This window comes from Aethalodelphis obliquidens, unplaced genomic scaffold, assembly GCF_003676395.1.
Source record: "Aethalodelphis obliquidens isolate GAN/ISIS:26980383/991018 unplaced genomic scaffold, ASM367639v1 scaffold9, whole genome shotgun sequence".
Lineage (NCBI taxonomy): Eukaryota > Metazoa > Chordata > Mammalia > Artiodactyla > Delphinidae > Aethalodelphis > Aethalodelphis obliquidens.
The window spans coordinates 50,459,472-50,597,922 of record NW_020837953.1 but is presented as its reverse complement, the minus strand read 5'-3'; the positions used below and the strand labels follow the sequence as shown (position 1 = coordinate 50,597,922).

Genomic DNA, 138,451 nt, shown 5'->3' with positions numbered 1-138,451 from the left:
GATGCTTTGATGCCGCTCATTTCCTTGAGGAAGCACTTTCTCCTTTAAGGTTTTGAAAAGCAGTATTCAGACCAAGCTCAGCTAGTCCTTCCCACACTGTATCCAATGAACCATCTCTGCCTGGGTCCCCCACAGCCCTGTGAGCTTGGGAGGGCGGGTTGGGTGCTTGGGTCCTATTCATGGCCTAGTGCAGTGTTTGCTTGGTGATCACCTGATAGGCAGTAATGTTGAATGGATGGACAAAGTTCCTTCCTACACACTTGAGTCTCCACCACCATCTATGTTGTGTTAAACATTTACCTGCATTTTGCTTGGGTTCAAATGGAGGTACCCCCCTATCACACCCACAGGCTCTCCCTCCTGCCAGGAGCCCTTGCTTCTCCCATCTCAGCAGCTCTGGCCATTCTGGTTTCTTTCCCAGGATCCCTCTTGTCTTAGTCTGCTCGGGCTGATACAACAAAATACCACTGGCTGGGCGGCTTCATCAGTAGACATGTATTCCTCACAGTTCTGGAGGCTGGAAGGCTGAGATGAGGGTGCCAGCTTGGTTGGGTTCTGGCTCAAAGACGCCACCTTCTCGCTGTGTCCTCACATGGCCTTTCCTCAGCATGCATGCCGGAAGGAGATCTCTCATCCTTTCCTTCTGAGGGCGCTAATCCCATCATGGGCCCCACACTTCACGATCTCATCTAACCCTGATCACCTCCCAAAGGCCCTTCCCCCCAATACCACCATATTGGGGGTTAGGACCTTGGCATATGAATTTTAGGGGGACACAGACACTCAGTTCATAGCACCTGCTCGTGCTGGCCCATAGGCGGGCACACCAGGTGAGGGCCTTTCCACAAGGTCCTCCCTGCTGTTGGGCACCATGACTTATTCTTCAGCAGGTTTGCTGGAGATCCATGTATGAGACCCTGGAGAGATGTCCCAAATGGACCCAGGGGGCTCTGTTTCAGAATGGGGGAAGGAGCTCCTGTAAGAGGGACCCTCCTATGCCTCCCACAGAAAACAGCTACAAACTAGAGTAAAAAATGCAAAATATAACTACTGAGCATGCCTGAGGATAAAAACAGAAATATTTTGGAGGGGGGTAAAAATGTGGAGGAAGCGACTGGCATGGGTGAGTTCACCTTTTGGTTGCTTTTCTCTGAGGAGAAGCACAGCTGCAGTGTAGGGTGGGGTGATGAAACGTCTGACAGGAAGGTCCCCCTCTGTGGTCCCTCTGGCTGAAGTAACCAGGGGAAGGAGCCAGGGAAAGCACGGCCATTGGACAGCAAAGGAGGAATGCCGGGAAGGAGAGCCAGATGAGGGCACCCTCAAACCCTGTGTATAAACACTGCCCAAGCCTCTAGCTGCCCTTCAAACTACACCTGCCTGGGACAGACAGAACAATCTCCACTGAGGTTGGAGCTGCTGTCCACTGCAGGTAAGACAGACTTGCAGTCTTAGTTTAGCCATGTGAGTCACCGCTAAAATGAAACCATCAACACTCTTCAGAGGAATATAACAGAACTCAGAGTCTCCGCAGCATAACATTCACAACGTCTGGGATACAATCTAAAATTACTCTACCAGGAAAATGCGACCCACTCTGAAGGGAAGAAATTAACAGAGGGCAACTTCAAGATGACGCTGACATTGGAATTGTCAGACAAAGACTTAAAGCAGCTGTTATAATTATGCTTGGTTAGGCAAGTACTCTCCTAATGAATGAGGCAATAGGAGACCTCAGTTTATAAATAGAAAATATTGAAAAAAACAAATGGAAACTTTAGAACTGAAAAATATATATTTGAAAATCACTGGGATTTAAAAATCCTGGAGTTTAATAGCAGGCTCAAGATGAGAGAGGTAAGAGGAAGTGAAGTTGAAGACAGGTCGTTAGAAATTACCTAGTCTGAAGAAGAAGAAAAAAGATTTTAAAAAGTGAGAACCTCAGGAACTTGTGGGGCAATGTTAAAAGAGCTAAGATATGGGTAATTGGAGTCTCCAAAGAAGAAGAGAGAAAGGGACTGAAAAAACTATTTAAAGAAATAATGACTGAAAACTTTTCAGTTTGGTAGAAAACATATATTTGTAGATTTAAGAGGTTAACAAAATCCAAAACAGTGAACACGCACACACAAAATCGTGCCTAGACACACCAGAGTCAAATTGAAGCCAAAGATAAAAATAAAAATCTTGAAATCCACCTAGAGAAAAATTAAACATTACTTACAAGGGAACGACAATTTGCATAACCACAGGACCCTCATAGGAATTATAGGGACCAGAATCCAGACCACCTTTACGTGCTGAAAGAAAAGCCACTTGTCAACCAGGAGTTCTATGTTCACAAAGATACCCTTCAAGGACCAAGGACCAAGGCAAAATAAATATCTACCGAGAAGAAGGAAAGCTGAGAGGACTTGTGTCCACCTGACCTGCACTGCAAGAGGTGGTCAATGAAGTCTTTCAGGCTGAAGGGAGATACATGTGTAAAGACAAAAGACTATTTCTCCTCTTAATTTCTTTGAAACACTGTTAGAAGGAAAATTTATAACATTGCCTTATGAGACATACAGTATAAGTAGATGTAAAACTTATGACAACTATAGCTTAAGATATGGCGGGAGAGGGGTAAGGATCCAATTGGGTGCAAGATTTCTATCTTTTTACATAAAGTGGTACAATATTAACTTTACTAAACTGTGAAAAGTAAGGATGTGTATTGTGAAACCTAGAGCAACTTCTAAAATATAATGCAAAGAGGTGTATCTGAATGTTCAGCAGGTAAATTAAAATGGAATTCTATAAAATATTCAACAAATACAAAAAATAAAGAAAGAGGGATAGAGAACAAGAAACATGTGGGCAAAGAGAAAACAAATAATAAAATGGTAGGCCTGATCTAACCACATCAATAATTACGTTAAATATTAATGGGCTGAACACTGCAATTAAAGGAGATTATCAGAGTGAATAATAAGACAAGACCCAACCATATGTTATTTATAAAAGATATAGTTTAAATATGACACAAGTAGATTGAAAATGAATGGATGAAAAAAAATACCATACAATGGGAGCATAATAAGGTAAGAGTGACTATGTTAATATATCAGTAAAATAGACTTTAAGGCCAAAAATATAAAAGAGAGAGACCTTTCATAAAGATAAAAGAATTGACTCATGAGGACGACATGACAGTCTTAAATGTGTATGTGCCCAATAATAGGTCCCTTAAAACACATAAAGCAAAATTGACAGAACTGAAGGGGGAAATAGTTCCACACCATAGTTGGAATATTTCAATACCCCTTTCTCAGCAGATGATGGGGGAAAAGTCAGTAAGACAAAGAGGACCTTGGGAATTCCCTGGCAGTCCAGTGGTTAGGACTGGCCACTTTCACAGCAGGGGCCACAGGTTCGATCCTTGGTCTGGGAACTAAAATCCCGCTAGCTGCTAGCTGCAAGGTGCGGCCAAAAAAAAAAAAAAAAAAAAAAAGGAAAAGACAAAGAGGATCTGACCAAGACGCTCGATCACCTTTACCAAATTGCTGTATGTAAAACACTACATCCAACAAATGAAGCAGGGTGGGATCGGAGGCTGCCTCTGACCCAGGGCTGAACCACTCAACAGACAAACTTGAGACCCTAGTACTGCAGAGGTATCAAAACATATGAAGAAGAAATTAGGAAAGTATTTAATAGATCCCAAAGAAAGCATTAATATAACATCTGGGAATGGTCAGTGTTTGATCTTCTTACATTTATTTTGTGATGCAGGATCACCCTTGTACTGTCTTTATCTCTAGTGACACGGGATACGAGGCACCAAAATCTTTGCAGTGTTGCCCCTCTCTCGCTCTCATTCACCCGTTTGTTCATATAGGTCCCCCCAGGATGGCACGCGGTCCCCTGCCGGCCCCCATAGCCTCTGATTGTAAGAGGGACCCTCTCCTCTCCTTTTAGACTCAAGATCACAGACAGGAGTGGAAACCCAGACGGCATTTTCATCCTTCTGTGTTGCAGAACTGAGAACTTCACGCCTGGAGGCATCCCTCGAGTGGACTGGAGAAAAAGCAGCACAGGTGACACTGAAATAGGCGGGAGACCTCAACTCAAAACAATCCTCCACTTTCCCTTGAAACTCTGAGCTGGGCCAGACCAGCGAATGGTTATGGGAGAGGAGGCCATGCAGAGCTGTAGAGGGCCCACAGGGTGACCCAGAGGGGACTGGACTCTGGGAAGGCACCTTGGTTCCCTTGAAAGAAAGGGAGGCTGCTTCAGAACACAGCTCTACATGCTGCCTGCAGGGGCTGGCATTTTCTATTCCCCCTGAAGGATGGGCTGAAAGAATATGAGCTCGAAGTACAGTTATTATTTTAAATTGAGATAAAAATCACCGTTTTAAAATGTACAATTCAATGGCATTTAGTCCATCTGCAGCGATGTGCTACCATCACCCCTATCCAGTTTCAGAACATTTTCATCCCCCCACAGAGGAGCCCCGGGAGCCATGTGTAGTCACTCTCCGTTCCTCCCTCCCTCCTGCCCTAGGAAATCAATGTGTTCTGTCTTGGTAGATTTGTGCATTCTGGACACTTCAAATAAATGGAATCACACACCATGTGGCCTTCTGTGTCTGGCTGCTTTCACTGAAGAGAATGTTTTCGACATCAAACTGCAGTTTGAGAAACATGAAGTGGCCAAAAAGAAAATTTTTCAAGTAGCAGCCTGGATGCAGAGAAACATCGACACCATTTCTTTGTGACCTTTGCAAGCCTGAGGCCTGTGTGTCCAAGAATCGGATGGTGGGAATTTAGCAAAATCACAGTGAGTCTCTCTCCTCTATCCCAATTCCATTTTTAAAAAAGAAGTACATACAGTATTCAGGTGTTAAGAAATATGTCTAAAGTGTGGACTTTAATTGAAAAGGTTAAATTTTCACATCAGAGCCACTGACACAGTGTCAGATTGTTAAATAAGGTGAAATACTAATGATGGGGAAAAAAGAAAACAGAAGAATGGGCTGCTAATGCCTCGGGGCACTTCTCCTGCGCTTGTAACATTCTGTGTGTACAGCGAAGCCGCTTCTGGTTCCCCTTCCCAGCCGAAAATTAAGACAGATGACAGGCGCTGTTTCTAGGTTTCTATGGGGACATCTGTGATGTCATAGACTGCTCCCAGGACCCCTTAGGATGTGGAGCTTGGGAAGCTGGTCTTCTCCCGGCCTGTGCTTGGACCTGCACATCCATAACTGAGGCTGTGTTCCCCTTGACACCCTGCTCCAGACCCGGAGGATAGGTCCAAGTCATCATTCAGGTGGCCAACCTTGGCCCTCTGCTCCACGTTCCCGATGTTACCCATCAGAGCCAGCACGCCCAAGAAGAAAAGTCTGGTGCCCAACTGGATAGAGAAGGGCCTGATCGTCCTACGGCAAGTGTCCAGCCGGAACGAACAGACCCCAGAATGGAAACTTCGCCAAAAAGAGCGCTCCCTCAGCAAGTCAGCTCAGGCCATCAACCGCTACTACAGGAAGATGGTACGGAGTCTCGGGAGAAAGGATGGCCCGACCACACGCAGGTCATCAGGAGATGACCTGCTTCTCCCACTGGATGAAAGGCCTTGAGGGTGGGGGGCTAATAAGAGCATCCCAGATCAGCTTGGCTGATGGATTACAGTGGGTGGATTCTGGGAGTGGATGGAGACTGGGAGAGAAGATGCAGTGTCTGCTCTGAGCCTTCCTTAGGGAAGTCTTGAGAAGGAGGGAATGGGGAGGAGAGAAAATAAGGAAGAGAAAGCGCGGGCGGGAAGGTTCAGGCAGGTACCACGCGCTGGGGGAGACTGGAGAGCCACCACACTCCCCAGGGCCCTCCTGAGTGGACTTGACTCTGGGCTCAGCCGACTGCAACTTCCAAAGCAAGGTCCCCACGGCCCTCATCAAGCAGCCAGTCTTCCGGGTGGGGACAGCCCACTGGGGTCGGCACACACGGCAGGCCCTGGCGCTCCGCCAGAAGATGGGAGAGGGGCTTCCCGGGTCCCTCTTCTCCTGCTGGTCTCATTTTCCTGCTCCTCAGAGCGATTTCAACAAGGACACCAGCCCCCAGGACAGCGGCTTCCTGTCTGAAATGGAGGAGCTCTGGCACAAGTTTCTCACACGTCCGGGCTGTCCCCAGTTCAGCACCAGGTCCACGTCCATGACCCACTATGGTGAGCGTGCCCAGCGGGGCCCCACGTGGGCACACCCCCTCCACCCAACCACCCAACCCACCCCTCAGAGTCCGGGACCCGCACGGGGTCCTGGCACACAGCAGCCTGCGGGGGTGGCCAGAGGGGACGTGTGCAGTGGCCACAGCTGCTGCTTCTGAAATTGGCTCTCAGCTGAGGCCAGAGTGGGAGGGGGAGGGAGGGAAGGAAAGGCCTGTATTTCTGGTCTCCCAGCCCTCTTGCTTTTCCTATGGTTTCACTCACCAAGATTCAATAGAGTTGGGACAGGGGAGGAGAAGGTTGAAGGTTCTGGAAGCTTCAGGAAAGAGGTCCATAGGGCCAAAGGCAGCTCATTAGGGACCAAGCCCTGAAAGGGGCCTTAGCAAGACTGTCGTCTAAGCCTACGTTGCTCTGATATGGATGAGAGGCTCCGAGAGGGCAGCTAAGGGCCCAGCCGCCACCCGAGTGGCATCGGTCAGGCCAGGTGTCATCCCACACCTCCAGCTCCGGGACCTCGGCTACTCCCATTTCCCCACACACGGCATTTTCCTTAGTGGTGTTGACATGGAGGCCGAGTGCCTGCAGCCAGCAACTGGGGTCCTGTGTGTGGATCTCAGGCGGCAGTCAGGCAAAAGTAGGGCCCCGCCCACCCGTCCAGGCTCTAAGCTTCCCGTTCTCAGTGCCAGGGCCTCAGAGAGCAGCCGGCACTGCAGGACTTAGAGGGGGAGCCACTTTTACAGGAGGGAACAGGACTGCCCTCCAGGGAAGGGGAGGCACCAGACTGCAGAGCTTAAGGTGCACCGGATCGGTTTCAGGTGGACACACCCGTGGTGGGTAGGGGGACAGAGCTACGCTTCGATTCAGTCGCGTAGTCCAATCCTATGCAATCGCTGAGAAAACCACCTTGAACCCTACCCAGCACTTAAAAGGAAAGGAAATACTAGTCTCTGTCCTGGAGGTCTTGGGAAGACTCGGCCTTAGCCGTCATCTGTTGGCACGTTTACCGTCCTGCAGGTTCAGCCACGACTCTCGATCTCCCCGAGGACAGGTGCATCAGCTCTGAGACCTGGAAGGTGACTGAGGACCTGCTCTCTGGTCAGGAGGGCTTGGACATGAAGGTGGACGGTGAGGACGGCCCTGCTGGGCACGTGTGACCCATGGGGTTCTCTCCTCGGACCCCAGCCCTGAGGTCCTCTGCCTTCATCTGCAGGGACCCCTGCTCCCCGCAAAGCCACCCGATCATGTCCCATGGAATTCCCTTCCTAGGACCGCCTTCCTGGCCCTATGTACCTTCCACAGGCTCCTGGGATGCATCCCTCCTTGATTAGAGGGACCCACATGCACTGTTCCTACAGACAAACACTTTTGTTTATCCAGAGGTGAAATCCACCCCCCCTTGAATTTGCCTGAATTCAAGGAAACTCCTCAAAAGTGTCCCCTGTGCACAGGGCAGCGTCAGGATGTCCCCTCTTGTCCTGACCCCCAGGCTCTGGGAATCTTGAAGCGTGCTTTGATGCTCTCATACACACTGGGCTGGGTGTAGGGGACGGACAAGGGTGTAGAGGAGCCCAGCTGGGCAGGGAAAGGTTTCAGGGGGAATCTTGAAAGGGGGATGTTATGGAAGATCCGGGGCAACTCAGCTGGGGGAGAGTCTGACCGACCCCCCCCGCCACCCCGCCTCTTGACAGGCTGCCAACTTCCCTTTAGTAAGAGTGCCTGCGAGTTCAACTACCTTCGGAAGACGAGTGAAGCCCAGGTGTTGAGCCCGGCCCCCAGCAACCCGGTCCTAGGGCAGAGCTACCCAAGGAAGTGGGTACCTTGGTACATCTCCGTCATCCACGAGAAGGTATGGCCGAGCGCGGAGCCTGGGCACGGATCCTGGTCCTGGCGCCCCGGCTCCACCTCCTGCCCGAGAGGATGCCCGACCCTGGGGGCTCTTGTTCTAGTATCTGTTTGGCTGTGTAAGCAGGTCCCAGACATGGCCTGAACTGACATCCAGACCCCCTTCCACGGCTTCTACGAATCAGATGTTTGACAAGCCTAGGTCCTGCCCATCTTCATCCCTGTGGGGGACAGTTCAGGCTGGCCTGGACATCACCCACTCTTACACAGCTCCCCCCGTGAGTCAAGACCTTCAACATCCATATATTCTTTAAAATAGTAATAACCAGCTTGATGGGCAATGATCTCCCTACGGGTTGACTCGTCGTGGTATCATTTTTTCCTACATGTTTATGAGAGGGACTGGCCCATAATTTACCCGCCCTGTCATTCCCTGTTTGCTTTTGGTGTCAGAGTTTTCTGGCCTCATAACAACAACAAAAGTTGGAAAGTTTTCGCTCTTTTTCTATTTTCTGGAAGAGTTGGCATAAGGTTGGTGTTATTGCTTTGTTAAATTCTGAAGAATTCATCATTGAAGCCATCTGTACCTGGCAATTTCTTACAGGGTTGGTTTTTAAAATAACAAATTCAATTCCTTTTAAGATATTCCAACTTCCTTTTCTCTCGTTTCAGTTTTGGTAAGCTATGTTTTTCTAGGAATGTGCCCATTTCATGTAAATTTTCAAATCTGTGAGCCTAACTCTGTGCACAAGAGTCTCTTAGTATTATTCTTCCAGAGTCTGGAGAAGATTCTGCCGAAGATCGCCTGTTTTTTTGTTCCTGACGTCGTTAACTTGTGCCTTCTCTCTTTTTCTCTTCACCAGTCTTATCAATGTTAAAAGTCTTCTCTTAGGTGATTCCCTGGTGGCGCAGTGGTTGGGAGTCCGCCTGCCGATGCAGGGGACACGGGTTCGTGCCCCGGTCCGGGAGGATCCCACATGCCGCGGAGCAGCTGGGCCCGTGAGCCATGGCCACTGAGCCTGCGCGTCCGGAGCCTGTGCTCCGCAACGGGAGAGGCCACAACAGTGAGAGACCCGTGTACCGCAAAAAAAAGAAAAAAAAAAATCTTCTCTTAGAATTAGCTTCATGGGTTTTTTTTTAACGTTTTTGTTTTTGTTTTAAGCTCGTGAAACTCTAGTGACAATTATGGAAATGTCACACAAAATGCTGTGTAGTTGGTGGGCACACAATGGGGACTCACGAGCCCTGATAGGGTGGGTTCATGAGTATTCATTTTAGCTTTATTCCCGAAACTGTACCTCTAATTTTATGGTAGATTTCATAATTCGTTTTCTTCAGAGTTCACAATTTAAAAAGCATCCCAACCATTGGAACAAGCAATTCCACTTTGGAAAATAGCCTGAGGATATAATCAGATAGTCTCACAGGTATACGTAAAAGGATGCTTTTGCAGTGCCGCTAGGAGAAGGAATTCCAGTGGAAGGGCTGCAGGCTGGGCTGCCACTAGGGGCTCACAACATGTCCTCAGGGTCCTCGTTCCCTCACCTCTGTGTTCGTCTGCCCTGTGGTAGGTAGCACCACCTGCAGAAGCAAGGTTGTGCTGTTGCAAAGTCAGCAGCCCCAGAGGAAAGGAGCGTCCCCTTCCCGGGAACCATGTCTGGTTTGGACACATCGTGTTTAAATCACCATGGCCTGGGTGAAGAAATGGGATTTCTCCATGACTATTTTAACATAATACTATAAATAATTCCCATATACCCTCCAGATTCCCCGAATGTTAAAATGTTGCTGATTTGCCCTGTCCTCCTCTCCCCGCCGTACCCCATCTCCCTATATCATCCATTCTTGTCCTGAGTTTTAAAAATTCTCTTCCTGGGCTTCCCTGGTGGCGCAGTGGTTGAGAGTCCGCCTGCCGATGCAGGGGACACGTGCCCCGGTCCGGGAGGATCCCACATGCCGCGGAGCGGCTGGGCCCGTGAGCCCTGGCCGCTGAGCCTGCACGTCCGGAGCCTGTGCTCCACAGCGGGAGAGGCCGCATCAAAGAGAGGCCCGCGTACAGGAAAAAAAAAAAAAATTCTCTTCCTGCTATGTTCTTTAGGCTAAATTTCCAGTTCTTTTTCTGAATTCTTGAGCTGGATACTTAGATCTTTGATTTTCCGTTGTTTCCCCTGATCCATGCATTCGAAGGCTATAAATCTGTCCTTAATCACAGCTTTCTAGTCGCCGGTCTTGACGTGTCCAGATGTTTGTTATCATTCAGTTTAAAATATTTTCCAACTTCCTTTGTGACTTCTTCTTGGACTCGTGGACTCCGTGGAAGCCTGTCACTGAACTCTAGTTATCTTTTCCTTCTAGAATTCTGTCTCTGGCCCCTTCCCTCTTGCCTGGAGAATTCCCTTTAGTATTTCTCTCAGTTGTTCAGCTCTGCTGGCGACGAATTCTTCCAGTTACTGTTTGTCCAAAAACACCTTTATTTTGTCTTCAGTTTTGAGTAATTAAGGGCATGGAGGTTTTGAGAGTGGATGGTGGAGGGGCAGTGGGCCCAGCCCTGACAAGCCCCTTGGAGGTGGCCCTTGGAGGGGGTGCTGGTTAGGTGTCCTCGGTCACACCTGGGGGCTGACCGGGAGCCAGGCCTGGAGATCCCCGGGCAAGGGTGGCCCTTAAGCAGGAGGTGGTTGGGGATGATGGGGGTGGGGTGGGGGGGGGGGGGGGGGGGGGGGGGGGGGGGGGGGGGGGGGGGGGGGGTCTAGGGCAGCAGGCCTGCTCTTCCTGGGCCCAGAGCTGCTGCTCTGCTGGGGGCTGGCGGTGCTGGAGGCGCGTCTGAGTGGCTTGACCGTGCCCGGGTCTGCCCTGTTTCTGCCCAGGACCGGTGCCTGTTTGCACTGGGGAAGGAAGTCCAGCGCCTCTCCGAGCTGGAGGTGCAGGTTCAGACGAAAGACGAGGAGATCCTGGCTCTCCAGGAGGAGAGGGAGGCCTTGAGAAAGCAGCTGAAATGCCTCCTGAAGAGCAAAAGCCAGGAGGCCTCGCTGAGCGAGGTCGTGACGGTGAGCAGAGGCAGGCGCTCCGCGGGCGGCACTGGCTTGGAGTAGCCTGACCTGTTCTAGCTGTGGGGGTTCCGTGTCCTTGCCTGTAACGTCGGGGTGGGCCCCCACCCCTCCCCAGCTCTGGGGGGCGCCCTGGAGGAGGCGGGTCGGGGTAGGGCTCTGTGTGGCCCAGGGGAGCCGTCGCTGGGTCTGAGAGCTGACTTCTTTCACGTCTGGGGATACAGCCAGTGTTTATGCCGGGTCCTCGCGTGAACTGGGGACTGGAGGCTTCCGACCACCACCGGACCCTCTGGCCGCCGCCAGAAAAGCTACCCAGGCACCGATGGTGGGGGACTGGTGGGCGGGGACAGCAGGAGTCTGGAGAGGCCTGGAAGCATCGTCCTGTGACCCCCGTTCCCCGGCCTCCTGGGGGCTGTCAGGCGTGAGCGGGCAGTGCAGGGCGGTGACCTGCGGGCACGTCTGAGGTCGGGCCCCTGCCAAACTCCTCCAGACTAGCGTGCTCGTTACTTCCAGGCCACTTGCCAGGGTTGCTCCTGGGGTGGGGGGGAGCGGAGCCAGAAACAATACAGCCCCCCAGGGCTGCCATCTGCACACTGTGGCCCCCTGCCCACCGACAGGGCACCCCTGGCAGGAGGACGGTGGGTCCCCCTTCCAGGAAGACAGGTCTCGGCAGCACGGCCCCTGGGGGAGCTGAAGGTGCAGATTGAAACCCTGAGGCTCCCACGGGCCTCTTGCAGGAGTGGCCGGCGGAGTCGGCGCCGAAGCTGCAGGGGAGACTGAACACCCTTAGGACCTTCCTCGGAGGCAAGGAGGAGCCGGAGCACAGGCAGCAGGTGCGGGCTGGCTGGGGCCTCCTCTCCCAGGCTGCCCACGCGATGCCCAGGCCACAGGCTCCCACCTGCTGTCCGCACCCGGTGGTCCCCGCCCAGGCGAAACCCTCGGCCACACTGGAGGGGAGCAGGGGAGGGGTGATGGGGCAGCTCCTGGAGATGCAGCCCCGGCCCCGCCCCCTGGGGGCCCCCTTCGCAGTGCACCCTCTGCCCCCGTGAATGGCCGAGCCCCTTTCCACAGGGGTCGGGCAGTCCTGCCCAGCATGCCCGTCCCTCCCCCAGATGCAGGGAGAGCACGCCATGACCGACAGAGGCAAGGACCTGGAAGGAGGCAGCTACGAGGAGGAAGAAGGCCTGGAATGGGAGGCCGAGCTGGCGGCGGACGAGGGGGCGAGGGCCAGTACCAGCAGGAAGGGGATTCTGCAGGAGAAGGCGGCGACGGTGGTGGCCGCAGAGGGCGCCGCGGAGGGGGAGGCCGCGGGCGGGAAGAGGGCTGCCTCCATGGCCCACACCTTCACGGGGGAGCTGAGAGCCCAGCTGGAGAAGCATGAACAGCTGGTCCGGGAGTTCCAGTTCCAGCTCGAGATCACGAGGACCAGACACTCCCTGGCAACAGGTGGGAAGTTGGAGGATGGTGAGGCGGGGCCAGCAGCGAGCATGCCCAGCTCTGCTGGCTTTGCCCCGTGTCCCTCTCAGCCGGGACCATGTGGCGGCGGCGCTGGAGCCCCGGGGTGGGAGCCAGCAGCCCTCAGCCTGGAGTCTCAGCCTGGAGCCCCCGGGATGATGCGGTGACCAGCACCCTCTCCTCCCCTCTCACTGTCGCCTCACCCAGGAGCCATCATGTCTTTACAACGACAAATGGAAATCCAAGAGTCCCAGCTGCAGAGCTTCAAAATGGAGAACGAGGCCTTGCAGAAGGAGCTGCGAGAGCGGAAGCAGCAGCTGCAAGCCATGTCCGACAAGGTGGCGGTGTCCTCCGTCACGTCACAGGCGTCCTCCCTCTGGGGCTCTGGGACCGGTGCCGTCTGTCCCATCCCCCTGATGGAGACACTTGACTAGGGAGCTGATAGTGGCGGAGCTGGGGTTCACACCCTGCCCCGCCGTGCTCTGCGCTGCCCTCTGTTCCCAGCAGTCATCTCTGTCTCCTGGGCCACTGGGCTCCTGGCCATTTCTCAAGCATCTCCTGGCCCCTGGGTCCCAGGGCTGAGACCCCCATGGACCTTAGGGAGATCGCCACTGCAATGAGCCCAGTGCATTGGTGACCTTAGGGATATCGCCAATGCACTGAAGCATTTGTATTTTTTAATTGAATTTTATTTTTTGGCCACGCTGAATGGCTTGCAGGATCTTAGTTCCCCGACAGGGATTGAACCCGGGCCCTCGGCAATGAAAGCACGCATGGAGTCCTAGCCACTGGACCGCCAGGGAATTCCCTGAAGCATTTTTAGCTTTTATTTTTATCCAAGTTTTTTGTGCACAAAGCTACACAGCTTAAGGAACCAAACAGTTCCACGGGCTTATTATGCGAAACAGGAGTCTGACCCTTCTCTTTCTCATTTGCCCATCCCCCAAGACAACCGCTTTCAACTCTTCTAGCTGATTCTTGAAGGCTGGCTCTTCGTATCTCGAGATTGCCTGCTTACAATGCCCATTCTAGACGTTCCTCCATCTTGGCATCATCTAACGCCTCCCTCTTTCCTCGCTTGCCTCCCCAGCCCGGGAACCCCTCCCCCTCCCCGTACTATTCCATCACGGCGTCAGTGAGTGGACACTGCATTTACACCATTGAGACGGTTATCAGGGGCACACGCACGTGACCGGAACACACGTTTTGTGAAACAGTATTAAGATCCATAAACCACATTTTAAAGCCACTGCCATCCACATCTTCTCTCTTTCTTGACCTACTCCCACAGTTTCACTGGAGCACATCCTTCAGTAGTTTTTTTGAGAAAGGTGAGTGAAGGTAAAATTTGGGGGACATCGTAAGGACATTCTGCAAATGTCCTTCTTCTACACATTAATAGAATCTGGTTGGAATAGAATTCCGGTATGGCTAGCACTTTCCCTCAGCAGTGTGAAGGCATTGCTCCACGTGTCCGAGCTTCTAGGGTTCCTGGTGGGAAGCCCAAACTCATCCTGACTCTTGCACTTTCTTACAGCATAGTTTTTGGTGGTGCTTCATTTCTCTCTGGAAAGTTGCAAGATGCTGCCTTTGTCCCTTGTGTGCAGAAGCTTCCATAGTTGGGACTTACTAAGGGTCTGTTTTCATTTGTCCTGGGCGCTCAATGGGCAACTGGAAACTTGTGTCCTTCAGTTCTAGAATTTTTCTTTGTTTATATAGTTTTTATTTCGTTCTCTCTGTTTCCTCTGAACCCTCCTTCTGGCATCTCCATCAATTGGCCAGTGGACCTCCCCTTCTGGTCTCTTTTTTCCTTCCTGTCTCTTCCCTCCTACCTTTCATCGCTTTGTCTTTCTGTTCCTTTTATGAGATTTCCTTAACCTTGGCAACAGCCCTCCTCCTGAGCTTTAATTTTGCTCATTTATGGTTCCCAAGGTCTTGCCTTTGCTCTCTGAGTGTTCCTCTCCCGCTTTTTTGGAAGCACACTCTCGTTTTGTTTCTCAATTGCAGTATGTCTCTGACCTCGCTGAGAGCGTAAGTGATCATTATGCGTTTTGGCTTCTTGTGCCATTTCTATCTCCTATAAGCTCCTTTTGTAAGTCTGGTTTTGGTTTCTGTTATTCCTGCAAGAATCTTGCTCCAAGGTCAGAGCTGCCTGGAATCTCTGAGCCCCTGAGTGATAATTTTGTGCTTTATGGCAGAGAGCTGGTCTTGGGCATTTCAGTGGAGAGTTAGTTCAGTGGTCATGTTGTTGGGTCTCTCCTCTTGGTTTGCCCAGATTCTCCTGGAATCTGGGAAACTGGGAAAATTCCTTTCCCGGAAAGTAAAGGCCCAGCTGCCGGTGTTTTAGGACCAAGTTGGGCAGAGGCTGCAGTCTCCACATTCAGCCCCCACAACCTGTGCCTGGAGCTGGGGGTCTCCACCAAGTGAGCTTGGCATCTCCCGGGCCAGAGACCCCCTGCGGCCCCCCGGCATCAAGTCTCCTGCCAGGTGGAAAAGGGGCAGGCGCTCGGCAGCTCCTGGTCAGGGACAAGTCTGCGGCTCCTGGTTTCTGAAATGATGTTCCTCGTCGTGTTGGTTTCCACGTCCAGAACAGCCCAGCACCACCAATTTCTGAGATGTCCAGGGCCTCTGACGGCTCTCCCCACTGCTGGCTCTGGAGCCAGCTTCCCAAGTGGGTTTGGTGCCGCCCCTCCTCCCCTCCCTGTCCAGCAGAAACCAACCGCGGAGCTTTCGTCTTACTGAGGTTCAGGGAGGGGGCTGTCTGGTGTCTCACCCCCAGCCCCTGAGCGAAGCCCCCTCTGCCTTGCAGTTCTCCAACCTCCGGGAAGACAAGAAACACATGGAGATGATGGGACTGATCGAGAAGGACAACCTTCTCCTCCGACAGGTGTCCGTGGGGTGGTCAGGGGGCAGCCGCAGGCCCGGATGGTGACGGTGGGGGGAGAGGAAGCTGGCAGATCCCTCACCGCTGGGCAACACCCCATTCAGCAAATCCAGAAGCACAGACACCCACAGGGGTCCCTGCCACGGCCAGGGCCGGGCTGACTTGAAGAGCTCCGGGAGAGGTGGCCGTCTTCAGGGGAAGGAGGGGGGGCAGGTGGGCCTACTGCGCCATCTCTCTGCCCCCCAGCAAGTGTCAGAGCTGGAGAAGGAACTGGTCAAGCGGGAATGGACCATCTCGGAGTTGGAGGCCAAGGTCAGCCAGCTGCAGGCCCAGGTGAACCAGAGCCAGGACCATCTGCAGAGGCGGAAGCAGCTGCAGGAGGAGATGCAGAACAAGAATGAGATGATCCAGCGGGCGGAACAGCAGGCCCACGTGGCCCTGGAGAGCGCCCAGTCCAGGGTACGCCCGGCTCCCCCCTCCTGAGGGCCTGCTCCGGGGCCCTCGCCCAGCGCTGCCCAGCGCCGACCCTGGGGACTGTGCATGGGTCCTCTGGCTCACCCCCCAGCCCTTGTGTCCAGGAATGCTGGTGGAGGAGGGGGCAAGGGTGCAATGGGCGTGGCAGCCTTAGACGTAGGAGCTGGAGGGTGCCACGTGTCGGGGCTTTGTCTATGGAGGAGCCCCTTGGGTTGTGCTGTGAAAGGGACCCAGGGGTGTGGGTGGCCAGCCAGGAAGGAGAAGGGCTCTGAGGTGGGAGAGAAGCAGTAATAATAATGCCATCCATGTATAACTTAGAGAGCACTTGCTGTGGGTCAGGAGCTGTTCGGAGCATTTATTAAGGCATTCAACCCTGTTAACAAAGCTGGGATGTGGCTTTCATGAGTGTCCTCACCTGATAGATAGGAACCTGCAGCAGAGAAGGCAAATGGTCCGTCTGAGGTCCCAGAGCTGCGTGGACGTGGTGCTAGGGTGTGAAGTGCAGGGTCTCCATTCTGAGCTCCCCATTAGATGTGAGCAAAGGCATGGGGCGGGGGATTTGGAGGGACCCGTCAGAGATCTGACTTGATTGAGTCCAAAACCAGCAAAGGTAAAGGCCCCAAGCTTGCAGGCTTTTGAAATATCATTTTCCCCACTCACCCACCGGGAATGCCACCTGTAACCAGCCGTGTTCTCCATCCTGTTGGGGCCGGCCTCCTGCTGGCCAGCTGACAGCATCACTGAGCCCCTCTCCCTTGCCTGTTATCTTTTATAAAACTGTGTTTCCCATCCAGCAGCATTCCCAGCTAAATCACTAGATGGGTGATGGTGTATAGATGGTTCCATTTCTAGTGGGTTTGGTGGAGCCCAGAATGCTGTGTTGAGAAAGATTCTGAGGCTCAGTCTGGGGTCGGCAGGAAGTAGTGCCATGACCAGTGAGTGATGCCTGAGACAGGCCCGGCTGTGGGGCACCGTGGATGGTTGTCCCGGGTGACTACCACCCCTTACCCAGCAGGAGGCACCTCTGGTACAGAGGGCGAGCCCCCGTTTCCCTCATGACCCCTGTACCTAGCATGGTGCCTGGCACAGAGCTGGCATTAATCCATGTTGGAAAGAAGGAAAGGAAGCCCTCTGCCCCCTCCAAGTCCAGGGGCTTGTGGCATCCCTGTCCCAGAGGCAAAGTGGACCGACTTGCGTGGCGTTAGGCAATGCCACATCTCTCCAGCGAGGCTCTCCCTCAGCATTTCTACATTGGCAGGGCCCCCGGACACTGAGGGTGAGAAGCTGGAGCTGAGCTTGTCACCGTGACTTGGGGGACACTGTCTGGGGGCTTCTGGGGTGCAGATCGGAGGAGTTTATTCTGAAATTACTGGGAGGCATGATTCACTCTCCTCTGCGGAGGTGGGCTGGGGCCCTGAGCACCCACAAGGATGCTGATGGCAGAAAAAGACTAGACAGCCTCAGGGGTCCATTCTGCTTAACGCCTGGTTAACGCCTGGTTAACGCCTGGTTAACCGTTTAATGCAGATGCCCACAGCATGGTGGAAGGGAGGGAGTACAATGACCAAAGGGGGGCTAACAGAGTCTGCAGGACGTTTTCTGCGCCACTGACAGTCTCCTGGGGGTCAGCAGGAGACTGTGGCTGAAGCTCCTTCAGGGAAGCGGGGGAAGGTCTGGGGCTCATTTAGAGATTTTTTTTGTTTTGTTTTGTTTTCTTGTGGTACGCGGGCCTCTCGCTGTTGTGGCCTCTCCCGTTGCGGAGCACAGGCTCCGGACGCACAGGCCCAGCGGCCATGGCTCACAGGCGCAGCCGCTCCGCGGCATGTGGGATCTTCCCGGACCGGGGCACGAACCCGCGTCCCCTGCATCGGCAGGCGGACTCTCAACCACTGCGCCACCAGGGAAGCCCCGGAGCTTTTGTTTTGTTTTGACCACATGCAGGTTTTGCTTTTTCAATTAAAAACAAACAACAAAAGCTTGGTGTGGCAGAAAGTCTTTGCACTTTGGTGTTAAGCTTCCTGGGTCCAGGTGGTGATCTGGCACCTTCTAGCTCTAAGGCGACCACGCTGACCTCTCCCACCCTGACTCCAATTCCTAAAGCCAGGAAACATGAGGCCAGGCCTACCTTCCCTAGACCCTCAGCGAGGTGGCAGGCGCGGAGGTTGCTGCCTCCTCCGCTAAAGGCGAGCTCGGTTATTTCCCCTGCGCTCACAGCTCGAAAGACTAAGAAACAAGATCATCCAGGCCACCTTCAACACCATAGGATTCAAGTCCTTGGCCACCGAGATCTCTGACAATGACATCCTGGAAGCCTTGCAGGTATATCCAGCCTCCTTGTCCCCGGGGCCACGTCTCCACACCAGCGCTCCAGGGTCTGCAGCTGGTGGCAGAGGGGAGAGGCCTGGATGGGAGGCTAGGGACCCCCATTCTTGTCCTGGTGGTGTCACCCTTTTACCGTGACCCCAGAACTGTCCTTTCTCTCTGCTTAGGCAGAGGGGACTAGGTCTCCCTAATGGGTGGCAATGTCCCCGAGCTGCTCTCAGCATTCAGCGCCCAGCAGCAGCTGCTGCAAACCCACCCAGTGCAGTAGGGAGGGGCCCAAACTGCTGGGTCCTGGGCATTTTCCTGCAGCAGGAGCCCATCCCCAGGCTCCGCCCAGCTCAGCCTCCTCCAAGGATGCTACTTTGCAGCTCAGCCTGGCCTCCGCTGGAATCCCTGCTGAGCCAGGAGTCTGGCACGGACCCTCTCCCCGGCCTTGGTCCATGCCAGCTCCTCACTGACAGGCAGAGGACTCAGAGGGGCAGGGCGGTGAAGGGGAAATAGTGCAGCTTTGGGGTGGCAGGAGTGAGTCACCACCTCCTGGACCTTAGCTTCAAAGCTGTGGGCCGGTCACTTGACTTCGCTGAGCCGTAGAGCTTCCCTCTGTACCCGGGACAGCGTGCCTGCCTTCCAGGCACCACGGGGCCCACAGCTCTGGGAGGAAAGCACCTGAAAGACAGGTGCTCCGTGCGGGGCCCCAAGCCTCCTTCGACAGCACAGCCCTAGACCCCAGCAGCTACCCATGACCTGCCACTGGTCCACACTTCCCTGGGGCTGGGTTCCTTTCCTCTGTGAGGGGGGGCGGGGAGTTAATGGTGCTCTTGCAGGGTGGCCACAGCCCTCAGGGCAGAGGGGACCTCTGCATGGGGACCTGGGGAGAGGTCTCTGTTGTTTGGGGCCTGGGGCCTGGTTACTGTTGTTTGTAGGAGGGGAAGAGGGAGGAAGGAGAGAGAAGGTGGGAGGGATGGGGGATGGGGGGGAGGGAGGGAGCGGGGAGGGGGATAGGAGGAGTCGTCACCATCACCCAGTAGCCAGGGAAAACCCCCTTCCTTTGCCAATGCCCCACACAAACCAGCAATGGGCCAGAGAGAAGGAGGCTGAGGAGGGGCGGGACAGCCTTCCCTGCGCCCAGGACAGAAGGGACTTGAGGTTAAGACTTGACGGCCTCTGAGGTCTCTGGGAGTCTGGGCTCCCAGCAATTCCCAGAGGACTAAGAAGTGCATTTGGGGCAGACTCCAGGGGTGAGATGACCTGGAGCCGATGGTGGGCATCTCTCCCCAGCTCCGAGTTCTGTGGCTTCACCCCTGTGCCTGGATCAGCCGTGGTGGGAGGGCTTTCAGAACAGAAATTGGCAAATGCTACAAACCAGAGCTTTTTATTTTCTCCTGGAGAACAGGTTGCAAATATTCACCAGCACAGCACTGAGGCAGCGGGCTCTTCTCGGGGAGGGAAGGGTGGTGTCCCAGGAGCCTGCAAGGACTGGGCACACGCTGCTGCATGTCTTTTCTAGGGGATCATCTCAGAGAGAACTGACTACTACAACCAGTTGAAACAGAAGGGGATTAAAGTTCCCCCCCTGCAGCAGTCGGAGATCTTATCCTCACCCAGCAAGTCCAAGAAGATAAGCTCCAAGTAGGCCCAGCTAGGACCCCAGGCGCAGCCAGTCCAGTGGAGGCCAGGACCCAACCTGGGTGTGCCCTGTGTGCCCCCCCTTCTCCTCCGTCAGGCCCCATGGCCTCACCCTTGCGCCCAGATTCAGAATTACACCTGCTGTTGGCCACCGTCTCACCTTCTCCTTCACTAGCACACACAGGGGAGCTTGGGCTACATGGACACCCCCCATTCCAAAACTCACTCGTTGGGGGTCAGCACAGCAGCCTGCACCCCTGGCTCCTTCCTGGGAAGACCCTACGCTGAGCAGGGTGCCCTCTGGTGGTGCCAGGTGTAGGAGGCCTGAGACTGGGCTCCTGTCCACCGCATTCGGTTCAGATCCCAGAGCGGTCCTTCTCTGCCGCACACACCTGCGGCGGTTCCCCTGACAGGGGCTCCCCAGCTGGGGCACTGTTTTGCTGGTGCGACCCCGTGGAAGAAGATGGGTCGGGCTGCGGCACTTCTGTTCACATCCATCGCTCCTGAGATGAAAGATCTGCGAGGACAGGCACGCTTGTCAGTGTCGTTCACAGAGACCTGTGCCCGGCACACAAACACGTGCTGAACCTAGTCAGTCCTCGGCCTCTTCTCTTTGCTCTCTACGCTCACCTGTCCACGCATTCTTTCATCCTTTCCTTCGAGCAGCGCCCGCTCGCGCATGGCCGCCCCACCCAGGCCTCTGGCCGCTCAGAGCGAGCGGAAGGCCGGCTGGCGGCTGGGGAACCTGATGACTGGGCGCCCCCGAGAACAATCCGGTGTTTCGGTTCTAACCAGGCGCGCTTGCCATCCCTCCTCCCCCCACTGAGCCCGCTTCTGCGCTCGAGCCCGGTTCCCGGCGGGGAAACTGCAACAGTTGAGAGGGGTCTAGGCCCTGGAGAGAGGTGCGCTCTGCGGCCCTTGCGGCTCCTGCGGCCCCGGCGGCCCTTGCTGCTCCTCGCCCCTGCAGCACGCACCTCCTGGAAGGCCTTGGGACCTCCCTCTTGCTCCGCCCCTGCCACGCCCCCGGTAACGGCCCCGCCCCTCCACCCCTCCACCAGGCCCCACCCCCGTTCCCGGAGTCCGGCGGCCTCCCACCCACGGCCTCAGATGCCGCCCCATTTATGCCCCGCCCCGACCTACCTGCCCGGCCCCTTCCCCGTGCCCCACCACCCACCGCCTCGCCCCGCCCACCCCAGCCCTGCTCCGCCCCCGCTCAGGCCCCACCACCCACTAGGCCCCACCCCCTCCAAGGCCCCGCCCCCCTCAGGCCAGGGACACGTCCGCGGCGCGCGGAGCGGCCGGGGGCTGTCGAGCCAGGTGAGACACGGGGTCGTGGTGCGGTTTCCTCGAGTAGAAGGAGGTGGTGGGCTTGGTTTCAAGTGGGCAGTGGGCAGAGACCCCACTGGCGAGGCCCAGTGCAGCCCCCCGCCCCGCTAGGCCGCGGCCTCTGTGAGCGGCCGGCCCGGGAGAGAGGAGTTGCTGGGGTGCGGGCGGGGTTGAGGCTGTCCCGGGCCCACAGACCCCGAGGCTAACTGCCTTCGCCGCTCCTGCTGGCCGCCCGGGACGCCCCAGGGCCCCTTTCCCTTCCCTGCCCCTGGCAGCGCCGCTCGCTCCTCTTCACCTTTTCTTTATTTTCTGTCTTTCTTTAAGGTTGGAGGCATCTGAGGCTCCTCAGGTCCTGAACTGCGGGCTGGGAGGAGGTGAGATCACTGGCCGGGCTCTGACCATCTTCCTGGACCGCAGAGGCTTCGACCCCCAACGCCGGGACTCTCCCCTTGTAAGCTGTGGGCTCCTTGGAGGTGCCTTGGGGGTGAAGGGGTCTAATGTATATGCAGCCCGTGTGTGCCAAGGACTCTGTCCCCACACACTCCCAGGAGGCGGTGGTACCCCTGAGGGTCCCAGGGCTTAGCAGGTGTCCCTGCCAGGCAGCACAGCCCCAGGGTCCTGTGACACTGTGTGGCCGTCGCGTGTGGGTTGGACAGACCATTACAAGCAGGTGAATGAAGCCCTCAGAAGCTCAGCTCCAGCACCTCACCGCTTCTGGTGGCGTTCTCCGGCCAGGACTACTTGACGGCCACCATCCGCGTCAGTCAGGAGCTTGTTCTGCTGCAAATAACAGGAACCCACTGTCCCAGGCTTGCACAAAGTGAGCTTGACCCTCCTCAGATCAAGAAGCTCATGGGTGGGCAGCTGGTGTGGATTTGGAGACCCAGCACCACTGGGCTGGTGTGGCAGGATATCCAGATTGCAAAGTGGCTGCTCAGCTCCAGCCATCACTTCAAGGCAGGAAGAAGGAAGTGGCTGTTCTTTTGTTCATGAAAGCAAAAGCCTCCTACCCCCTGCTGCACCCCAGCACCTTGCTCATATCTGGGTGACATGGGAAAGCAGGGGTCAGAGTATTAAGCTTGTCTTAGCCCGTGACTGTCACTTTGGGCTGGCACACTGCTGCCTGAAACAAGATGGGGACTCTGGCCACAGGAGGGAGGGTGGACATTAGGTAGGTAGCTAACAGAGCTGGCCCTTAGCCCCTTTCCTGGACACATCCTGGGAAAGCAGAACCCACGCTCAACAAATGCTTGGCCTTCCCCAGGCCTGAGACCCGGCCTGCATGGCTACCCCAGAGCACAGGATCCCACAGGAAGGACAGGCTTTGTGGCTTTGAGACAAGCTCCCTTCCTTTGTCCCATGGGCCTGGGATTTGGGAAAGGGCAAACGTGGAAGCATTTCGGGGGTTTAAGAACTGCCGGATTTCCTGAGTTTCTGGGTTCGCTTCTTGCTAAGTGGCTCACTGTGCTTTTAAGCCTCTGTGTCCCAGATTACCTGGACAAAAGGTCAGGTTTTCCCAGGCTGGCGGGAGCTGAGCAAAGTCTCAGCCCCTGGACTCCCAGCAGGGCACAGCGGTGGGTGAGGGAGGGGCTGCAACTCGGACAGGCCAGAGGACACAGCTGCTGCTGCTGCGCAGGCCAGGCGGGCCTCCTCCCCCTACTGGACAGGCTGTACCCGCTGCCCCCAGTCCGGCTGCCCGGCTTGCCCCGTCCCCTTCCTTTCCAGCCTCCAGGGATGGCTCTGGGGCCTTATCTGGCAGGAATGGGAGGAGGGAAAGCCGTTAGTTATCAGGCTTGGTGACCTGGCCCCAGCCAGGGGCCCTCCAGGGTGGCAGCAGCTCTGCCTGGAGGCCCCCCCCTGCCCTGGGGGAGCAGGCTGGGTGGAAAAGCAGCCTCTCGCATTCCTGAGGGCAGGGTTTGGCAGACTTTCAGACTCCCTGTTGGAATTCCCTCTTGCCTCCTCCCACGTGACCCTGGACAAGTGGCCTAACCCCTCTGCATCCTGGTCACCTCCCAAGCTGGATGAGAGGATGCAGGCAAAGAGCCAGCCCACCTGGCCCGTCACGGCCCCCAGGCAGACCCTCACCCCAAGAGCAGGGCCACACGAACCCTGCCCCTGGCCTCACCGGGTCTGGAACAGTGTGTCTTGGGAGGCTCAGCCCACCTTCTGCCCCTCCCGCCAGAGCCCCGTGGCCCCCAGGATGCAGCCCCAGGAGAGTAGCATCCAGTACAGTAGGTGGGAGGACAGCAGCCGGGATGAAGTCAGCGTGGCCAGCGGGCCCGGCGCACAGGAGGCCTCGGGCTGTAAGAGGTGAGGGGCTGGGAGGAGGGCCCCCCTGGCCCTGCGCAGGCCCCTCCCATCCTTCCTGCCAGCCTCTGCTCTGCGCCCACTGGGCGCCCACCCCAGGCGGTCTCGGCAGACCCGGGCCCCACACCTTCCCCGGTGTCTCCACCACTCCCCTCCCTCCTGTCTTCCAGTCCAGAGCGCCTGGGCTGCCCTCCTCCACAGTCCACCTGCCCAGGGCCCCCTCCTTCTCCTCCCCCCGCCCCCCCACCCCCGCACTGGGGGCCGCCTGGGGGCTCACGTGCCTGCGGTTCTCACTCTAGGGTCTCCCGGAAGCTGTGCTCGGGCAAGCTGGGCATCTCCTTGAAGGTGCTGGGTGGAGTGGCCCTCTTCTGGGTCGTGTTCACCCTGGGCTACATCACCGGCTACTTCGTGCACAAGTGCAAATGAACGCTGCCCAGAGCATGCGCCCAGGGGCATGGGCTCGGAGGGACACCCCGTGTGCGAGAACCCCTCCGTGTACACAGACCCACCAGTCTACACGGACCTTAGTGTATACAGCCTCCCATATACACAGACCCTCCTCTCTCTACACAGGCTCCCCTCTGTGTTCACAGCCCCTCACCATGCACACAGACACTCGCCCCCAGACCAGTGCACAGACTCCAGGGGCACAGGGGGCACACATATTGGCCTCAAGCTCACAGGGACACCACTGTGCACAGCTGTCACGGGCATCCACAGGCGTACAGCCAAACAGGGACACGGGTACACAAGGACACACACCTGCACGCCTGGCGCACACAGCCACCCAGGGGCCCACGAGGCTGGGAGACCGGGCCCAGCCTGAGCTGGGGCTCAGGATACACCCAGGCTAGGCCCTCAGTCCAGGGCCCCAAGAGCTCCCTTTCTCCCCGCAGCCGAGGGCACAGGCCTGGCAGCCCCAGGGTGGGGTCGTCCCTGGGTGGGCATTGTGCGGAGCTGTGTGGCCCTGACCAGGCCCCTGCCCTCTCTGGCCCTTCTGACTCCCGTTGTGAAAGGATGGCTCTGAGGGGGTGTATGTGTGTCCCTCTGTACATCCACCCTCCCCGGGGGCTGAGTCATTTCCTGGGTAGAGGGGCCTTAGCCCTTGTCCCAGACCCACCTCTGCATCTTCCCTCCAGGGAGGTGGACACGTTCCCCAGGGCTGTCCACCCCACAGAGTGGTCCCTGCAGGAGCCCGGCCCCTCCACCGGCACCCTGTAGGAGGCCCAGACCCTGCACACGGAGGTCGTCATTAAATGTCTGTTGAATGAAAACACGATGACAGTGTCTCCCGTGGGTCTCCCCGGCGAGGCGTGACTCACGGCCCCCGATGTGAGGGCAGCTGGAGGGCATCTGGACAGCGGCCGGGAGGCCTGGGAAAGGGCCTGTGAGCCTCCCGCTGGCTCTGGGCCTTGGGATGCGCCCCGTCCTGGCCAGGCCCTCTGCCGGGAGGTGGGAGCACAGGGGCAGGCCTGCGGGCGCGCATGTGGCTGGACCTGCTCCTGCCTCTCCTGACCATGGACAGCGCCTTGCCGGCTCTGCTCCAGCTCGCTTGGCCCTCGCCTGCTGTGAACTCACGCCCCAGACCCCGCAGACCCCTTGCCAGAAACACCTTCTTAGGGAATTGGTCCTCACCCCAGAACTGAGGGCAGGAGACGAGGGACAGTCAGGATCCCTATGGCTCATAGCAAACCTGGGTGTCAGAGGCCGAGCTGGCAGGGAGGGCAGAGACCCCACGGGACTGGCCTAGGGCACAGCGGGCCCACTGCAAGTCTGCCCGGGCCGGGTGGGCGTGAGGTGGGGCTGCACCACCCAGGTGATCCCTGGCTCTGAGCCTGCTGCTGGGCTGGGGTCTCCCAGCAGCGGTGCTTCATCAGGGCCTGCTGTGGGGCAGGGGGCAGGGCAAGCAGGTTAAGGGCAGTGGTGGAGGGTCTGTCCCAGCCGCCCTGGTCTCTGCGCCTCAACATCTGTCTCCGGAGAGACTCTGCCCCCACCTGCTTGGCCACAGCCAGGGAGGGGGCCCCAGCTGGCCTGCACCTGTCTGGCCTCAGCCTAGCACCCCAGTTGGAGTCCCCTCTGGCCATCTCAGGACGGGCACTGGGGTGGAGGGTGTGGGAAGGTGGGCAGGGGCCACTGGCCTGGCTGCGTGGCCTCCGGGGGCTCTCAGCGGTCGGCGGTCGTCGCTGGAGGTGCAAGGGCTGACCCTCCCCGAGGCCCAGTGCAGCCTCACCCAGGAGTGGGGCGAGGGCGCGGGACAGAGGGAGGAGGGAGGGGTCCCCGCTGCCCCTGCCCCCCACTCCCTCTGAGGCCTCTTCGGCTCCAGGGCCGCATTCCCCGAGTAGCCCCTGGTGAGGGGCAGGTCTGCGGATGCACAGGTCACATGTGACTGGCCTGGGGCAAGGCAGGGAGGCGGGACGGGGCAAGGAGGGGCAGCCAGCAGCGGGAGCGGGTGGAGAGGAAGTGACCTCGGAGCCTGTCCGGCTCGGTCCGGCACCGCTGGGTGACGCCCAGGGTCCTTACGAGGCCTGCTCCCCAGGACCGGGGGGAACCTTACGGGCGGCCGTGGACCATGGACGGTGCTGGGGTCTGGCCTGGGTCTGGCTGGCCACGCCCTGTGTGCCCCACGGCCAAGCAGGCCTCAGCATGGAGAGCTGGGTGCACCAGCCCAGAGCCTGGGGGATGCGCGGCACCCCTTGCCCCAGGCCCTACTGGCACCGGATGCCTGGCCCATGCAGGTGGGGGGCTACAGGCAGGGGCACGCGGGGCATCTCAGAGAGACGTGCCCCGGGGCGCCAGCTGGACCTGAGTGGCCGGAGTGGAGGTGGCGTCCCGACAGCCCTGGGAGGGTTGGGAGAGGACGGGACAGGACCCTTGGCCTCCGCTCCCACAGGAGGTTCAGGATTGGGGTGGTCTGCTGGAGGCGGGTCCCAGGAACTTGACCCCTTTGGGAAAGCCCCGGGGTGGGGTCCACCTGGTGATGCTACAGGAGCAGGTTCCCAGGACCCAGGGATCAAGGGCAGCCGCTTCTCTGGGCCAGGCCCGAGTGACAGGAGATAACTGCCTCTCACTCTTTGCTGGCAAGAGGGTCCCAGGTCCCCAGCTTCCCCACAGACACTTCCAACACGCACCTCCAGAAACCCCAGGAAGGACTCACGGGGAAGGAGCCGCGATGTTCCTTCTAAATGTTTTTATTAGAGGGTCGGGCGACAAAGAAAAAGAAACGTCAGAGCGGTTTTCTGCTGTAAGTTGAATACGTTTCGAAACCTCACACGGAATCAAACTGCACCAGAGAAGAGCAGCAGGGCCGGCTGCTCCCCAACATCAAGGCGCCCCAGACGTGGTGCCACGCGGCCGCCGAAGCCACAGCCTGGTGCCAAGAGGGCAGCTCAGCTGCGGCCCCAACCCGGAGCTCCCAGCAGGGCTTCGCCGTGACGCCCATGCCCACGTCAGCCGCAGCATCTGCGGCCTTGATGGCCCGAGGGTCGTGAAGTGACAGCCCTGAGCCGCCGATGCGCACAGATGTCAGGTAGGTCTGGGGAACACTGTCACCCGGTGTCCACTTCAGCCCAGTTAAGCACGGCTGCTCCAGGGCCGACGAAGGGCAGTCCTGGCAGTGACCAGAGAGCTGGGTCAGGGGTCAAGGCAGCCCCGCCATGTCCTTTGAGGAGGGCTGGCCGGGCCCTGGGGAACCCACGTGGTTGTACAGCAGGCCCGGCGTGTGGGGTGTGGGCCTCACGCGGGTCTGGCTCTGACCGCTACGCGGCTGGGTCCGGGGGGGGCTCTCGCATATGCCTGCCAGCCGCCTGTCATTTTGACAAAACACATAAACTGTCCTTTGCAGGTCAAAGACCATGGAACACGCGTTCACTCAACAAGAAAAAGGTGGCGGGTCAGTTTTTCCTGTGCCGGCTGCTCCTGGAGCAGTGAGGTCAGTGAACTGCCGACTCAGAGCTGGAAATACCTAGAATGCCAGACGCTGAGACCCCCTTGTCCGGCACATGCTCCACGATTCCTGGCATCAAACTCCCCATGCCTCCTCCAGTCACCGCCACCCCCGTCCTGGAGCAAGCTGACGACGGCTGACCGCCCTGTCTGAGCATGGAAGCCTGTTTTGCAGTGGGAAACCTGCACACTGACCTCCAGACGCAGGTGTGACACCTCACGGCCCTGGTGCTGGTTTACAGTCGACTGACGCCCCCGCCCTCCCCAAGTCCGGCCAGTGCAGCAGGCGGGTTGGGCCGTCGCTCCCGGATGCCCTGCCTCCCACCCCCAAAGCATCCTACAGCAGCAGTAAGAAAAATGATTTTGCCAATTCTAAGGTCACGTTAAAAAATGTTTTTATAAAAAGATTACGGTTTACAATAACTGGAAACCATGACATCCCACATTTCTAAGCTGCACTGCTGGAACCGTAGGACTTTAAAAGATATTGTATTGTAGAAAAATAACTGTGCAGCTCAGCAAAATGCATGTTGTTCAGCTTCTCAACTTAGAACTAAATATTCACACCAATTATAGTGTCCTTTCCCCCTGTGAATACAGTGATTTGCTGTGTGGCTAAATGATTTCAGAACCCTTTGAGCAGTTAGTTCCAATATTCAAGTGATTTCATTAAAAGCACTGGCAGAGTCAATTCGGTGCTGTAAAGGTGAAATGACTTCAGCGCATGTCAACGTGGCACCCCCTACGACAGAATCGACTGGAAAACTGAACAGAGAATGCATATATCTTAAAAGCTACCGAGGTGAAGGAATAATTTAATATCACCACACGAAAGCCCTGCAGAGCCAGTGCAGCTGACAGTGCCTCCCTGGGAGCCTGAGGCAGTGGCCCGGCCATCAGCGGAGCACAGTCACGTGGGCGGCGGCGAGGTCCAGGTCCGTCTTGGACGGATACACCACCTTCAGGTGGCCCTCCTCATCCACCACCCGGACCTGCTCCACCACCAGCGGGGCGCTCCCAGCCTGCTCAGCACCGGGAGTCGCCCTGGGGCCCGGGACTTGTCCAGGAATGGCATCGGCTTCGTGGTCGGAGAGGGAACCTTCGTCTTTGTTTTCCAAAGTGTACTTGTTGATTTCTGCCATTTTCTGCAAATGAAAAATATCTTTTCAACCGAGAGATTAGAGGCAACCCAGGGAAGACAGGCTGCCGTCACCCAGATGGCAAAGGGCAGCGGACGCGCCGTCTGTCCCGCGGGGCCAGAGCCTCGGTGGGCAGGATGGGCGGGGCCGGACGCTCACCAGGATGAGGGCGTCCATGATGTCCTTGCAAATCTGCAGGCTGGCGGCGCTCGTCACTTCCAGAAACAGGTCACAAGTGGTTTTCTTAATCTTCAACAGAAATTAGAAAGATTTCAGGAAAGAATCAAGTTATCACAAGCAGACCCCAGCAACTGCAAGGTCTAATCTGCAGAAAACCCTGTAAGACGGTGTCACACAAATCTGGACTGTCGCCCGCCTGAGGGGAGACAGACACCGGGGTGCGGCACACGTGGCGAGTCATGGGCAGCAGCGAGCACACACCGCCACACGCGTGAACGCGACACGTGATGCGGTCTCAAAGGTGCCAGACGCTGGCACCGCCCACCTTCGTCTTCTCGCTGTTTGTTATGGGCGGGAAAGAAATCACGTCGCCGTTTGCATCCACGAGGCACGGGTAATGCTCCTTCCCATCCAGCAGGTGAAGGTACCTGGGTGAGAAGAAATACCGATAACAGGCACAGCTGTGGAAACACACCTAAAGGCGAGTGGACGAATCGCAGTTCTCTGGACACAGTAGGTGTCAGGTCAAGGGCACGTGACACAAGCAAATTCAGAGGAGATGTTCGCAGGGCCTCCTCGGCGCCCGAGCCAGCCGAGCCTGACCTGGATCAAGCGCAGCAGGCCTGGCTGCCCCTCATCCGTGGCGCGCTCTCCCTGCGCACCTGGTGGGCATGCCGAGGGCCCCCCTCTGAGACAACACAAGGCCTGCACTCCTGGCACCTGCTTCTCTGAAGCCACGCGACATGGGGCTACGATGGATCCTTCCCCCCCCCCCGCCAAGAACCCGAGAGGAGAGTGAACGAACGCTGGGGAGGTCTCCTGAGTTTGGGCAGCTGCGGGAGCGCCCGCAACGGCACAGGCTGATGAAAGGGGCCCCACCTGTGCAGGCCCGACACATTCTGCCTCTTCTTCTGCTTCCTGTGCTCCTCCGCCTCCAGCTGCAGCTGCCGCACCAGGTCCTTGGCCTTGACTTCCCGGCGCCCCAAGGGGACGATCTACGGGGTGGATACCGCACGTTGGCCCGTCGCTGGGGGTCCCAGCGGGAGGCTTCTGAGAGCTGACAGTCCTCCAGGCGGACGTCCAGCGGGCTGAGGATAGAGGCTGTCCCCATGTCACGTGCAGATATACTGTGCCTTCAGAGGTCACCCCGGGGGCTGAATCTGAAACCCGCCTAATGCACAGCCGGGGCTCCACGCCTGTGGCTCTGAGGAGGCTGAGGGAAGAGATGGGGCCAGCAGCCGGAGCCAGCCCCCTGGGAACACTCCTCCGCCGGGGGCCCGAGGTGCCTCATGCGGAACCCGACAGACCAGGAGCGGGGCCTTGGCAGAACTCACACTGTGGTCAACCCCAGATCAGGGGGTTTGCAACTGGGATATAAACCACAATTTCTGGTTAAAAGTTAGCGAGCAGGTGAAGGAAACCACTTTCAAATCACCACCTCCTTTGATGAGTTTACTTTTGAAAGTAACTGTCAGCACAACCTGTTTTATTTTATGTTCCTGCTGGGAGCAGAAAAGGGTCAGATTCTATCCAAAATGCTCTGACTCAACCACCTGCACGTGTATTTTTTGAAAAACACACAAGGAACACTCAAACTGCAAACACCGGGATGCGTGGCCTCACCCTGAGGTCTTCTGGGGGGCGGGCGGCATACAGCAGGGGCCCCCGGATGGCGCTGAGGTCGTGGGTTGCGATGGTGGCCACCGTCCTCTTCTCACAAAGGTCCTCGTGCAGCTTTGTCTGCAATACAAGTTCAAGGGCAGGCAGAGCTCAGTATGCCAAGGCCGGAGGGCAAGCCCCGCCACCCCAAACCCCCCCGGAGCAGCCTCCCCAGCCAAGTATTTATTTCGTGGAACCTCCGCTGGAAAGCTGGTATCTGCTTATCAGCAGAATTTCTTCTCGCCCTAACTCTACTGTGCAATGCTTGAGACTTCAAAGAACCCATCTCGAGCTAAAATTGATGACTGAATAAACAGAAGTGTGACTTCAAAAGAAACACAACCCCAGCAAGCGTTTCCTCCAAAGCACTGATCTTCCAGTTCCGAGCTCCTGGCTTGGCTTCCTCCCCGTAGGCGAGTACAGCCTCAGCCCCGCAGGCCACGCTCGGGGCTGCCCACGTGCAAGGATGTGCTTTTTGCTTTAAAAGCTGGGCAGACTTCACAGAAGAACAAACTCTAAGTTTGTCTAGCTGAAACTTCACAAAAACTAAACAAGTCACCCAAGAACACGTTGGCAAGAGCTGACGATTTTAACTGCGCCGGGTCCCCTCCCCGCCCCACCCCACCGGGGCCGGCCGAGGAGCTCGGCAGGAGCGGTGGTCGCCCCGCCCACGGCCCGTCCTCCCCGCCCCCATCGCGGCCGCGGGCACCCACCTGGGAAGAGAGGAAGCGCTTGAGTGCGTTCCCGGGCTGCAGGTCCATGCCCCGCACCACGGCGCCCACGATGAAAGGCCGCACGTCTCCGACCCCGGGGCTCACCCTGACCGTCAGTGGGGCCGGGTTCTCGGCCACGTGCAGGACCCGCAGCAGCAGCCGGCTGGCCTCGTCCACCCAGGCCTCCTCACCCTCGCCGCACTCCCTCTTCCTCCGCTCCCGCCGCTTCCTCCGCGCCTCCTCCCTGTCGGGGCCCTCGGCCTTGCCCCGGCTCCGGCAGCCCCCGCGGCCCCCGGCGCGCAGGTACTCCAAGATGGACCTGGTCTGGCAGCCGCTGACCATCTTCTCCAGGCGCTTGTCCCGCAGCCTGTTCCCCCGGAAGTTGATGTCCTTGAGCCTGGGGCAGTCGGCCAGCTCTGCTGGGATCTCACTCAGCTGGTTGTTGGACAGGTCCAGCGTCTGCGAGGGAGACCGGGACGCATCAGACCCCCGGGACCCGCCCTCCTGCCGCCTGCCCCGCCTCAGCCCCACGCCTCTCCCCCAGCCCAGCGCCCAGCACGGATGCAGTGACCCGGGCTCCTCGGAGGAGAGGCGCGAGTGGACTGCCAGTCACCTCTATGAAGTGCTGGTCTTGCTTGTGCTGCTTGACCACCGTGTCCCTGTAGTAACAACCACGGCAGAATTTCCCATCGACGGTTAGGTTAGAGGGAAAAAAGACAACAAGGAACGCGGGGAATGTCTGGTTATAAACAAATAAGGACTTTACATGAGAAACAGGTTCCCCACAAAGTAGCGCTGAGATGTCTTTAATTAAATGAGCAAAAAAGCAAGAACAGAGCAAGAGTAACCAGCACGATGCTCTCACGCTCTCGTATCCTGCGTGCGTGACAGACAGCGAATCAGCGTCAATGCTGGGACAGTCCTGGGCCCTTGGCGGTGACGCGGGAGGAGGGAGCGGGGGCTACTGCTCCTGCGCCGTAAGGAGGTTGGTGAAACCCTGTGGCCCGTGAAAAGGAACCTTCTGTGACTACTACTGAGGCTGCCATCAGTGTCGCTGACGCGGTGGAAACGGGCCAAGTGGCCACCTCACGTGGTGGGCAGAAGGTAGGGTCCTGTGCCGTGGGAGGGACTCGGCTGGTGGTAAGGAGGACAGGGCCCCTCCCAGGAGGCCCAGGCGGCACGCAGCCCTGCAAGTAAACGGCTTCTTCCTCGTTCTCCTCCAGGGCCCGTGGCAAGCTCTGGATGGGCCCCGCTCGGCTTCGCTTGGACCTGACATGGAGCCTGGGGAGAAACCCTATAATCTGGCTTGGTGGGAGTAAGCACAGGGGACTGGCATTTGGACAGCGAGGCAGTGACGGGCGGCAGGGGCCTCCCCAGGGGCTGCAGACCTGGGAGCGCTCGGGCAGGCCCCTCCTCACACTCAGGGAGCAGCACCCACAGCAGCGTGGCCAGCGAGGAGTCCTGGTCCTGATGGGGACACCTCAGCCCCGAATGACCACAGCTGGGCCGCAGCGGGTGGCAGATTTGTCATCAGCTGGGAGGGGGGCAGGGGCCCTGACTATCCACGAGATGCTGTCTGCTGTGGCTGGCACAAAGGGTGGTTTTAAGGGAGCTTCACAAACCCCGGTTATGAAGGAAACTCTGGCTCAGCAGTCAGGCTGCTGCGAGGCCGGAAGAACCAGGGTGGAGGAGGGGTGTGGCAGGTGGGTGCCCGACAGAGGGTGACAGAGGAACCTCCACGCGGCAGGACCGGAGGCTCAGGAGGGAGGGAGCAACTGCAGAGCAGACTTTGATCCTGCAGTCGACCCAGAAATGGAGAAAGAGAAGGTGAGCCTGACACGGTCTCCAGTCACCACTGGGGACCAAGCACTCAGTGGTCATGCGGGCTGTGGGTTAACCGGACGTCACACACCTGTCACCGTTTGGTGCCTCTCCAGGCCTCTCCCTGCTCTCAGGCGAGACTGGACAGGCGGGTAGATGGGCTGAAACGTGGCCCTTCCAGGCTTCTCTGTGTCCTGCCCCCCCCATGCTCACGCACACACACACCCACCCGTGCACAGGACTTGGTGGTGCCCCCTGCACCCCAGCCTGGGGTCTGCTGGCCTCCTCACTCACTGCTGACTGGCAACATCAGCAGTGCTGAGCCCAGGGCTGCGGAGCTGCTCCCCCAGAACACGCCCAGGTGTCAGAACGCACCTGGACAGGAGGACGGGCAGGGGCCGCCTAGACCAGGTAACCCTGTGTGCACACTCAGCCTGGCCTGGGCCAGAAGAACCAGGCCCCCGCCCACTGGCAGGCTGTGAACAGCAGACCAGGGCTGGCATTTCAAGGTTGGGTTGGGACCTGCACGCCCAGCTTGGAGTCTCAAGAGCGTGAACTCCACTGGCAACTCTCACTGCAGCGTGAAAACACAGCCGCCGCGGTGGAAGGTCTGTGCCTCCACGAGGAAGAGACCCACAAAGAGCAGCAGAGGAAGGGCCGGCAAGAGTGGGGGAGGGGGCCCCCCAGCCCCGACCAGAGCAGTGTCAGGCCAGCAGCCTGCTGAGGTGGTCTCCTCGGAAGACAGGTGCGGGGGTACTGGGGCGGGGGTCTGTCAGGGGCAACGATCGCCAAACACGGAGCAGAGGGCAGTGGCAGCAGCCAGTGCCACAGACAGCAGCCCAGGACCTGCCCCGGGGCCCTGCGGGAGACAAACGGGGAGCAAGGGCAGGCAGCCAACAGGGCTCTGGGGGTGCCATGTCCAGCAGAGACAGGGAGACCACCGACGAGTTCAAAGCGGACCCCACAGCAGGACACGCCACCCGCCGCCAGGCACGCAGAGCCGCAGGTCCAATGGGGAGTGGAGTCCACAGGTTTCATGGCTGGAGCGTGAGTGCCGGAGGGAGAGCCTGCGGCTGAAGTGATGTCTGGATGGCGTAAAACTGCGCAGGGCAGGGGGCGGGGGCGGGAAACCCACAGTCGCCGAAAGGAGAATGAAGTGAATTGAGTGCACGTGGAGGGGCCTCCAGGCACCTGCCCAGAAGACACCCAGGCACTCCCTCCCTGTAGGTAACACAATAGTGACACCGGCCAGGCAGGGCCAGCCTCTGACCCTAGACTGTGACTCGACTGCTGGGCCGAGCTGCGGGGAAGGGACCCTAAATCCCTGGTTGTGAGACCCTACAGACACACACTCTACCCCTGGGGGTGTGGAAGGACCCCTCTGTTCCAGTTGATGGTGACCAGGCCGAGGGGACCTGAACCCACCATCTCCAACAGCAACTGAGAAAATAAGATGGAAGGATTTTTTTAATCAGTTTTTCGTCACTGGACAAAGGTTTCATGGGCAAAGTTCCACTTCTCTGTGAAACGTGATTACGGGAGAAGTCCCATAAATGAGCAACGCCAGACGACATGAGAGGGCACAACTCCTGGCAGGGCTGGGAGAAACCCTGAGTGCCGTGGCCCTTCAGCTGATGAACGTGCTGTCCCGGAACAGTTCATAAATCTGGGGGCACATCTGGCCTGCCCGTCCCTCCAGCAGTCCCCGGTGGCAGTGCCGTGGGCCTGGGTAATGGTCACTTACAATGGGGGCATCCTGTGGCTGAACCCCATGGGTAACAGAAGCCCAGTGGGGAGAAGCCCAGCTGAGTGGGTCTGAGGTCAGGACAGTGGTGAAGCTGGCGCTCCAGGCAGAGGTAACTGGGGAGGGAAAGGACAGCTCTCCCTTCAGCTTCCTTGTCCCCGGCAGCTGCAGTGGGGCAGAGGGTCCGCCCTTCACGGCTCCCAGGGAGGGCACCAAGGAGCTCTCATGTGCTGTCTCCCGACTGGGAGGTGAGTGGGACAAGCAGGGGCCTGTGTGCTGTCACCTTGGGGGCCCCTACAAAACCACGCCTCCAGTATTCACCTCCTTGTGTGGCATCTCCCACAACTCCGCACTGAGCTCCACTTACTGAATCAGCAGGTTGCAGTGGATGTGGCGGGCTGCTAGGTCCAGGTCTGTGCCTCAGGAAGGCCTGGCAGCTCCTGCCCTTGTGCTCCAAGGAGCCCTGAGCCGCCATGTGAGAGGTCAGACTACCCGGCGGGGATGGGAGACGTCCCAAGATGACGTGGAGAGAGGAGTCAGCCACGCCAGCCACGCCAGATGAGCCTGGCCCTGAACCCACGGCAGCTGACCGCAGCCACACGAGTGATCAACGGCAAGGCAGCAACAGTCCAGCTGGGCTGGCCCACAGTGAAGAACCGTGGGCAAACAAAACGACCGCTGTGTTAAGCCACAGCCTTGGCGCGGTGATGCGGCTGCAGAGGACCTGCACCAGTGCCATCACCGCGCTTTCTTCATGGCACCGTGGTCATCCTCAGAGGGGAGGAGATGGGCAGGAGCCCAGGGCGCCACTACAAGACACTGAGCTGAACCCACACTTTCTGGTTCCCAGCGCAGCTGTCCGACTCCCGCTGTGCCCCCACCTCACAGGAAGGACAGAGAACACCTCTGTCCTCGGAGCGCCAGGGTGTGGAGCGATGCTGCTTCACCCAGTTCCAGCAGCCGTTCCTCGTGAAGGCATCATTTTAGGAAAGGCCCCCAAAGGACATCTGAGTCCAAAAGGGGTTCCAAGTAGCTCTGACATGACACTCTCCAAGAAACAGGTCTCTTCATGTGAAAGAGACTGATGGAAGTCTAAAAATGGGGAACGTGATGGACCGGGCGAGGGGGGATTGAGCAAGCAAGACGTTCTCTTCACCTGAATGAGGGTGTTCCGGACACAATAAAGGCTACTTCACTGGGCGGGCACCCAGAGGTACTAAGAACGTTAACAAAACAAAACAAAACCCGAACTTGAACACTGCTAAGGCATTACAGATGTGAAGAGAAAGATAAAAACTGTACACGCACACGACGCGACGTCACACTCACACGACGCACACGACGCGACGTCACACTCACACGACGCACACGACGCGACGTCAAGCTACACATTTGGTACATCTACCTTCTGGGAAACCAAGAGACGGATGAGATGGGTGATGGAGTAGAAAGGGCTTATATCATGTGTCACACCACAGCCCTGAAGGGAAGCTACAGCCCTGGGACCAGCATCCCAGGAGTCGTCGCCCACAGCTTCTTCCTGGAAATGCCAGTTAGCGCGTGTCACTCTGAAGGGTGGCCTCCTGTTTCTCTTAACTATAAACACACACACACGTACCCACGCACACAGATACACCCTGACGTAAAGACATCTGTAAAATGAGTTAGCAACATCTTAAGAGTAATTCCCGCTGCAAAGAGGTCAGTTGCTAAACTGCACACACGTTTTATTGTTTTAAAAAAGTCTGCATTGGGAACCTACCTCAACATCATAAAGGCCATATACAACAGACCCACAGCAAACATCATTTTCAATGGTGAAAAACTGAAAGTATTTCCTCTAAGATCAGGAACAAGACAAGGATGTCCACTCTTGCCGCTATTACTCAACATAGTTTTGGAAGTCCTAGCCACGGCAATCAGAGAAGAAAAAGAAATAAAAGGAATACAAATTGGAAAAGAAGAAGTAAAACTGTCACTGTTGCAGATGACATGATACTATACATAGAGAATCCTAAAGATGCCACCAGAAAACTTCTAGACTCATCAATGAATTTGGTAAAGCTGCAGGATACAAAATTAATGCACAGAAATCTCTTGCACTCCTATACACTAACAGTGAAAGACCAGAAAGAGAAATTAAGGAAACAATCCCATTCACCATTCCAACAAAAAGAATAAAACACCCAGGAATAAACCTACCTAAGGAAATAAAAGACCTGTACTCAGAAAACTATAAGACACTGATGAAAGAAATCAAAGAAGACACAAACAGATGGAGAGAGATACCATGTTCTTGGATTAGAAGAATCAATATTGTGAAAATGACTATACTACCCAAAGCAACCTACAGATTCAATGCAATCCCTATCAAACCACCAATGGCATTTTTTTTTTTTTTTACAGAACTAGAACAAAAAATCTTAAAATTTGTATGGAGACATAAAAGACCCAGAATAGCCAAAGGAATCTTGAGGGGAAAAAACGGAGCTGGAGGGATCAGGCTCCCTGACTTCAGACTATACTACAAAGCTACAGTAATCAAGACAGTATGGTACTGGCACAAAAACAGAAATACAGATCAATGGAACAGGACAGAAAGCCCAGAGATAAACCCACACACCTACAGTCAACTAAGTTATGACAAAGGAGGCAAGGATATACAATGGGGAAAAGACAGTCTCTTCAGTAAGTGGTGCTGGGAAAATTGGACAGCTACATGTAAAAGAATTAAATTAGAACACTCCCTAACACCATACACAAAAATAAACTCAAAATGGATTAGAGACCTAAATTTAAGACCAGACACTATAAAACTCTCAGAGGAAAACATAGAAAGAACACTCTTTGACATAAATCACAGCAAGATCTTTTTTGATCCACCTCCTAGAGTAATGGAAATAAAAACAAAAATAAACAAATGGGACCTAATGAAACTTAAAATCTTTTGCAAAGCAAAGGATACTACAAACAAGACGAAAAGGCAACTCTCAGAATGGGAAAAAATATTTGCAAACGAATCAACGGACAAAGGATTAATCTCCAAAATATATAAACAGCTCATGCAGCTCAATATTAAAAAAACAAACAACCCAATAAAAAAAAAAATGGGCAGAAGACCTAAATAGACATTTCTCCAAAGAAGACATACAGATGGCCAAGAAGCACATGAAAAGCTGCTCAACATCACTAATTATTAGAGAAATGCAAATCAAAACTACAATGAGGTATCACCTCACACCAGTTAGAATGGGCATCATCAGAAAATCTACAAACAACAAATGCTGGAGAGGGTGTGGAGAAAAGGGAACCCTCTTGCACTGTTGATGGGAATGTGAATTGGTACAGCCACTATGGAAAACAGTATGCAGGTTCCTTAAAAAACTAAAAACAGAACTACCATACGACCCAGCAATCCCACTACTGGGCATGTACCCTGAGAAAACCATAATTCAAAAAGACACACATACCCCAATGTTCACTGCAGCACTGTTTACAATAGCCAGGTCATGGAAGCAACCCAAATGCCCATCAACAGAGGAATGGATAAAGAAAATGTGGTACATATATACAATGGAATATTACTCAGCCATAAAAAGGAACGAAATTGGGTCATTTGTAGAGACGTGGATGGATCTAGAGACTATCATACAGAGTGACGTAAATGTCAGAAAGAGAAAAACTAATATCGTATGTTAATGCATGTATGTGGAAACTAGAAAAATGGTACAGATGAACCGATTTGCAAGGCAGAAATAGACACAGATGTAGAGAACAAACATATGGACACCAAGGGGGGAAAGCGGGGGTGGGTGGGTGGGTGGGATGAATTGGGATACTGGGGATTGACATATATACACTAATATCTATAAACTAGATAATAAGAACCTGCTGTATATATAAAAAAAAGTCTGTATAAAAGGATGGCAATGAGGAGGAAGAAACAGAGGCCTGCCTCTTTAAGGACAGGAGCCTCTAGACTGGATTTAGGCCATGGTCACAGCAACTCCTGTCCTCTAGTCTCTTCCTCAACAGACTTACTGGGCCCTTGTTCCGAGTCGAGCATTCTGTTGGGACCTGGGGTCCCCGGATGAATAAAATAAACAAGCAGTCCCTGGACAAGAAAGCCTAGACAAAACCCCAACCTATTTGCTATGTACTTTTGGCAACCCCTTCCGGCCTTCTGTAAGACAGGAATAACCACCCCTGCCTTGGCAAGCCGTTGTTGGGGTCAAGTGAACTATCACATGTGAAATCATACGCGCGGCCTTACGCAAATTCCAGTCATTTCACATCTCCACGTCCTGCCTGGGTGGCCTCACGTACAGGGCTCACCCAGTCTTTTCACAAACATTTGGAGATGCAAAAATTTAGACACCCGTCCCTGCTGTTGACCTGCTTCCGACCTGAGCGGGAAGCCCAGTTAGTCCACGATCACGAAACAGTGTGTTGCATGTTAAAGCCCAGTTGTGAGCAGAGTGTGCGGGGCGAGCCGAGAGGACCACCCGAGGACGGAGGCCAGGCTAGTGCGAGGGGACCCGGGGGTGGGCCGGCTTCTCAGAGATACCGACGCTGCGGTGGCCCTTCCCGGCCGAGTTGGGACGGCTCGGCACCGGGAGAAGACCCCCGTCCGTGGCTACCACAGGGCCCGCCCCGCCCGCCCCGCTGACCGCTGACCTTGAGCGAGGCCAGGTGGGCGATTTCGGGGCTGAGCTCCCGGAGGCAGTTGTCGGCGGCCGCCAGTTCGCTGAGCAGCGGCAGCGCGCCGGGGCGGAAGAGCGCGGCGGGGAAGGCGTCCAGGCGGTTGCCGGTAAGGTTGAGGGTCTGCAGGCGCGGCGCGCAGCGCGCCAGGTCGGCGGGCAGCTCGCGCAGCCGGTTGCCACTGAGGTTGAGGCTCTGCAGCTGCGGAAAGCCCGGCGGCTCGGCGGGGCCGAGGCCCTGGCCCGGAGGCAGCGCCTCCAGCGCGTTGCCTGACAGGTCGAGCACGCGCAGCGCGGGCAGCGGGCCGAGCTCAGGGCTCAGGCCGGGCCCCAGCGCGTTGCGCCGCAGCACGAGGCTGTGCAGCTGCGGGAGGCCCTGAGCCAGGCCCGGGCCCGGCTCGCGCAGGCTGCCGCAGCCGCTCACCTCCAGGTAGTGCAGCAGCGGCAGCGTGAAGAGCCGCGGCGGCAGCCGCCCGCCCGCCGCGCGCACCCGCTGCTCCAGCCCGGGCCCGGTCAGCAGCAGCTCCCGCCGCCGCTCCCGCTCCGCCAGCTCCAGCTCCGGCCAGGCCTCCGACACCGCCGCAGCCGCCATCGCGCCGCCACTCCCGCAGCCCCTGCCGGGGCGCTTCCGGGGCACGCGGCGCCACTTCCGGTATGGGCCGGAAGGAGTCGTCGAGAGCTGCGCGGACGCTAGAGCGCCTTAGCGAGGGCCATAGAGGAGCCCGGTGGGGCGTGGCTCGAGGCTGTCGCCGGCGGGGTTGGGGTCCTCACCCGTGGGCGTGTGGGTGGGCTCCCGGAGCGCCCAGGCCCACGTGGGGCCGTGAGTGCTGGGCCTCCGGCCGAGTCTTCCTGCCCGCGAGGATGTCGGGGAGCAGCGGGGACGGCCCCGCACGCCGTGCTCTGTGGTCTCGGCCGAGCCCCTAAGACAAGGCCGGAGAGCGAGTCTGCGGACGCGTCCGCCTCACGGACCTGAGGGAGACGCCCGGGAACGTGGTGACTCCCAGGTGGCCTAGAATTCAGGCTAAACGCCGTCTGAAGGGGAAGGGGGAGGAGATGAGTGGTTCTTAGGGGAGATGAACGGTCCCTAAGAGGACAGACGGGCGGAAGGACCGTGTGACAACGGGTGTGTTATCACTTCTAGTCCCTCCGGGTCTGAGCCCGTCTTCCCTGGGCGGTGCGCTCCCGGGAGGGGGTCTCTGACGGCTGAGGTCCTTTGGGAGGATGTGTTTAGGCAGAAGGGGAGTTCAGACAAACCTCTCCCCGCGTTTACACAGCTCAGAATAGTCAGTATACCGAGGTGGTACATTTCGGGGTGGTATGATCTGAACTCCTAGTCATATTTCGGGGTGGCATCGTCTTCTACCCTTCAAAAACCTAACCAAGCTCCTCTTCGTAATTTCCCATCCGCTGGCTCCCTCTCCCTGCCCTGTGGCTATAACCCCCCAGCCGCCCTGTATTCAGAGTTGAATTCACTGTCCCCTGCTGCAATCTTGCATTAAGTCTTCCTTGCTGGTTTTTAACAAGCATACAGAGCACTTTTCTTTTTTTTCTTTCTTTCTTTTAGAGGTTAGTGATTTGTGTATTGGAATCACCAGGAAGTTACAAGTGACTGATGCCCCAGTCCCTGGGCCAGAGATTCGGGCCTAACGGGCTGGGCTGCAGCACGGGCATGGGGGTGTTACAAGCTCCCCGCGTGTTCTGTTGGGTCCGCAAGGTTGAGGGACTGCTAGGGGTCAGATCGTTTCCATGTGTTAGGACGCACTAATCAGGGCTGTTTGGAGGAGGAGGGTGGGAGGAATAGTGCTGAAGTCGGCTGTCCTGTTCTCTGCCCCTGTTTGTAACTCCTCACCCCAGCAGGCTTTTAGTTTTATTTTGTTTTGAAATGCCTGAACATTGTATTGAAGGGAGATGTACATCCAGAAAAGTGTGCACATAGCATAAGTGAATTTTGTCCAGACTGAGCACATCCGTGTAGCCATCACGCAGAACAAGAAACCAGTGGTCACCAGTCGCCCCGGACCCCCCTTGTGCCCCGATATTGTAGTTTGGCCGGTTTTTGCATTTCGTGTGTAAGGTGCAGGGCCGGCTCTCGGTGCCTGGCCTCTCGCCCCATGTCATGCCTCTGGGAGTCATTGTGTGTGGGAGGTACTTGCGGGTTGTTCGCCGTCTGGCATTATAAGTGCGTTGTGACTGTACCATGTTTATTTCTAGCAGGGCCTTTGTGCTGCCCTGACTTTGCCCCCTTCAGCGCCAATGACCCCACACAGGAAACACAGATTTTTGTCTCGGTTGCTGTTGTGACCAATTCCATCTGTGAAGGGCAGGCAGTGACTGTCCCCAGGCAAGGCCGGGAGAGGTGAGAATGGGCCCCTAGGACCTCTTCCACCTGTGCCTTCTGAGCCGGCTTCCGCTGCCCTCTGCGCGTTCTCCTCAGTGATTTCTTGGAAGGCTGTACACACATGTGTGATATCAGTGGCTTTCGGTTCCTGGGACCTGGGTGTTGTGTTGCTTGCTTAGTTTCTCGTGGTAGGTTTCTGGGCCGCTGTCCAGCAGCTCATGCTAACACACATCATCTTGACAGGCTATGAGAGTAGTAATAGTTTTACAGTAGCCAACACTGGAAACAACCAATGACCGTCAACAGGAGAATGGATAAATAAGTTGTGAGACGTTTCTTCACGTGCATGACCACGTGGAGACCGTGTCTGAGCTGCACGCAGCAGCATGAATGACGGACGGTCAGGGTCGTGATGGGGAGGGAGGAAAGCAACTCACACCGGGATACACGCGGTATGATGCCACGTGCACAGCTTAAAGATATGTCAAACTCAAGATTCTTTTGTCTAGGGATACATGCCTGTGCGGTGTCTGTGAAGACAGCCGAGGTTGGTACTGCAGACAGTGCGGCCAGACCCCAGGGCCACCACCGTCTCTTCTTGGCCGGCCTGCAGGGTGCAGCCGGTGCATCCAGACCCCCTCTCCATCCCCTTCCGTGCCCCAGTCTCAGTCCCCATTGCTGTCCCCGCCCTGGTCCCGTACCATGTCTCCACCGGGCTGAGGCTGGGAGCTGGAGGCCCTGGACACCTGGCAGGGCTTGCCCTCCTGCCACTGTCCCAGCCTCCCGGGTAATTTGACTTAGGATCCCTGAATTTGGTAAACAGCATTCCCAAGCGTTGTCTCCTTACCCCATCTAGAACCCTAGCAGTGGTTCCAGCAGTGCCTCCCACCTTCAGCAGGACACTGCTCCCGTCCATTGCCAGGACTGGTCCCGGGACACCAGGAGGCACCGAGAAGGGGTGGCCAGGTGACCAGTGTGGAGGCGGCGCTAGGACACTCCTGGGGAGTCCTCAACCTTCAGGACGAGGGCCATGAAAGGGGGCTTTAGGGATGAGCTAGGCCCCGGGACACCTGCTCACAAGGGCACCCACCCTGCTGCTCAGTCTGACCTCACTCTCTTCCCCGCTCTCCCTGCTGGGACATCTCTTGATGGGGAGGGGCCGCACGCCTCCCCTGCACTTGAGAGCTCAGAGACTGGGGGTGGGGAGGGGGGTGGTGGTGCCCTTCCTCCTGCGGCTGGCTCCCCCCCCCCCCACACACACACACTGGGAGGCACCCCTGGGGACCTCAGAGGCCAGAAGGAAGCTCGGGGAGATTTTGAGGCCAGCCGGGCAGGTGGCGGCGCCACACCTTCCGTCTCCCCCCACCCCTGCAGGCTCATCACCTTCCCCGCCTGAGATGAAGGGGTGGAGGCTGCCTGCGGGGAACTGCTCTGTGCTTGGGCGCAGGCTCGCAGAGGGCGTGTGCTGGGAACCAGGCTCAGCACCTCCCCCTCAGCTCCATTCCGGGGTGTGTGGGGAAACCGAGGCAGAGACAAGCGGATCTTGCCTCCAGTACCCCGAACCTGCTCCCGGCAACCCTCACCGCAGGGTGGACAGAGGCGCAGAGCACAGGGTTCACATCTGGGCACGCTGCCTTCCGGTGGTGAGGGCTTGGGCTCTGACCCAGTTTCCCTGCCCGCAGTGGAGGGTGGGACCAGCTGCCCTGCAGGTCCTCTGACCCTTCCAGAACACGCACGTGGGGGCGTGGGGCGCTCCACTGAATTGCTCCCGTCCGCCCTGCGGCAGCGGCTCCGGGGGTCACCGCCCCAAACCCCGACCCCAGATCCGGGAGGCTCAGCTCCTGCCCAGGTCTTCCCTGCCCCTGGTGGCAGCAGGCTGGGCGGAGACCCCAGCGCTCCGAGGAGAGGATTCGGGGCACACGCTGCTCCAGCAGGCTCTTGTTGTTTTAGCACTGGGCTAGTTTTTAAGAGCAAATAAGCAATGGCACTAACGAACACCTAGTTGAAAGTAGCGCACTGAAATCTCTCGGGGTGTCTGACACTAGCAGGTGGAATCTCTCTTCCCTTTGGACAGCGAGCTCTTTCCTCCCACGTTCTCCAGAGCACACACTCACGCACACACCCCACCTACCAAAGTAAGATAAGTAATTTTGCTGTTTAAACTGTAATGCTAAGTTTTAAGTTTATATATGTGTGTGTATATATATATATATATATATATAAAGGAAAAAACTATAACTTCAAAATGGAAACTTATAAAACCATCAAAGGTAATAAAAACTTAAAACCACTCTACAAATCAACAGAGAAAATACTGTATTTTTACTTATTTGAAAAGCAAAATAGCTTTGTTGGCTGGTAAAAATGCCCTCTTTCAAAAGGGATAAAAAACACAGGAAGAGACTATAAAGTATAAACCTCTGATGGGCACAATTGGAGCATTTATGAAATATTCTCATTTTATTCCATGGGATAAAATTGGTAAAGAACTTTCTCTAATTTATATGTAGCTTAAAATCGTTTAGCTTCTTCAGGAGTAAACCCACAAATAACTTATTTTAGGAACCACACTCTCTCCTGGCAACCTAATACCCACTGCCCCTCTCTAAGCAAATCTCAGCAACTCCCTGGCATTTCAGGGCTGAGCTACACCTGCATGTTTATGAAAGGAAATGTAACTTACCGATTGCTTTTTAATTATAATTTTAAAACGAAAGTGACAAGACATTTAGTAATCTTTTTATTATATTCATATACTCGGTGAATTAACGCCTAAGCCCTCAAACAACAACAAAAATATATTACTTAGACATTTTACAATTTTGGTACGTGACATAAAGACAAATAGAAAACTATGTCAAAACATTAAAAAGTTGCAAATTTTCATTAAAAGTGTTTACGCTTGTACTCTAATGCCAGATTTATAGATATAATTCTTTTAAATTAGAATATTTTGAAATATGAAAATAATAGAAATAAATATTGTTAAGTATCCACAACATATTCATGAGTGAGATTTCAATTAAGTACTGTTCCGAGTTTAGATGTTTATGAATGGCCAAGGGAGCTTATAGTTCCTTTTTAGTTTTCTATCCTTTATTCTTGGGCCCTTAGTAGTACATATATAACTCTGTAAAGATTTTAATAGCCACTGATCACTGCCAGGAATCATCGGAATAGAAACACATGATTCTTCTGTAACCAGCAAGACTGATCTGTTTTAAATGCACTCAATTTTGTCAATCACTAAAAATTAAGTAATTTTACAAAAATCTTCTTTATGTTACAATACATAGAAAACATTAACTGTATAGTTCTTAAAAGTTTTGATTGGAGAGAAAAGAATCATTTCTTGGTTAACTTTTCTCATTGTTCTGTTTAAAGCAGTGTTCTACCTGTACTTCACTCTCATGGGTGAGAGACCATGGCAACATCTTTTTGAAACCAGGAAGGCTCATTTTATAATTATCTTGGCATCTGTACTCTGCTCTCTCTAGTAAAGTTTTATGTTATTTCTCCCCCCATATTTTTACGTTTTTTTATAGAGTGTATTTTTGAAGGTAATTCTCTTGGTCACTCTTATTCCGGCTCAGTATTTTGAGTCAACCGTATGAGAAAGCATTAGCCTACCAAAAATGGAAATTGATCGACTAGTACAAATTCACGGTCACTAACATACCCAGGGAGCACATCGCTCAAATAACTATTAGTTTTTAAATATATATTTTGTTATTTTACATGGTTGGGAATTAAAAATATTCTTACACTAACGGTGTAGTACAAGTTTCGTCATCCTGGAAGCCTGCCTGGATCATGCTCAGGAGGAAAGCACACCCTGGGCACGGGGCCGGGTGGGGCAGGGAGGGCCATCTTCTTTCGGTCTCTAGTGGGCTGGGCACCTGGGGAGCACAGGCGTGGACGAGAAGGCAGCCTTTCCAAGCACGTTCTGGACAGACACTGGCTCCCCCACAGCTACCTGGCTCTGAAGCCAGGTGAGCCACTGCCATGGGCCGGGAAGGTTGGTTGGCGGCTGGTCAGGAGGCTGGATTCTGAGGTTTGGTTTCATCATTTTAAGTGGTTTTTGGTGTTGAAAGTATCATACAAAGTGTTTGAGAAAAGTGAACATACAGTTGCAATTCCCACGCGGATCCGAGCGGGACAGGATGACGGGCTGAGCAGAGGCTCGGAGGCTCCTCTGAATTATGCAGAGTGGGAGTCGCTCTGCCTGCCCCAGGGGTTAGGAAAGGGCTATTTCGACGGACACACCTGCTCAGGTGAGCGCAGGATCATCGGGGAACGTCATCTCCTATTTTTCTAGGGCTTCATGCGTGTAAAGAACTTGAAGGCCCCCGAGGAAGGGCCTGACGTGGAGCCGCCAGCATTAACCTCCACTCCGCCTGGTGTGGGCGCCAATGTGGGGGTCAGGTGGGCTGCGCTCCGAGCGTCTGGCAGGCGAGAGCCGAGGGGGCCGGGCCGGGACCTTAATTTCTTGACCTCGACCTTACCTTCTTGACCTCGACCTTACTTCTTGCTGCCGTGGACATGCGGGCTTTGCAGGCCGACAGCCCCCCTACCCTGGGGAGGAGGGGCACAGGGGGACTGGCCCCCCCATCCCATCCCATCCCATCCCCCGGCCTGGCGAGCCCTGCAGACCTTCCACCACGGCTGACAGAGACCCACATGCAAGAGGTTTAGAGTGAGGGCTTTATGGAAATTGCTCCAAGCAGCTGCGCAGAGGTGCTGCGCTGGGCCTGTCCCTCCGCATGGGCCGCTCGGCGCTGCTCCTCCAGCAGGACCGTCTCCTGTGGACCCCGGGCCCTGGGGGGTGGAGATCTGCGAGCCGGAGCCATGGGGAGATCAGGGCCTCACTCCGGAGGCAGGGGCCACGGTCGGGACGGGCGCAGCCAGGAGCCTGGGGGCAGCAGGGGCGGAGCGGGGGTTGCCACGTCTAGAGATGCTTTGAGGTGACACGTCCACGGCTGGGGAAGCTGCTCACTCCCTTTGGAGACGAGGGAGCAGATGTGGTGCTGTCACCGCTTCGTGTACGTCCTGCCGGAGCTTCTACTCAGGCCCCCCTTGGGGGTGGGGATCTTGCTTCCGACCTTGGATCCCGAGGTCCCCGACTTGGCTGCGGCTGGGCCTCTACCTGCAGTGGACACACAGAGCACGGGGGACAAGCGTGAGCCAGGGCGCAAAGCCGCGGTGACAGTGCGAGTGGCCCGGGGTCGCCAGACACAGGGAGGATCTGAGCACGAGGGGCTGGGACGCTCCCGGTCACCCAGCCCACAGGTGGCTGGGCTGGGCCAGCAGATGTGAGAGGGGGCTGGGCGGGCCACCCTCGAGGATGCACATGCGACGGCAGGAGAGGAAGAAAGAGCCAGAGGAGGAGCCTGACGCACGGTCAGAGGAAAGAACTGATCCGCTTACCTAATTTTTAGTTTCAAACAGCTCCCGAAATGAAAGACCAGCAGCCATGTGACCAGGGCCGGTTACCCGGCTAGGAGGCCGGGGTGGCTCCCCCAGCACCCCTGGTCCTCACACGTGTGCATGTGTGTGTGCGTGCGCGCACACGTGTGTGCGTGTGTGAGGGGTGCAGCTCCTGCAGGTGCCTGGCGCTGAATGAGCACGAGACACATTTCCTCATGTTCTCGTTGATCACAGGGCCCCAAAATAAAGTCGTGTATCCAAGGTCAAGAATAGTTTTCTAATGAAAAACAACACTCTTCTGTAAGGCATTCTAAACCCTACGGAAAGCAGCCAGAACTGGGATTCAGAAGTCAGGTCGTGGCGCCGCCTACGGGTCTCCTACTGAACCCCCAGTTTCCGGACACTGGTACCCACGGCGCGGAGGGACACGAGACCCGGGATGCGCCTGCGAACACCCGCGGTTTGGTTTCTCAACTCTGTGAGTGGGGAAGCAGGACCACGTGGAGGGGCTTCGGCCAGAGCTGGTGCTGACGACATGATCACCCTACTTCTTCGGGACCCAGAGACAGGGCCGAGGCCGGGCGGATGCTTACCTGGCAGCAGCGTGGGCGCCTTGCGTAGCACGTGCGTCCGGCGCAGGTTCACTGTGCAGCCCGTGGGGCCCATGAGGTGGGCCTTCCACGCCTGAAACGAGAGGCAGGTGGAGTGGGAACCAGGCCACCAGAGGGGTGGCGATGCGCTGCGGCTGCGGGCGTGGGTCCTGAGCTCTGTGCGTGTCCTGCCTTGGAGCCCCCTGTGCTGAGTGCACGGCCGGAGCACCCATGTATCTTGAGATGCTGCCTGCACTTCACACCTCTCCTAGCTCTCATCACCGCTGAGCAAACATGCCAAGACCGCTGTCACGCGGGGTGCGCAATGGGCGACGGTCCAGGGGCACAGGGTGCAGGGGCTGAGGGTGGCCCTGCTGGACAGCCAGCAAGGAAGAAGGGCCCTCGGTCCTACAATGACGAAGAAAAGAATTCTGCCAGCACCGGCGATGGGCCAGGAAGTGGCTCCTTTCCCTGCCGAGTCACAGATGAGAGCGCAGCCTGGATGACACCTCGAGTGCAGCCCTGGGAGACCGCAAGCAGAGGACCCAGCCAGGTCGTGCCTGGACTTCTGACCCACAGAAACTGTGATAGAACAACGGGTGTTTAAGCTGCTCGGTGGGTGGTGCCACGTTAAGAAAACACGGAGAAAGCAGAGGAGAAGCAGCACAAGCCTGCCAATGCGTCTCTGCAGTTGACTGTGAGTCAGATGCCATCCCCTCAAGGCAGACGCGGGGGGGTTGGGGGGAGGGCAGGAAGGGAAGGAGGCCACTGCCAATGTCTGCGCTGCTCAGAGCAGGGAGCCGACTGGTCTCCAGAAGGAGGGGCTGGTCACGTACGACAGTAATAGTGTAAAGGTGACAACGACAACAAAAGCTCAAAGGCTCCTAAATTCTAAAAATACACAGGGAGAGAGAAAAAGTGTGGGCATGTGAGAGCAGTTCACATTTAGGACTAAAATGGATAAACCATAAAAAGCCCCTCGCTCTGTAAGAGGAGGGATGGTGGGCAGGGCAGCAGCTTCTGTCGGGTCTTCCCTAAGTCTCATTTGACAGACTTTGGAACCGTCTAAGTATCTCATGTAATTGTAGAGCTTGTGTTTGAAAACCCCTGGGACTTGAACACAGACTGAAACAATGAGGCTGAGTTGTTAACAACTGGCGACACAAGCACGTGGAGCAACTCCCGTGACCGTGAAGCAGAGATGCTTTTGCCCCACGTCTCCAGAAGGAGGCACGGGAGGGACACAAAGAGCTGGGACAGCGTGGCATCCAGCAGCATCTCCCTGCCTGCAGCACCTGCACCGCTGCTCTGAGCCCCCACCAAGGGGAACGTGGGTCCGAGCAATGCACACTCTGTGACGGTCCAACGGGCATCTCTGGGGGCTGTGGGCACTGATTCTTGGGAGGGAAGGAAGGACACACAGACGTGCGACGCCAGAGGTTCAAGAGACCCTTACAGCTCAGACTCCGAATCAGGAACGTCACCATGAACTTTTTTTTTTTTTTGTGGTACGTGGGCTTCTCACTGTTGTGGCCTCTCCCGCTGCGGAGCACAGGCTCTGGACGTGCAGGCTCAGCGGCCATGGCTCACGGGCCCAGCCGCTCCGCAGCATGTGGGATCCTCCCGGACCGGGGCACGAACCCGTGTCCCCTGCATCGGCAGGTGGACTCTCAACCACTGCGCCACCAGGGAAGCCCCCACCATGAACTTCTGATGGATTTATCTCAATGTTTTCCCCGGCTCTGTCCGCAAAGAGGTCCAGAATGGTACCGAACCAGGAGCAAGGAGCATCCGAGGCACCCGAGGGGGTCCTGGAACGTCATTTCCACTGCAGGGAACCAGGAACGGAAGGCTCGGTGGGGCACCTTGTTGCGACGGCCAGGAGGCTCTGAGTCCCCTGGGCCACCGGCAGCGCCAAGAGCCTGTCTGCAGAGGCTCTGATGGCCAGAGAACGGCTCATTCACGCACCACTAAGCACAGCGATGCCAACAGCTGAACACGGCAGACAGTTTTAAGCCGTGAGTTCCTGATGGTGCTAAGATCCAACAAGCAAATAAGCCACCACTGGAAGGTGCTGGGGACCCAACCTGTCATTCTGAAAACCAGTCAACGATGGAAGAGACCTAAACCTTCACCGTGCCTTCCCCACACACGGCCCGTGAGGAGGCACGTGGTTCCCATGCTTGTCTCTGTTACGTGTGTGACGTTTTCTGAGAGGGAGAGAGGATGAGCCCTGGACGGCCGGATGGCCGGGGCGCTGAGGGAGCAGCGGGCGGCCGGGCCCACCATCCGGCACGGTGGGGCGTCGCTGGGTCTGAGCCATCCTATTGGCACCACAGCCCCAGGGCTGGGACAAGGGACCCCGCAGTGGACGCAGTGGGTGGACCGCAGGTGGCCGCGGCTGAGGGGCTCAGGGCAGGAGAGGCTGGGCCTGCTGGGCCCCGTGGGAGCTCAGCACGCAGGGCAGCGCTGGCGTCGTGTGAGCCAGAGTGATCAGGCTGACACCAGAGGACGGGGCGCGTGGAGGAGAGGGTGGGAGACCCTGGCGCCCCCCAACTAGGCCGCTGTGTCACCCGCGTGGCTCACGCTGGGAGCGGGCGGAGTGCTGGGCACCGGACACGAGGTAGGATTTCCAACCTGGACGGGGCTCAGCTTTATGCATTACAAGGGACCAGAGCGTTACAGAATCTGGCCAGGAGGCCAGTCTAGGCCCCAACGTGGAGATGAAAGCCAAGCCTGGAAAAAGTGAAACCACTTCATGCTTCCATCCCAAAGAGCTGAGACGCTCGCTCCCCCTTCCTGGGAGATGCCACAGGCGTGCTGCGCAGGGAGCGCAGGAATCCTGAGACAGAGCCTCACCCCACCCCGGGGGCCAGCCTCCGCCCGACGCCTGCCGTCCCTCCACGCAGCCAGGTCGCCCCGTCAGCCCCTCACCTCTTCTCCGGGGGTGAAATTCTCGTGGCACAGAGGACACCGGTTCGCCAGCTTCTCCGCTTTGGCAGCTGAAACGGTTTCAATGAGACAAGATCTAGTTACTCCTGTGGGGCGTGAATGGCGGCGCAGAGGAACGGGTGGGCAGGGGCACCGGCAGACGCGGGACCTGCCCCCCGACCCCCCAGCCGGGCCTCCGGGGATGGCGCGAGGGTCTCGGGGGGCTGCAGGGGCACTCACGGTTGCAGTCTCTCGTTTTTATGTGTCTGGGCAGCTCTTCCTTTAAAATGGCCTCGCTGCAGCGGTAACACTCCCCAAAGCTGTCCTTTTTGTCACACTCTGTCAGCAGATGCTCCGTCAGGCTGGAAATCTCCACCACCTGGAAGCCACGACGGGACACGTCACATGGCTGAGCGCCCTGAGGCGCGTGCAGCCCCGGCCCCGGCCCCTGCACGAGCGCGCGCTTCCTGTCCCGCCAGCACCACTCGGGAAGGGAGGCGCACACCTGTTACCTGTGCAGTCACGTACACGTGGCTGGAGACCTCACATCCTGCTTGCCATGCTACCTCAGGAGCATCCAGAGGCCACGGCTAAGCGGGGAGGGGAAACAACGGTTCACCCACAACACTAACCCTGCCCTGTACTCTGAAGAGCTCAGGGGTCTACATGGCTTTGGGTTCAATCCCGGCTCCCGGCCATTTCTAAGAACGTGCCCGGAAACGGGTCACAAGAAGAGACCCTTTCACCACTGTGACCTCTTTGCCAGGAGGGGCTTGTACACACCCTAGAGCTTCATGCCGCAGACTCTCGCCTGCTGCCAGAGGAGCCAGGCCACGCCGGGGGGAAGAGTCTGCACCGCCAGCCAGGGTGGGGAGGAGCTGCTCAGAGGGTGGGGCCTGCCCACCCCGCCCCTGCAGGCCTGAGAGCACCCAGGACAGGAGAGAAGGTCACTCCCCTTCTGGTTCCCCTCCTCTGTCTAAAGAAGTGCTGGCTGGCTGCATAGAGGAAAGATGAACAACTGGGGTGCGCGAGGACCCTTCAACACCTTCAACAGGGTGCCCAAGCATTAACCCTAGAACGGGTCAGTAGGGTGGACAACATTAAAATGAAAAGCTCCTGCTCGTTGGTGAAGAGGCCAGACACAGAGTGGACACCACACATTCAAGTGGCGAAGGACGCACATCCGGGTGTGTCAAGAATGACTACACGTCAGCAATAGTGGGACTGGCACCCAATTCAAAATATGGGTGAGAAACTAGAAGTGCTTCGCAAAAGAGGTCAGCGAGAGGCCAGCAGGGGGACAGGGCTCCAGCCCAGCATCGTCAGGAGAGCGTGACATGCGCGTGGCAGGTGGCGACTGCGAGGCTGGCGAGGACGGGGGGCGGCTCCCGCCCGGACACTAGGCGCGCGGCTCACACTGGCCTTCTGCAGCTGGACGCGAGCCCACCCAGCCGTCCTACAGCGAGGTGTATGCCCAAAAACGTGCGTCCGCACGCGCGGAAGATTACACAAGGGTGTCTGTAGCAACGCTATTCCTAACAGTCTCAGCCCAAACCCAGACGCAGTAGAAAGGACTGATAAATTGTGGTACATTCAAACAATGGAATACTGTACAGCAAACCCCAGACGTAGCGTATGATTCCACTTCAGTAAAACTCACAAAGCAAGAAACAGACATGAGGACAGTGATGGCCCTGGGGAGGAGGGTGGGGTACCTTGCGGTACCTGGCCTGCTGGCGGTTACGTGCATTTCTTTATCTTGCGATAATTCAGGAGCTGTAACACCCATGACTTGTATACATTTATATATATGTTATACTCTAATAATAAAGTAAGAAAAATCAACCCCAACAAAACTTTCCCCATAACTTTTCCTCTGAAAATGCTAAGATTTGGGACATTTTTGTGACTCGGCCTTCGGGAACTGCGTGCCCAGCTCGCCTGCCTGGGTCTGGCCCGCCCGTGCCCAGCACCTGACCTGTTTGCAGTAGTCACATCTCGTCAGCATAAGACAGTGCTTCCAGTAATGGAGATCCAGGCCTTCTTCTGTGAAGGAGTCGCTCCTCTCCCCACAAAAAATGCATAAACTGAAACAAAACAGAAAGGTAAGAAATGAAGCACAGACCCAGTTTAGCCATCCCCATCCTGCCGGCTCCCGGGGAGCTCTGTGACGCCCCCATGCCCAGCCTGCGGCCACCATCCCGGACCCACTGAGTGGGCTTCAGCTTGACCTGGAGGCACGGCTGCCCCTCACAGAGGGGCCTCAGGAGGGGCTGGGTAGCTCCTCTATCAAAGGGCGTAAACAAGAGTCTTTACCACTTGGGGTTTGAGAAAAAGTAGCTTAAGATCCCTTAGAATTCTAACTCTGTCAGCGTCACCAAGCAGAAAGGATATTTTAAATCACAAGAAAAGATTAGACCAAGACATCTCCCTTAAATTCCTTGTAGATCTGTCTGAGCCACAGCACAGGAGAAAGCATTTTGCTGCTGTGAAGTTTGAGCCTGACCATATTCAATGTCCTGTGATAAGCCACAGTGGAGAAGAAGATGAAAAAGAACATATCTATGTATATCTGAGTCACTCTGCTGTACAGCAGAGACCAACACACCGTAAATCAACTATACTTTCATCAAACACTAAAAGAAGTTTTGGCCTGTAACAGGACTTCTGACAAACAGCCTGCTCGTTTCTGTCGGGGAAGAGAGGAAAGGTTACCTTGACTCACAGCTGGTGCTCCTGGTTTGGAGGGCAATTTCCTAGCTTTCAGAATCACTGAAAAGAGCCAACTAGGTCACGTGAGCCTCATGAACCAGGGGGAATATATTTATCTGACGGCATTTTTACGGGTTAGTCCCTCTACTTATTCTACAGTGGGTTAGAGACAACTTTACTCACTTATCTAAATAGTGATTATCTGGAATTTCTGGAGCATTAGGTGGGGCCGCTTTCCTTCCTTGAGTGTCTAAAGAAATTAAAAAGAAAGCTATTTAAATAACCTTTGGTAGAAAACTATTTTCAAAGTTTTAGTAACCAGTTAACCAGTTGGATGGGAAATACACTTTAAAAGCTACCAGTTAGTAAAGGTAGTATTTTGCATTCAGCCCTGAAGCGTCGGAGATGCAGACATTCGCGGCGTGAATAAAAGTGGTTTCTACGCAGAGCTTTCACGATGTGCGTTCTACGTACCCTGATTCTCGGCCTTCGCAGCTTCACTCTCTTTTTCCTGAAACAGAAGAACAGAAAGATCAGGGACGAATGGCTGCAGGGCGAGTGAGAGTCTACCCAGGGTCTACTGTGATCCTGGAGGCATGACCTTAGGCTGTGTGGCAGAATCTCCATCCGCAAACAACACACTTGTTTGAGAGTCGCCCTCTCAACCCGTGGGCAGCAGTCTCCTCCGTCCTGCCCTCCACAGCCCCTCCCTCGGGCTCCTGCCCTCCCCCCCCCCCCCCTCGGGCTCCTGCCTGCCCCCCCCCCCCCGTCTCCTTGGAAACCACTCTTCATCAAGGCCACCTGCACCCCCTCCGGGTCGCCTGCCCACCATCAGTGGCTGCCCGCCCGCCCGAAGGACGCGCCATGGGCTCCCGGCGGCACGTGGCTCTCCTCGTCTGTCTCCTCCAGGCCCTTCTGAGTCGGGCTCCCAGGGCGCCCCCTGCGCCCCCTCCAGGACTCAGCCCGCCCCCCGTTTGTCCATACAGACCCTGACGGGTCCCAGGCTGCACACCCATCTCTGTGCTCATGACCCTAACGTTTGTGCCATCACCTGGGCCTCTCTGCTACCCAGCATGTACTTGGGTCTTAACGTCACTTAAATGTGACTTAACCAGACCAACCCCCCCCTTCCCCACCCACAGGCTCCCCCTCACGTGCGCCCCTCGCAGCCTCTAGCAGAGCCCAGAACCGCCAGTCTTCTAGGTATTCAGGCCACGAAGCCTGGAGACCCCAGCGGCTCCCACCCCTCCCTCCTGTTCCAGGTGTGGCCTGTCCCCGACCCATCAGTGAGCCCCGCAGGCTCTGCTTCAGCACCCCAGGAGCCTGCCCTTCCCACCACCTGCAAACACAGTGGCCAGGGCGGCCCGTTACTGCCCCTGTAAAGGGACCCGTGGAGGCTCCACAGGCCACGGCACTGCTGCCCCGGGCCCCCCGCCCCCCCGCCACGCAGTGTCACGTGGCGTCAGATGGCCGCCTCCCTCCTCTGGCTTCCTCTTCCCCTGCGTGGCCACGACACCCTCACGCACCGCGTATCTGCCTCGTGGGTCTTGGCTGCTGGGCGTCCCCACTGTGGGAGGTGACAGCCGGGGGCGCAGTGCTGACCGGAGGAAGGACAGGGTGCAGGGCCCTGTGTGTCCACGGCGGGAAGCTGCCCCTCTGCACCGAGCTCTCCTCCTGCCGCTCAGGGGCCTCCCGGGGGCTCCTCCTGTCACCAAGCCTTCCTCCCTGCACTGGCCAGTCTGCCCCACCTGAGCCTGCTAGACCCACGTGGCCTGGGCTACTGGCCACTGGTGGGGGAGGCGCATCTGGGACTTGCAGTTTCACGGGAGGACAGGGACGAGCTGGTCCCCTATCCACGGCATTAAGTGACGCAATACGTAGACACTGTCTACTGTGATTGCAGAAAATCAAAGCTTACACGATAGGAACTTCTCTCCAACCCAAGCTCTGAATACAGAAAACACACGAAAATACAATTTTAGGACTGGGGAAGCACCTGACAGACTGACACTAAACTTGCAAACAGGGTTCACGTGATTTATACACCTACCAACTAAAGAAAGCAAAGTCACACAAATGGATTCTGGGCATCAAAACCAATCCTTATTAATGAGAGATGGGTTCGTATATCTTGCAGGGAGACAAATGAACAATGCCAAAAGTTAAATTTTAGTTATAAAATCTACCTTAATCTATGCTTTGAGCAGATTAGACAACTGATTAGTAATTTAAAAACCTTTTCCGAAAACTCCTGAGCAATCGGGTGATTTAAAAATATTCTGCTGTTCTCAAAAGTTTTGGAGCTGGATGGTGGTGGTGTCTACACAACGATGTGAATGTCTTCAATGGCACAGAACCGTACACTTAAAAATGGTTAAAATGGTAAATCTCATGTTATGTATATTTTACAATAATAAAAGATAGAAAAAAAGATTGTCATCCTCCTGCGTGATGGCTTCAGTGATCATCTCAGGACAAGGACAGCAGGACGGCACCCACCCTCCCGAGCGGCCGTGCCGTGTGGTCTCTCCTCCTGGAGCAGTGGCCCTTGTTCCTGCTGCATCTCTGGAGCCCAGGGCAGGGCTGGCCCACTGCAGGCGCTCAACAAACACTGAAGGATGAAACGAGCCAGAGGACAGGCCTCCATGCCCCGCACCACAGATGCTGCAGGGACACACAGCCTGGTGACCTCGGCAGCTCCCAGGCCGGGCACTGCTCCTGTGCTGCCCCGCCGGCCCCCTGCCTCCTCTCTTCTGTTCCTCGGTGGCTGCTTTCCCGCTCTTCTCACAGGCATTCTGACATGCCATCGTCCAGCAGAAACGTCACTGTCACTTTCTGTCACAGGCACTGCGACATACATTCGGTCGTATTTTCTTTCTTTTTTGCCATTTTTAGTCACTCGTTCTTTTTCTAAACAGCGGTGGTCAGAGCGCTTCCCAGGAGCCTCAGCCTCAGGAGCACAGCCGGCCTCACGCGCCCACGTCCTCTCCCTTTTACTATCGACTTAAGGAACGTAACCGCAAACACCAGAGTGATGGCACAAATTTAAATCACAGACGCAGGGCCCTTCAGAAGGGACACGTTTCATACAACCAAACACCATCTGATGCCCCCTGCGCACTAGGACTCAGTGCTTCCTGACGGGCAGCATTTGCCCCAAACCTTCCTTTTTTTTTTTCTTAATTTTTTATTTATTTATTTTTGGCTGTGTTGGGTCTTCCTTTCTGTGCGAGGGCTTTCTCTAGTTGCGGCGAGCGGGGGCCACTCTTCATCGCGGTGCGCGGGCCTCTCACTGTCGCGGCCTCTCTTGTTGCAGAGCACAAGCTCCAGACGCGCAGGCTCAGTAGTCGTGGCACACGGGCCCAGTTGCTCCACGGCATGTGGGATCTTCCCAGACCAGGGCTCGAACCCGTGTCCCCTGCATTGGCAGGCAGGTTCTCAACCACTGCGCTACCAGGGAAGCCCCAAACCTTCCTTTTTTAATGCACGGAAATCAGATCTTCATATTCAAGCTCCTTTTCCTCCTTTGCCTCTGAAGGAGGCGAGAAGCTGCAGAGAGGACTTCTGTCCCTCTACCCGCTCCCCGCTCCGCCAACTCCTGCAGCTCCAAGCGTCCTCTCTAAACACGGCTGGGCCAGCAGCACACTTCATCCCCGGGAAGAATGACGAGCATGCAAATGTTACTTCTCCTTTTTCATTTCTAATTCTGTTGACTTAAGTCTTCTCCCTTTATTTCTTGATGAGTCTGGCTAATGGTTTATCAATTTTGTTTATCTTCTCAAAGAACCAGCTTTTAGTTTTATTGATCTTTGCTATCGTTTCCTTCATTTCTTTTTGATATGATCTTTATGATTTCTTTCCTTATGCTAACTTTGGGGGTTTTTTTGTTCTTTTTCTTTCTTTTTTAACATCTTTATTGGGGTATAATTGCTTTACAATGGTGTGTTAGTTTCTGCTTTATAACAAAGTGAATCAGTTATACATATACATATGTTCCCATATCTCTTCCCTCTTGCGTCTCCCTCCCTCCCACCCTCCCTATCCCACCCCTCCAGGCAGGCACAAAGCACCGAGCTGATCTCCCTGTGCTGTGTGGCTGCTTCCCACTAGCTATCTACCTTACGTTTGGTAGTGTATATATGTCCATGCCTCTCTCTCGCCCTGTCACAGCTTACCCTTCCCCCTCCCCATATCCTCAAGTCCATTCTCTAGTAGGTCTGTGTCTTTATTCCTGTCTTACCCCTAGGTTCTTCATGACATTTTTTTTCTTAAATTCCATAAATATGTGTCAGCATACGGTATTTGTCTTGCTCTGACTTACTTCACTCTGTATGACAGACTCTAGGTCCATCCACCTCACTACAAATAACTCAATTTCGTTTCTGTTTATGGCTGAGTAATATTCCATTGTATATATGTGCCACATCTTCTTTATCCATTCATCCGATGATGGGCACTTAGGTTGTTTCCATCTCTGGGGTATTGTAAATAGAGCTGCAACGAACATTTTGGTACATGAGTCTTTTTGAATTATGGTTTTCTCAGGGTATATGCCCAGTAGTGGGATTGCTGGGTCATACGGTAGTTCTATTTGTAGTTTTTTTTTTTTTTTTTTTGCGGTACGCGGGCCTCTCACTGCTGTGGCCTCTCCCGTTGCGGAGCACAGGCTCCAGATGCACAGGCTCAGCGGCCATGGCTCACGGGCCCAGCCACTCCGCAGCATGTGGGATCTTCCCGGACCGGGGCACGAACCCGTGTCCCCTGCATTGGCAGGTGGACTCTCAACCACTGCGCCACAAGGGAAGCCCTATTTGTAGTTTTTTAAGGAACCTCCATACTGTTCTCCATAGTGGCTGTACCAATTCACATGCTCACCAGCAGTGCAAGAGTGTGCCCTTTCCTCCACACCCTCTCCAGCATTTATTGTTTCTAGATTTTTTGATGATGGCCATTCTGACTGGTGTGAGATGATATCTAATTGTAGTTTTGATTTGCATTTCTCTAATGATTAATGATGTTGAGCATTGTTTCATGTGTTGGTTGGCAGTCTGTATATCTTCTTTGGAGAAATGTCTATTTAGGTCTTCTGCCCATTTTTGGATTGGGTTGTTTGTTTTTTGGTATAGAGCTGCATGAGCTGCTTGTAAATTTTTGAAATTAATCCTTTGTCAGTTGCTTCATTTGCAAATATTTTCTCCCATTCTGAGGGTTTTCTTTTGGTCTTGTTTATGGTTTCCTTTGCTGTGCAAAAGCTTTGAAGTTTCATTAGGTCCCATTTATTTTTGTTTTTATTTCCATTTCTCTAGGAGGTGGGTCAAAAAGGAACTTGCTGTGATTTATGTCATAGAGTGTTCTGCCTATGTTTTCCTCTAAGAGTTTGATAGTTTCTGGCCTTACGTTTAGGTCTTTAATCCATTTTGAGCTTATTTTTGTGTATGGTGTTAGGGAGTGATCTAATCTCATACTTTTACAGGTACCTGTCCAGTTTTCCTAGCACCACTTATTGAAGAGGCTGTCCTTTCTCCACTGTACATTCCTGCCTCCTTTATCAAAGTTAAGGTGACCATATGTGCATGGGTTTATCTCTGGACTTTCTATCGTGTTCCACTGATCTATGTTTCTGTTTTTGTGCCAGTACCATACTGTCTTGATTACTGTAGCTTTGTATTATAATCTGAAGTCAGGGAGCCTGATTCCTCCAGCTCCGTTTTTCGTTCTCAAGATTGCTTTGGCTATTTGGGGTCTTTTGTGTTTCCATACAGATTGTGAAATTTTTTGTTCTAGTTCTGTGAAAAATGCCAGTGGTAGTTTGATAGGGATGGCATTGATCTGTAGATCGCTTTGGGTAGTAGAGTCATTTTCACAATGTTGATTCTTCCAATCCAAGAACACGGTATATCTCTCCATCTATTTGTATCATCTTTAATTTCTTTCATCAGTGTCTTATAATTTTATGCATACAGGTCTTTTGTCTCCTTCGGTAGGTTTATTCCTAGATATTTTATTCTTTTTGTTGCAATGGTAAATGGGAGTGTTTTCTTGATTTCACTTTCAGATTTTTCATCATTAGTGTATAGGAATGCCAGAGATTTCTGTGCACTAATTTTTTAACCTGCAACTTTACCAAATTCATTGATTAGCTTTAGTAGTTTTCTGGTAGCATCTTTAGGATTCTCTATGTATACTATCATGTCATTTGCAAACAGTGACGGCTTTACTTCTTCTTTTCCGATTTGGATTCCTTTTATTTCCTTTTCTTCTCTGATTGCTGTGGCTAAAACTTCCAAAACTAGGTGGAATAAGAGTGGTGAGAGTGGGCAACCTTGTCTTGTTCCTGATCTTAGTGGAATGCTTTCAGTTTTTCACCATTGAGGATGATGTTGGCTGTGGGTTTGTCATATATGGCCTTTATTATGTTGAGGAAAGTTCCCTCTATGCCTACTTTCTGCAGGGTTTTTATCATAAACGGGTGTTGAATCTTGTCAAAAGCTTTCTCTGCATCTATTGAGATGATCATATGGTTTTTCTCCTTCAATTTGTTAATATGGTGTATCACATTGATTGATTTGCGTATATTGAAGAATCCTTGCACTCATTGCAGCTCTATTTACAAATAAACCCCATTTGATCAGGGTGTATGATCCTTTTAATGTGCTGTTGGATTCTGTTTGCTAGTATTTTGTTGAGGATTTTTGCATCTATGTTCATCACTGATATTGGCCTGTAGTTTTCTTTCTTTGTGACATCCTTGTCTGGTTTTGGTGTCAAGATGATGGTGGCCTCGTAGAATGAATTTGGGAGTGTTCCTCCCTCTGCTATATTTTGGAAGAGTTTGAGAAGGATAGGTGTTAGCTCTTCTCTAAATTTTGATAGAATTTGCCTGTGAAGCCATCTTGGTCCTGGGCTTTTGTTTGTTGGAAGATTTTTAATCACAGTTTCAATTTCAGTGCTTGTGATTGGTCTGTTCATATTTTCTATTTCTTCCTGATTCAGTCTTGGCAGGTTGTGCATTTCTAAGAATTTGTCCGTTTCTTCCAGGTTGTCCATTTTATTGGCATAGAGTTGCTTGTAGTAATCTCTCATGATCTTTTGTATTTCTGCAGTGTCAGTTGTTACTTCTGCTTTTTCATTTTTAATTCTATTGATTTGAGTCTTCTCCCTTTTTTTCTTGGTTTTTTTCTTGGTCTGGCTAACGGTTTATCAATTTTGTTTATCTTCTCAAAGAACCAGCTTTTAGTTTTATTGATCTTTGCTATCGTTTCCTTCATTTCTTTTTCATTTATTTCTGATCTGATTTTTATGATTTCTTTCCTTCTGCTAACTTTGGAGTTTTTTTGTTCTTCTTTCTCTAATTGCTTTAGGTGCAAGGTTAGGTTGTTTATTCGAGATGTTTCCTGTTTCTTAAGGTGGGCTTGTATTGCTATAAACTTCCCTCTTAGAACTGCTTTTGCTGCATCCCATAGGTTTTGGGTTGTCGTGTCTCCATTGTCATTTGTTTCTAGGTATTTTTGATTTCCTCTTTGATTTCTTCAGTGATCACTTCGTTATTAAGTAGTGTATTGTTGAGCCTCCATGTGTTTGTATTTTTTACAGATCTTTTCCTGTAATTGACATCTAGTCTCATAGCGTTGTGGTCAGAAAAGATACTTGATACAATTTCAGTTTTCTTAAATTTACCAAGGCTTGATTTGTGACCCAAAATATGATCTATCCTGGAGAATGTTCCATGAGCACTTGAGAAAAATGTGTATTCTGTTGTTTTTGGATGGAATGTCCTATAAATATCAATTAAGTCCATCTTGTTTAATGTATCATTTAAAGCTTGTGTTTCCTTATTTATTTTCATTTTGGATGATCTGTCCATTGGTGAAAGTGGGGTGTTAAAGTCCCCTACTATGATTGTGTTACTGTCGATTTCCCCTTTTATGGCTGTTAGTATTTGCCTTATGTATTGAGGTGCTCCTATGTTGGGTGCATAAATATTTACAATTGTTATATCTTCTTCTTGGATCGATCCCTTGATCATTATGTAGTGTCCTTCTTTGTCTCCTGTAATAGTCTTTATTTTAAAGTCTACTTTGTCTGATATGAGAATTGCTACTCCAGCTTTCTTTGGTTTCCATTTGCAAGGAATATCTTTTTCCATCCCCTCACTTTCCGTCTGTATGCATCTCTAGGTCTGAAGTGGGTCTCTTGTAGACAGCATATATATGGGTCTTGTTTTTGTATCCATGCAGCCAATCTGTGTCTTTTGGTGGGAGCATTTAATCCATTTACATTGAAGGTAATTATCGATATGTATGTTCCTATTCCCATTTTCTTAATTGTTTTGGGTTTGTTATTGTAGGTCTTTTCCTTCTCTTGTGTTTCTTGCCTAGAGAAGTTCCTTTAGCATTTGTTGTAAAGCTGGTTTGGTGGTGCTGAACTCTCTCAGCTTTTCCTTGTCTGTAAAGGTTTTAATTTCTCCATCAAATCTGAATGAGATCCTTGCTGGGTAGAGTAATCTTGGTTGTAGGTTTTTCTCCTTCATCACTTTAAATATGTCCTGCCACTCCTTTCTGGCTTGCAGAGTTTCTGCTGAAAGATCAGCTGTTAACCTTATGGGGATTCCCTTATGTGTTATTTGTTGTTTTTCCCTTGCTGCTTTTAATATGTTTTCTTTGTATTTAATTTTTGATAGTTTGAAGGGAGAAGACTCAAATCAATAGAATTAAAAATGAAAAAGCAGAAGTAACAACTGACACTGCAGAAATACAAAAGATCATGAGAGATTACTACAAGCAACTCTATGCCAATAAAATGGACAACCTGGAAGAAACGGACAAATTCTTAGAAATGCACAACTTGCCAAGACTGAATCAGGAAGAAATAGAAAATATGAACAGACCAATCACAAGCAGTAAAATTGAAACTGTGATTAAAAATCTTCCAACAAACAAAAGCCCAGGACCAAGATGGCTTCACAGGCGAATTCTATCAAACATTTAGAGAAGAGCTAACACCTATCTTTCTCAAACTCTTCCAAAATATAGCAGAGGGAGGAACACTCCCAAACTCATTCTACGAGGCCACCATCACCCTGATACCAAAACCAGACAAGGATGTCACAAAGTAAGAAAACTACAGGCCAGTATCACTGATGAACACAGATGCAAAAATCCTCAACAAAATACTAGCAAACAGAATCCAACAGCACATTAAAAGGATCATACACCCTGATCAAATGGGGTTTATTTGTAAATAGAGCTGCAATGAGTGCAAGGATTCTTCAATATACGCAAATCAATCAATGTGATACACCATATTAACAAATTGAAGGAGAAAAACCATATGATCATCTCAATAGATGCAGAGAAAGCTTTTGACAAGATTCAACACCCGTTTATGATAAAAACCCTGCAGAAAGTAGGCATAGAGGGAACTTTCCTCAACATAATAAAGGCCATATATGACAAACCCACAGCCAACATCATCCTCAATGGTGAAAAACTGAAAGCATTTCCACTAAGATCAGGAACAAGACAAGGTTGCCCACTCTCACCACTCTTATTCCACATAGTTTTGGAAGTTTTAGCCACAGCAATCAGAGAAGAAAAGGATATAAAAGGAATCCAAATCGGAAAAGAAGAAGTAAAGCCGTCATTGTCTGCAGATGACATGAAAGTATACATAGAGAATCCTAAAGATGCTACCAGAAAACTACTAGAGCTAATCAATGAATTTGGTAAAGTAGCAGCATACAAAATTAATGCACAGAAATCTCTGGCATTCCTATACACTAATGATGAAAAATCTGAAAGTGAAATCAAGAAAACACTCCCATTTACCATTGCAACAAAAAGAATAAAATATCTAGGAATAAACCTACCTAAGGAGACAAAAGACCTGTATGCATAAAATTATAAGACACTGATGAAAGAAATTAAAGATGATACAAATAGATGGAGAGATATACCGTGTTCTTGGATTGGAAGAATCAACATTGTGAAAATGACTCTACTACCCAAAGCGATCTACAGATCAATGCCATCCCTATCAAACTACCACTGGCATTTTTCACAGAACTAGAACAAAAAATTTCACAATCTGTATGGAAACACAAAAGACCCCAAATAGCCAAAGCAATCTTGAGAACGAAAAACGGAGCTGGAGGAATCAGGCTCCCTGACTTCAGATTATAATACAAAGCTACAGTAATCAAGACAGTATGGTACTGGCACAAAAACAGAAAGATACATTAATGGAACAGGATAGAAAGCCCAGAGATAAACCCATGCACATATGGTCACCTTAACTTTGATAAAGGAGGCAGGAATGTACAGTGGAGAAAGGACAGCCTCTTCAATAAGTGGTGCTAGGAAAACTGGACAGGTACCTGTAAAAGTATGAGATTAGATCACTCCCTAACACCATACACAAAAATAAGCTCAAAATGGATTAAAGACCTAAACGTAAGGCCAGAAACTATCAAACTCTTAGAGGAAAACATAGGCAGAACACTCTATGACATAAATCACAGCAAGTTCCTTTTTGACCCACCTCCTAGAGAAATGGAAATAAAAACAAAAATAAATGGGACCTAATGAAACTTCAAAGCTTTTGCACAGCAAAGGAAACCATAAACAAGACCAAAAGAAAACCCTCAGAATGGGAGAAAATATTTGCAAATGAAGCAACTGACAAAGGATTAATTTCAAAAATTTACAAGCAGCTCATGCAGCTCTATACCAAAAAACAAACAACCCAATCCAAAAATGGGCAGAAGACCTAAATAGACATTTCTCCAAAGAAGATATACAGACTGCCAACCAACACATGAAATAATGCTCAACATCATTAATCATTAGAGAAATGCAAATCAAAACTACAATTAGATATCATCTCACACCAGTCAGAATGGCCATCATCAAAAAATCTAGAAACAATAAATGCTGGAGAGGGTGTGGAGGAAAGGGCACACTCTTGCACTGCTGGTGAGCATGTGAATTGGTACAGCCACTATGGAGAACAGTATGGAGGTTCCTTAAAAAACTACAAATAGGGCTTCCCTTGTGGCGCAGTGGTTGAGAGTCCACCTGCCAATGCAGGGGACACGGGTTCGTGCCCCGGTCCGGGAAGATCCCACATGCTGCGGAGTGGCTGGGCCCGTGAGCCATGGCCGCTGAGCCTGTGCATCTGGAGCCTGTGCTCCGCAACGGGAGAGGCCACAGCAGTGAGAGGCCCGCGTACCGCAAAAAAAAAAAAAAAAAAACTACAAATAGAACTACCGTATGACCCAGCAATCCCACTACTGGGCATATACCCTGAGAAAACCATAATTCAAAAAGACTCATGTACCAAAATGTTCGTTGCAGCTCTATTTACAATACCCCAGAGATGGAAACAACCTAAGTGCCCATCATCGGATGAATGGATAAAGAAGATGTGGCACATATATACAATGGAATATTACTCAGCCATAAACAGAAACGAAATTGAGTTATTTGTAGTGAGGTGGATGGACCTAGAGTCTGTCATACAGAGTGAAGTAAGTCAGAGCAAGACAAATACCGTATGCTGACACATATTTATGGAATTTAAGAAAAAAAATGTCATGAAGAACCTAGGGGTAAGACAGGAATAAAGACACAGACCTACTAGAGAATGGACTTGAGGATATGGGGAGGGGGAAGGGTAAGCTGTGACAGGGCGAGAGAGAGGCATGGACATATATACACTACCAAACGTAAGGTAGATAGCTAGTGGGAAGCAGCCACACAGCACAGGGAGATCAGCTCGGTGCTTTGTGCCTGCCTGGAGGGGTGGGATAGGGAGGGTGGGAGGGAGGGAGACGCAAGAGGGAAGAGATATTGGAACATATGTATAACTGATTCACTTTGTTATAAAGCAGAAACTAACACACCATTGTAAAGCAATTATACCCCAATAAAGATGTTAAAAAAAAAAAAGAGCATGCAAATGATTCAGTGAAGGATTCCTTTTATTTACCCCTAAACTAATCTAAAAAACAACAAAGAATAGAGGTACCCATTTGGAGAGTCCCACGAAAAGCAAACCAAGCATGCTGTGCATCTACGTAAGGAAATAAACGGTCACAGTGTTTTGACCGAGAGCATGACGGTGAAAGACAGTGAACCTTGCCAACCTGGACTTCAGCCTGCATCTCCTTTAGTGTTGCCGACTGCCCTTGTAAAGCTTTAATTTCTTCTTTCTTGCGTTTTTCTGCTTCTTCTGTAGCTGCTCTTTTCTGTGCCTGGTATGAAATGATTTTCCGTTAGAACTGATTTTTAGGGTAGCGCTGGAAATTGAGTGATAAGTTATAGCATATAAATTATGTTTCTTATGTATTATAATCGTCACTAAGACTAATACTATAGCTAGAATTAAAAGAAAATCCACCAGATTCATCTAATAAATGTTTACTGGTTGTTTTTTTTTTTCTGGAATTAAAAAAATTTTTAAAAATTTTATATTGGGGTATAGTTCATTAACAGTGTTGTGTTAAATGTTTCCTGTTGATAAACACTGCAGGTGTCCTCCCGGCCATCATCATCCCTACATAGACAAGGTGGAAGAGCCAGGACGCGGGCTCAGGCACCAGTGTCCTCCATGTGCTGTGTTTCCTGTCCCCATAGCCCCGTGAACGATGTGTCAGTTTACTCACGTACCAAGTCACTTCTTAAACCCAGGACCAGGTCATAACTTCAGGGAAGTTAACTTACCCTAATTTCAGCATCTGTAGGTCTGCCGTCTATCGTAGCAAATCCCTCAAAAAGTGTCTTATAGAGGACGCTCCTGCGGGTGGCACTCTCCTCGGGAGGGAGGCACTCGAGGACCAGAGCCCGGTGCTGCGCGTACAGGTCCAGGATCATCCCCACCGCCGAATCCCGCACCTTGTGCTCCCTGTGCTCCAGGGCCCGCACTGCGAACTAAGAATAGGGTCGGGACGTGCTCTTGTTACTGGGTCTCAAAATAGCCACGTTTATTTCTTCTGGCATAAAAGAAACATAGGGAGATCGTGGACATTTGAAAAACATGGATGACAATGCCCATAGAATTCCAGCTATTAAGATACAGAGTTTTCCTCACTTCCTTTACTTTACATGTGCAGATGAACCTATGTTGTATGTACAATTATTAGTGTTTTCCTTTTTTCTACTTCAGGTATTAAATAGCATTTTTAAAGTTACATCCCTCCAGAAACTTCATATTAAGTATTAGAAAATATTTCAATCATAAAGAGGAAATATAATAAACTTCACGCATCCACCATCTAGATTAACCAACGTCTATCATTTTTGCCAGGTTTGCTTCAACTCTTTCTAAGAAACAGAACCCTAGGACTATGGTGCAAGTCCCCTTGAAGTCTCCCTGGCCCCCTGCCCCGCCCCCGTCAGAGGCATCAGTGTCCTGAAGCTGGAGGGCACGCGCCCCCCAGACGTCTTCATTTGCTGCACAGTGTACGTGCCGTGTGCGTGTGTGTGTGTACACGTAGGATTTTTATTTGACATTATAAATGATTCACTGTGCTTATCATTCTGACACTTTACTGCTTCTTATTCAATGTTCCTTTTTCAAGATCTGTGCATGACCTTGAAGTAGGCAAACGACCCACCCCATCCATTTTAAGCTCTTTAGTGTCATCCGAACACATCACAATATCCGACGTTCCCACGTATAGTAAACCCACGTCCCCTCCTGGTCCTTTGGGTGCTGGCCCCTCACTGGCTGGGCTTCCTCACTTCCTCTGTCTCTGCCTGCCACACACTCAGGTTTTACCCCAGACCTTGTCCTTCCCAACCCCTGCACCAGCTCGAGAAGTTCTGACCGTGAGGCACCCCTGGGATGATCACCTCCTGCCTCTCCAGCTCACCTGTCTGCACTCCCTCCCGTCTGCCACCTCCCACGAGTCTTTCCCGCCCCGCGTGTCCATCACCAAGTCACCCCCGGCATCCCTGCAGGCCCTCAGATCTGGGGCCGCTCCTCCTCTGTGTTCCCAGGTGAAGCAGAAGGTGCTGCGGGCTCAGGAATTGTGCCAGCTGGTTTCATGCTGGACTTTGGGCCATGGCGATCCTGGGGCCCTTGGCATCACGCAGTAACCTGACCCGTGACGTTTCCTGGTTGGTTTCCCTGCTCAGAGGTCAAGGGCAGCATCTCATACTCCCTGCTCGCCTCTCGAACCTCCCCATCCACTCTCGGCTTTGAGTCGACACCCTCCTGTTGGGAGGCTGGCTGGCCACTGCCCGGCTCTGAGCCGAGCCGCCCGAGCGAGCACTGCGGCCCCGTTCCGTCGGCTGCCTGGGGGCTTTGTTCCTTCAATTAGAGCCTCACCCCCACCTCCAACTTTCACTCATTTCTCCTCCTTCTTAAACTCTCCGTCTCGATCAAGCCCACCGCATGTAGACGGACCAGCACAGGGTGACGTGCTCACCAACCCGGTTTCCCCACTTCCTTGGGGCACAGTTGTACACGCCTCCCGGGCCCTGCAGTGAGGATGGGGCCACCTCAGTGGATGGACATGTCTGAGAGTGGCTCGGCCTGTGGACACCTGCACTCACAACCTCTAGTCACCCTCCTCCGTTCAGTGACCTTGGAGGTCATGTGTGAAGCCGCGGCATCACACCGGGAGGAGACGGAGCCCCCGAGTGCCCACAGATGGCAGCGGCCACAAGGGACAGCGGTGAGCCTCTGCCGTGTCACTGCCCTGAAGAATGCGCATCTGTGATGGCGGCACAGCTTACTGGACCAAAGCTCACGCTGGGATCCTGACGTGGGTGTGGCCCTAACAAGGATGTAAGCATGTGGGGCCGGCTTATGGTCGGTGCTGGGGAACAAGGAAACTGACGTGGAAGCAGGACAGACAGTGGCCACGTGACGCAGGGCAGGACAGGGGACACTGACCCATACTCAGGAGGCAGTCCAGGGGCTACAAGTGAACGGACACAATCAGTGTTCACTTCTGGGGCTCATGGGGTTGTCCAAAGCATAAAACATGCACCTCCTTCCACAGCCCTGCCACCCGCTACGATGCGGCGTCACTGCTTGCAGAGCTTGCTTCCCTGGGGACACGGCTCTGCACGGCTCACGCCCCGACGCCACGGCGCAACCGGCAGCGCGACTCCAGCGCCCTCATGTGTCAGAGGAAGCGGCGACGTTCCGAAATCGCCCCCCACCTCCGCACGCAGCCAACACCGGCCAGATGCTTGCCATGCTCCGGCCACCAGCTCGGAGCCCAGGCTGCAGCGGCCACCCTGGGGTGCTTACCTGCATCACGCTGTCCACGGTGAAGCCCATGCCCTCCGTGCCCAGGTCCCGCAGCAGCCGGGCCAGCAGTGCCATCTGGCTCATGGCCAGGTGAGCCGAGGAGTTGGCTTTTAATGGCTGGACCAGGTAAGATGGGATAAGCTGGAGAGACTTCACTTCCTTAAATAAGGCCATTTCCTATAAAAACCAACATCATTTGTTAAGTTTTACTGGAAAATGCTAAGGGCAACTTAGTGCCATCCGCAAAGTAAACACTGAAGGAAAAAACAGGAAACAAAAAATGACAGTGACAAACGGCAGTAAAGTCACTGATCTATAAGCTCATGTTTCTATTTAAGATGTAATAACAATTAAAAACAAAAACCAAAAGCATCAGAAATAAAAACCACGACCACTTGGAGATTAATGAAAGCTTTACAGCAAATGTGATCGGTAACTTAAGGTTTCTCTTCTCAGGATTTCACAACCTCAAGAAAAAGGTTTTCTAATTTCTAAAATTCTGAAAGAAATTAGTCCTGCTGTGAGAACCACCATTTCGGTATTTATTAAACGTCAGCCAAGCATGTAACCACGCACAATACTCCAGGTGAACAGACCCCTAATGGGTTTAGATGAAGGAGGGTAAGTACCTCCACACAGTCCAACGTCTCCAAGTGAGCAAGTCTTCCCATAACTAAGATTTCATCATTAATTAGCCAGACGCAGAAAAAGAAAAAAAGGGTAAAATATTAAAGATCGAAGAAACGATAAAATATTGATAAAATATGAGACATAATATAGAAAGACGTCTGTTTTTAGCAGGTCTGCAGGCCACACTACCCAAAACACCCTCTCATTTTGACAGTACAGTTAACTCTCTCTCCGGGCCCGTGAGTAGCTCTGAACCAAAGGAAAGAAGAAAGAGGAAGGACAGCCCCTCAGAGCAGCATGAACGGTGAACTCGCACGTGACACACAGATGCTGAGGACACGGGGATGCAGGGTCGGTTGCCCAGATGCTGGTGCAGAACGAGAACAGGTCCCAAGCAGAAGACACTCAGCACCACCACTGTCTCAGAGGTGAATGTGGCTGGAAAATAATTCGCTGCATATTCAATGCATCCTTTGAAAGATTTCCCCCAAATAGTATCACTTACTTGTTTTCTCTGAAAATTTAAGTTCATTAAACAAAACAAGATCAGTGGTTCTTCATGTTGGAGAAACTATGGCAGCTTTGGGTTCCTTCCCTAGAAAGCCGTGCACCCTCACAGCACTGTGTGTGACATTCGAAGGAGCTCGCAGACTTTCTGAATCTTAATTTGAGATCTCCTAGACCAGATGGAGTCACTAATATAAAGAGAGCAAAGCATATTCTCACACTGCTCGTCTAAGCGTGTGCCCCAAACTCTCTTTTAAACTTGTTATTGGAGTATAGCTGATTTACAATGTTGCCTTATTTTCTGCTGTACAGGAAAGTGCATCAGTTATATATAAATACATATCCACTCATTTTTAGATTCTTTTCCCATATAGGTCATTACAGAGTACTGAAGAGAGTTCCCTGTGCTATACAGTAGGTCCTTATTAATTATCTATTTTATATATAGTAGTGTGTGTATGTCAATCCCAATCTCCCAATTTATCCCTTCCCCCATGCTTTCCTGTTTTCTATGTCTGTGACTCTCTGTTTTGTAAATAAGTTCATTTGTACCCTCTTAAAAAAAATTCCACATATAAGCAATATCATATGATATGTCTTTCTGTGTCTGACTTACTTCACTTAGTATGATAATTTCTAGGCCCATCCATGTTGCTGCAAATGACATTATTTTCTTTTTTATGGCTGAGTAATATTCCATTGTATATATGTACCGCATCTTCTTTATCCATTCCTCTGTTGATGGACATTTAGGTTGCTTCCATGTCCTGGCTATTGTAAATGGTGCTGCAATGAACATTGGGGTGCACCTATTGTTTTGAAATATGGTTTTCTCAGGGTATATGCCCAGTAGTGGGATTGCTGGGTCGTGTGGTAGTTCTATTTTTAGTTTTTTAAGGATCCTCCATACTGTTCTCCATAGTGGCTGTACCAATTTACATTCCCACCAACAGTGCAAGAGGGTTCCCTTTTCTCCACACCCTCTCCAGCATTTATCATTTGTAGACTTTTTAACAACAGCCATTCTGACTGGTGTAAGGTGATACCTCATTGTAGTTTCGATTTGCATTTCTCTAATAATTAGCTATGTTGAGCAACTTTTCATGTGCTGTTTGGCCACTTGTATATCTTCTTTGGAGAAATGTCTGTTTAGATCTCTTGCCCATTGTTTGATTGGGTTTTTTTTTTATATATATTGAGCTGCATGAGCTGTTTGTATACTTTGGAGATTAATCCCTTGTCAGTTGCTTTGTTTGCAAATATGTACTCCCATTCTGTGGGTTGTCTTTTCGTTTTGCTTATGGTTTCCTTTGCTGTGCAAAAGCTTTTAAGTTGAACTAGGTCCCATTTGTTTATTTTTGTTTTTATTTTCATTACTCTAGGAGGTGGATTGAAAGAGATCTTGCTGTGATTTATGTCAAAGACTGTTCTGCCTATGTTTTCCTCTGAGTTTTATAGCGTCTGGCCTTACATTTAGGTCTTTAATCCATCTTAAGTTTGTTTTTGTGTATGGCATTAGGGAGTGTTGCAATTTCATTCTTTTACATGCAGCTGTTCAGTTTCCCCAGCACCACTTACTGAAGAGACTGTCTTTTCCCCATTGTATAGTCCTGCCTTCTTTGTCATAGATTAGATGACCATAGGTGAGTGGGTTTATCTCTGGACTTTCTATCTATACATTGATCTGTATTTCTGTTTTTGTGCCAGTACCATACTGTTTTGATGACTGTAGCTTTGTAGTATAGCCTGAAGTCAGGCAGTCTGATTCCTCCAGCTCCATTTTCCTTTCTCAAGATTGCTTTGGCTATTCAGGGTCTTTTGTGTTTCCATCCAAACTAAAAATTTTTGTTCTAATTCTGTGAAAAATGCCATTGGTAATTTGATAGGGATAGCACTGAATCTGTAGATTTCTTTGGGTAGTATAGTCATTTTGACAAAATTGATTCTTCCAATCCAAGAACATGGTATATCTACCTGTTTGTGTCTTCTTTGATTTCTTTCATCAGTGTCTTAGAGTTTTCTGCATATAGGTCTTTTGTCTACTGAGGTAGGTTTATTCCTAGGTATTTTATTCTTTTTGTTGCAAAGGTAAATTGAATTGTTTCCTGAATTGCTCTTTCTGATCTTTCATTCTTTGTGTACAGGAATGCAAGAGATTTTTGTGTATTAATTTTGTATCCTGCAACTTTAATTTTGTATCCTGCCATTTTCATCAATTTCATTGATGAGCTCTAGTAGTTTTCTGGTAGCATCTTTAGGATTTTCTAGGTATGGTATCATGTCATCTGCAAACAGTGAGAGTTTTACTTCTTCTTTTCCAATTTGGATTCTTTTTATTTCTTTTTCTTCTCTGAATGTCATGGCTAGGACTTCCAAAATTGTGTTGAATAAAACTGGTGAGAGAGGACACCCTTGTCTTGTTCCTGATCTTAGAGGAAATGCTTTCAGTTTTTCACCATTGAGAATGATGTTTGCTATGGGTTCATCGTATACGACCTTTATTATGTTGAGGTAGGTTCCCTCTATGCCCACTTTCTGGAGAGTTTTTTATCATAAATAGGTGTTGAATTTTGTCAAAAGCTTTCTCTGCATCTACTGGGATGGTCATATGGTTTTTATTCTTCAGACTGTTAATATGGTGTATCACATTGATTGATTTGCATATGTTGAAGAAACCTTGCACCCCTAGGATAAATCCCACTTGATCATGGTGTATGATCCTCTTAATGTGTTGTAGGATTTGGTTTGCTAGCATTTTGTTGAGGATTACGTCTATGTTCATCAGTGATATTGGCCTGTAATTTTCTTTTCTTTTTTTGTAGTATCTTTGTCTGGTTTTGGTATCAGGGTGACGGTGGCCTCATACAATGAGCCTGGGAGTGTTCCTTCTGCAATTCTTTGGAAGAGTTTCAGCAGGAAAGGGTTAACTCTTCTCTAAATGTTTGATAGTATTAGCCGATGAAGCCATCTCATCCTGGACTTTTGTTTTTGTTCATGCTGTACAGCATGTGGGATCTTAGTTCCCTAACCAGGGATGGAACTTGTGCCCCCTACAGTGGAAGCACAGACTCCTAACCACTGGACCACCAGGGAATTCCCTGTTAGAAGTTTTGAAATCAGTTTCAATTTCAGTACTTGTGATTGGTCTGCTCATATTTTCTATTTCTTCCTGGTTCAGTCTTGGAAGGCTGTACCTTTCTAAAAATTTGTCCATTTCTTCTAGGTTGTCCATTTTATCGGCATATAGTAGCTTGTAGTAGTCTTTTATGATCCTTTGTATTTCTATGGTGTCTGTTGTAACTTCTCCTTTTTTATTTCTAATTTTATTGATTTGAGTCCTCTCCCTTTTTTTCTTGGAGTCTGGCTAAAGGTTTATCAATTTTGTTTATCTTCTCAAAGAACCAGCTTTTAGTTTCATTGATCTTTGCCATCTTTTTCTTTGTCTCTATTTCATTTATTTCTGCTCTGACCTTTATGATTTCTTTCCTTCTACTAACTTTGGGTTTTGACCTTCTTTCTCTAGTTGCTTCAGGTGTAAGGTTAGATTGTTTCTTTGATATTTTTCCTGTTTCCTGAGATAAGACTGTATTGCTGTAAACTTCCCTCTTAGAACTGCTTTTGCTGTGTCCCACAGGTTTTGGATTGTTCTGTTTTCGTTGTCATTTGTCTCTAGATACTTTTTGATTTCCCCAGGGATCTCTTGGTTATTCAGTAGTGTATTGTTTAGCCTCCATGTGTTTGTATTTTTTACAGTTTCTTTCCTGTAACTGATATCTAGTCTCACAGCGTTGTGGTCGGAAAAGATACTTGATACAATTTCAATTTTCTTAAATTTACCAAGGCTTGATTTGTGACCCAAAATATGGTCTATCCTGGAGAATGTTCCATGAGCACTTGAGAAGAAAGTGTATTCTGTTGTTTTTGGATGGAATGTCCTATAAATATCAATTAAGTCCACCTTGTTTAATGTGCCATTTAAAGCTTGTGTTTCCTTATTTATTTTCATTTTGGATGATCTGTCTATTGGTGAAAGTGGGGTGTTAAAGTCCACTACTATTATTGTGTTACTGTCGCTTTCCCCTTTTATGGCTGTTAGCGTTTGCCTTATGTATTGAGGTGCTCCTATGTTGGGTGCATAAATATTTACAACTGTTATATCTTCTTCATGGATCGATCCCTTGATCATTATGTAGTGTCCTTCCTTGTCTCTTGTAACAGTCTTTATTTTAAAGTCTATTTTGTCTGATATGAGTATTGCTACTCCAGCTTTCTTTTGATTTCCATTTGCATGGAATATCTTTTTATGTCCTCTCACTTTCAGTCTGTATGTGTCCCTAGGTCTGAAGTGGGTCTCTTGTAGACAGTGTATATATGGGTTCTGTTTTTGTATCCATGCACCCAGTCTGTGTCTTTTGGTTGGAGCATTTAATCCATTTATATTTAAGGCAATTATCAATATGTACGTTCCTATTGCCATCTTCTTAATTGTTTTGGGTTTGTTTTTGTAGATCTTTTTTCTTCCCTTCTGCTTTTATTCTCTTCTTTTGTGGTTTGATGACCATCTTTAGTGTTGTATTTAGGTTGCTTTTTCTTTTTTGTGTGTGTATCTATTGTAGCTTTTTGGTTTGCATTTCCCATGAGGTTTTAAAAAATTATTTATTTATTTATTTATTTATTTATTTATTGGCTGTGTTGGGTCTTTGTTTCTGTGCGAGGGCTTTCTCTAGTTGTGGCGAGTGGGGGCCACTCTTCATCGTGGTGCGCGGGCCTCTCACTGTCGTGGCCTCTCTTGTTGCGGAGCACAAGCTCCAGATGCGCAGGCTCAGTAGTTGTGGCTCACGGTCCTAGTTGCTCTGCGGCATGTGAGATCTTCCCAAACCAGGGCTCGAACCCATGTCCCCTGCATTGGCAGGCAGATTCTCAACCACTGCGCCACCAGGGAAGCCCTCCCATGAGGTTTTATAGAGCAGTCTATATATAAACAAGGTTGTTTTAAGTTGCTGGTCTCTTACTTTCCAATGCAATTCCCATTTCCTGCATTTGTGCTCTCCTCTTCTCACAACTGCTGGTTTTGATATCATATTTGTGTGTGGATGATTTGCTCCTTTTAGTGTATGTTTGCCTTTACTAGGAAGATTTCCCATTTCTTAGTTTCCTTGTTTGTAGAAACAAGAATATTTCTACCACCCCACTCCCCCACCCCCAACCTAGAGAAGCTCCTTTAGCATTTGTTGTAAAGCTGGTTTGGTGGTGAATTTTCTTAGCGTTTGCTTGTCTGAAAAGCTTTTGATTTCTCCGTCAAATCTGAATGACAGCCTTGCTGGGTAAAGTATTCTTGGTTGTACGTTTTTCCCTTTCATCACTTTAAATATATCCTGCTTTTTCCTTTTGGCCTGTGGAGTTTTTGCTGAAAAATCAGCTGATAACCTTCTGGGGATTCCTTTGTATGTTATTTGTTGCTTTTCCCTTGTTGCTTTTAATATTTTTTCTTTGTATTTAATTTTTGTTAGTTTGATTAATATGTGTCTTGGCATGTTTCTCCTTGGGTTTATCCTGTATGGGACTCTCTGTGCTTCCTGGACTTGGGTGACTATTTCCTTTCCCATGTTAGGGAAGGTTTCAACTATAATCTCTTCAAATCTTTTCTCAGTCCCCTCTTTTTCTTCTGGGACCCCTATAATTTGAATGTTGGTGTGTTCAGTGTTGTCTCAGAGATCTCTGAGAGTGTCCTCAATTCTTTTCATTCTTTTTCCTTTATTCTGCTCCTTGGCAGTTATTTCCACCATTTTATCTTCCAGCTCACTTATCCGTTCTTCTGCCTCAGTTATTCTGCTATGGATTCCTTCTAGTGTATTTCCCATTCCAGTTATTGTGTTGTTCATCACTGTTTGTTCTTTAGTTCTTCTAGGTCCTTGTTAAACATTTCTTGTATCTTCTCCATCCGTGCCTCCATTCTTTTTCTGAGATGCTGGATCATCTTTATTGCCATCACTCTGAATTCTTTTTCAGGTAGACTGCCTATTTCCTCTTCATTTAGTTGTTCTTGTAGGTTTTAACCTTGCTCCTCTGTCTGCAGCACATTTCTCTGTCTTCTCTTCTTTCTAATTTACTGTATATGTGGTCTCCTTTCGCAGGCTACAGGGTGGTAGTTCCTCTTGCTCCTGGTGTCTGCCCCCTGGTGGGTGGAGCTGGGTCTTGTCCCTCTGGTGAGCAGGGTTGTGTCAAGGGGTGTGTTTTGGGGTGTCTCTGAGCTTAGTATGACTTTAGGCAGCCTGTCTGCTAATGGGTAGGGCTGTGTTCCTTTCTTGCTGGTTGTTTGGCCTGAGGTGTTCCAGCACTGGAGCCTGCAGGCTGTTGGGTGAAGCTGGGTCTCAGTGCCAAGACAGGGACCTCCAGGAGACCTCACGATGATTAATATTCCCTGGGGCTGGGAACTCCCTGGCGGTCCAGTGGCCAGGACTTGGCACTCCCACCACGGTGGCTCAGGTTCGACCCCTGGTTGGGGAACCAAGATCCCGCAAGCCGCACAGTGTGGTGTGCCCCAAACTCTTACACACTCACTTCTATCTTAGCTTCCCCCAGTGCCCAGGCTAGAGGAGGCGTGTTTGCTGAAAGAATAAAAATATTTAGATCAAGACCGTTATACATCTTTTTTTTTACCCCATTTTTCTATTCTGATTTAATTCTCCATATATTTTTATTTACTTAAAAAATAGTGTACGTTGAATAAAAAAAACACTAGAAAAAGCAAACTGTACATTTTAATCATGTTTAAGGCAACATTTACCTGGTTTAGAACATGAGGAAAATATGATGGTGAATCACTAAGGATAATCTATGATGCTCTTGGGTAGACAAGATCTTGTAAGGTATTAAGAAAGTCAAGTATCTGTAGTTATATGTTTATTATTTATGGTTTCAAATTCTGTGGTGAAATTCATACCTGAATAAAATTGGAAGCTATAACACGCAGGCGAGCAGAAGAATCTCCAGTTCTCGTGAGCAGAACAGGAATGGTCCTTTCCACACAGTGAGTTGTTTCAAGCTTACCCAGTTTATGTTTAGGAATATATTGTGTGATTAACATTTTCAGCAATTTCAAAGATGCCTGAAAGACCTAAGAAAAAAGTGATAAAAACAGATGAGCCACTCTCACTGAATTCCACCAAAAGAAAACATGAAATTTACTATTAGTTATAAACACAAACATTACGCTGAAAACTACACGCTGTCTGAAGGACTGGAAATGGCCAACTGAAAACTGCTCTGTGAGCACAGTTCCCGGCACATGGAAGGCACAGGCTCTTATCTCCCACGTGTCATAAAGTCCCCGACATCTCTCCATGAGCCAAATATCTGACATTACTGCTGAACTGCATGAGCTCCTGTATGAATGCAGACGACAATGTAATTGTGGGATGTTCATTCTTAAGGTCCTTTCAGGGTCAGGAGAAGTCGGTGCTAACTCCCAAGCTCCTCAGGTGTCATGAAGAACAAAAACATAAAGGGGCACGAATCAGTCGTGGTGGCCAGGCCTCTGTGCACATGGACCAGAGGGCACGGCCCACAGGGACAGACCTCAGACTCCTTAGCGACCACATTCCTTCCTCGAGAGCTTCATTCCTAGTGACACCACATGCTAGGTGACAACGGTACTGGGGACAAGGCTGCCTCTTGGGCTACCCTGACCTCCAGGGGACATCCCGGCAGCTCTCTGGCAGACACGGGGCCCCTGAGGGGCGGGCGGGGACTCACTGGGGTCACGATGTCTCGGACGGCTCTCCTGATGAGGAATACGGCCGCCCTCAGCGTGCTCTTCAGGTCTTCCTTTGGGGTTGCCGCCGGTGCATCCATCAGCTGTTTATACAGGGCGAGCAGCGCGTCCTCCCGGTGCGACCATGTTTTGGAATAGGCCCCGGCCACCTGGGAGGGCGGGACCCGGCCCCTCAGAGTGGGCGCTTGGCCACGTCCCCTCCCCAGCAGCCCCGCGGCCTGCTTCCTGCACCCCGGCCTTGGTTTGCTTTAAACCAAGCACAGCTTTTCTAAGAACAGGACCTCCACCCACTAGGTACGTGTACTTGGAGAAATACTCCTCCTAACGTGGAAAATTTAAGTTCATGTTAAAACATGGAACGTATTAAAAGTTCCAGCACGAGAATCTTTTGAGGCTGGTGACACGCTCATGTTTTGTTTGCTCTGCTGTCCTCTCCCCTGGAGCTGGCGGTGCTCTCAGGCGGGAGCTGGTGTTGGACCCCAGCCCTGTCAACACGACAAATCAGGCCCAGGCTGAAATGGATACTTGTCGTGAAATCTGAAATTCTAGCTTACGCTTGTGCGGCTTCACGTAAGGAGTAACTATCAAAAGACTTTTCCATTGAACAGTGAGGACAAAGGGCAGTTGCAGCATCGGGACCAGCAAGCCTGGGAGCCCTGTGGAGCCGCCCGCCCCTGCCCGTTGTTTGCAGGCTGTTTATACGAGCTTCTGTTCTTACCAAGGCCTCTCCCAGCACGTCCACGGCGGAGCTGGCTTCGCGCAAGGCCTTCTCTGTTAGAGGCTCAGGCTCACCCACGGTGCCCGCTCTGGGAGGCTCGCTGCTGTCTGTGTCCCTCGTCTCTGGCTCCGTGGCCACTGCCCCAGGCTGCTTGCGGGTCGCGGGAAGGGGCCGCTCATCGTAGGGCAGGGACTTGAGCTGCGGGAGGACAGGGCGGCTGCCGGGCTCGGTGCAGGATCCTCCCCACATACTGACCCCCCTGTCTACACCCATGGGCTGACTGCTTGGGACTTACCTGGTCAGAATGATGGTATTTTGCTAAATATCAGTCTCGTCAAGTTAGAATAATTTATACCATAGGGTGTAATTGAAAAAAAATTAGATCAGGGGTTTTATTCCCTTCTAAACTTACTACAGACCTAATAAACAAGCAATGTAGATTCTGCCGCGATTACTATTTACAACTAGTGATTTCAGTTCAGCTGACAGTAGGTCACTACAGTAAAAGTCATTACAGTTTTTTTCTGGCAAGACCCTTGGCATTTTCTTAGTTTATTAGTTTATTTCTGAGAAACAACTCTCAAGCCTCATTTTAAACGCATCCAGTGCCCAGCAGCCTTGAAGTAACACAGGCAGCCAAAGCTCCAGATCCTTATCCACCTTTGTCTGCATCCTGCAGCAGACATTTCCCGGGCTCTGTTCTTGGTGACCCACGTAGAGCGATGGGAAGACAGACTCCCCGCCCTCGGCGGGCCTCGTTCTCAGGGGGAGACAGATATACATTAAACAAGTACACACGTCACAGACTTCCAGGTAACTGAGGGCAGAAAGAGCGATTCCAGAGTCACTTTCTGAGGAAGGCGTCACGGTGACACTGAACAGACAAGGAGGACCGTTTATTCATACTTAATACCTGCTGAGGTCTTAACTGGGTGTACAACACGTGAGATTTAGCTTCTCATCTTTTAAAATGTGCTCACACTTGTAAAACAAAACACATTGAGGTACTAAAAAAGGAGAAATTAGAGTACTTTTAGATTGAAGTGTGAAACATAACAATTAATTTACAGACAAGATATCACTGGAGGGAGAGGGAGGATGGCAATGCTCACAGACACGCCCTGGGAGAGCCAGCGGCACGAGGGCGTGGGGGCCGTGTGGCAGCTGTGGGCCTCTGGCTGCCGTCCTCCCCAGGGTCTACTGGCCACGTGGCCATGCCCGGCAGGGGCTCCAGGGAGGCCCCCACAGGCCAGTTGGCACCTTTGCCCCCTCTGGTCCTCGTCACTGCTCCTCAGGTGGCAGGTGACTGAGGCCGATCTAAGCAGGGTTAACCCGGGGACTCTGCTTAGAATGGGACGCACGCCCTCCCCCAGAGGGCACAGTGTACAGACCTGAAGCTGAGGCCACGTGACGAGCCCGGCCTTCCGAGAGGGCGTCTCAGAACCACAGGAAACAGACTCGCAAGACAGAAATCAAACCAACCCTGGAACCCACATGACCTCTTAAAATTCCCAGTTATAAACACCAATAACACCCAGTTTGAACCAGGTTTTCTGTCCCCTGCCACACAAGAGGTTCTAACAGGTATGGTAACTGGATACGACTTGTACCGAGGCTCTACTAAGGTCAGGCCAGGGTAGGAACCTGACGAATATTGTCTCATTTAATCCTGGAAACCACCCTTTAAGAAGACGTCTGTACATCTTTGCAAAGAGAAAAACAGAGGCTCAGAGGATGAAGTGTGTCTCAGCCATTGGCCGATGTTCCGGCCGCAGCTTTTTTGCCCCTCTTCTTGACACAGCGCGGGTAAGGCTGTCACTGTTTTGTACCCTGATACATCCCTTGCCCCGGGAAAGCTCCTGGCATGATGCGGGTCCCCACTACATACATGTGGAATAAACTGTCCACAGCGTGAACATGAGTTACCTACATGGGCCTTGGGAGGAGGACCTGCGGCGGGGGGTGACCGGTCCACCACGCAATGCTGAGGAGAAATGTCCAGGGGATGCGATGAAGGCTTCTCCTGAAGGAAAAGGTCTGCAAACTGGTTTTCTGTCCCCCTTTCTTCTGGCTGTGGCAGTGAGAGTGCGGGCTGCTGGTGGCGAGGGCTGTTGGAACGGACCAGGGGCTGGAGGGGCAAGTCCAGAGGCCTTCGTATCTGGGGAGAAACGGGCCATTCAATCCCCAGTGTCACTGCCCCACCAGACACACCCCTTGTTCCCCCAGGGGAGTGCTAGTTTGGGAAGGCAGAGGGGGAAACCCACACTGACGAGGTCCCATAGCCATGTCACCGCCCCCGACTGTCTCTGGATGGTTACTGTGTGGACCACTCAAGTGACACCTGTACCAAAACACCAGAGTGGCCATGAGCATCTGTGCACGGGGTGCTGTGGTGGGGAGGCCACAGGCAGGCAGGGAGCACCCGGCTGGACCCGAGAGGCCTGTGCTGGTCACTCTGTGTCTGCAAAGCAGGCTACTTCGTGTCACCCGAACGAGTGCAACGGACTCAGTGGTGGCCACGTGCTGGGCCAGGAGCAAGCGCTCCAGGCAGACAACTGCACCTGAGGCTCCCTGTTCTCACCCCTGTGGATGGGATGGGGAAACTGAGGCACAAAGAGGCCAAGGAATGAGTCTGAGACTACAGAGTTGGACGGAGGAACGGAGCCCGGGGTCTGGCAGCGAGTGCCAGAGGCGGCACTCCCTGCACTGCCCTCTGGGTGCCGGGCCTGCGTCCCAGCCTGGAACGTGGGCTCTGGATGTGAGACCCGCCCCCACCCAGCCCGAGCTGTCAGGGTGGTGCTCTCGCCCCACTCCCGGGGGCTGTGTGGGCAGGGCTGCCAACAGGAGATGCAGTCGCCCACCGGGAAGCCTTCCCACCCGACCTTCCCTGTCTCCGCCTCTGCAAATCCTTCAAGAGTGCGTCAAGGCCAGGCCTACGACACGGGCCCACTGTCGCTGCTGTCGCCTGAGCCTGACAAAGTCTTCTGTTTTGCGGAACGCGTAACCACCCTCGTGGACCCCGCGACGGCTCTCCCGGTCCCTGGTCCCAGCTGTGGGCCCTGCCACCCACCAGCTCGGCGTCCACCAGCCCGTGCAGCTGCAGCCGCCCGTACACCTGGCTGCGGTAGTGCGCCATCTGCTGTTTCTTCTCCTTGGCCAGGTCGTAGTCCTCCTTCTCCACGGCACGGCGCTTCTCCACCTCGTACCTGCCCAGCCGCTCCCCGACCTGAAGCACACGGCGTTGGCTTTGGCTTCGCATGTGGACCGACTCACGCGAGGTGCGAAGACGGTTTTAAAGTAACGCTTTGAGGACAGTGTGGGCGACCAACTCCGTGTCGGGGGGAGAGGGGAATGGCATGGGGGATGGAGGGAATGGGCCACCGCCACCTGCGAGCTCATGGGAGTTTAAACATCTTACATTTCCTGCGGCCGTGGCCCTGAGGAGGGCTCTGCAGGAGTGTGTGCTCTTGCTGTCCTTCATGTGCTGATGCCCCTGAACCCACGCTAACGCTGCAGCCTTCAGAGGCCTGCCGTTTGCTGAGCAGGAACCAGGGCAGTTAGACACGGAGCCGCCGCCTTCCCCACAGGCAGTACCTTCTGCAGGTCGGCGATGGCCTGCTTGAGCGTCTTGGCGTCGTCGTAGCGCTCCCTCTGGGCTGCCTCGCGCTTCCTTTCATCTAACCTGCGGATAATCTGTGCCACTTCCGGATCCTGGTACATGTCAAAGGCCAAGTCATCTAGTGGGGAAATATAGTCAGACTTCCTAAAGGAAAGGAAAGGGTACTTTAGAGCCAGTTTCAATCTATGTGACGTTGCAGGGGGAGAGTGGGCCCCGTGCTCAGTGCTGAAGACACACAGACAGTCTGGAAAGGTCCCACCCACACCCGTTCCGGAGCATTTCTTGCTGAGAAAGCAAAGGCTCAGAGAAGTCAGTAACGGGCTTCACGTCACACAGCAAGTGCAGGCAGGTCTTGCTGACCCCACAGCTTATGCTCTTGACCATGAATTATAAGCACACGGGGCATCTGAGCCTTCAGTGTGTTCATTCACTCGTTCAGCAGATATCCCGAGTGCAGACCGTGCAGGGCTCTGCTCTGGGCGCAGGGACAGGACAGAGCATGTGAATCATTTGTAGATGTGGGAAAACCAAAACCAAAGCCAGCCATGAGCAGGCCCCAGCCCTGCAGAGGCTGGCTTGGCGGCCCAGGCCGAGTCCAGGGCTGCATTTCACGCCACAGTAATGGTGACGAGCATTAGAGACGGAGAGCTGCTACCACTGGGCTCGCCCCTCCAAGTGCCTGCTCGTGTGACATCACCACCCAGTCCTGCAGGAGATCGGGGAATCCTTCCCAGAATAAATGCCCTAAACGTGATCTGAATAACCTGTTGTGGATTACGCATCGCCTCCCCCTTTCCTCCCAATTCTATAACCGGCCAGAAGCTTTCTTCTGGGCCTGACATTTAGAACCAGGACGCTGTTCTAACTACTCGACAGAAGCGTTAGGGGACGCGGCCCAGAGCCTCCCAATGTGCTGCATCAGAGGCAGGAAGACGCCTGCCGCCAGCTTCGCCTTGGGTGTCCTTGCACAGCAAGCACCATTAAAGAGGCGACTTGTCATACAAGTTTGGTTGATTAACAATATACTCAAACAGGACAGGGGGCCACACCACCTTTCAAAGGCAGCCGGGACCCCCTTCCCCAGGCCTTGACTCAGGCGGCTGTGGGCACAGCAGCGGGCACACGGCCACGGTGGCTGTGAGCGTCTCCGTTCATCTCAGTGATGACTGAACAAGAGCATGTTTCTGTGCTTCCAAGATCTGTTGACTCTTTTTACCTAAATACACACCACAGGCTCAAGTCCAACTCACTCTGCCTTGAAGTTCCAGAGGTGAAGCCAAGGCTTCATTACAGTATAAAAACCCTACGAAGGACGAAATGATGCTGCAACGCCCAGGCATCAGCAGCGCCCACTTTCCACGATGCTCCAGCACTGCCTGTGGACTCAGCCTTGGGCGCTGCCCACAACCTTTCAAGACCTCCCTCTACCTTCAGGAAAACCCTGGCGGGGGCGGGGGGACGGGGGTGAGTCAGGACAAGAAACTGCAGTTTACCATCCCCCATGGCTAACTTGATAAAGAACTGATTTAAACAGAAACCACAATTCCCCAGAAGGCTCCTGGCGATACTATAAACCCGGTAAGTGAGCTTAGTCGTCCCTGTTCACCAAGGGCAGAGCTGGGGGCAGCACCTCCACGATGCTGAAGCAAGTACCTGCCGTCAGTGCTCCCCCCGTCTTCTCACCCCCACCTGGCAAGGTGAGGACTCCAGCAGGCGGGAAGGATCCGGGCTGAGGACTGAAGCGGAGCTTGTGTAGGCGGGATGATGGGTCACCCTGCGCCGTGACTTTTTATACATGAAACTGTAAGCACGGCCTCCACTCCAGTGTGCCATACTCAGCACCACCCAGTGGCTCCGAGCAACAGCACAGAGAACTGACGCCACGTTTGATGCAAACGGAGAGCCAGCAGTTCTGGCCATGTGCGTGTGAGCGTGGAAATACACCACAGGTCATGTGCAAATGTCAACCGTGTACTAACATCTAAGCATCTTATCTCTTCGCTATTGGGATCTGCCGTCAGAGAAGCGGACCTGGGTATTGTTTTGAATCCCTTTCTCTTTAGGCCGGGCGCCTGTGGAAGGGGTCCCCCTACTTCCATAAACAGCAGACACATGACAAGGGTGCTGAAGGACTCTGTCCCAGAGGGGCACCTAGGGACAGAGGGTGTGAAGTGCCGTGCCCTCGGCCTTGCCCTCCATGCCTGACTTGCTAAAGAGTCAGCAAGATAGCGAAGTCTGTATAACTGTCCACGTGAGGAACGTGGAGAGGAACTTACAGAAAGTGATGTGACATGCAGTTCTCACTCCCTGAAGGAATGAGGTTTTAAAGCAGATATAGATGAACTTTGGGGTACCTGGTAATCTGGGTCAATTAATACTTCGATTCTTACCTATGAATTTGCCTGTGCCACCAAAATACCAAAGGACGGCTGACAGAGCTTTTATCTGAATGCATTCGAGGAACTGGCTAGTAATACCAGAACATACAAGAAACGAAGTCATCTCTGCAGGGCAGTGAAAGAAGATGTGCTGAATAAAACGGTGACCTTAATCTGCAGTGTATTTAAGACAATCCCATCAGTGGCTTATTCGGCTCCAGACTGAATGTAGAGGCCCCCAGGTCCAGGATCCTTTCTTTGGAGCTGACTTGCACTTTCATGATTCCAAGGAAAGTTACAGAAATTTATTGCCTCGGGGGTGGGGGGCAGGGCTCTTACCCAGAACAAGTTCCTTCGAGAGCTGGGTCCTCTGTGTTGTGCCCTAGATAATGATCAATCAGCTTCTCTCTAGAGGTCTTTGGGGGAAAAAGTTATGCTTAGTATCTCAGAGAGAAAAGGAACAACATAAAACAGAGATGATTTGACATAAAGGTGTCAGTCAGGGAGCTTCAATGATCCTAGTGTCCTGGAGGGACAACTAAAATTCTCGAGTAAAGTTTAATACAACAGCTGCTGAAAGTGATCTGCTAGCTGTTCACCAGATAATTTTGTGAGAATTTTTAGGATGATACTTTTGTGACAAAAATAAACGATCCCTTCTTGTTAGAAATAAATGTCCCTCTTCAGGAATGAAACTTCCCAAACTTACAATATTGCTTTCATCACTGAAATCTGCAGGGTCTCCAATGATATTTATTGCCACCAAAGCAACCTAAGAAAGAGTTAATCAACAGAAATTAAGTATAACATGTCTGACATGACTTAACCCCTTTATAACAAACTCTGAGCCACACTGTCATAAAACGGGATGAGGTACAGCAAAATGCTTTAGCTGTAAAATCTCAGGCTAATATAGAATTATTAATGACTTTTATAAATTATATAAGTTAATATTCTAATGCTGAACCAAGAGGGTATTTTAACGTCTAGAGGCTGTTAAACAATACAGCTACAAACCTCCGAAGCTGTAACCCAGCTTTACATCGAACCATCCACTCAAGGGTAAGGACGGGGTCCCATCCACACGATCGTGGTAGATGAGACCATGAAATGAAACCTACGTTAACAGAGCTTGGTTTGTCCAAGGCACTGATTCTCACTTGACGGGGAGGAGCCGCCTTCGCGTACCCCCTTCCTTGCGAATCACGGTTGCTGAACTGAAAACTGAGGAATTACTGGTGAATACACAGGTGGGGTGGAGGAGGGAAAAGGCTCAGAATTCTGCTGTCAAATACGGACCAGGCACCACGACTCTGTCTCAGAACTCTCCTTCAGCTCACTTGCTCAGCAGAAAGCTCTGACTTGCTGGAATGCGTGCACTCCTCTTGGAGGGGGCAGGGAGTGCTGTAAATATCTGTGCTAATTAACAAGACTGCTTTGGACACAGTTGATTTCCACTAATATTCTTTATGCCAAAAAAATAAAAAGAAAGGGAGGGAGGGAGCTAGAGAGATTCTGGACTGCATGCATCATTAAACCGCACCCTCAATTTCCACCAGGGGATTTATCTTGTAAAAGTTTAGGGGGTTTATGGAGAACAGTGCTGTCCAACAAAAATAATGGGCTGGCCAAAAAGTTCGTTCAGATTTTTCCATGCGATGTTACCTCGAACACCCGAACAAACTTTTTGGCCAACCCAATATAATGCAAACCACATATGTAATTTTAAGTTTTCTAGTCGACACAGTAAAAGAAACATTTAAAATTGATTTTTTGATTTTAACAATATATTTAAAGCTAATGTATCCAAAACATCCTCCTCTCCTTGTGTAACCGAGCCTGGGTCACACATGCAGCCCATGCACTTGGACCAGCCACGCTCCCAGTGTGCACAGCCGCACGTGGCCGGTGGCTCCGACGCAGCTCCAGGGAGCTTAGCACTCTCCCACAGACACCACCTTAAAGGAGGAGTCTCAGATGCCACAAAGCAGGGGGCGGGGTAGGGGTGTCACCAAGGGGAGGGCCCATGTGTCTCACCTGATTATACACATTGTACTTGTTGATATGGTTTTGGTGAAAAATCAGCTTAAGAAACTGTCCTACTGCATCCACATACACCGATTTCAGTTCCCGGGCTTTGCAACCTGTCTTTTCATTGTCACAGAGAGAGACGTAGCTGAAAGAAAAAACACAACTCTGGAATCACGCTGATGTGGAAATACGCTGCCTTCGGTGCCCACTGAGCTCTGCAGGTTTCAAGGAAAGTTGTTAGGTTTGGAACGAAAAACCCTAGGGAAGAAAGCCCAGAAGTCAAGTTCTAAATAGTTCTCTTAAGATAAGCTCTGTCCCTGAAAAGTGGCCTGAATACGACCCACAGGAACACTGCCCAGTCAGCACGCTCAGCACCAGGCCGGTGTTCGGAAGGGGTGTGCTCTCCACCCGCACACAAGTACGTAAGACAGCGCCAAGGGCAAGGGCGACTCCTTAGTTTTTAATTGCTTTGAGATGGAATTAGGCTAAGAGTCCCCACCGTACATGTTAAGTTGCATTCTTACCCAAGCCTTCGAAACCGCTCTGCTTGATACGGTGCGAAATACTCCGGCAGGCTCTCACTAACGTAGAACTCGATTTTACTGGAAATCATATACTGATGAGCAAGCAACTGTAGTTTTCTTATTCGACATCTCTCCACCATTTGAAGAACAATTTCTTGTGGAAATTGGCAAAACCTGAAAGCAAACACATTTTTGTTTTATCTGCAGGATCTCCGTAGAGGGTCGAGGGATGTTTGTAGCCACGCTTCCACGTACGTGTCAGGTCTGTGGGTTCTGACGCTGCCGGGTCCCCGGTGCTGTCCCCGCCCTCTGGCCTTCCAGTCGCAGCTTGAGCTTGGAGTGAAGGTTTGATGGGGTCTGCCAGCCCCCCAGCGTGAATCATACTTGGAGCAGTTAGTTAGTGGTTTGAAATGAAACCCAAAGTTTATCACGAGATAAAAACATCAATCTAAAGATGCTGCACTAGTGAGTCAAAGGACTTTCCACCAGAACCTGAACACGTCAGGAAAGCCCTTGCTTTACAGAACCCTGAGTGGAGTGAGCAGCGATCAGTGCTTCAAGAATGCCTCTCAACGCTCGCTCAGCGGCCTGGAGAAGCCTACAACTGTCCACGCTGGAGCTTCTAATTCTGCCCAGAAGGGACACAGAGCATTAGAACGTCACACTGCAGTATATGATCACGACTGGGGGCGGGGGGCAGCACGATGCTTCGACAGTGGGCAGCGTGTGTGCCGAGCTGGCCAACACTGGGTGCGCACAACAGTGGGCATCGAGGGCATCTAGAGCCGGGGAAGCACCGAGGATGCGACAGTGGGAAAGGCCCCTCCAGCACGCGTCACGATCCTCCTCGAGTGCAGTGGTGACCTGGCCCCTGGCTGGCCTGGCCCCTCTCCCGCCTTTCCTCCCAGCAGCCCCAGCTGAACTGCACCAGAGCCAGCCTGCCCCTTCTCTTGACGCGATCACCCATCAACACACACGCACATTCACTCACACTCTCACATTCACACACACACACACACTCTCATACACATACACTCACGCTCACACACACAGTCACTCACACAGTAACACACACACTGACAGACACACTAACACACTCATACACGCTGAAACTCACACACACACTGACACACACACACACTCACACCCATTCACACCCTCACACAAATACACTCAATGCTCACACACACACAACACACACACTCACTCACATACTCACACTCATATACTCAGAGTCACACATTCACACAACACACACACACACACACACACACGCATACACTCCAGAAAAGCCTGAGGAGCCTCCCATGACCCTGCCTCCGTCTCCAGCTCCCACCCTGTTTCTCAGCTGCCCCCTTGGCCAAGGTCACAGGCCACCACTGACCTCCACAAGGCTGAGTGCAACGTACACCTCATGGTCCTGACTTCCTGGGCCCCTTCCTGCCTCTGGCCGCCTTCCCGTCCGGCCCTGACTGTGCCCTGGGCTGGGTTCCAGGTTCCCTTCTCTATCTAGACTCACTGTGAGGCATCCCACCTGCCCCATGGCTTTGAAAACCTCCTAACAGGGAGGAACTCCAAGTAAATACCATCCTGTGTCCGAACTTGCACATCTCGTTGGTGACTTGACATTGAATGCAGGCATCCTCAAAGCACCAGATGTGACCCAGACAAACACACCCCTGACCCAGCTCCCCAAGCCACCCCAAACAGCCTCCTCCCCCAGCTTTTCAGCATTAGCACCGCACCCATCATGTGGCCCGTGCCTGTCCTCACGCTCCTAGCAGAGGGGCCACCATCAGTGGACAGGACAGAAAGGAAGCGCACAGGAAGGATCATCAGGTGGGATGGATGGGACTCTGGAAACTTCTGTGTTTAACTGAGGGACGTGAAAGGGTGAATGGGGAGAGTGCTGCTGAGAAAGTGGGGCCAGTGACTACACGTATTCTGGGGGGGTGATCCCTGGGGTTTCCTAAATGCCAAGGTTATAAGAGAGAGGCATGTGGGGCAGGAGGGCAGCCAGGAAACTGGGAACTTAGCAATTCGAGCCTTGAATACCCTTCAGTCAAGCACTGCTTTAGACATTTAAGATATTTACTTTTTTAAATGCAGGGTATAGACATTATAATTGGCAGTGAGATCATTCTAGACATAAGGACACAGTAATCTCATGTGGGAAAAAATCCTTTATAAAAAAAACAAAACCTCCAAAATTGTTTAAGGAAAACTAAGATGACTGACAAAAGTTTGAAGCTGTATATTTTAAAGCCCTTCAAAAAAAGGGCTATGGGACTTCCCTGGCGGTCCAGTGGTTAGGACTCAGCGCTTTCATTGCTGAGGGCCTGGGTTCGATCTCTGGTCAGGGAACTAGGATTTAGCCATTCAAAGGTAGCTTATTGAGAGTTTATAGATGAATCAAAAATACCCCTCAAACTGATGAAAAGAAGGGACAATACACTGTGCAAATCAGTGAAGAGAAACTCATCTAAAATGGAGCCAGAGGCCCTGCAGGGAGGGTCTCAGGCATGGACTTCCTTCATCCGGGCAGGGAGCAGCAGACTCGGCTGCCCCAGCAGCAGAAGGGACGCTTTCTCCTGGTCCAGTAACAGCCCAGCCAATGAGATGCTGTGACCACCCCAAACCCTCGCTTTCCTCCAATGGACTTAGGTTCAAAGCAGCCCCTCCCAAGTGCCCCTTTTCTCTGTAAAATAAGGTTTCTCCCTCTCCTTTGTCCTCAGACTCACCTATGCTTTCACCAGTCTGCATGTCCCGAACTGCAATTCCTCTGCCATTCTGGAATAAGCTCATTTTGCTGGCAAAAACAACTGCCTATTTTATTTTTAAGGTTGACATCGCATGGTGTGCAGAAGTGGGTTCTGGAGGAGACGGAGCCTGGACCCACGTGTGACAGCCGCCCGTGCCCCGTGCCCCGCTCCCCTTCCCTCCTCTCCCCTCCGGGCGGCGAGAGCCCTCCTCCTTCCGGGCCAGGAAGCCTCCTCTTTCCGGGTCAGCTCCCTCCTTTGGGTTGAGCGCTCTGACTTTACTGGGATCTGCTTGTCTTCTTTTTGGGAAGGCTCTGCCCCTCAGGTGAGTGCTCACTCATTTGTCCCCCACTGGAAGTGTGCTGGAATTCTGGTAAAATTCCACTGGAATCAGCCTGTTTAGGGACTTTTCTTTTGCTCTTGAGGAAAGCTCTAAGAAACGGGAGCCCAGTCACCTAAATGCTCTAAGGGCACCCCTCCTTCGGGGACCCTGGCTGGTTTTATGTTTAAAAACTATGGTCCTTCCTCATGCACATTTTAAACTAAATAGACTGACTTAACCCCAAATACTTCAGAATACCAAGGGCCATTATGGGGAACTTTCAACCTCTCCAAACTTGTTTCTCTCAGAACCAAATTAGAAAGCAACGGCTCTAAAACTAAACAGGCTGAATGGGATGCTTATTTTAATCGGTACCTTGGAGCTTCCAAGCACATCCAGGACTCTAATAAAACTGCCTCTTTACAAAATACCATTCCTAGACTAACAGAGGAGAACAAACTGAAAGAAGACAAAACGGCTCTGAGGCCTCTCCCCTGCCCCCGCCCCTTGTGCCCCTGCGCCACCTTCCCTCCCCTTCTGCCCATCCTCACCTCCTCTGGGCCCTCCACCTGCTCCTAACCCTCTTGCTGAACTCCCCTTTTTCTCCAAACCTCTCCCTGTTTCCCCCTCCCCTGAACTTATTAAGTCCTGCCCTTTTAAAGCTAAGCCTTCTAGGGGTCTAGATGCTAAATCCCTAGTTACTTATGTTGCCTGGACTAAAGCGGAACTTCTAGCTATAGTCAAAGATTTTCCCAAAGTAACTGAGGACCCCCATGGATTTGCTGAAGAACTTATCCACTTATAAACTTATCAACCTGGCTTCTCAGATTTATATCAATTAGTCCACATGCTTGCTGGTGAAGCTCAGGCCCAACATTGGATGAAACTTGCCTGATGGGAAAATCCTGAAAGGGATTTGGAAAAACAAACCCTGACTGTTAGCAGGAAATCCCAAGAACTTGCTAGAAATTTTCACTAAGAGTTTCAAAAGGTTTTCCTAAGCATGATGACTGGAACAAAATTCAGGCTTTGCATGCAAAACCTATAAAACCTGTTCATGGCCACTGTAGTTGTCTTCAGACTGTCTTTAGAGAAAACTCTGGTCTTCTTTTGGATGTTGAATCTGCTTGGGTTGCCTTTAACTCTGTGTTCATTAATGGGCTGAATGGGGATTCTCTTTCAGTTAAAAGGACCAGGATGGGGACTTCCCTGGTGGCGCAGTGGTTAAGAATCCATCTGCCAATGCTGGGGACATGGGTTCGAGCCCCGGTCCAGGAAGATCCCACATGCCGCAGAGCAACTAAGCCCGTGCACCACAACTACTGAGCCTGTGCTCTAAAGCCTGCGAGCCACAACTACTGAAGCCTGTGCGCCTAGAGCCCGTGCTCCGCAACAAGAGAAGCCACCGCAGTGAGAAGCCCGAGCACCACAAGGAAGAGCAGCCCCTGCCCATCGCAACTAGAGAAAGCCTGTGCACAGCAGTGAAGACCCAACGCAGCCAAAAAAAAAAAAAAAAAAAAAAAGGACCAGGATGGAATGGGAAACCCTGTCCACTCCAGGTTTGGTTAATTTGGTAAACCAGCGCGTTCGCATGCTAGACAATGCAACAAACGGAGGCCCCACCCCCCCGCCGAACAGAACCTCTTGGTCCCTGCTATTACTGCAAAGGCCAGGACACTGGAAAAAAAGATAATGAAAGCCTGAGCACTGCAGGCACCTTCAGCCCTCTAAGCAACCTTTCCAATGTCCTTCAACCCCAGCGGCCAGGCTCTGAGGAACTACAGGGGGCTCTGCCAACCCTCCCTTTTAATCGGCTCGGAGAAACGACACTCTGGATGGGGATGAATCTCTGTGTCCTTACTGACACCACAGCTACGCTCTTGGTGCTCAACCCCACTGCTGTAAAGCAGCCCTGCCTCGGAGTGCTGAACAGTTCAAATAGTGGGGGTTTCTAACGAACCCCCAAAGATCCCCGTCTCAGAACCCGTTCCCTTTTGTTTAGGCCCTCCGAGAGACACACACTGTTTTCTCCTTAGGCTCCTTCATCCTTATTCAATCACTGGGCAGAGATTTCTTAGGGAAATACCATGCTGGAATTTCTTTCTCCTGAAAGGGGGAAATAGTTCTAGAATTTGACAGTAGCCATCAAAATAGCCAAGCAGGGAACTGAATGACCTTCGATATCTTTTACTTGTTCTGTCTCAGATGCATCAGAGGTGATTTCAAGGATACTCACTAGTCACTTGTCACCAGTGGATCAGCTACCACTTTCCCTGGGGGCAAAATCTCCAACTGAAATACACAGAATTCAGTGCTCCTCCCATTAAGAGTCAAACATATCCCTCAAAACTTCTCCCCAGAATTAATCAGTACCTTATAATTAAATAAAGAGGTCCTTCAAGGCATCAAGCCCATAACAGAAGATTTCAAAGCCGCAGCCTCATTATCCCTTGTACTAGTCCCCGTAACACCCTGCTTTGCCCGTGAGAAAACCCAGCGGCTGAGGATGGAGGTTTGTCCGGAAACCGGAATAAGTGACACTGTTATCCCTGGCACCCTGTCTTCCCTCAGCCCATATGCGACTAGCATCCATTTCTACTAAAAGCAGAATCTCACTGTAATTGATCTATGCACTGCATTCTCTAGCATTCCTGTTGATAAAGCTACTCTGTATCTTCTTGCTTTCACTTGGGAAAGAACAGTAGACCTGGACAGAAATGCTTAAGGCTTTTACTGAAAGTCCTTCTTCTTCTTTTTTTTAAAATTTATTAAAAATAAATTCTTTTGGCCATGCTGCGCAGCACGTGGGATCTCAGTTCCCTGACCGGGAATTGAACCGCGCCCCCTACAGTGGAAGCATGGAGGAGTCTTAACCTCTGGACCGCCAGGGAAGTCCCTGAAAGTCCTTCTTACTTTTCAAACCTTAAAGGCTGACCTGGACGATACCGTTTTCTGCAGGCTCTACTTTATTACAATATATGGATGGTTTGCTTCTCTACTTTCCTCTAAAACTTCACAGGAGGACAGCATTCACCTGTTCAAACCTTTTAGCCTTAAAGGGACATAAAGTCTCCAAGGAAAAACTGCAGTTTGCTCAAACTCAGGTTCAATATTTAGGGCACCTGATCTTAGAATGAGGCTACCTTTAGATACAGGTAGGCTTCATGGTACCCTCAACTTCCCCAAATCTAAAACTCAGCCCAATTACGAGGTGTTTTGGGCTAGCTGGCTACTGTCAAAACTAGATTCCAAATTTCTCTCTTATGGCCCAGCCCCTGCATGTTTTATAAAAAACAACAAACCGGACCCTATTATTTGGGGCGATCAGGATGACATAACCTTTGGAGCCTTACAGAAAAGCTTAATAAGGGCCCCTGCCCTTAGACATCCTAATTGTCAGCTTCCTTTCTTTCCCTTTGTACGTGAGAAGGAGGGGAACGCCTTTGGAGTATCATCCCAAACACAGGGACCATCATCGACCCATCGGCTAGTATAGTCGACAGCTGGGCCCTGTGCCATGGGGACAGCCCCCTGGTCTCAGAGCCACTCCTGCCACTGCCCTTTTGGTTAAGGCCACCAAAAAAATAATCATGGGATTCCCTCTAACCGTCTTTGTACCCCATGCACTAGAAGCTCTCCTGAATTTGCATCACACTCCTGTGAGACCCTCTTGCTAACCGCTCCTCACAGAACTCTTTCTTGGTGTAATAACCTCAACCCTACTGTTCCTCTCCCCGCTGCTCTGACAAAACTCTTCCAGACTGCTTAACACTGACAGATCACCTTTCGACTCCCTGCAATAGTTCACAGGAAATTCCTCTAACCAATGTAGATTTTTCATGATTTACTAATAGTTCCTATCTAAAAGATGCAAAAGGTAAACACCGTGTGGGGTTGCTGTCGCAACTCCTCTTGAAGTCATCAAGGCAGTACCTTTGGCTACTTCAGCCCAAAAGGTGGAATTACATGCTCTCACTAGGGCTTGTACTTTAGCCAAGGGCAAGACCACCAACATTTATACCCACAGCCGGTACGCCTTTGGGGTAGCCCATGACTTTGGGACGTTATCAAAACAGCAAGGTTTACTTACCTCTGATGGGAATAAAATTTAAAATGGCTCTCATGTCTAAAATTTATTAGATGCCAGCTGCTCTGGCTACTAGCAAGGTCCCTGGGCATTCCAGACTCGAGTCCCTGTAAGCTAAAGGAAACCACCTTGCTGACATTTCTGCCGAAAAATGCTGCTCTCAGAGGAACCAATGGCTAACCCTCTGTCACGCTCCAAAGGGATATCCCCACATCCCCCAGATGATAATTTGGAAACACTGACTAGAAATGCCCAACTACTGGCCCCAGAAAAGGAAAAACAATGTTGGAAATTGAATAACTGTTGGCTTGATAAAAAGACAGACTCTTGGTTTGGGCCAAGCAACAATCTGGTCCTACCAGAAATTCTAAAGTTCCCACTACTGACCACTGCACATGCCTTAAGCCACTGGTCTACTGGCAAAATGACAGAGTTCATGAACCAATATTGGTGAAGAAACACGAAGAAAGCTGTGAGAAGCGCCCACCGTGCTTGTCCCATCTGTCCAAAACACAACCCAGGAAAACCTGTCTGCACTGCAGTAAATTGCTAATGGGCCACTCGAGACCTGGCAGAGGGATTTTATTCAGCTGCTCCCATCTCAGGGATATAAATATGTCTTAGTCATGAGTTGCATGTTTTCTCACTGGACTGAAGCTTTCCCTTGTAGACAGGCTACTGCCTCTTCTGTGGCTAAGATCCTGTTAGAAAAGATCATCTCTACCGGGGGAACGCCCCCTGCCCCTGAACTTCAGCGGCTGAACACTTCGACAGGTCTGTGGCTGGTTTTACACTTTCACTGTCTTACCATCCTCAATCCTCAGGGCTAGTCTAACGCATTAATGACATCATTAAGACCCAACTGGCAAAATTTGTAGAGACCCTCCAAATACCTTGGCCAAAAGCATCACTGTTGGCCCTTCTAAATCTCACATCCACCCGTCTGGGAACTCACAAACGCTCACCCTCTGAGACAGTCACAGGAAGCCCAATGCACCTGGTTCCCGCCTCCTTTGATCCACAGCTGATAAACGGAGATATACTTCACTACTGTAAGGGCCTTACTGTTTCCATTGAAAGTAATCACACTTTAGTAATGTTTTCATAGCGTGCTCCCAGGAGATGAAGACCTTAAGCATCACACCATGCAACGCGGAGACTTCACCTACTGGAAGGGACACCGCAAGGAGGATTCCCTTCGACCTCACTGGAAAGGCCCCTATCAGGTACTGCTAACCAACGCTTGTGCTGCTAAGCTCCAAGGAATGGACTCCTGGGTTCATGCCACCCCTAAAGAGAACACCGAGCCCCGAGTGGACCCGCACACCAACCGGCAACTGGAAAGTAAAGATTTCCAGGAATTGAAGCAGACAGCATCTGATGAGACAGCTTTCCCAAGATGGACCAGGCCCATATACCCTTTTCTCACTATTGCGTCTTACCTTATTTTCTCCCTTTCTACCTTGGACAGACATTGCTTTTATGCACATTTCCTGATCTACTGCAAGAGAGGGAAACCTCTCTGATGGTTGGATTTGTCACCAGAAACCTTGATCTGTCCATGACAGCAGTGACCCCTACTCACACTATAAGTAACTTCTCTGGAATCCCAAATGCCACTCTGCACCTAAACTGTTCCGCAGGTATAAGGTGAGACTACTAAATCCGCACGCCCTTGTTCCCTGGCTTAATTTAAGCCTCCTGAATATACATACGGAAGACACGGGAGCAGTCAGTTTGAGTCAGACCGTTTGTAAGCTGGCTGTCATGCCCATATATTTAGGAAGACTTTTAGTATGTGATAACATCATACGTGAGTCTTGGTCGAAGGCCGCCAAGTCCCTGATACCGACAAATGAGTCCATAAATGCTACTACTGATGAGGGGGTCCTACGTGTTCCTCCCGGTTACTCTTCTATATGTGGAAGCCTTGGTAATGGCCCCCAGCTTGGGCAGCTCATCATCTTGACAGCTGGAGGGTAAAAGAACAGTGTGCTTTTGCTGTATTCACTGTTCTACTTTCTCTTCATAACAGATCAGAAACCTCCCATTGGTCTATTGTGTTAAACCTCCTTAGCTGCCTTACATGGGAACTTCCAGCAGGCGTATATGACCCCAGGTTTGCCTCTGTAGGGAGAGCCGCCTTTCTCCCCCCATCAGAGTAGGTGCCAATGAACACATGATTAGAAATCTCTTCCTAACATTAGAAGAGCTGGCCAATTCCACAGCCGAAGGAGTAGCAGCCCAACATCGTTCACTTATTAGCTAAAGTAGTTTTAGATAAGTGCATAGCCCCCAATTACCTATTTGCTGAGCAAGGAGGTGTTGGAACAACAGCAAATACCATCTATTGCACATGGATAAATGTCTCGGGAGAAGTAGAAATCCAATTACACAAAACCAGGGAGCAAGTGCACTGGTTGCAAAAGATTTTCACCTGATATTCCACGGTCCTTGGATTTGTTCAGCTGGCTACCTTCAGACCTAGGGTCATGGGTCAGAACTATCATAAAATTTGGAACTGTCATGTTACTTTAAACTTTGTTTTGCATAATTATTTTTAACCTTTGTACCTGTTACATGTTAAACCTTTGTAGAAATGATGTACGTAACAGAGTGATGTTGGCTCAATGCTTTGAGATCTCCAACGTGCACAACCTTGACAAGATGTACACTTTAGACAGGAATGCTTGAGAGTCTTCCCTTCTAACCTTCCCTGTTACTCAAACATGGCCTTAAACGGTTTCCTACTGCTATGTAATTTCCCTCCGGCTTTGGATGTGACAAATAGGAAAGGTCCTTCCTGACACTGAAGGACAAAAACCACTAAATGCGGACAACCTGACTCTTGATCAGTGATATTTTTGGAGAAAGTTCTTGTTCAAAAGGGGGAAATACGACAATTAATAAAAGGAAACCTCAATTAAAATGGAGAGGGGGAGCCCTGAAGGGGGAGCACTCAGGCAAGTATCTTCCTTCATTCCTGGGCAAGAAGAAGCTGACATTACTGCCCCAGCAGGAGAAGGAAGATTTTCTACTTGTTCAGCAACAGCCCAGCCAATGAGACACTGTCACCACCCTGAACCCTTGCTTTCCTCCAATGGACTTTCACTCAAAGCAGCCCCTCCCAACTTCCTCCTTTTCTCTATAAAGCAAGGTAAAGTAAGGTTTCTCTTTCTCCTTTGTTCCCCAGACTTGCCTATGGTTTCACCATAGCTTGCATGTCCCGAATTGCAATTCCTCTGCCACTCTGGAATAAACTCATTTTGTAGGTAAAAGAACTGGCTATTTTATTTTTAAAGTTGATTATTACCTAAAAAGGTATGTATCTCTTCAAGATAAACTGACAGCTCTAAATTTCTTTCTTTTTTTGGCCATGCTGTGCGTTTTGCAAGATCTTAGTTCCCTGACCAGAGATCGAACTCGGGCCTGGAGCAGTGAGAGCACTGAGTACTAACCACTAGACAACCAGGGAATTCCCTAGATTTCTTTCCAAATGAATATTATTTGACAATAAAAAATTCATGCCCAGAGGCTCTGATCATTGGTGTAAACTTTGTGTTCTCTTGGAGAAGTGTGTCTCATGCCCTGAAGATTTCAGGCTCTATGAATTCCTAGGTCATAGAAGGCACTGGAAAAACTTCCCTTGCACCCTTGTAAAGACCCCCAGGACCACCTCCCACTGGAGCTATATCTATCAGTGCCTGAGCAATCACTCTTTGACCTGGGCTAACAGAGCACCCTGTCCTCTCTTTGGGAGACTTGGTTTGAGGTTACTTTCCTTTGCCTTCCTATGATGTGCTTGACCTCAGAGAACACTGTTGAAGTCAGGAGATCCCCGAGCCAAACCCAGCATGAGTCTGAATGGAGATCAAGGCACATATACCCTTTCCTTTGAAGCAGTCTGAAAGTTTACTACTAAAACAAGTATAGGTCATGCCTTAGAAGAAATACCATGTCAAGATGTGAAAGAACCATATCAGTATTACTTTTATAAATATTACAAAAAAGCGGCCCTGTCTGTGTATTTAAGTACCTTTAATTCATGCATAAATGCTGAATAAGTGCATTTAGTAGGAAGGACCTCTGCTGAAGGGAAATGCAGGTGTGTGTGTGTGTGGGGAATGTAAGTGTATTTGCATAAAACCGTGGCCGCAGCTCACTCCGGGCCCCTGGGCTTGGGGAGAAGCAGGACTGGACTGATTCGTGAGTCTGGGGGGAGCGTGGATGTGACTGAGGCTGCCTGATGGAGGTGTTCCTCCAGCCCCCTTGGGCCTGGTGAGGCTGTCCTGGCTGGCCCAGTCCTGGGATGCTACTTGTGCCCAGATAAAGCCCTTGTTCAATATCAGCTTCATCAGCATTAAAGAGGCTATTTGTCCCCATCTGCTCTACTCTTTTGTTTCATTTCTCAGTTCACTGAGAGTGGAGTCTTGTTTGTCGGGTTCCCTCAGAAATGCCAAAAGGAAAATATATTTGAATTTTAAATGGGATTTACATTCAACTTTTTAGCAATATATCATCTGAATAAATGTAAGTCGCAGTATATGACTGAACGTAAATGTCATACAGATTCACATGTTCATGAATAGGAGCAAACAGTAAGCCTTCTACGCACTCTCGGAAAACAAGTCATGAGGAGTGAGATTCCCCGAGGAGGTGAGGGGACCAGGAGGTGAATGGCCTCAGGCGGCGACACTAAGTCGGGGAAGCCAGATCAGGCCCTGGGGCAGCTCAACAACTAACTCTGCCCCACCTTTGGGGAAGAATGAAGGCTTCTCAGGAAAAGACTTAAATGTTTCAGAAAAATACTCACTGGTATTACATCACTCAAGTAATGAAGACTTTTAAAGGTGTACAAATATTCCAGATGAGTCTGAAAGAGACTTGGCTAAAGTCCTGTGTTACATGAAAGCAGTGAGATGTAAAATCTTTACCACCAAGCACAGAGAATGCGGGACTGGCCCTCAATCAGGGAACTGGGGGAGGGGCAGTTCTCCTTCCTCTCTTCCATATTTGCATGCTTCTTAAGTGAATGTGGGTTAACGTTATAGGGAAAAAGGTTCAACAAATTTTCTTTAAAAACAGAAGGAAAAAAGTCCAGCGCGTAACTAGATGGGCGAGTCTGCAGCACAACCCGACCCTCGTGTGGTTCTGCCGTCTGAGTCGTAGTAAGACTAGCAGTTGAGACGGAGAGAGCCCATGCGCCCTTGAGGACCCAGCGCCCTTGCCCCCCCCCCCCCCCACCGTCTGACCCACCTCGGTGACCTCCACCCGCTGACAGTCGGTGCATGGATCATTAGCTCCCGGGCACTGAAGCCGTCTTCGTGTCCAGATGAGCTGACAACTACGAATCCGATCTTGTGGGGCATTCTGCACGCTGGGGCTATGTATGAGAGCAGGAAAGACTGCTTTAAGGGACTTAGTAGTACATCGTAACGTTGAAAGTGTTATTTCCTGCCTTGTTAATACACAAAGTAATTCCCAACCTAGTCAGGACTGTCCCATCACTTTGAAAGAGTCTAGTTCTTATTACACAATTTTTAAGATGCCTCTTGACTTTTCCCAAATATATGCCAAAAAGTTTGACCCTCGTTGTGGGTTGAACTGTGTCCCCCCAAAGCTATGCTGAGTCCTAACTCCTGGTGCCAGTGACGTGACCCCGTTTGGAAACAGTGGGGACGTAAGCAAGTTAAGATGAGGTCATATTGGAATAGGATGGGCCCTGCTCCAACATGACTTGTGTCCTTATCAGAAAAGAGACAGGGACACACACACAGACAGGGAGAAGCCAAGTGACAATGGCCGAGCAGCTGGAGCACTGCATCTACAAGCCAAGGAACGCCGAGTACTGTCTGGAGGCAGCAGAAGCTGGAAGGGGCCGGGAAGGAGCCTTCAGAGGAAGCGTGGCCCTGCACAAGTGCACCTTGATTTTGGACTTCTGGCCTCCGGGATAAATTTTTGTGGTTTTAAGTCATCCAGTTCGTGTTACTTTGTTATGGCAAAAACAAGGTCTTTTGCTAAGATATGAATATAAAGATTTTCAAATTATTAAGGAACTAATAAACCAGTGTGCTAATGAGTTATACAAAAATAAGGGGAAAGGGGGCTGTTTAATCAACAACATTGCTAAATGAAAATGCTGATCAGCAGGGAGAGCAGAACCACGGCGGAACCTCAAGCACACAGGTGTTCTCCCCGGGCCTGGCGGAGGGGCTGCCTCTGGGCAGATGCGCAAATCCCAGCTGCAGGATCTCCTGTCTCAGTGTTTCAGCAAAGCTGGCCTGGCCCATAGTCGCCCAGCACCGTTCTGAGGGCGGCTGTATCAGCAAAGCTGGCCTGGCCCAGAGTCGCCCAGCACCGTTCTGAGGGCGGCTGTATCAGCACAGCCGGCTTGGCCCAGAGTCGCCCAGCACCGTTCTGAGGGCGGCTGTATCAGCAAAGCCGGCTTGGCCCAGAGTCGCCCAGCACCGTTCTGAGGGCGGCTGCAGCGACGCCCAGTTTTGCCCACTCCTTTGAAAACAGCACCTCAATTCCAATTTCCCTCCGTGGTTCTGTCCTCCCCGCACCCGGAACTGTGGGGCTGACGCCCATCCTGCCCCCCACAGATCCCCGCCTGAGGGGGCACGTTTCCCAGGCTTGGGTGGTCCATGAGTTCCACATCCCTCCTCAGGAACGGGCTCAGGGATGGAGACATGAGAAAGGACCCAAACTGGACCAAAGCCACTCAATCCCAGGACCCTGCGGAGGCTGTGGCCATAGCATAGTGTCTGCGGGGGGGGGGGGGGCTGCTGGAGGCCACCAGAGGGGAGATCCAGGCAGGGAGTGGAGCTGACACGGGGAAACAGTGCTGAGAGAGGCAGAGACACCCTGTGAGCCTCAGGACTTAAAGCCCGAGCAACTCATGGACTTCCGGTTACTCTCCAGTGACTAAGCCTGCCGATGCTCTTCAGTCGGCCAATTTGAGTGAAGTATGCGACCAAGCGTCCTCACTAACACAGAGGATAAAGACTTCTCCAGAAAGTTCTCTGGGGTAGGACATACTATTAATGGAGATTTTCAGGAGGAGGTGACACACAAGCATATCCCACATGGAATGTGTTTGTTTTAACATGCTTGATACATGATCTAGATCTTCCTTTGACTTTTACTGAGAACCTGCAGAGGACCACGTCAATAAATTAATTCTTGGCTGGCACTCGCTAATGTTTCTTGGAATATACGAACAAAAGTATTTAAAATAGAAAGAGAAACCACTATTAAAGATCCCAGTTATTTTTTATACAAAGCTCACTGCAGGATATCACAGGAGAGAAAACCAAACTAACCCAGAAAGTAATAAAATGCAGGCACAAAAAATGGACAAGTGTGATTTAACCCACGGCAACTGCACAGCCTGGCCTGTGTGCCAGCTCCCATGCCAGACATGGACTGGCCTCGCCCAGCCTTTGGCTCCTCCCACGTGCCCGGCTCGCAGCCTGGACTGACTCTCCCCTTGGCCTCCATACCTCCCCCTCCCCCGTCCCCTCTCCCTCAGTGCCAAGTCTCACTGGTCCCACCTTTGGAACAGTGACTGAATACGTCACCTCTTCTGGATCCCACTGTGTTCTCTAGAAAACAACGGCCAGGTTTCCCCACGTGGAGTACTGCCCCCACCGGAAGAACCCTCCTCAAGCCCAACCTGCTGTTCTAACCCCCGCTTTCTGTCATGGATTCTAAAGTCCCTCCAAACTTACGAAAGCTCAGAGTTAGATCCCTGTGTCCCTCCATCACCTTTAAGAGCAGGGCCTGTTACTTTCTATCCCACCTTGAAAACAGTAGGTACCTACGAAATATTTTCAACTGAGTGTGATCATGTATCCTGAAATTCCAGAGATCTGAAATACCGTTTATTCATCTGGCTGACCTGTGTACTGACCTACTCCCTTACACCATACTTGTGTGTGCAGATGCATACATGTTTATACCTTCACCACAACTCTGACACCCCAGCTGTAGAGACGAGGAAACTGAGGCACAGAGAGGCCTGGCCCAGGGTCATCCGGCTATGAAGCCACACAGGCCGGGTCTGTTCTAAAGCTGGCCAGGTTCCAGAGCCTGGTCTTGACCAACACCCTCGGTTATGGCCCTCAGAGTTAGAAATGGGGCCCTTTAAATCCGAATAAAGGACGTGTCCACTATCCTGTGCTGCCTCAATAAGTCCAAAACACAGTCCTGGCATTTAGGAACCAGACAGGAGAAGCGCCTGGGAACCGCAGAGGCAACGCTATTACGTCGGTTTGGGAATTCGAACAGGATTCCTTTATGGCCACGTCCTTCCGCCTTGTTCCCTGGGGTCCCCTTTGCGTAAACCTTCAAGTCTTCCTTAAGATACTTGGGGTGTCACTAAGGACACTAGTATTGGGCTCTATAAAAATCACATTAACATTCTGGGGAGAACCAAAGCTCTGTCGAGTGCGGGGCCCCGGTGCACAGCGGTCCTCGCCTCAAAACGAGCGCCGGTTGCATCTTCCCCAGCAGCGATCACTCTCCCCCGCGCCGCAGGACGAGCTGGGACCGTGGGGAGAAGGTAACTCGGCGGTTCCTCCTACGAAGTCTGCTTTTCACTACGCATCGGGGTGCTGAATCTCTACGTTAAACCGAAAACACTTTACCAACTTCCGAACATCTTGCTACAAGACTAGGAGACAGACTTGTATCGTTTCCTTCTTAGGAAAACCTAAATGTTACACACTGAAATGGTTTTTTGGTCAAGCAACCTCAAGACTCGAAAGTGCCCCTGAGAATCCCTGAAACAGACGAGGCTGAAGAGCCAGCTCAGCACCGAGTCGGGGTCGCTGAGCCCGCACCGCCGCCAAACGCGGGGACCAAGCGCTGGCGCCGCCGGCCGCCCGGGGCGGTGACGCAGCGCGCTGGCCGCGCCCACGGAGGCCCTGCCGCCCACGGAGGCCCCGACGCCCCCGGCCCGCTCGTGTACCTGTCAGGACGTCCGCACGACCCGGGCTCTCCGCCGGCCCTCGGCAGCGCCGCGCCTCGGCGGAGCTCAGGGGGCGCCTCCTCCGCCGACCCGGGCCGGCCGGCACCCCCAAGCCGCAGCGGTGGTGGCAGCCGAGGAACAGCCCCGGCCGCCAGCGCCTGTTGCCCGGGCCGCGGCCGCCGCTCTCATGACAACCAGGCCGGCCCGCCCGGACCTCCGCGCGTGCGCGACCCCGCCCCGCCGCGCCTGCGCACAAGGCGGAGTCGCACCGCCTCTTCCTGGGCCTTCTGGGTAATGTAGTTTTCAGGGAACGGCGCCTGCGCACAAGGCGGGGTCATGCCGCCGCTTCCCGGGCCTTCTGGGTAGTGTAGTTTCGAGGGCGGGGGCGGCGCGGGGCCTTGATTCCCCTTCGTGGAAACCCCCAGGCGCGGACACACGGCGCGGCCCGCCGCGTAGGCGCCGCCCGCGGGGCCGGAGCCTCTGAGGATGTCTGCGGTGCTCCAGAAGCTCAAGAGGTTCAAGCTGCGGGCCCTGCACAACCAGAAGAAATTTGGGGTGGCGGGCCGGAACTGCGAGGAAGTGCTGCGGAAGGGCTGCCTCCACTTGCAGGTGCCCCGGCGTCCGGGAGGCGGGGGGCCTCCGCTTGCAGGTGCTCCCCGGGCCGAGGAGCTGGGGGCCGATGGGCTGGGGGCCTCTGCTTGCGGGCGCCCCGGGCCGCGTGGCGGTGGGGGTGGGGTGGGGCTAGTCTGACTGAGCGAGCCTTCCCAGAGCACTCTTTTTGAGCTGGGAAGATGTTGGCCCGTCGTCCTGCACCGTCAACACTGGCCGATCTCAGGCTGCACCGAGCCGCAGTGACTCCCCGATTAATGACAGTCGCTGGGAGGGGTCACTGTCCATATCCCCAGGGCGGAAAGCCTGAGCCTGACCACTGCCGACGGCCACGTGCCCGACCTCGGGCTCCATCCTGGCTCCTTACGTGGGCTGTCGTGGAGTCCACCTGTCGCCCTGTGAATCGGGCGCTAACACCCCCATTTCAAAGATGAGGAAACTGAGGCACCGAGCGACTAAGCAACGTGCCATAGACACTGAGGAAAGGCCGGTGTTTAAACCCCGGTCTAGCTACGCCGGAAGCCTCTTAGCCCAGCCTCTGCGGGTGCGGGGGCTGCAGGCGGGGGGCGGGGGAATTGGGGTCCTTCCCGGCTTCTGGGTCCTGGTGCCTGGTGCTGCATCTCAGCAGATGGCCTGAGTGAAGCCTCTGCCCCAGCGCTTAGGAGCCCACCCGCTTGGGAGAAATTTAGGGAGAATAGGAGGTGCTGCTTTTGTGCCTCAAAACCAGGGAGTGTGGGAGACATCTGGGCCCCAGGGAATTCCCATTTCCTGTGCTGCGGAGTAGCCCCCAACCTCCTCCTCTGGCTCCTCGGCCCCGTCAGAGCAGGGGGACTTTGTAGAGAGGCCTGGGAAACTTCCCCCTTCTGACCACGACATCTCTGGCCTGAGACCCAGGGACTTGGTTCTAGTGCTCGTAGGCTCAAGTGCTCCAGGGCACAGGCCGTTCCCTGCCTGGTTTCCCCTGGTGTAGAATGAAGGGTTGGGCTCAGAGGCCTCTAAAAGCCCTTTGGCACGAATATTCTAGGTATTTCAGCCATTGTTCTTACCCTTATTGAATTAATTTTCTCGACTGGGCTTAGATCAGTGCTGGGGTTGTGTGTGCATGTGTGGGGTCGGGGAGAGGGGAGGAGTTGCTATTAAAAATGGATATGGGGAGGGGGAAGGGTAAGCTGTGACAAAGCGAGAGAGTGGCATGGACATATATACACTACCAAACCTAAAATAGGTAGCTAGTGGGAAGCAGCTGCATAGCACAGGGAGATCAGCTCGGTGCTTTGTGACCACCTAGAGGGGTGGGATAGGGAGGGTGGGAGGGAGGGAGACGCAGGAGGGAAGAGCTATGGGAACATATGTATGTGTATAAACTGATTCACTTTGTTATGGAGCAGAAACTAGCACACCATTGTAAAGCAATTATACTCCAATAAAGTTGTAAAAAAAAATTCGTAAAACTGATTGGTGTCGAGCAACAGAGGACTAAACCTCAGCAAGTTAAGAGTCTTGTGTGCTGATCACACTTCCGTGGCCAGAGGCGGTGGGTCCTGCTCAGTAAAGATGTTCTCCTTAACTCATTGGTGCCCAGGGAGAAACTCGAGCGCTAGGCGATGTATCCTGACACCTGTCAGGCAATGAGCCTCATTGATGGGGATGTGTTTACGGGCTTAGTGCAAGCAGTCAAGGGTCATTTTTGGAAACAGGCTTGGATTTTTTTTTTTTTTTTTTTTGCTGTACGCGGGCCTCTCACCGCCGCGGCCTCTCCCGCCGCGGAGCACAGGCTCCGGACGCGGACGTGCAGGCCCAGCGGCCATGGCCCACGGGCCCAGCTACTCCGCGGCATGTGGGATCCTCCTGGACCGGGGCACGAACCCGTGTCCCCCGCATGGGCAGGCAGACTCACAACCACTGCGCCACCAGGGAAGCCCACAGGCTTGGATTTTAAAGTGCCCTGGAGGAGCTCGGTTTGAAGGGTCCGAGTGGTGAATCCTGCAAAGCGGTTATCACCGTGTATGTATTTCTATGACTTTCCAGGTCTTAGAACGACCTACAGTACATGCCCTTGTTTGGACGTGCTCTGTCCGTGCAGACTGCATCTCGAGTGGGATTCTTTACAGCGTAGTAGTTCCTTCTTGTTCTCTGTGAGGGCTGCAGATGGGAAGACCTCAGGTCGCCACCCCAAGACTGGGCCGCCCAAGATCCAGGAAGTAAGCATCCCACCCTGCTCTCCCCTCCCCCTCTTCTTCCCAGCTCCCCGTTCCTGGCTCCACCCTGTGTCTCTACGAGGATGGCACGGAGGTGACTGGAGATTACTTCTGGAGTGTCCCCGATGACTCGGAGCTCGTGCTTCTCACTGCGGGGCAGACCTGGCAGGGTTGTAAGTGGCGGGGACCTTGGAGATCTGTGGGGAAGCTGGTGCGGCTTTGGAGGTGCAGAGGGCCTGCCTGGGGGTGCCAGCCCCGGGAGGGAGGGGTCCCCCTTACTCTGGGCTCTGAAGGAGGAAGCCCCGGAGGCAGAATCAGATGGCAGTGTTGTCCATCCTCTTGGCCAGGAGGCCAGTGGTCCAGCTGGTTGGTCTATGTGTCTTTTTAAGAAATTCCTTTAGGTTTATCTACATTCATTTGAAGTGTCCTAGTAACCCCTAAGGGCAGAAGGGAGGGCTCTGCGGGTGGGAGCCTGCCCAGTTTTGCGGGTAAGGCAGAGCCAGAGAGAGAGGCTGTCCTGTTCTGCTGGACTTTGTTGCGGAAAATAATCAATAACCAATCAGTAATAAGAACAGAACAGTTTTATCTGAGCCGGACTGAGGCCTATAGCCCAGAAGCCCTCTTCCCAGGTTACTCTGAGAAACTGCTCCAGAGAAGCAGGGTTTTCAGCACAGTTTTATGTCTTGTCAGAACAAAGACCCTTAAACAAGGCAGGGATGCATTTCTCCGAGGTTTCAAAAAAAACCAGACCAGCACGTACACAGCGAATCAGCATGGGCTTGGCACCTGGGAGGGAGCTTTATGATCGAAGGAGTAACCAGCATTGGTGTCCCAGGAAGAGGGGCATTAATTTTTATCTTTAACATGGATGTTCTTTACTTCTGGTCAGTGCGCCCTTTTCTTTAATAATTAAAGCAGATGTGCAGTGTATGTTTGATCAGCCACAAAGAGGCTGTTTTAGTTAGCATCAAATGCACGTTAACTCATGTGGAAGCCAGAACAACGTCCCTGCATCTCAATATGTAAACATTTCTTTTATCAACTGTCTCAGGGATGGGCTGGTGGCTGATGCTGTGCTCAGTGTCTGGTCTCTGTCGGGTTTGCGGACACACCGTCCTTAGGCTCCTGTCGGGGCTGCCTTATTGGAGCAGGTGCTCTTGGAGTTGGTTCTTTGGGGGGGTCTGTGCTGGATGACAAGTGATACTCTGGAGCCATAGGCAGGTGGCCAGGTGTGTGCCCTTTCCCTGGGAGGGTCGTCTGGCCCTTGTGCAAAGGGGCTTCCATTTCAGGAGATGTTTCTGGTGCCTGGGGAAGGAAGTGGAGCTCTGAGAACCGAGGTTGTCCTACCTCCTCTGCCGAAAGGGCGGAGAGAGAAGCCTGAGAGCAGTGCAGGTGTGGCCTCGCCCCTCGGTTGGGACGCTGCTGTCAGCAGTGAAGGTGACATGTCTGCTGTGCGCTCCTAGTGGCAAGCAGCTGTCCTTGTACTTCTAGAGAATTAAGTCTCAATAAAGTTGTTAAAAAAGGAAAGAAAAGGAACTGCACGCCGCTTTCCAGAGCTGCGGTCCCATCTTACCTCCACAGCAGGGACGAGAACGGCCTCTCCAGCTCTTGGCATTGTCGCTCTTTTCACTTTAGCCGTTCTGGTGGGTGTACGATGGTGTCTGGACTTGCATTTCCCTCCCGACGGATGGTGTTGACCATCTTCTCCTGGGCTGATTTACCATCTGTAAACCTTCCTGTGAAGTGTCTTTTGTCCATTGTCTAATGGGGTGTTTTTTACGGTTGAGTTTTGTGAGTTTTTTCCTAATATATTCTGGATGAGTCTTTGTCAGATGTGTTGTTGACACTGATCTTTTCTCCCAGTCTGCAGCTTGTCTTTTTTTTTCTTTTTATAAATATGTTCTTATGACCATTATGCTTTTATTTCTGTGAGAAGGATTCCTAGGAGTAGAATTGCTGAGCCAAAGAGTATATGTGATTTTTTAAAAATGAATTTATTTTATTAATCTTTTTTGGCTGCGTTGGGTCTTCGTTGCTGTGCACGGGCTCTCTCTAGTTGTGACGAGCGGGGGCTACTCTTTGTTGCGGTGTGCGGGCTTCTCCTTGCGGGGGCTTCTCTTGTTGCGGAGCATGGGCTCTAGGGGCACAGGCTTCAGTAGTTGCGGCACTTGGGCTCAGTAGTTGTGGTGCACGGGCTCTAGAGCGCAGGCTCAGTAGTTGTGGCGTGCAGGCTCTAGAGCGCAGGCTTGGTGGTTGTGGAGTGCGGGCTCTAGAGCTCAGGCTCAGTAGTTGTGGCGCGCGGGCTATAGAGCGCAGGCTCAGTAGTTGGGGCTTGCGGGCTATAGAGCACAGGCTCAGTAGTTGTGGCGCACGGGCTTAGTTGCTCCGCAGCGTGTGGGATCTTCCCGGACCAGGGCTCGAACCCGTGTCCCCTGCATTGGCAGGCGGATTCTTAACCACTGCGCCACCAGGGAAGTCCCTGCAGCTTGTCTTTTCGTTCTCTTAACTGTGTCTTTCACGGAGTAAAATTTTTAATTTTGATGAAATCCAACTTGTCCCTTTTTATCCTTCTCCGCGTATGGCTTTGGTGTTCAGTCTGAGACCTTTTCACGAAGCTTTAGGTCTTGAAGGTTTTCTCTGTCTTTCTGCACCAGTTGCTATGATCATGTGACTTTTCTTGGTTAGCCTGTTGAGGGTGGATCACACTGATTGATGTTTGGACCCTGAGTGGCCCCATATCCCTGGAACGACCCTCGGGACCGTGCGGCCTGTTCCTCGCATGCGTCTGGACTTCTGTTTGTAGGACGCTGTGAAGCCCTCGGTCCCAAGTGCCTGCTCGGAGGGCTTGCGGCTTTCGGGTGTGAGCGGAAAGGCCCCGGGAGCCAGCAGGACAGTGAAGGGACGAACCTGGAGTGTAAGAGGTCTCGAGGGAGGTCCCAAGACGAGGTGATTTCACTTGGAGGAAGGAAGGCTGAGGGGAAGGGCGGCAACTCGCTTGGGTGGCTTTCGTTTTCCAAACCGCGTCCCGTGTCCTCCCTGTCTGTCCTCACACCAGCCGGGCGCGGGCAGCCAGGCCTAAGGCCCGGAACCCTGGGCTGGTGACTGTCGGGGCAGGGGTCTGGCTGGTCCTGGGGGAGGAGGTGGTCTCCCCGAGGCAGTGCTCCAAAGCCTGGTGGCCTCTCTGTTCCCTTTGGTGGCAGATGTGAGTGACATCAGCCGCTTCCTGAGCGTGTTCCAGGAGCCGCACGCAGAGCTTATCCAGGCCGCCCGACAGCTGCTGTCGGACGAGCGGGCCCCGCTGCGTCAGAAGCTCCTGGCCGACCTGCTGGGCACCGTCAGTGAGAACATCGCAGCCGAGACCAGGGCCGAGGACGCGCCGTGGTTCGAAGGTGCCTCACGGATTCGGGCCTGGAGGGAGCGGGTGGGGAGTGCTTCCTCCGGGCCAGCTTGCTGGGACATGGGATCTGTGTCAGTTCCCACACCAGGGGCTCCCCAAGCGCGGGGCCAGGGGCCAGGCAGCCCTGGGACTGGCCGTTTTATTTTTATTTAATTTTCAATTGTGGTCAAGTAGGCATAAGGTAAAATTCACCGTCTTTACCGTTTTCAGGCATATAGTTCGCTGGCATTAAATATCTTCCCGTTGTTGTGCAGCGTCAACACCATCTGTCCTCAGACATTTTCATCTTCCCAAACTGAAGCTCTGCCCACACTGAACATCGCTCCCCACCCTCCGCAGCCGTGGCCCCCAGCCTTCTTCCTGCCCCTGTGATTCTGACTCCTCCAGGGGCCTCGTACGAGTGGGATCGGCGTCTCAGCATTTAATGTGTCCATGGTTCATCCATGTGGAAGCAGGTGTCAGGATTCCCTTCCTCTTTGAGGCTGCGTGATATTCCATCACCTGGGTGGACCACATCTTCTTTATCCATTCACCTGGGCTGCTCCCACCTTTTCGACTGGCCTCTCAAGCCAGGCAGAGGGAGCCCTGAGCGACTGCAGCCCTCTTGGGAAAGGGGCTTGGAGGTGCCACCAGGCAGGAGCCCCTTGGTGGCCTCTGAGATGCTCCGTGCTGGTGGACCAGACTTCTCCACAAATGAACAAAATCCAGGGATAGCGTGCAGGTCCCCATTAGAACGTCTCTAGATGGAGCTGAGCAAAACGGCCCTCACCTTCCGCCCCTCCTGGGAGAGCACGGGCCCTGGGCTCCAGGCGTCTTGTCTCTCCTTCCGGCAGGTTTGGAGTCCCGGTTTAGGAACAAGTCTGGCTACCTGAGATACAGCTGTGAGAGCCGGATCCGGAGCTACCTGAGAGAGGTAGGTCCACACTGATGCTGGGTGTGCCAGGCGGGTTTGGAAGCGGGCTCTGCTGTTGGGACTCTGCTCCAGGGCCAGCATGGATGTTGGAGGAGCGCACAGGCTGGCGTGGGTGCAGGTTCAGGTGCAGGTGCTAGTATAAGTGCTGGGATGGGTGCTGGCGTGGGTGCAGGTTCAGGTGCAGGTGCTGGTGTAAGTGCTGGGGTGGGTGCTGGCATGGGTGCAGGTTCAGGGGCAGGTGCTGCTGTGGATGCCAGTCTGGGTGCAGGTGGACGTGAGCCAGCAATGGATGGGCCGCTTGCCCGGGGAGCCCCCCGCACGGCCGACATCTGGCTTCCACTTGTCAGAGCTCAAGCTGGGTCCGGGGTTGCAGACTTTGCCTCCCTGCAGTCTGCGTGAACTCTCCCTACGGGCTGTGAGTAGTGAACCCACCTTTGAACGCCTTCATCTGTTGGACGGTTCAGTTTCGACGTGAACTCATCCCAAGTAGCCGTCTCCGTCCACCATTAGCTTGGATGGACGCCCACACGGTGGGTGGGGAGGGGCAGCTGCTCTTCTGTCCCCAGCGCTGCCGTTGACTTTCCCGTCTGTGCGAGGCGCAGCTGTCTGACCTCCAAGAAGCAGCAGCAGGGGCTCCGAGTCGTGGTGGGTCCAGGCTCTGACTCTGGGCTCCCCTCTGGGAGGTGTGAGAAGCAGGCTGATACAGGTTGAGAGCCGAAAGTCTCCGATGGAGACGCCACTTCACCTCCGAGGAGAAATGGGTCCTCGGGCCCAGTGCACTCTGTCCCGCTCCTTTTCAGCAGGGAGGTGACCCAGCTGACAGACGACCTTCAGCAGGGCAGGCCGTGGAGGGGACTGGTGCCCGTGGTGCTTTGGGGATGCGTTGCCCCCTCTCTGGAGGATAACCTGGGTGCTTGACTGGCCCCTGAGGCTGGGTTCTGGGCGGATCTCCTCCACCCTTCATGGGAGGACAGGCGGCAGGGGGTGGGTTTGGGGGCAGCGGCAGGCAAGGGCCCTCAGGCTCTGCCCTCTGTGCCAGCTCCTCAGAGAACTGGCGCTGGAGCCCGGGGGTGGGCCGGGCGCTCCCCGCAGAGGCCCGTGGGCGCCATTGCCCCTGTGCTGCGTGGCTGGACGCCAGCCGTGGGGCGTCTTGTTCGTCCCTTGCAGACCCCGCCCCCCGCACCCCTCACCTGCGCCTGGCTGCACGTTGGTGCCACAGAACTGCCCACACGTGCTCTGCTGAGATCCCGTTACACAGAAGGAAACCTCAGGACTGGGGTGTCTGAGGTCCTGGGGCCTGGTCCAGATCCCCCTCTCCCCTTGCCCGCATCTCTGCCTGAAAGTGGCCACCCTCAGGGGGTGGGCATCTCCAGGGCATCATTCCCAGCCCCTGCTGGGTGCAGCCCCCTGTCCGGTGATGACCCATCTGCTGCCCTGCTGTCACTCCCACTGGGCCAGGCAGTCTCCTTGCTTCTGCCCAGCGCTCAGTGTGGGCCCAGCTGTGCCCATGGGTGCGACTCTCCACCTGCGCCCCAGTGGGCGGCAGTGCGCTGGTCACTCCTCACCTGCACGCTTCCTCTCGGGTTTCAAAGCAGTGGGCAGTGCTTGGGAGACAGGGCGGCCAGGATGCCTGGAGCTTGAGTTCTTATCTGATTGTGACCAAAGCTCCATCTCACGGGCCCAGAGAAATTTCCCAGGGTCAGACAGGCACAGTCGGTGTGAGCTCAGACCCCCAGACCTCCGGGCCATGCCGGGACCCCAGGGGGCGAGGGCCAGACCCCCGACCTCCGGGCTGTGCTAGGACCCCAGGGGGCGGGGGCCGGATCCCCGACCTCGGGGCCACGCTGGGACCCCAGGGGGCGGGGGCTGGATCCCCGACCTCGGGGCCATGCCGGGACCCCAGGGGGCGGGGGCCAGACCCCCGACCTCCGGGCTGTGCTGGAACCCCAGGGGGCGGGGCCCAGATCCCGACCTCGGGGCTGCGCTGGGACCCCAGGGGGCGGGACTCTGAGGGCTGTGGCGTTGGTGGACCGGGACCCCGGCGGCGGTGGGCTTTCGGGCGCATGGCCCGTGTCCAGCGGTGCCCCTGCCTCTTCTAGGTGACGTCTGGCGCGTCCCTGGTTGTGACGGAGGCTCGGGAAGAGTACCTGCGGGTCGTGGGTGCCATGTGTCAGAAGCTCCAGGCCGCCCGCTACAACAGCAGCTACTTCGACAGGGGGGCAAAGGCTGGCCGCCGGCTCTGCACGCCCGAAGGCTGGTTCTCCTGCCAGGTGAGCTACAAGCGCGTGCCTGGGGCCACCCCGGCCAGGGCCTGGTGAGCTGGGGCAGCTCTCGGGGTGAGGGAGGGTCTCAGCCAGTGGCTCCCAGACGTCAGTGGTGTCAGAACCCCCTGGAGGGCTCGTGAGCCCCCTGGGCCCCTCCCGGGGCCTCTGTTGCAGCAGCGCTGGTGAGGCCTGAGAGCCTGCATTTCGGACACGTGCCACAGTGATGCTGGTTCAGGGCCCTCACTTGAGAACCGCTTTGGCGGGCGCGGGCGGCAGGACACAACTGCTCGTGAGCCGAGACCCCACCCTGGTGTGAGAGGAGGGATGGCATTCGTTTGGGTGGCTGATGCGTGTTTTGCTCCCCTGGGAAATCCTGGATGAGAGAGCATCAGGATTGCAGGGTGGTGGCCGGATGTGGCATTTCGGGCTCTGGCTGAGCTCGGCACCGCGGTGGGTGGCATCAGCTGGAAGCAGCATTCTGAGCTGTGGAGACAGCTAAGGGCACATCTTGCGCTTTGCAAGCTGTACGTTGCACTTCCAGTAAAATCCCCTCCTGCCGCTGGCGCTGGGCCCAGAGTGGGCAGGGGTGGGCGCGGCCTCCCTCCCATAGGCCCCCATGCCTCTGTCCCCACCGGGCAGCCCCTCCCATGCGTGATGGGCCCTGAACATCCAAACGCCGTTCCTTCCCAGCTGGCTTCGCGTCACACCTCACACACAGCCGACCTCTCCCTCCCGGGGGGGTGCGCCTGGAGCCTGGCAGTGTGTGTGGCGGGGACAGAGACCAGACCCTTCACCCCGGCCTGGGCAGGCTCTGGGTCAAAGGCCTCTAAGCGAGTCGGGCGGTAGGCTTCCTGCGGGGCGGCTGTGAGGGCCCTCGGGGGCCGGAGTGGGGCTGGGGGCTTCAGGGAGGAGGAGATGTTTTCGCATGTCTCCGAGGCCCAGCCTGTGCAGGGTCTCAGGGAAATGCCGGGAAGCCGTGGAGGAGACAGGAGGGGAGCAGTCGTGTGATGGGAGCAGCATGGGGAAAGCTGGCGCCCCAAACGGCCAATAGGCTCACTTGTCCCCTTCGCAGCCGCAGAGCATCACCCCGGGGTCATGAGGGAATGGGGTGCCGTTGCAGGGCAGGATGCTTTACCTCCTGAACAGACTCTTTATAAGGGCCTGGCCCCGCCAAGGGGTGCCTCTGTCGCGGGCGGAGCGGCAGTGAGATGCTCCTTGGCTTCGTGGCCTTTACCTTCTCTCTTTCGGCCCAGGGTCCCTTTGACGTGGACGACTGTGCTTCCAGACACTCCATCAACCCCTACAGCAACAGGGAGAGCCGCGTCCTCTTTAGCACCTGGAACCTGGACCACGTGTGAGTGCGTGGGGCTGAAGGCCACAACCACAGACCCGGAGTGCACCTGCGACCTGGCGCTGCCCGGCCTCCGCGGCTGGCGGGCTGCCTGGTGCGCCACGCGCCCAGCGCACGTGTCACGGACCCACAGACGTCGTGGGCATGTGGCGTGGAAGGGGTTGCCGGGATCGTGCGGTGCTGACGCTCCTGGGCTGCGTGGCGGGTGTCACTCAGCGCGGTGGGCTCACATCCCCGTCCGCACCTGTGCAACCCTGCGCGTCTCCTCCCACCGCCAGCGCCCACCTGTGGGCGGAGGCAGTGGTCAGCAGCTGCGGGCCCGGTCGGTGTGGCACGGGCACCCTGTGTGGGGTCCCTGGCTCGCCCAGGGAGTGGGAGCTCTGCGTTGTGACGTGTAGGGCGTTTCCTGCTTCAACCAGGGTTAGCAGGTCTTGGCTGGCAGGATCATTTTATGTGTGTATTAGCTCATTCTAAAAACAAGGGCAGAAATGGAAAATTTTATTATTTTCACTGAGATGCTTTTCTTGTTGACCCCTGAACAACGTGGGGTTTGAACTGCGTGGCTGCACTTATACGTGGAGTTTTCAGTAGGAAATACTAGAGTACTGCTCCATCCACATCGGTTGACTCTGCGGATACCGAGCCGCGGATACGAAGGAACCCTGCACGCAGAGGGCCTCCTGTAAAGTTACACGTGGATTTTTGCCTGCGTCGGGTGCTGGCTGCTAACGTCCCCTGTCTCCCGTCCTGCGTGTTGCCGGGTTGCTCTCCAGGGTGGTCCCACCGACACCCTCACTGGCTGTGAGTTCACGCGCCCCAGGCTTCACCACCTCTTGGTATCAGTACTCTTTTTGCGTTCTCCCAGTCTGATGGGCGAGAAAGAGATTCTCCTGTTGTAGTTCATTTGCCTGATTACTAGGAAGGTTGAACGTCCGTGTGTTTATTGGCCATTTGTGTTCTGTGAAGTGGCTCTTGCTTCCTCTGCTCAGTTTTTACTGGGCTTTGGTTTTCTAATTAATTTGTAAGAATTCTTTACACGTCCTGGTTACTGATTCTTTGGTGGCTCTTTGTGTTACAGGTATGTTTTTACAGTTTGGGCTTGTCTTTCGCTTCTGGGATGTCTTTGATCGTCACGGGTTTAAATTCCAGTGTACTGAGATGTAGCTCTTCTTTTTTGTGTGAAATCCTTCCCTTCCTGTATCATGAAGATACCCTAGTTTTTCTCTACTGGTTGGCTGTGCTGTTTCTGACCTGCCTGGAGCACCCCAAGATGATCTCTGGGCTCCATGCCATCTGTCTGCTCCTGTCTTTTCACGGCCCACTAGGGGCCACACTGCCAGCATCTAAGGAGGGAAACAGGCCGGCCTAGAAGAGAACACGGATGAAGCAGCAGTGTGCACGCCAGACCCTGAGTCATGTCTCCTGAAACGTGCCAGTTACACTGCCGCTCTTCTTCTAAATACACATACGTCCACATAGATACACGTACTGGCTTTTAATTTCAAATGTGGTTTTGACAGCAGGCAGCGGGGGTTTGAAAACACTGGTCTGATTGTTCCCCTGAGACGTGGCCACAGGCCCACCCCGACTCTGATGGGGCTGAAGCCACAAGCCACGTGTTTAAATAGTTAAACACCAAAGAGTAACAAACTGTCAGTACAGCACGTGCTGTCCTCCCCCTTGGACTGTGTCACCGCGGCCCAGGCCAGGTTCCTGGTCCCAGGCGGCGGACTTCTCAGGGCTCTGGGACGTGGCCGCAGTGGCCTGCAGTCCACAGCCTGCCCTCTTCTCTCACCCCTTGGGCTCCCTCACACCACAAGGGCTGCACCGCGCATGTGCAGGCTTAGGGGTGCACGTACGGGGGTGCAGCCTGTCCTGGGAGGATGTTCCGCGCCTGAGTTCCGGGCGTGTGGGCTGGGCGGCGGGGCAGGGGTCCTGTTCCCCGAGGGCTAAGGGCGCCTCCTCCAATACCCGGTGTTGCGAGAAGTCTTCCTGTCTGGGATCAGCGCTTCCCTCCCTCTTTTCAAAACCATCCTCGGCCTTTTCCCTAACTTCATTCATTTGCCTTTTATTTTGTATCCCTTCTTTCTACTTTTCTGGGTTTCTTCTTGCTCATCAGTTAATTTGCATCCCTCCTGTTTTCTGCCGTGTACATTTCAGGCTATCAGTTTCAGCTTTAGCTGCCACCTGTGCGTTCGGTAATTTTACTGTTATTCAGGGGTAAGGATTCTGTCATTTCCGTCGTGATGTTATCCCTGCTCCGTGAACTGGTTAGAAGTGGGCATTTGTTTTCAGTTGCCGCCAGGTTCCTAGTTGCCTCTCCTGGTGCCCGCTCGCGGCTGTGGTCACTCACGCCTCCTCTGAGCCTCAGTGGCGGGGGCGTGAGTGCGAGCGGCCTCAGATCTGCGTGGCTGGATTTAAGCTGCTCTGCCGTCTTTCCGCCCCTTTCTTGTCGACTCTGACATGTCTCCGGGTTTGGGTGAGTGTCCCACTTGCTCTTATTCCCATGGGGTCCGAGATGGTCCCATCAGAGCTGACGGCTGCCGTCCTCTGCCCGTGTGGTGATGGCCGTGCTCCCCATCAGCATCGCGCTCTGCCAGGTCAGTGGTGTTGGCACGTCCCCAGCGTCTTTCTGCAGCCAGGACAGCGTCTGGCCACTGTGGCCAGTGTTGGTGGAATGAATAGGAAATGTGTTTGGACTTCTTCAGCCCTCTATTCTGGGTTCCCAGTCACCGTTCCGGTCCTTCCCTTTTGGGTCTCCTTTGTGCTTTCTGTGTGTTTAACCGAGTTTTCCTTTTCCCTTGCCCATCACCCCACCCTTTGGTGGTTTGGGAAATAGATGTCTGCTTGTGTTCCCTTAGTGGGGCCCCTGAGTGAAGCACATCGGAAGCAGAATTGCGTCCCCCTTGCCCCCAGGCCCCGTGGAGTCACCTTGGTGTCACCCCCTCTGCTTGCCATGAGCCCTGCACAAAGTGTGGGCGTGTTCCCGGGGTCAGTCCTCGGTTACGCTCACCCACAGATCACATGGCACTCAGGCTCACTCCCTGTCGATGATGAGGGTCAGGGGGTCGTAGAAAGGCCCTGAGCGCTTGTTGAGCTGACGTGACTCCAGGCCGGCAGCCACTTGGCCCGCAGTGCTTTGGAGACATGACACCTCATCTTCTGGCGTCTGTTCACAAGGCTGCCGTCAGTCTCCTCTGCCTTTTCTGTGGCAGCTTTAGACTTTCCCTTTCTCTTTGAAAATGATGCGTATCTAGTACAGATCTCCATTTTAAGTTCTGACCGAGACTTGTATTCTCTGCTCTGAAGATGTGTCTGTCTTTAATTTTGGGAAGCTCTTCAGCGTTGATTCTCTGACTCCCCCTCACGTACCTGGACCAGCTCCTCCATCCTCCTTGTGCTGCATCTGCTCTTACACATTCCCTTTCCCGGGGACTTCCTGCCACAGACTGAACTGTGTCCCCCAAATTCATGTGCTGAAGCCCTAACCCCAGGGTGACTGTGTCTGGGGATAGGCTCTTCAGGAGGTGATTAAGCGTAAATGAGGTTGGAAGGGAGGATCTGATAGGACTGATCTGATAGGACTGTGGTCTCATAAGAAGAGAGGGCTTGCTCTCCACCATGTGAGGACGCAGCGAGGGGGCAGCCGTCTGCGAGCCAGGAAGACACTTCTCACCAGAACCCGACGACGCTGGCCCTCTGATCTCAGAATCCCAGCCTGCAGAACGGTGAGAAAACTGATTTCTACTGTTTAAGCCGCCCAGTCTATGGTATTTTGTTACGGTGGTCCGAGCTGATACACTTCCTGTACATTCAGTTCACGCATTCTCTCTTCAGCTCTGATGCATTCAGTCTGTGCATTCAGCATTGAGTACATATTTCCTTTCTACAAGTGCTTTTGGCTTATTTTTAAAAAATACGCCTCTTCACGCCAGTCTGCTTACATTTTTATTTTTTAGTTTAAATACACTTATTTTATGGTTGTGTGCAAAGAGAGGTCTGGCCTTTGCCCCTGACCCCTGGGAGGTCACCTCTGAGCCCTCGGAGTGTCCTGCCTGCTAGTGTCTCTGTTTCCCTGGGGCTCACTGGACAGCCTAACAGTGTGACCAAGGTGGGGGGTTTGGGTCTCGTGGTTTCAGCTTGCCCTCTGGGGGCGCTGGGGATGAGGTCAGCCTGTGGGTGATCAGCTGTACCCACAGGGCAGAGCCCCAGTAAAGACTCTGGGTGCTGAGGCTCAGGGAGCGACCCTGTCTGCTGATTCTCCACGTGTGTTGTCACCACCACTGCTGGGAGCACTGTCCATGACTCCCTGGGGAGGGGACGGCCGGAGCTGCCCTGGACGCCCCGCCCTGTGTGTCCCTAACCTTGGATGGTTTTAATTTGCATGCTTTCGTGGCTGTAAACTGTAAGTGTGGAGGCTCTCAGGGCATTCCGAGTCCTTTCAGCGAACTGTGGACCCTGAGGGTGTTCTCGGGGCCCTGAGCTCTGCAGTTGGCGGCAGAGGGAGTGGTCTGTGTTAAGATCCCTGGGGGTACTGGGGGCGCCACCGTTGGCTGCATCCTTCTGTGCATTGCGGTGCATTCCTTGTGATTTGTGTGTGTCTGGGCCGTGAGTTCGTCCTCGGTGGGAGGTGTCTGCAGACGGCCCGGGTGTCCCCACCGAGCGGTTCTGCATGTTTCCACCAGGTGCCCGGGGCTTTCAGGGGGCTTTCCTTGCTCGCGGGTTCCCTACCACGTGCAGCGTAAAGTTGGACGTGTGAGAGGTGGGCTGATGGTCCTGGATTTCCGCGTGACTGGAGGACGGTCACACTAGTGGTGCCCTGTGACCAGCACCTGCCGGGTGTCCTTACCTCGTCCCCCCACTGCATCAAGCAGACAGGAACCTGGGGGTGCCTGGCAAGGGCTCGCACATTCACCACGCCGGGGAGCCTGACTTGGCCTCCTGGAGGATGAAAGACCCCGCGGGGAGAAGATCCAGCCCCTGGCCAACCCCCCAGCAGAGTGCAGCCCCGTGACTGGGCCAGGCCAACCCACAGAACCGCTAGGTTTTGGGGGGCTGGTTATGCAGCAGTTGGTAATTGATGCAGAGGCTTTTCCTTCCCCTCACAAAGCCCTGGACCCCCAGCAGCACCTGTTCCTCCCCTAATGGCTGGGGTGGGAATCTCGGCCCACCCCTCCTGGCTCTTGAGGGCCCCTGGGGCCTCCATCAGGACCGGAACCCTGTTGAGCTGTGGAGTGTAGCTCAGTCCTGTGGTCCAGCATTGGTTTCTGTGTCTGCAGAGGGGAGCCGCCTTCTTTCTTTTACTCTCAGATACTTATTTATTGTTACTCACCTTTTCTGTGTCGTGGGGGACAGGATTCTATGCCGGTCTATTTGCCACCAGCCCCCCGAGCTGTGCTGTTTCCAATTCCATCTTGTCAAGTTTACAAGCTTCTAGGCTGGTTACTTAGGTCTTTTGAACTGTTGCTTATAAGTGAAAGCAGTTTACACAAAGATAACATCACGATTGTTTTAAGTGGACACACATATGCGTATAAAAGTACAGGATGAAATTTGGAAAGACACATGTCAGACCCTTAATAGAGATCGTCTCTGGGAAGGGAAGGCGGGAAGCGAGAGCGAAGGCTGCAGCTGGAGGTGACCTGAGCTTCATTTGTAAGATTCTCTTTAAAGACGTTCGTACAGTATCAGGTAATTCTTTGCTAAGTCTGCACATAGCCAAAGTGTGAACCAAGGAAGCCAAGTTGTTGGTGAGTGAGTGTGATGGGACTACGGTTGGCTCTCATTTTTCTCTGTGCACTTTTCAGTATTTAAAAAAGTACGCGCTACCGACTTTTATTTACTTATTTAATTTGGCTGTGCCGCGCAGTTTGTGGGATCTTAGTTCCCCGACCAGGGATTGAACTCGCACCCTCAGCAGTGAGAGCGCCGAGTCCTAACCACTGGACCGCCAGGGAAGTCCCCCATCTACTTGTAAAATGTGAGAAGCCCGGGTGGCCGGCATCAGGCTCTGCCAGGCTGGCTGGCCCGGCGGGCGTGGCCGCGTGCGGCGCTGCACCCCCGCCAGCCTGTGGAGGGATGTCCCCAGTGCTTGTTCGATGGCCACAGGGTGAGCCCGTTTCAGCGCCCGCCCTGCTCTGTCTGGGACGGCCTGAGTGCAGGTCCTCTGCCGAGTTTAACCGTCTCCGCCTGTCTCTCCTGGAAGCCGCCAAACCTTCATGGATGTCTCAGCCGAGTAGACACCACATTCAACCATCTCTGTGCTTTAACAGAAAAGGAGGCCTGGCAGGTGCCTGGGGTATTGTGACAAATTGGACAGCAGAGACGGCGTCTCTAACCTTGCTTTGCAGGATAGAAAAGAAGCGCACGGTCGTCCCCACGCTGGCCGCGGCCATCCACGACGCCGAGGGGAGAGAAGTGGACTGGAAGTACTTCTACCGCCTGCTCTTCACCTCTGAGAACCTCAAGTTAGTCCACATCGCCTGCCACAAGAAGACCACCCACAAACTCCTCTGTGACCCCAGCAGGATCTACCGAGCGCCGGCGGTGCCCCGGAGGAAGCGGCGTGCTCGCCAGCGCCCGTGATGCAGCCCCGACAGCACGTGCATCCTTCCAACAGGTGCTCCTTTTTTTGTTTTTTTGGCCACTCCAATATTCCCGGAAAACACTTGAAAAAAATCTTCCTACAGATTCTGGTTTGAGCACATTTCTGAAGCTGTCTCCTGACCTCTGCAAGCCCAGCTGCCAGAGGACGATGCTGGTGGCTCCCGGGACACCCAGGCTCAGGAGTGGCCTCCCTCCAGCTTCACCCATGTGTGCGTGCGGTGTCCCCAGCCAGGCGGCTCCCCTTTCGCCTGGCCACTCGGGCTTCAGGGAGCTCGTGTGAGCCCTCAGCTCCTCTGGGCCTCCACGCACGCCCCAGGCAAACGCAGTGCTCCGTCCTCTGGTCTCTTCTAAATGCTCGAAAGAGTCGTGACCCTTTTGGGGTAAAATACAAGGATATTCACTGCTGTATTATTTCTAACTGCAGAAAGTGGGAAACCCTCCAAATGTCCGTGGGGCTGCTTGTGGCATTCTGCTGACCCATAGGCAATTGGTGTTTCTATGGGTCCAAAACGGTCAGATAGATAGCATTAATTTCATGACTCAGCCTGACACTCTACTCTGTAACAGTTTCGGGCATTTATGTGAGAAGTGGGAAGCTGGCTGTTAAGTGCACGAGGCAGGCAGGTGGCTCGGCCATGCCCAGTGTGACACGGGTGTGTATCACACGTATGTGCCGGTCATGCAGAGACCGTCACTGCGTGTGAAGAGCAGGAAACCTGGGGGGTGGGGTGGGGTGACTGGGTCACAAAGGACTAATTTTCTAAATCATGCATTTTATAATACTTGAAGTTTTTGAAATGAGCATTTATTTCATAATTTTTTTAAATTTACTTTTTAAAGTCACATTTTATAATACTTGAATTTTTACATGTACTGTATAATCACGAAAGCAATAAAGATTTTTTAAAAATAGACACGTCAAGAAAGTTTGCCCTCATTGAGAATGATGAAAATGAGGAAAAAAATGAGTCAATGACTTTTAAGAATCAAATCATTCTGACCCAAATCATTCTATCTTCGTCACTGAAATATACACACATTTTAGAAGGTGCCAGTTCAGTGTGGGACTTGAAAAGTGCTGTTTCAGTTCATGGCACTGATCTAGTGTGCTGGGAAGTGGGCACGTGGGATAGGCTGGACACTCCGGAGCGTGGTGGGTCCCATCTGTGCAGTAAGGAGGCCGGACCAGGCCCAGTGGCCCCCACCCCGTCCCTCCAGCTCCGCGGCTGCGTGCCCAGGGCAGGGCTGCCTGCTCTCTGCTGCTGGAGTGCGCCTGTTACAACCTCTTCGTGACATGTTTCTGGAGGGCAACTCAGCAGAGTTGTCATAAGGACCCCTTCCTTCCCCCGCCCCCGGCCTCTGGTTGCACAGGGCTGCCCGGGCAAAGAGCTGACTGGTCAGGGCTTCTGCTGCCCACATCGTGCCGCCTCGGTGTGACTGCCGGGAGAGTGTCCGGAAGCTTGTGCTGGTCTCTCCTGGCCTTGGCCCCGTGCACTTTTTCTCTCTGCTAATTTTAATCGGGGTGACCAAGATTAAAATTGAATTGCTTTCCCGAGTCCTGTGAGCTCTGAGAACTGTCGTGCCTGAGGCCGGTCCTAGGTCCCCTGCACAGACGTGCGCAAGGAAGCGGGGTGAGCGGTCGATGGCAGTCGACAGAGTCACAGGAATGCTCGCAGGACGCACCCCACACCCCTCCTGCTCTGGCACCGGTAGGTCATTTTGTGGATTTACGTAGGAAGTGTTTCTAAAAATCTGCATGTGTCACATGGCCTGGCCTGTGGGTCGGGTGTTCATTTTAGATGCTGGCAGAACACATCCTCGGAGTATTCCCAATTAGAGCAATTTTAACACGCGTTTTAATATGCTTTTTGAAACTTTATTTCGTCCCCCGGGCCTGATCTGCATTCCATCTGTCTTGCTCACGTCACCCTGGGCTGGCCTCACGACGTGTTTTCTTTGCACTGTCCTTGCACGCGAGAGCACAGAACGGGTTCCCCAGATGCGCCGCCCTGGTCCCAGCCGCCTCTTTACGGGGACACCTGGTGTTTTCTTTTGGTAATGTCTCACTCTCGGGAGTAACCATCAGGGACGCGGACTTGCCCACCCTGGCCACCTTCAACACCCAGCAGGTTCCACTGGGCGCGTTCCCTGCACTCAACGTGATCCTCCAGTTGCCACTGGAAACCAGAGCTGCGACTCAGTGGAGCCAGCTGGCGCCGGGGAGGCGGGTGGGCGGGACGATGGCCCACCACACTGTCCGTCATCAGTTAGAAAAAGGCCTGGAACACGTGGGGAGCTTCCTGCGGTTTAGCTCAGCAACCTGGGTGGCTGGGGAGGAACCGCTCCAGGCTCCACGCGGACCGCAAGCCAGCGGGGCTCAGGCATCCAGGAGTGAGGTTTACACTTCGCATTTTGGTGGGAACATGCCGACGTGTCTGTCCTGCAGGTGGGCTGTGATTCAGGTTGATGCTTCTCCCTGGAGCCAGTGTAGGGGAAAGACAAAATCCCCTGAAATCTGATGCAGCTCGACCCCCACGAATCCGAGTGCCGTGATTAACAGTCATTCCTGCAGAATCTCAGGTTGTAAATTACTCTCCCTGGATGCTGCCAAAAGGCCTTAGAAGCAACATCGTCACGTTATTAAAGTAGTTTGTTGACCAATAAATCACAGAATGACTCAGAGCAGGGGAAGGTCACAGCTGCTGATGGGACAACGACCACACTGAAGCAGAGGGACTGTGGGGACATGTGTGGGGACAGGCGCTTCCCGGCGGCACTCTGGGTCCATCAAGGACAGTGGCCAACCTTACAGGGCAATTCAACTATATTTTGCCCCCAAATGATGTTATGTGAGAAACTTCCGTTGTTCACAGGACATTTTAGAGGGAGGGAAGTCTAACGGCTGTCGCAACTAAACCACAAGTGTTTGCTAGCGCAGCAACGGTAGGGCCGCTGCTCACTCGTGAAAATCCAGCACGGCCCTCCGGAACTGCAGGCAGCTCTCCTCCTGTGCCTGTCACCCGGGGACCAGGCTCCCTCTTGGACGCTCTCCTAGTCACCAGCCTTGGTGTCCTCTGCCAGCAGCTGGTGACAGGAAGGGGCAGCAGACAAGCAGGCCCACATTCCTCTCCGGAGCCCACTGGCAAGAATGTGTCACCAGGCGCTCCTTGAGACAGGGGGCGTGGCAGTGTAGCTCCGGCAGGGCAGCTGCACCAGGTAACACTGCACCAGGGAGAAGAGCACGGCTTCGCTGGATGGTTGCTCCCCACACCACACAGGGCGAGGAATGTGCCGAACACCTACCGTCTCAGAAATCCCACAGCCTCAAGAGGAGGAGCCGTGTCCCTTCCAGCTCACAGCCCTGCGCTCTCAGCTCTTGGCGCTGGTTAACGGGTGCAAAGCTGAGCCAGCCTCGCACGTGTTAAGACAGGACAGGATCTATTTTCTCCACTTGGCTGTCCAGCGTTTTAGAAAGGAATACAGCTCTAGGGACATAAGCCTTCTTTAAAAATATTTTCAAAATATATTTTATTTCTTTTCCATATGGATTTTGCTGAATGTCCAAGGTACACATGAGCTTCATATACAGAAATAAAGGAGAGTTCTTTAAGAACTGGGATTGAATCAGTCACAAGAATGATCAAATTGATTATGGAAAATAAACTTGCACGTTATCAAAGCTAAGCTTAAGAGTCTCCTTTACAGAGATCTCTCGTTTACGAGAGAAGTTAGCTGGAGCCACCCCGTGGGTACAGATGGGAGAAAACGCATCACTGCGGAAACAGCTGTGCACGCAGAGGTCTTTTAGTCCACGTGTGCCAGTCTCCCCGCGGGTACGTGGCGTTCTGTGCTGCTGACCTTTGTGGGTCAGTTCTGAATTCTGATTAGAAGCATGGACTCTTGGAGATAGGTTTGGTATAAATCTCTAATGTGCTGAGCTGGGAAGCAGTCAACGGTACTGAACGTGCAGAGGATCAGTGTGTGCGTCTCCTCCTCTATGTTTCTGCGCCGTCGGCATCGTCGTCATCGTCGTCTTTGGCTCTGAAATGCATTTTCCTGAATTCGCGTCTGCTCATCGAAGGGCAGGATGACGATGCTGGCGGGAGGTCCTTGGAGGGAAGAGAACACCTGCTTCAGGCACGGGTTGCCCAGCACGAGCACCCGTCTCCGGGATCTGGTCCCCCCCATCATGGGAGCGTGCTCCCCACCAGCGTGATGGAGGGAGAGAGGAAAGACTCTGGGTTAAAAGCAAAAGCAAGCCCGGCAAATGCAGGGGAACTGCCCAGAGGGCCGCAAACCACGGCCATGACTTCACACCCCACAGCAGGGTCCAGACTCACGTTGGCCAGCCCGCCCACACCCGCACTCGCTATGGCAACGGTTCTCAGCTCCGTGCGGGGGATGCCCCACACCAGCAGCCGTTCTGCTCTCTCCTTCCGGGTTAGAACTCTTACTGTGTGTGATCTGCACCAGGTGGCACTCAACGTGTGAACTGGGGCCGTGACCAGGCGTGCGGTGTGCTGGGGGCTGCCTGCCCAGGGGAGAGGCCACAGGCCTTACCTGCATGAGCTCGACGTTTCCGAAGAAGCGGCTCACTGGCATCGGCTGGTTGCTGTCGTCGTCGAGAAGGACGCTGTTGTCCATCTGCAGTGGAGGCGTGTGGCTCTGCTCCAGGTCCGCCGCCGCCCCGTCCCTCTCGGAGCAGCCACTGTCGGAGTCTCCTCCCGCAGGGGCCCCGCATCTCGGCGGGGGCGGCCTGTCCTCAGTCTCTACCGGGCAGGCGTCACTCATGGCTCCACAGTGCCCCTGGGGGAGTCCTGCGGTCCCCTGAGGAGCGGAGCCACTGGCTTCCTTTCCCGGAAGCCTGGCCCTGTCCTCGGCCGATGCCAGAGGCTCACGTTGACCCGGGGTCTCGGGGGTCGCTGTGGGCGCAGCAGTGCTGTCACTCTGGGGGATGGGTTTCTGGAATTCTGACTTCACAAGATGACCTTTGTCGTACTTGAACTTCTTGGACGTGCGCCTGTCGGTGGCTTTTTGTGATGAGGAAGGCTGTCAGGAGAGAAAAGGCAAGGGAAGACCAGACACGCTGAAGGTTACGAAGCAGATGGCAAACAGTTAACAAGCCTCAACGCCAGAGGCGGGCAGTCCTGCTCACAGCAAGCGACGTCACTGCTGGAGCCACAACTTACAGGACAGGGTCCTTTCATTGTCTGCCGCCAAAGGGGCGGAGTCCAGACTGACGCTGTCCCCTGAGGGGCGCCCTGACATGTAAAATGATGACCCCAGACCCAGCTTCCATTCGTTTCTGCTGGGCTGTGAGCTCTGATGAGGCAGGACTCTCTGTTCCATGGCAGGAGCGGGCGCTCAACAGGACTGTGAACTTGACTCAGCGCAGCTCTAACAAGCGGCGCCCCAGGAGGAAAACCAGGCCAGTTGCTGCTGTGAAGCCAGGTCTAGCCAGACCGCCGGGCTGCGGCTCAAGGGAGCAGCTCTGGAAACGGACCACCGGGTCACCATGGCTGCATGCCCCTGGCTGGACACAGAGTCCCCTGCCTCCCCACCTGCCCTTTGGGGTGAGCAGCATGGCCTGTGCCAGCATCGCTCAGGCTGCCCAGCAGAGGCCGCTGAGCCCACAGCTCTCGGTGGGTGGGGAGCACGTGCACCGAGGGCGGGGCCTCCTCTGATGGCGACAGCGCCGTGACCTCGCCTCTGGTCTGTTCGCCACACTCAAGACTTTCTAACGTGACATGTTTCGTGAAGAGGTGGACACTCGGTCCAGTCCTATCTCCGAGGGGCTGAGGCTCACCTGACATGCCGTCCGGGCAGACGTGGCGACGTGGGCTTCCTGGGCCGAGGCCGATGTGGCCAAGCAGCTCCGGGCTCGGAGGCGCGCCGAGGACCGCACTCCACCTGCCAGCTGGGCCAGACCAGAGGCTGGTCAGAGACCCCGAAGATGGCCCCTCCCACCCCCATGTTTTTATCGACCATGGAAGGACAGACACCGTGGCCTCTTTTTTTTTTTTTTTTCCCCGGCTGTGCCGTGTGGCTTGTGGGATCTTAGTTCCCCAACCAGGGGTTGAACCCAGGCCCACACAGTGACAGCGCCGAGTCCCAGCCACTGCACCACCAGGGGCTCCCCTGATACCGTCGCCTGAATGGCGCATCTGCACAAAGCTGGGTGGAAGGTGCTGAGCCCCATTTCCATGATCCGGGAAGCTCGCATACTCTGTCCCCACCTCCCACGTTTTTAGAACCTCCATTTGTGAGTGAATAGATGTTCAGTTGACTTCGGGTGTTTAGAATAAGCAGCCTGTATCCTTGCTCAGAAGGTGCTTGATAAAAGGTGAAAAAGCAAAAGCCCCCCCCCCGCCCCCGCAAACCCTCTCTTTGAAATCACAGGGGAGCCAGGCCTAATCCCATCAGCTTAAAGGAGCTGTAGCTGCCGTCCACAGGCCGCAACACACAAGCCGCCCGCCGCCATCTCACTTGGAATGCAAAGGAAAGTCTTCTAGAGACAAGAAAGGAATTAAAACAATGAAACTGACAATCATTTTATTTAGGAATAATTTTAGGTTTTCAGAAAAGCAGCAGAGATGGGAAGGGAGTTCCTGCCCGTGCCTCCCTCATCTTCCCGGCAGCCAACAACCTGGTGCATCTGTCAAAACTAAGCTCAGCACTGACGCGACAATTCGCGAAACTGGGGCTTCATTTGCATTTCACCTGCCTCTCCACTGACTGCTCTCTCTGTTCCAGAATGGGGACCACAGACACTTAGAAAATAACACATAAAAGCGCAAGTGAGAACTTGAAAGTAAGAGAGGTGGGGGATAGTGAGGAGGGCGTAGTGGAGGGCAAGCTTGACAGCGCTGTCCCAGCGGCCGAGACCTGGGGGCTGAGGACGGGGCGGGATGGGGGGCAGCATGCCCAGAAGTGGAGAAAAGAGATCAGAAAGCACACAAGCTAGTTTAGAAATCTTCACAGCAGCATCTCATCCAGAGGCCCCTGGAGGAGGGCAGGCCACCGAGGCTCCGAGGCACGTGACCGCTTGCGGAGGGCACTTAGAGGGAAGGGGAAGGCAGCTTCCACAGCGAGAACAAGGCAGGACGCGCTGATGTGGACGCCCTGGGGCTGGGCTTTGCTCAGAGAGCCCAGGCAGCAGTGTGGCGCTCATACCCAAGGAACTAAGCCTAGGAAGTCACAGAACGTCTCCTGTGGGGACGGCACCGCACCACCCCGTCTCCCTGGAGCTCTAGCGCTGCCGTAGTCGGGAACAGACATTCTTAGCCCCAGAAAGTCGCTGACTATCCTCTCCTTCCCGTTATAGTCCGACTCCAAACATTTCGATGCCAGCTCGTGCCAGGCTCCCTCGGGGGGGACTGGCGCGCGTGACAGCGGCCACTATCCCTGAGTGTCAACACACAGGTGCTGTGCTCATGCCGAGCAGCACCCCACTGCAGATGGGGACTCGGGAGAGGACCCTGCCAAGGTCACACACAGTGATGTCTGGCTTCAGAGCCCCTCCCCCTGCTCTGTCACCAGAGCCACCCGCAGGAAAGCCTTGGCTGCTTGCAGAGGGACCGAGCAGAGAACCTGCCATCCGGCTCTGGGGCTGCGTGCCGTGCAGGCCCTCTGCTGGCAGCAGGGCACTTCTAGATGCTTTGTACCACAGCTCCTCGGGGGGGCCTGTCACCCCTCAGCCTTCTGGGTCCCTCTGCAGAGGTGAAGTCGGTGAGGGTCTGGCTGAGACCCAGGAGCTGTGGTCACAGGCACCTGAGCAGGCCATCTGCCATCCGCACCAGATTTGCGAGAGTCAACTCCAGTGGCATTTTGGCTTTAGTTTAATCGTGGGTAAAACTACCTCTAAGGCCCTTGCTCCAAAATGTCAAGAATCAATTACATTTTTTTCTAACTTGGAGAACCGTTGCTCTTCAGGTAGGCAAACTGGTTGCTTCCACGTAAACAACCCCTAAATGAAAAAGCCCCCATCACTGAGGACTTCCTCCTTCCAAGCAGACTAGTTAAAGACTAAAAGGGCTGGAAGAGATCAACAAAACAGCAAGAGGTGCTCCACGAACCCTCCCCCAGTGCAACTGGTGAAGAGTATTAAAAACAACCATTTAAAGCCTTTGCAAATGGTCCTATAAGCAAAGAGCAAAATGAAGAAAGTTATTCTGGTGTCCCAACTCCAAGCGGCCAAGGTCAGCACACAGGACCCCCCCCCCCCCCGGCAGAGGGCTTTCTTCCCAGGGGGGCAGGATGGCAGCACTTCTCATTCTGCCCTCGCCCCACCTGCTGCGAGGCCAAGTCTCCAGCACACGCTTGAGAGGAGGGGCTCCCCTCTGCCGAGGCCCCACTCATGGAACAGAGGTTCCTGCCTGGGCAGGGCACTAAGGAGACTGGGGCCCCATCGCCCTCGCCCCTCCTAGCGAGGCAGTGGTTCCAAGGCCAGGAGAGGCAAGTCCAGGGGATCTCAGGCTGCTGCCCCCCTTCCCTCCCCAGAGCACTTAGCTCTGAGAGCAGGGGTATCACACAGAGAAGCCTGTCACTGTCCCCAGCTGGGGAGCCCTGGCTCAGATTCTGCCTGGAGAAGAGGCAGGCATCAAAACAAAGGGCTCTTAATCTCTTCCAACTTCATTTACAACAGAGTGTGGAGAAGGTAATGCCTAAGGGGTCCTCAAGAACAGTGGAAGCTGTGATGAAAGGCAAATGGGAGAAAAGTCAAGATAAAGTGTAGGCGTATAGCCTTCAGGAGACAGCCAGGGAAAAACACAGCAGGAGGATCCCTCCTGGGGTCAGAACAAACATCAAACACTGATCTTAGAAACTATTCCTTCAAAGAAGCCAGAAAGTGATTGGATTCCTTTGTAGAAAATTTATACTCCAGGTCATCGCTGAAAACGACTGGGCGATCAGCTGGCAACTAGCGGAGCTTAAAAGCTGGGTGTGGGGACTTCCCTGGTGGCGCAGTGGTTAAGAATCCACCTGCCAATGCAGGGGACGTGGGTTTGAGTCCGGGAATATCCCACGTGCCGCGTAGCAACTAAGGCCGTGTGCCACAGGTACTGAGCCTGCGCTCTAGAGCCCGCAAGTCACAACTACTGAGCCTGCGAGCCACAACTACTGAAGCCCATGTACCTAGAGCCTGTGCTCCGCAACAAGAGAAGCCACCGCAATGAGAAGCCCGCGCACTGCAAAGAAGAGTAGCACCCGCTCGTCGCAACTAGAGAAAGCCTGCGCACAGCAACGAAGACCCAACACAGCCAAAAAAAAAGAAAGAGCTGGGTGTGGTCAGAGAAAGAGGAAGACAGCCCCCCTGAAACTAGTGAGACCCAGGTGACTGTGGGCACACCCAACACTGCCCCTGAGGAGCATCATCACAGCTTCAGCTGTGGGAAGGGAAACAGACTCTACCAGAATCCCCATCACCAAACAAATAAAAAGGACATTAACAGTAAAAAGCCTCAGGGTGGGGGTAGGAGACCAGTACCCAGAGCTGCTACAATATGTTATCTAACATGTCCAGTTTTCAAAAAATCATGAAACATGCAAGGAAACAGGAAAGCAGACCCATGCACTAGAATAAAAGCAACAGAGACTCCCTGTGAGAGAGATCAGATGTTGGGTTTATCAGAAAAGGACTTCAAAATAGCCATTATAAATGTGTTCAAGAACTAAGAGAGACCATGATCAAAGAAAGATTTGATGACATCACATGAAATAGAGATTATCCATAATAAGATAGAAATTATAAAAAAGAACCAAATGGGAATTCAGGAGTTGAAAATTACAATAGCTGAGGTAAAAAATTCACTGGCAGGGGTGGGGGTGTGCTCAAGAGTAGATATGAACTGGCAGAAGAAAGAATAAGTGAGCTTGAAGATAGATTGCTAGATTACACAAGCTGAAGAACAGAGAGAAATAAGAATGGAGAAGAATGAAGAGCGCCCCAGAGACATGGTGGAGACTATTAAGTGCAGCAACATACGTGTAATGGGAGTACCAGCAAGAAAGGAGGGAGAGAGGGGCAGAAAAAATATTTGAAGAAATAATGGCTGAAAACTTCCCAAATTTATTGAAAAACAACAATGTACAAACCAGCAATCTCTGTTTCTCTTTCTTTTTTTTTCTTTTTCTTTTTGGCTGCGCTGTGCAGCATGTGGGATTAGTTCCCCAACCAGGGATTGAACCCACGCCCCCTATAGTGGAAGCATGGAACCCTAACCACTGGACCGCCAGGAAATTCCCCAAACCCAGCAATCTCAAAGAACTGAACTTCAAGTAGGATAACTGCAAAGAGATCTATAAGTAGATGCAACACTGTTTAAGTGCTGAAAGTCAAAGACGAGGGGAAAGTCTCGGAAGCAGCAAGAGGAAAATGACTCCTTAGGACGAGGGAGCCCAACAAATAAACTGCTGATTTAGCAGAAGCAGTGGGCGCCAGACCACAGTGGGTACATTCAAACAGACTCAAAGTTCTCAGACAAAAAACTGTCAACCAAGAATACTATATCCAGCAAAACTATCCTTCAAAAGTGAAGGCAAAATAGACACTTCAGATAAACAAAAACTGAGAGCACTTGTTGCTGCAGACTCCTCTTACAAGAAATACTAGAGGAAGTTCTTTGGGTTGGAAGCAGGTGACCCCAGACGATAATTCAGATCCACAGAAAGGGCTTCCCTGGTGGCGCAGTGGTTGAGAGTCCACCTGCCGATGCAGGGGACGCGGGTTCGTGCCCCGGTCCGGGAAGATCCCACATGCCGCGGAGCGGCTGGGCCCGTGAGCCATGGCCGCTGAGCCTGCGCGTCCGGAGCCTGTGCTCCGCAACGGGAGAGGCCACAACAGTGAGAGGCCCGCGTATCGCAAAAAAAAAAAAAAAAAAACCAAAAAAACAAATCCACAGAAAAAAGGGCACCAGTAAAGGTAATTACGTCCTCACGGAGACAGTTTACGTGCATATTATTTCCTTCCCTAAGGTGATTTAAAAGACAGTTGCATACAGTAACACGTATGCAAGTGTAGGCAGGAATGCCCATAACAGCACAAAGGAGATGCGTGGCATCAAGGCTGTACTGGGCTAAGGAAATGACCACGGCTGGTAAAGTAATCATGACAGTGTACTATCGGGTTTGTAACATTAAACATTTACCACCACCAGAAAAGTGCGTTAAGGGAACAGAGTGCGTTAAGGGAACAGAGCTACATAGACGTAACATTTGTGTGTCTCTCTGGAACTAAGCTAGTTCAATCTGAAACGAATTCTGCTGAATTACAATGTACACGGTAAGACCTAGAGCAACCCCTGGGGGAAAAAAACTGAAGGTTTAAAAAAAATCAATAAATTAAAATCCTACATTAGAACCAAACAGAAGTGTGAGAAAAACAAAAAGTAAAATGACACGCGAACCCAACTAAGTCATTGACGCGCTAAACAATCCCTCAAAAGGCAGAGACGTCAGGCTGGGAAAGCGCAACCACGTGGGTTTTCAGGAGACACACTTTCGGGTCAAAGGTACCCCAGGCGCCGCTCCCACCCCCCGGAGGGCCCCCTCCCCAGGCAGGGGCGCATCCTGTCCCGGGCCCTCGCCGGCTACCAGTGCCAGGAACTGGCGCCCCTCCATCCTCTCCATCCTCCGGGGTGTACCCGTCGTCATGTGCCCGCACTTGGGCTGGCTGACCCCGGGCTCGGGTGCCGGCAGCAGAGGCACGCGAACCCCGGGCTGGGCAGCGTCAGGGCACCAGGGGTCCGGACCAGCTCCGGAGAGAGAGGCCCCCCCGCCAGGACCTGATCTGGGAGCCCCCTTCCCAGGGGCGTGGCCTCGGAGCGTCCCTAGCCCGGGGGCGTGGTATGGGGGGGGTGCCCTTCCAAGGGCGTGGCCTGGGAGACCCCCTTCCCGCAGACGAGGTCGGAAAAGGGGGGGTCCGCTTCCAAAGGCGTGACCTGGGAGCTCCCTCCCGGGGGTCGAGAGCCAGGCAAAGATCCCCCACCTCCGCCCGAGGCGTACCGTGGCTCCCCTTCAGCTCCCAGAAAGTTGGCGGCGGCACCCCCCACTGCGCCCGGCGCAGCTCCCGCCCGGCCTCCGGCCCCTCACCTTCCGGCTCCTCATGAGTGTGAGCGGCGCGTTGCCGCCCTCAGCCCCGCCGCCAAGCCCCAGCACCGGGCCTAACACTCTCCAGCAGAGAAACGACCCGGCCGCCCTCGGCTCGCCCCGCGGCGTCTGACGTCACCAGAATACCGGCCAATCACAGCCAGGCGTCTCCAGGCATGTGACCCAACAAAGTCGGCGTTTTACGTAGCTGGCGGGTCTCACGGCAGTGTTGTGAGGATAATCTCCCTTGCGGGCTCTCCGGCCGCCATTTTTGAGCGGGGCGGAGGCCATACTTATGAGGGTCGCCTCCCTTGGTGTCTCTGCGGCCGCCATGTTTAAGAGGGTCGGTGGCCATAGTTTAGAGGGGCTCCTCCCGTGAAGGCTCTGCGACCGCCATGTTTAAGCGGGGCGGCGGCCATGTTTATGAGGGGCCCCTCCCTTGACGGCTCTGCGGCCGCCACGTTTAAGCGGGGCGGCGGCCATGTTCGTGAGGGGCCTCCTTTGGAGTCCCCGGCCACGCGCGTGGAGGCTGGCTGCGAGGGCCTGCGCGGCGGTGTCTTCCACCCCGGTCCGGCAGGCGATTTTCCGGGGCCCCGGCCTTGGCTTCTGGGCCCCGGGAGCGATGCTGGAGTCCCTGGAGGTGGTCGCGCGAGGTCGTTCACCGCCCTGGCCGCACTGCCCACCGATGCAGTGCTGGGTGGGCCGGGCCCGGGGCTGCACGGCGAACCCGGCCCGCGTGGGAAGGGACGGCAGCGTCTCCCGCCGCGAGCCCCGGGGGCGGCCGCCCTCGGGTGGATCCCCCGCGCTGGCCCGCACCTCGTCTCAGGCACGTGCGTCGGCGCCCCGGGACCGAGGTCCACGGACGAGGCTAAAGCCCTCCCGGTGCTCGCGGCTCCGGGCCCGGGGCCGCAGGGCCCTTTCGGGCCGGGGGACACCAGCCTCCGTGCCCGCTGTGGCCCTCCTCCCGGAACCGCCCACTTTCTCATCAGGGATGCAGGGACCACGCGCTCTTCACAAATAAACGAGAGTGCTGTTTCCTTTTGTTATTACTTTTTTTTTTTTTTAACAGATGAGAACATTTAAATCAGGCAGTTTTGTCAATTACGTTTTAAAATTAAAGTATAAAGGTTGAAATGTGTACCGCTCGAGGGTCTCTCCGCGCGTGGTTCCCTGGCAGAGGCGTGATTCACCGTCTCTTCCAAAGGCTTCATGGTCTCTGCCCTGACGGAATGACTCCCTCGAGGCCTGGAAATACAGTTGATGCCTCTTTTCAGTGCATAAAAAATGTGGGCCCTTCAGGATCCCGCCAGAGCGCTATGCAGACTCTCCTCTCTAGACAGGTGTCCTTAGGTAATTAGGGCTGCACGTGGGGTTTTGCTTTTGGCAGTGCGTGAAGACACGTGCAGTCCTAGGGTACACACGCACACACGGACACGTGCACACACACGCACTGCACACAATTGCACACACCCGTGCACGTGCATACATGTGCATGCACAGGCAAACACCAGCACAAGCTCACCTACCTGGCTATCCTATCCATCTTCCTTCCCAGTCCCATGCTTTTCACCGGGTTGTTCCCCATGGTACACACCTAAGGGAAAAGACATATGTGGGCTGGCAGGAAATCCTTTTGAAGGGGAAACTAACATAATCACTGTCAGCTGTTAAGACAAAAGCAAAGTGATGTGGGTGTTAAATACCTAACCTGTCCCATTTTCGCTGAAGTCGGTTTCACAATGAGCTGGGTTCAGTGATTTTAGACTCCTTAAGAGCTCTGAGTTCTCAGTTCTCATTAACTAGGGGCTGATCGCCACAAGCCGGTTTTGGGCTCCATGGTGGTTTATGGTTAATGTCAACTGAGACACACACCGCACTGCTTGAGCGTGTCCGACTGTGGCCGGATCATCTCAGTGTTATCCCGAGTTTAACGTCCCAAAGGAGCTCTTGATCTCTTGTCATAGATGTGCTCTGCTCCCCCCTCACTGCTCCCCTGCCTCCAGTTTACATAGGCGGTATTTCCAGCTGCCCAGCTGCTCCGGCCTGGCCCCCGGGGCCAGCCTTGACAGCCAGGGCACACTCACGGCCCATGTCCCATCAGCCACCATCCCTGGTCCGCCTTCCCCTCTTGCCAGTTCTGCCCTTGGCAGTCAGGGTGGTCGTTGATCAGTGACCCACCCCACTGCTAACGGTCTTCAGCGCTTCCTTACCACTTCTAGGATGGAGAGCGACAGTCCTAATACGACCTGCACAGCCCAGCACAGTGCCTGGCACAGTGGCTACTCAATGAATGATGGTCGAATGAATGCTCAGAAAGCCCTGTGAGGTTGCCCACCGCTGCCCCTCGTCCGGACTCATCTGGCCCTGCCACCCCCTCCCCTCACCCTCTGCTGTGCTCCCCGCTCCCCTCTCAGCCCCCACCCTGCATGCACTATTCCCTCTGCCTGGAAAACCTGCCCCCCAGCCCCCCATCCATTTTGCCTGGCAAGTTCATTCTACAAATCTCAACGCAGCTTCAATTTCATGTCCCGGTTGGGGGGGTGCATTACCAGATGTCCCCCCCAAACCCCAAATTCAGCCTGTCAATTGTTTTTTAGCATCCTGTACTCTTCCCCCAAGGCGTGGAGCCAGCTGGCTCTCCTATGCCCTCTCTCCTGGAGCACTGCAAGGCATCCCTTCACTCACTCACTCCACGTGTCTGCTGAGCTGTCATGGCCGTGCTGAGCTGGGCCTGGGGTCCCAGTGGTGGTAGGCTCATGCCAGTCCTGCCTTTTTAGTGGTTTAGCCCCACAGGGGGATGGGCGTTGCTGGAATAATCACACGAGGATCAATCCATCTGCATTGGTGGTAAGAGCCACAGGGGAGAAGCTATAGCCCCCGGGGTGTCAGACCCACTCAGGGGAATCAGATAAGGCTCCTTGGACAGTGGAAGTGGATCAGAAGCCACCTCTTCTCTCCAGGACCCAAGCCCCTTTCAGGCTCCCCAGGAGGAAGCAGGCAGGAGCCCCTGCCTGGGCAGAAGTTTGCCCCTCCTGATGCAGCGGGAGGTCCTGCCCTGGTGGAGCAGGCGTGCTTGGATTCTCCGCTCTGCACACCTCCCAAGCCGCCGTGTCGGGACGCGATCCATCCTGGAGGGCACACAGAGGACATGGAACCAAAATCATGCCTCTGCACATCCCTCTGGGTTCCTCGGCGCCCTTTGTCTCTCTTTTCTTCCTGAACGGCTGTACTCCCTACCCTTCTGGGGTTAGGGGCCCAGAGAGGGGCGTCCCCATGATGGCAGGACATTGGTTCTCATTGCCGGTTGCCCCCCACGTGGATTGAAAGCTCCCTGAAGGCAGGGACTGTGTTCTGCTCAGAACCCCGTTCCAGAACCCAGCCAAGTGTCTGGGACATGCAGATGGGGGCTCGGGAAGCACTGACTGAAAGAAGGATGGTGATGATGACACACAGGAAGAAACTGAAGATGGAAGATTCTGAGGAAACTTTGTATTCCTCAGAATGCAAAGGTTTCCTTCGTAGCTCACCTCTCCTGCCTGACTCGGCTGGGTAGTCACAACCCTACAGCCGTGCAGCTGTCGAATTCCTCTCATGAGTCAATCCCACGCAAATTTGCCAAGGTCCTAGCAGGAGCCAGGCATCTTCAGGACCCAGAGGTCGACAAGGACGTGCAGGCTCAGAGCCTTGTAGGACACACAAGAGGCGCACAGAGCTCCTGCGACCCAGAGAAAGTGCAAAGAAGTTCCAAAGGGACACTGGTGTTGAGCAGGAGACAGTCTCTGTGGAGGGAGGTTGGTCAGGGAAGGCTTTCTGGAGGAGGTGGTGCTGGCCTTGGGCTTTAAACATGTGTGAAGTGTCAACACCGAGGCGGGGCCGCCCTTTGCAGAATCTCACCAGTGGTTAAACATCAGTGCAGTTTCCGTAGGCTGCTTTGCAGGCTAATCAAATAATCTGTGACATTAAAACATTTGAGAACAATAGGGCATTTTCTGCTTCAAATCTCCTACAGCCTGCTGGGAAGAGGGGCCAACTGTGGGTCTATTAGACAGGCTCATGTTCCAGCAAATTCACGATCAGCAGAAAGACCTGTGTGAGGGTGCTCTCCTCAAGCGCACGGCTGTTCCTATCTCCTCTTTGCCTCCCTGGCAGGAGACTTGGAGGTGGCCTCATTCAGAATTTCTTGATCTTGTTTTTCCTGGTTCACTTGGCTTTCCATTCTGGGCTTCTGTCTTTTTTTTTTTTTCGGTACACAGGCCACTCACTGTTGTGGCCTCTCCAGTTGTGGAGCACAGGCTCCGGACACGCAGGCTCAGCGGCCATGGCTCACGGGCCCAGCCGCTCCGCGGCATGTGGGATCTTCCCGGACCGGGGCATGAACCCGTGTCCCCTGCATCGGCAGGCGGACTCTCAACCACTGCGCCACCAGGGAAGCCCTGGGCTTCTGTCTTTTATGTGCAATTAATCGTGTGTGTGTGTTCTAAAAAATCTAACTCTGCTTCTGTTTTTATTGATGGCAACTCCGAATTGTTTTGGGCAGCAGTCAGGATGTAAATGTATACGAAGCAACATCCTCATAAAGCCTTCACGTTCCGCTGACATCGGACAGGTAGAAATTCACCAGAATCAGCCAGGAATGGTCTCCCGACGCCTTCTGGCTGTACTGTAACTGTCATCATTATCCATTCGTTTCATTCATCAAACATTTATAGAGCTCTCTGTGTGCACTGCGCTTCATCACTGTAAGAAATATTGCAGCCACATCACACAACTCGGCTGACAGCTGGAAGGGGGGCTCCCTCAAAGGAGGGTCTTGGGATCTGGGGGACCCACAGATGTTTACTCGAAGCCAATGGAGAAATAGTGCCAGGCAGTTGAACTTTGGGAACTGCCGTGGTCCCCGTTTGCCCTGAAAACACAAGGAACACACCCTGCTTGGGTATTCAGGGAAGCCCAATCAGAATGGAACGTTCAGGACATCATCCTGGCCTAGAAGCTCTGAGTGGTTGGCAGTGTTGGGACAAAGCTACTCCCTGGGTAGGGACATCGCAGTGATCGTGTCCTTTGAATGAAAACCCAGGGATTTGCAGAGCCTGGAAAAGGCTACGTTTCCAGCGAGATGGAGAAAACGCCATTTTAGGAGGACCTTTAGGCTGGCAGCAAGAAAGACCCAAAGAAGAAAAGCTCTATTCCGAGAGCTCCTGGGCCCCGGGCTGGTGGAAATTGGCTTGTGATCCTATTAACGTGGAGTGAGGCTCAGACCGTGAAGCGAAGGTGTAAATTAGTCTCTCGCAGCAGAGTTACTTCTGCCTCGCTCACAAGCGCTGGCGTCTTCCGTGGCCCTCTCGGCTCCTTTGGCTAAAAGTCCGTGACACGTTATGGACAGCCGCCAAAGGCGTGTATTTGCCCGTAAATGTGGCGTCGTTAACTCGGTGCTTTCTCCCTCTGAGGCCGTGTGATGGCCCGCGGGCTGAGCGTGGGGACTATACCCTCTTCAGGCTCTGAGTTCCGGGCATCGCCTGCCTCCGAGCCCAAGCATCACGGGACCCTGCCACCCCCATGGGGGGAAGCCCACCCGGGAGAGACGGACGTCACCGTTGGATGTAGAGTCAATTAGCGCTGGGAACAATTGACCTCGAGTCTAGGTCCATCCCTCCTGGGGCCTTGCGGGGCTAATCACCAGATCCCAGATCCATTGAGTTTCACCTGGGCTGCAGAGACGTTTCAAGGTGCTGCCCTCCTCCCCCGCTGTCAAGAAAGGTGATGAAGGCCCTCTGGGGTGGGGGGCGGGCAGCAAGGCGGTGGGAGGGCTGATGTGGCAGACGGGAAGCACAGGAAGACGGCAGTGCCCGCCCGCCCACCCGCCCGGGAGATCACAATACACTTAGCCTTCCTTCCAGACACCTTTCAACCACTTGAAAGACTTGAAAGCCATGAATATGCAGTTTTGCTCTCAGAGATGTGGGACAGGGAGATTTTGCACCAGCAGCATTTACTTGGAAACAAGGCAAGGTCGGTGGACCCCTGTCTGTTTCCCCGTCCCAATATGGCAGGCGGCTGGCTCAGAGAGG

At 53.1% G+C, this 138,451-nt stretch overlaps 6 protein-coding genes across 21 annotated transcripts; 3 read left to right on the top strand and 3 right to left on the bottom strand.

Moving 5' to 3' along the window:
* Positions 1–5,344: 5,344 nt before the first annotated feature.
* Positions 5,345–19,849, top strand: CCDC27 (coiled-coil domain containing 27). The gene is made up of 12 exons (XM_027108314.1): positions 5,345–5,530; positions 6,066–6,198; positions 7,210–7,320; positions 7,884–8,041; positions 10,902–11,081; positions 11,819–11,914; positions 12,194–12,527; positions 12,744–12,874; positions 15,346–15,423; positions 15,667–15,879; positions 18,109–18,213; positions 19,724–19,849. Exons 1-12 carry the CDS (start codon positions 5,345–5,347, stop codon positions 19,847–19,849), a joined length of 1,851 nt encoding a protein of 616 aa, XP_026964115.1.
* A 3,512-nt stretch (positions 19,850–23,361) lies between these two features.
* On the top strand, positions 23,362–24,833 carry SMIM1 (small integral membrane protein 1 (Vel blood group)). The gene is made up of 2 exons (XM_027110737.1): positions 23,362–23,478; positions 23,775–24,833. The coding sequence occupies exons 1-2, from the start codon at positions 23,369–23,371 to the stop codon at positions 23,899–23,901; spliced, it is 237 nt and encodes a 78-aa protein (XP_026966538.1). The 5' UTR covers positions 23,362–23,368; the 3' UTR covers positions 23,902–24,833.
* Positions 24,834–27,795: 2,962 nt separating this feature from the next.
* LRRC47 (leucine rich repeat containing 47) lies at positions 27,796–39,995 on the bottom strand. The gene is made up of 7 exons (XM_027110408.1): positions 39,351–39,995; positions 31,109–31,567; positions 30,360–30,476; positions 29,616–29,731; positions 29,062–29,164; positions 28,716–28,805; positions 27,796–28,562 (listed from the first exon to the last, which is right to left on the bottom strand). The coding sequence occupies exons 1-7, from the start codon at positions 39,963–39,965 to the stop codon at positions 28,314–28,316; spliced, it is 1,749 nt and encodes a 582-aa protein (XP_026966209.1). The 5' UTR covers positions 39,966–39,995; the 3' UTR covers positions 27,796–28,313.
* A 4,443-nt stretch (positions 39,996–44,438) lies between these two features.
* On the bottom strand, positions 44,439–103,160 carry CEP104 (centrosomal protein 104). 8 transcript variants are annotated; one of them, XM_027110400.1, is made up of 22 exons: positions 102,959–103,155; positions 99,241–99,367; positions 86,817–86,990; positions 86,299–86,437; positions 84,971–85,033; positions 84,601–84,677; positions 81,859–82,027; positions 81,335–81,490; positions 80,195–80,422; positions 78,265–78,462; positions 77,528–77,695; positions 76,716–76,889; positions 68,636–68,812; positions 66,094–66,300; positions 65,517–65,624; positions 53,846–53,882; positions 53,555–53,621; positions 52,638–52,746; positions 50,900–51,038; positions 50,663–50,730; positions 47,732–47,822; positions 44,439–46,857 (listed from the first exon to the last, which is right to left on the bottom strand). In XM_027110400.1, exons 2-22 carry the CDS (start codon positions 99,351–99,353, stop codon positions 46,742–46,744), a joined length of 2,778 nt encoding a protein of 925 aa, XP_026966201.1. In that variant the 5' UTR covers positions 99,354–99,367; positions 102,959–103,155; the 3' UTR covers positions 44,439–46,741. The 8 variants fall into 8 exon arrangements, with proteins under 8 accessions (XP_026966201.1, XP_026966204.1, XP_026966203.1 ...); XM_027110403.1 differs by lacking the exon at positions 81,335–81,490 and having other exon boundaries at positions 102,959–103,160; XM_027110402.1 differs by lacking the exon at positions 99,241–99,367 and having other exon boundaries at positions 102,959–103,154.
* A 118-nt stretch (positions 103,161–103,278) lies between these two features.
* DFFB (DNA fragmentation factor subunit beta) lies at positions 103,279–121,208 on the top strand. Of its 7 annotated transcripts, none has more exons than XM_027110415.1 (8): positions 103,337–103,567; positions 105,812–105,938; positions 108,966–109,154; positions 109,996–110,075; positions 110,876–110,953; positions 112,175–112,345; positions 113,593–113,693; positions 117,273–118,234. In XM_027110415.1, exons 1-8 carry the CDS (start codon positions 103,445–103,447, stop codon positions 117,286–117,288), a joined length of 885 nt encoding a protein of 294 aa, XP_026966216.1. In that variant the 5' UTR covers positions 103,337–103,444; the 3' UTR covers positions 117,289–118,234. The 7 variants fall into 7 exon arrangements, with proteins under 7 accessions (XP_026966213.1, XP_026966216.1, XP_026966214.1 ...); XM_027110413.1 differs by having other exon boundaries at positions 103,338–103,567; positions 117,278–118,234; XM_027110411.1 differs by lacking the exon at positions 117,273–118,234 and adding an exon at positions 120,041–121,208 and having other exon boundaries at positions 103,342–103,567; positions 110,879–110,953.
* A 1,003-nt stretch (positions 121,209–122,211) lies between these two features.
* Positions 122,212–132,518, bottom strand: CUNH1orf174 (chromosome unknown C1orf174 homolog). 3 transcript variants are annotated; one of them, XM_027110417.1, is made up of 4 exons: positions 132,387–132,518; positions 126,103–126,213; positions 124,857–125,345; positions 122,212–124,405 (listed from the first exon to the last, which is right to left on the bottom strand). In XM_027110417.1, the coding sequence occupies exons 1-4, from the start codon at positions 132,399–132,401 to the stop codon at positions 124,292–124,294; spliced, it is 729 nt and encodes a 242-aa protein (XP_026966218.1). In that variant the 5' UTR covers positions 132,402–132,518; the 3' UTR covers positions 122,212–124,291. The 3 variants fall into 3 exon arrangements, with proteins under 3 accessions (XP_026966218.1, XP_026966220.1, XP_026966219.1); XM_027110419.1 differs by lacking the exon at positions 126,103–126,213 and having other exon boundaries at positions 132,387–132,506; XM_027110418.1 differs by lacking the exons at positions 126,103–126,213; positions 132,387–132,518 and adding an exon at positions 125,486–126,091.
* Positions 132,519–138,451: the final 5,933 nt, after the last annotated feature.

Bases quoted from the DNA above. Each gene is read 5' to 3' on its own strand.
- LRRC47 (XM_027110408.1), bottom strand. From the start codon at position 39,965: ATGGCGGCTGCGGCGGTGTCGGAGGCCTGGCCGGAGCTGGAGCTGGCG. The intron at 30,477-31,108 runs GTGGGTGCCCGC...CTTGTATTGCAG, and splicing joins AGCGCTTCCTCTCTTCCCAG to ACAAAGCTGCACGAGGACCT. The intron at 29,732-30,359 runs GTGAGGCCACGC...TCCACCCCGTAG, and splicing joins GCCCCCCAGAAGACCTCAGG to ATCGTCCCCTTGGGGCGCCG.
- DFFB (XM_027110409.1), top strand. From the start codon at position 103,445: ATGTCTGCGGTGCTCCAGAAGCTCAAGAGGTTCAAGCTGCGGGCCCTG. The intron at 110,954-112,174 runs ATGCGTTGCCCC...TGCCTCTTCTAG, and splicing joins GTGCCCGTGGTGCTTTGGGG to GTGACGTCTGGCGCGTCCCT. The intron at 113,694-120,040 runs GTGAGTGCGTGG...CTTGCTTTGCAG, and splicing joins ACCTGGAACCTGGACCACGT to GATAGAAAAGAAGCGCACGG.
- SMIM1 (XM_027110737.1), top strand. From the start codon at position 23,369: ATGCAGCCCCAGGAGAGTAGCATCCAGTACAGTAGGTGGGAGGACAGC. The intron at 23,479-23,774 runs GTGAGGGGCTGG...TTCTCACTCTAG, and splicing joins GAGGCCTCGGGCTGTAAGAG to GGTCTCCCGGAAGCTGTGCT.
- CUNH1orf174 (XM_027110417.1), bottom strand. The intron at 125,346-126,102 runs GTGAGCCTCAGC...CTCTCCTGACAG, and splicing joins CTGCCCGGACGGCATGTCAG to CCTTCCTCATCACAAAAAGC. The intron at 124,406-124,856 runs GTAAGGCCTGTG...CTTCCCTCCAAG, and splicing joins GAAACGTCGAGCTCATGCAG to GACCTCCCGCCAGCATCGTC.
- CCDC27 (XM_027108314.1), top strand. From the start codon at position 5,345: ATGTTACCCATCAGAGCCAGCACGCCCAAGAAGAAAAGTCTGGTGCCC. The intron at 12,528-12,743 runs GTGGGAAGTTGG...CGCCTCACCCAG, and splicing joins CAGACACTCCCTGGCAACAG to GAGCCATCATGTCTTTACAA. The intron at 15,880-18,108 runs GTACGCCCGGCT...CTGCGCTCACAG, and splicing joins TGGAGAGCGCCCAGTCCAGG to CTCGAAAGACTAAGAAACAA.
- CEP104 (XM_027110400.1), bottom strand. From the start codon at position 99,353: ATGCCCCACAAGATCGGATTCGTAGTTGTCAGCTCATCTGGACACGAA. The intron at 86,991-99,240 runs GTGGGTCAGACG...GTTTGCTTTCAG, and splicing joins AGCGGGTGGAGGTCACCGAG to GTTTTGCCAATTTCCACAAG. The intron at 47,823-50,662 runs GTGAGGGGCTGA...CTCTCGTTTCAG, and splicing joins ATTTCACCCCCGGAGAAGAG to GCGTGGAAGGCCCACCTCAT.